At 50.1% G+C, this 109,442-nt stretch overlaps 4 protein-coding genes across 58 annotated transcripts; 3 read left to right on the plus strand and 1 right to left on the minus strand.

Moving 5' to 3' along the window:
- The first annotated feature begins 5,558 nt into the window (after window positions 1-5,558).
- Window positions 5,559-29,526, plus strand: NRTN (neurturin). 4 transcript variants are annotated; one of them, XR_012039597.1, is made up of 4 exons: window positions 5,719-5,850; window positions 22,463-22,709; window positions 24,483-25,085; window positions 25,946-29,526. XR_012039597.1 is itself a non-coding variant. In XM_072845471.1 (4 exons), the coding sequence occupies exons 3-4, from the start codon at window positions 22,490-22,492 to the stop codon at window positions 24,929-24,931; spliced, it is 669 nt and encodes a 222-aa protein (XP_072701572.1). In that variant the 5' UTR covers window positions 5,723-5,850; window positions 13,965-14,376; window positions 22,463-22,489; the 3' UTR covers window positions 24,932-29,526. The 4 variants fall into 4 exon arrangements, 3 of the variants coding, with proteins under 3 accessions (XP_072701573.1, XP_072701571.1, XP_072701572.1); XM_072845471.1 differs by adding an exon at window positions 13,965-14,376 and having other exon boundaries at window positions 5,723-5,850; window positions 24,483-29,526; XM_072845472.1 differs by having other exon boundaries at window positions 5,559-5,850; window positions 22,554-22,709; window positions 24,483-29,526.
- A 1,141-nt stretch (window positions 29,527-30,667) lies between these two features.
- Window positions 30,668-97,386, minus strand: LOC140643538 (4-galactosyl-N-acetylglucosaminide 3-alpha-L-fucosyltransferase FUT6-like). Of its 50 annotated transcripts, XM_072845452.1 has the most exons (33): window positions 97,101-97,386; window positions 95,775-95,974; window positions 94,197-94,402; window positions 91,411-91,621; window positions 87,450-87,664; window positions 86,030-86,170; window positions 78,227-78,313; window positions 77,270-77,403; window positions 75,304-75,384; window positions 72,791-73,957; window positions 71,801-71,985; window positions 70,509-70,626; window positions 68,596-68,821; window positions 67,465-67,498; window positions 66,424-66,511; window positions 65,647-65,828; window positions 60,621-60,777; window positions 60,385-60,490; window positions 59,627-59,736; window positions 55,823-56,279; window positions 54,888-54,955; window positions 54,726-54,797; window positions 52,206-52,559; window positions 51,892-52,101; window positions 51,269-51,562; window positions 50,325-50,474; window positions 44,430-44,666; window positions 41,722-42,149; window positions 41,440-41,600; window positions 37,807-38,863; window positions 36,300-36,503; window positions 35,999-36,164; window positions 30,668-34,673 (listed from the first exon to the last, which is right to left on the minus strand). In XM_072845452.1, the coding sequence occupies exons 28-32, from the start codon at window positions 41,727-41,729 to the stop codon at window positions 36,134-36,136; spliced, it is 1,461 nt and encodes a 486-aa protein (XP_072701553.1). In that variant the 5' UTR covers window positions 41,730-42,149; window positions 44,430-44,666; window positions 50,325-50,474; window positions 51,269-51,562; window positions 51,892-52,101; window positions 52,206-52,559; window positions 54,726-54,797; window positions 54,888-54,955; window positions 55,823-56,279; window positions 59,627-59,736; window positions 60,385-60,490; window positions 60,621-60,777; window positions 65,647-65,828; window positions 66,424-66,511; window positions 67,465-67,498; window positions 68,596-68,821; window positions 70,509-70,626; window positions 71,801-71,985; window positions 72,791-73,957; window positions 75,304-75,384; window positions 77,270-77,403; window positions 78,227-78,313; window positions 86,030-86,170; window positions 87,450-87,664; window positions 91,411-91,621; window positions 94,197-94,402; window positions 95,775-95,974; window positions 97,101-97,386; the 3' UTR covers window positions 30,668-34,673; window positions 35,999-36,133. The 50 variants fall into 50 exon arrangements, with proteins under 50 accessions (XP_072701553.1, XP_072701543.1, XP_072701541.1 ...); XM_072845442.1 differs by having other exon boundaries at window positions 52,206-56,279; window positions 72,791-72,935; window positions 73,137-73,186; window positions 73,624-73,957; XM_072845440.1 differs by having other exon boundaries at window positions 52,206-56,279; window positions 72,791-72,935; window positions 73,137-73,186; window positions 73,595-73,957.
- On the plus strand, window positions 71,498-89,828 carry ATCAY (ATCAY kinesin light chain interacting caytaxin). 3 transcript variants are annotated; one of them, XM_072845467.1, is made up of 13 exons: window positions 71,498-71,956; window positions 73,819-73,948; window positions 78,273-78,337; window positions 78,700-78,921; window positions 79,695-79,880; window positions 80,564-80,666; window positions 81,220-81,351; window positions 81,757-81,843; window positions 82,333-82,431; window positions 82,697-82,732; window positions 83,607-83,642; window positions 84,405-84,437; window positions 85,031-89,828. In XM_072845467.1, the coding sequence occupies exons 2-13, from the start codon at window positions 73,872-73,874 to the stop codon at window positions 85,038-85,040; spliced, it is 1,086 nt and encodes a 361-aa protein (XP_072701568.1). In that variant the 5' UTR covers window positions 71,498-71,956; window positions 73,819-73,871; the 3' UTR covers window positions 85,041-89,828. The 3 variants fall into 3 exon arrangements, with proteins under 3 accessions (XP_072701568.1, XP_072701567.1, XP_072701569.1); XM_072845466.1 differs by having other exon boundaries at window positions 71,499-71,956; window positions 84,402-84,437; XM_072845468.1 differs by lacking the exons at window positions 71,498-71,956; window positions 73,819-73,948 and adding an exon at window positions 75,708-76,296 and having other exon boundaries at window positions 84,402-84,437.
- A 3,947-nt stretch (window positions 97,387-101,333) lies between the features above and the next one.
- NMRK2 (nicotinamide riboside kinase 2) lies at window positions 101,334-108,152 on the plus strand. The gene is made up of 8 exons (XM_072845786.1): window positions 101,334-101,516; window positions 102,961-103,051; window positions 104,461-104,509; window positions 104,706-104,877; window positions 106,498-106,569; window positions 107,093-107,199; window positions 107,593-107,678; window positions 107,784-108,152. Exons 1-7 carry the CDS (start codon window positions 101,491-101,493, stop codon window positions 107,676-107,678), a joined length of 603 nt encoding a protein of 200 aa, XP_072701887.1. The 5' UTR covers window positions 101,334-101,490; the 3' UTR covers window positions 107,784-108,152.
- Window positions 108,153-109,442: the final 1,290 nt, after the last annotated feature.

Consider the following 109,442-nt stretch of genomic DNA (forward strand, 5'->3'; position numbering starts at 1 on the left):
CATTTCAGAGGGAAGAGCAACAGCATCCATCACTGCTGCTCGCCCCACCAGTCCCACTGTCTCGCGGCACCCTGTGGGCTCGGTCCGGGTGGTTTTTGCGGCAGGGGCACCTCTGCGGCTTCTGCCGGGGCCGTGGGGAGCCAGGGCAACCATGGGCCAGGCTCCGTAGACCACTCCTGGGAAGGTCTCCTGATGGGGCAAGGTCACCCAGATCCCAGACCCCCAGCGAAACCCTCCAGACCCGACATGCGCTAAAGAAAACAGTCCCAGCATATTAATACTTGCGAAAACAAACACTAGGAAGACAGGAGAAGGAATGAGCCAGCCATTAAGGGAGCGCTAAGCCTCTCCTCTCTAGACCTCCGATCCCTCCGTTTCCTCCCTGAACACCCCATGCCAAGAGCAGCCTCTGCAGATGTCTTCAGCTGTGCCCTAGCAGGTCTGTCCCAGCATGGCTTGCTTTTGAAGAGGCTCCTACACCCCTCCCAAAGCCAGCTTTGCCTCTTTTTCATGGTCTCTTCAGCATCTCCAGCACTCCCATTGCAACGCAACATCCTGATTTCCAACAGGGCTCTGCTTGGATGGGAGAGCGCAGAGAGGAGCCACCACCAAGGGAGACGTGGCATGGCGATGGGAGATGCTGCAGGATCAGCAGCTCAACATGCCTCCTGGGGCCTCGTGAGGGTTCTCACCTCTCCTTCTCAGCACTTCTCAATTTTTTAATTTTTTTTTAAATTTTAGGAGAGGCCAGCAACTGATTTTAGGTGGTTCCTGAGCCCAACAAGTACAATCAGACTAACATTGCAGCCTGTGGCAGCTGGAAAAGGTTAGCCCTTGGCATGCACATTAGCGTTGTGTTCCTCCACGCTTAGGAAGAGAAGGCGAAGCAAAGGAGGTGTATTCAGCCCACTTACCCTTGGAGCATTCGTGGTACTGGGTCCTGCAGAGAGACACATCTGAGGCCATCCCTGGGCATGCAGTTCGCTGTGGGACTGGTGTGGCAGGTCCAGACCAACAGCAGCAGCGGCTGGGGAGGGAATGAAGGAAATCCCAACACCCCACGGTAGAGAAAGCAGCCGGTCAGCTGCACAAAAAGCCATGCACCGTAGCCCATGCTTCGTGCTAAGGTAACGCTTCGCCAGAGTTTCCTGCTGAACTGGGTATTTTGGGGATGGTGGAGTGCTGAAGGTCAGAAGGGGCATCTAGATGTGACGGATCCAAACCCCCGTGCAGGCCAGGGCCTCGCTTAGGTTGCTCAGGGCCTTATCCTTAGGAGTTTTGACCATCTCCAAGATTGCCCAGCCTCTCTGGGAACCAGCCGGGAAGGGCTGATGGAGGAGAGGCTGAGTAAGGGTGAGTTAGCCCTGGCTCCAGCAGCTGCCTGGTCCCTAAGAGACACCTGGGGATGGAGGGGACCCAGGTCCGAGGGTGCCTGCCCGCAGCTCTGCCTGCTGCTGAGGACGAAGGACCTGCTCCCCGAGGTCCAAGCAGGCAGGAGTCAGGGGCTGTAGCCCCTCCACACAGGAGCCTGCCGGGTGAAAGCCAACGCTGAGCATATCCCAGACACGAGCCACCGGTGCAGCACTGCCGGGACTGGGGGTGCAGGTGTGACGGGGAGCACTGTGAGGCTACCTCCATCCCAGTTTGCATCTGCATGTTTAAGGGTGTTTAAAGGGTATTTAATGGTGTTTAGGTATGTTTAAGAGCTCACCCTTCTCCCTGGGACTAGAACAGGCAAGGGAGCCCGCATACGAGATGCTCTGCCAGCAGAGTGGCCCCAAAGCTGCCCCGAGGTGGGTGGCACGGCTGGAGCCAGAAGGGACCCACGGTGTCCCTGCCTGCCACCCTGGGGTGCCCGTGGGTGCCACCACTTGGGATTTGCTGCCAAGGAGGAGCTGCTGCATGCAGTGAGTTGTGAGCATTCTCAGCTGCCGGCGGTGCATGAGCAGCCCTCTGCTCACCGGGCTGCACTGGGGACAAGCCACCACGCTGACGTGCGCCTGCCCCATGTCCTGCTCAGACACCCCTGGTACTGGTGCCATCAGGCAGCATCCTGAGCTGGGGAGATGAAGGCCTTTGTGCAACAGTATCCCTCCAGCTCTGCACTGGAGGTGTATGGGGGGGCCTGAAAATGCCTTCCAGTCCCAGTCCTGCAAGAGGGGTCCCGGAGATGCACAGCTGGATGAAAGCAGGCACATCTGGGTTGTATCCCCCACTCGGCTCTGGCCCCGCTGCTGGGGCTGGGCTCCTTCCTCCCCACTCTGGGCTGCTGCGTACGCCCGCTGCAGCCGGAGGACTTTGGGAGGCAGAGATGGGCTCTCTTCTCCTGTATGTACAGACACCCCTGCAGCCCCAGATGTCGGGGATGGCCAGAGGATTTCAGCGGTGCCATTTCACCCCATTTTGAGTTTATTATTGTTTTCTTTTTGGTTGACTAAATCCAAACACAGCTAATGTGCTCGCAGCCCTCCCTTGCTGCTTGTTGCCCAGAGCACCAGCTCTACTCGGCACGCCAGTCTCCTCCTCAAGCAGCGGGCAGAGCTGGCAGGTCCGATACGGGCCAGGTCCAGCCCCAAAACTGGCCCAAGGGATGAGGGTGGATGTTCCTCCTGCTCTGCTCCAGTCTGGGTCACACCTGCCGGGTCAGACCCGCCATCCCCAGCAGACGGGGGCAGTTCAGCTTGGCTTAAATCTGTCCCCAAACCCAAGCAAGTCTCCCCCATCCAACCGCTCTCCCTACCTGTCAGTCAATTAGCTTTACGCTTTGTTTTCTTCCTGGTGCTTTTCCACACGTACCTGTATAAACAGGATTTCTCTTTCTCAGTTTTCCAGTCAGAACTATTCTATTTCGGGTGCTTTCTTTGTTTGTTTGCTCTGTGAAATCTGTAATGGTTTCCGGAAAGCTGAAACCTTTCCAGCCCATAGTGAGGTGCCTGGGGTGCCCCAGCTGGGACACACGTGCCTGCCTCCCCCAGCACCCCAGCCGGCACACGCCGCCTGCCCCGACCTGCACCCCTCCAACTTACACAACAGCAAATGGAAAACACGGATCACATTTCTTCCAAAACCTACCACAGAACAAACCCGATGCCACTTTTGGGGAGCTGGAGAAAGGGAGGGGTTAAGTGAAACATTTCTGTATGATGGAAAGAAATCATTAAGCCGAGCTTTGCAGCAATGTCTGCCTGCACCTATTGCCAGTTTCCCACCTCAGAAAGCTTCACCCAGCTCTAAATCTGGGAGTACAGCATCCACCGGTGCTTGCAAAGAGGGTACAGCAAGAGCACAGAGAGGTAGGAGCTGTCTCTACCCACAAGCTGGCTGTTAACTCTGAAGACTAATGATGTCAGGGCAAACAGCAGCAAGAACTGTCTTGTTTCTAACCAAGCCCACAAGAAGGAGTGATGATACTTCCTATTTCTTTTTGTAAACTAAAGTGCCTTTCTGGGTCATCCCCGAGGTGACTGCCATTACCCACCTGCAAGGAGCCAGGGGAGCTGTGGGGATACTTAAATCAGTCCTGCCAGCCCCAGGGCGAGGATATGGAGATGAATGAGGCTGGGGAGGTGTTTGTCCCATCAGGAGACAGCGGACAAGCAGAAGAGATGACGGGGGGGATGTCCCTGGCTCTTTTCAAGCATCCCCACCAAGGCCCTGAGGTGCACAAGCATCAGCTGTGGGTGCTGCCACGGCCCTTCCCAACCAAGGGGTTCGGTCCCCTCCCAGACAGGGCCACCACGGGGCAGCCAGAGCAACCCCTCTGATCTCGGCTAGGCTGAGGGACGGCAGCACTTCAGAGTCCCAGATTTGCCTTAAATTAAAAGTTGTTTCTTGTGGGATTTAAATTCCTTGACATTGCTCTCTATATAGCTGACCTGGATTTATTTATTATTAGAAATAACTTCTCCCAGCTTTGCCATATCAGAGCATCACTGCAGCCAGGGCCGGGGCCAGGAGCTTGGAGCTGGGATGTTTGTCACCCTGGTCCCGCATTGTCCCCAACCCTGTCCGAGCCCTGCGTGGCCAGGACAAATTGTAGGGATGCATTATATGTTTGTGTGCCAAGGCTGGGAAAGACCAACATCTCTGGGCTGCTCCAAACTGGTTTTTTTTCTTCTGCAAACCAAGAAGTTGCCAGAGAAAAGAAACCTTTGGGATGAGACAAAGTGATGCAACTGAAAAATAAAATACTTTGCACATGAAGAGCATTAGTTTTTAACTGATAAAGTGTAATTTAATAAGAATCTTTTGGGGAATGTGGTGTGCTCCTGGGATTTTTAGCTTTGACCAACATAAAACACAAAGTTTCAGGTTACCTGAACGTGCCCCTTTTTTGATCCGGACTCCAGGCATCCCCAGCAAAGCGGGTGGCTCGTCCCGAGCGGCTGGGAGCTGGGAGCTGTGCAGCCAGGCTCACTTCTTTACCCTGCCTGAGCCGGGCTGTTACCCGGCACAGGGAGAGGGGACCGTGCGTGCAATGTGGGCGAATCCAATCTAACAATTTGGTTCTCACAGAGGAAGTGCAAGAACACCCGTCGTCTCCGGACAACTTGTTCCACGTGTTCATCAGCCTGTCCCGGCTGGCATCGATCTCCAGCCCGTCCCATGCCCGAGTGGTGATCCTGCCGTGTTCTCGGTCTGCAAAGCAGGTACGGGAAAAGCCCTGGTGCCGGGCTGGAGTTTATTGTGCCACAAAGCCCTGGTGCCAGGCTGGAGTTTATTGTGCCACAAAGCCCTGGTGCCGGGCTAGAGTTTATTGTGCCACAAAGCCCTGGTGCCGGGCTAGAGTTTATTGTGCCACAAAGCCCTGGTGCCAGGCTGGAGTTTATTGTGCCACAAAGCCCTGGTGCCGGGCTGGAGTTTATTGTGCCACAAAGCCCTGGTGCCGGGCTAGAGTTTATTGTGCCACAAAGCCCTGGTGCCGGGCTAGAGTTTATTGTGCCACAGAGCTGTTGACAGCCACAGCGTGCCCCTGCTGAGACCAGTGGGAGAGGTGACTTCAGTGATGCCCTCATGAACAGGGAAGGGACGCGCCCTGCGGCCCGGGGGTTGGGTACCCTATGGGGAGGACGCGCCCTGCAGCCGGGGCCGTTGGGTACCGCTGCGAGGGGACATTTGGGCACCGGGACCGGGCTGGTCGCTGCCCGCGGCGAGCCCTGCCTGGCCGGTGCCTCCCGGCGGGTCGAAGCCCCCGGCCCGCACAGCCCCCCCGCGGGCCAGGGCTCGGGCACCGGGGCCAGGGCAGCGCAGGGGGGCCGCGGGCAGGGAACTGGAGGAGCGGGGGATGCGGGGGCAGGACCGGGGGGCTCCGGGGGCAGGGAGCTGGGGGAGCGGGGCTCCGGGCTGGTAGCACCGGGGATCCGGGGCAGGACCGGGGATGCGGGGCAGGACCGGGGCGGCTGGCTGCGCCCGGGCGGGGCGGGGAGGGGCCGGGCAGGCCCCGTCGGCTCCGCTGCGAGAGGAGCCGCGGACGCGCCTGGCTGCGGGGCGCGGGCGGCGGCGGCAGCGGGAGGGCCTGGGACGGGGCGGGAGGCGGCGGGGCCGGACCGGGACGGGGCCGGCAGCGGCACCGGAGCTCGGGACCGGGCGGAGGCGGGGCCGGGCGGGGCGGGGGAACCGGCGGCTCCAAACCCGCCCCCCGCCGCGGGGAGGAGGCGGTGGCCGAGCCCCCCCCCCCGAGCCGAGCCGAGCCGAGCCGTGCTCCAGCCGCGCCGCGCCGAGCCCAGCCGTGCCAGACCCGAGCCGTGCCGAGCCGCTCCGCCTCTCGCCCATGGCGGGCCCCGGCCCCACGCGTGTCCCGGCCCCGGCACGGAGCCGCCGCTGAGCGCTGCGCACCGGCCCGGCGTCCAGGTAAGCCCCGCGGGCGGCCCCGGCCCCCGGCTCGGGAGCGGCGGCCCCGAGCACCTGCCCGCGCCCGGGACGGGTCCTGCCCCTCGCCCGGCGCAGCGGGGCCGGGGGTCGGCGCCGGGGGTCCCGGCCGAGCCCCTGTCCTCCGGGGGGACCCGGCCGAGCGCGGCCCCGCGGTGCCCGGCCCCGGCCCCGGGCTTCGCCGCTTTTTATTTCCCCCTCCTGGGGCCGCGCGTCCCGTCCGAGCCCGGCGGGGTCGGATGCTGTCACCCCGCAAACGGGGCAGAACCGGGTCCTTTGGGCTTCCCGGGAGGATGCGAGGAGGGGGGAGAGCCGGGATCCGGCCCCCGCCACCCACCTCCCGCTCGGTGTCGGGGCGGCCTTTGCGGCTGCCGGAGGAGTTTGCTTCATACTTGGAGACCGTCCCGCCACGCAGAAACACAAACACGGCGAGGGACGGCTCAGGGTGCAGTTTGTTCACAGGAGAGGAGGGAAAATGCGTCCTGTCTAAATATTAGCTTAAGAAACGGAAGGATCTACGGCAGGGCTCTGTCTGCATCTGCAACCCCGTCACCTTCTCCCGGCTCCAGCCGCCAGCTTTCGGCTGCCGCCGAGCTGTGGTAACCATATCCAGAGCTTTGCAGGGGCTGGGAGGCGAATTTCACCCCGGAGTCGAGGGAGGGAATTTCCCACTCTTGCTGCGGTCTGTACGAAGGCTTTAAAAAAACAACCTAGACCTCGGATATCTTTATTGCACATATATGGTAGCTTGTAGCCAGCACTGATTTAAATCCTATCGTTGCTTCAGGAGCCAATCCACAATTAGGCGCTGGGTCGAGGGCATGGTTTATCACAGCAGGAGAAGGGACTGACGGCTGTCGGAAGCAGCGTGTGAGTCCTGGACGTGTGCTGAAGTCCCAGGTCTGAAGCCAGGATCATCTGTGGATCCCAAATTCAGACTCTCATGTTCGTGGATGCTCCTAGATTTAATGGCAGAAGCTGCCGAGATGCTGCATGGCACAGGACAGAGAAATCAAGCAGGGAAGGGGGGGGTGGTGTCTCTGTGCAAGATTTTAGGAGGCTTGAGCACTTGTTTTTGGCTTTTTTTGCTGCTGGTTTTAACTGGGCCTTTGGTTCAGCCCCAAACCTACCCGCTATGGCACTGACTCCAGGTTGCGAAGCAGAGCTGGCGATGCTGCGCCTGAGATGTGCTCTGGGCTGTGGCAGTGCCCTGGTGTGAGCATCCTCGGTGTCACCACGCAGCTGCCCGGCAGCCGGCAGCAAGCTGCGGGCTCGTCCTGTGCCTCCATCCCCAGCAGGTCCAGGGCTGGGCTGGCGGGGGAACGAGACTTTCCTACATTTCTACATCTCAAGTTTTTAAATAGCGCTGGATCTCGAAGTGCTGGCTCAGTCCTGGTCCAGCTCGTGTCTTGCCTGGAGGAAGGAGCAGAGGAGGTGCAGCGCATCCCGATGCCGATGCCAGCTGCAGGCGCCCCGGGGGATGCCGGGCTGTCCCTCCTGCTTTGCAGTCAGTCTGTGCGCGGTTGTAGCTACTTCGCAGCAGGATTCGGCGCCAGGGCCAGGCTCCTCCTGGGCTGTGTGGCCACAGGATTTGCAAGGGCAAGGGGAAAGTCCAGCATCTTTCAGGCCTCGTGACATCCAGCAGCAAGGCTGTCAGTAAGATGAGCTGGTCCAGTCTGCTGTGACACAGCCGGGGGGGACATGCAGGTCCTGGCACTGCTCCGGTGTCCCTTCTCCCTGGGACGTGGGCACCTCTGGGTGCCTGTGCTAAGGGATGGCTGGGTGGTGCTGGGTGCTGGAGCAGGCCTGGCTGCGGCTGCGCTGGGTGCCCTCCCACGGTGCAGACGTGAATCACAGCTCTCCACTCGGAGATCGCCGGCCATCTCCCTGCTCTCCCCATGAAACGCCCTAGGAGGGGCTGCCGTTGGGCTGCTCTCCTATGGCCGTGCCAGCCTCGGGGGCTCCCGGGCATGCTTTTAAGGTTGATTTCTACCTTTGGGGGGACTGCAAGGGAGGATCTAAGATTTGAAACATCCACTTTTTGAGCTCAAGGTACTTTTCATGTGGCCCTAAACACAGCCCAGCCGGTAGCGTGGCCAGAGCAGGTGTCACCTTGGCTGTCCCCAGCACAGCGTGCCATGCACGTGCCTGCTGCGCTGGCATTCAGCACGCAGAGCAGATAGCTTCCCTTCCAGGAGAGCCCCATCCTGTGACATGCTGAGCCATGACGTGCCCACGCAGGGGTGGGCTTGGGGGGTCACGAAGAGCCGTCAGTGGCCTCTGGATGTCAGCGCCTTCCTACAGAGCATCTCACAGTACCCGGGGGGCTGAGCCTCGGTGGAGAGGGAGATGCTGAGAGGAGGGAGGCTCCAGGGGCCCCGCATGGGTGCCCGTTGCAGGAGGTGCAGTAGCACAGCTCAGGACTGGTGTGTGTTTTACTGGTGTGGTTTTTTTCCCCTGGTGCCACAGGCAATTTCATTACTGGTCTAAGCTAAAGCACATGTGCACAATCCCGCTTCCAGGACCCTTGCTAAGCCCGGCCGCGGCAGCAGCATGTGATCCCGCGCTGGCGGCTCCCAGGGCTCAGCGTGCGTAGGGAGGGGGTGAGGACCCGGCTACCAGCCAGCCCCTCTGTTCCCACCGTGCCAGGGATCACTTGGCATCCCAGGAGTGCTGCTGCAGCGATGCGGCCATGGGGTGGACTGGTCCCTTGGTCAGGGTGAGCCGTCTGCTCCAGCTCCACCGTTAGCTGGTTGGACTGGAGAAATCACACCCAACGCAGCTTTTTCTAGGGTTTGGCCAGTTTGGAGTAGTCTTTCCCCATTAAATTTGGAGGAGAGGAAGAGAAACCCAAACTTGCTCCCTCCTGGTTGTGCCGGGCATGGTGCGGAGATGCTCTCGTGTGAAGGAGCATCCTGAGAGCGTAGAAACGAAGCAACCCCCTCTGCGATCGCCCTGGGAAGGGAAATGCCACAAGCAGTTTTGTTCCCATTGCTTCTTCGTCACGAAACCCGAAACGGGCTCACTTTGTAACTCAACATCCAAAGAGCTAAATTGAAACAATCTATTTGCCATCGCGTTGTTCTCGAACGATGACAAAAAAGCATTTCCTTCCACAGCTGTTCAAAGGCCGCGTCGCCCGCATGTCAGTCCCCTAATAAGAAATGTCAGTTGCATCAACGCTGGTTTTCGTGAAGTGTTTTGATTTTGATGGAACCACTTTTTTTTTTTTTTTCCAGCAGAAAAGGTTTCCTTTGAACTTTGTCCAAACCAAGTGTATAAGGGGATGGATGGTGGCTGCCGGGAGGGAGGCAGGGCAGCCCTGCCTGGCCCTCGTAGGGGAAAGGCAGCACTCCAAGGGGCCGGCATCCCCACACAGCCCCAGCGCAGCAGGAGATGTCCCAGGAGGGGAAGTTCCCCCTTTAGCATCACTCCCAGGCTGCAATAATCCAAGGCGCGAGTTGCATTTTTCACTATTTCAGCAGCTTTTTTGCAGTGCAGGAACCTGGCTGCATGATGCTTTGGGCAGGGCAATAAATCCCATCCGTGAGCTCTCCTGGGCGATGCCCGGTGCTGAGCAAGGATCATTCATGAGCAGGGTCTGGGCTTGCAGGGTTTGCTGTAATGGGGCTCTGCGCTTTAGGGAGCCCCTCCATTTCATCTTGGCCTGTTTTTTCCCAGGCCGCAGCAGAGGGGCAAGGTGGTTGTAAGCCTCCCTAGTCCTTCCCAGGGAGAAAAATGTGTCCCCGAAGGAACCAAATGAATGCCAATTTTCAAAGCCTATTTAAAGCAAGCAACCAGGCCAGGATTTGGGGGATGGATAGAGCAAACAGCCATCATCGGGGGCTCCTGGGGGCTGGGAAGGGCTGGGAGCCCACCACCCTTGCAGTCTCCAGGCCATGGCAGCTCCAGGGGCAGCTGGGCACCAACAAACACATTTTGGTCGAGTCCTGGGGGTGAGAACCACTTTTGCCCCATCTTTGCCATCTCTGGGTCTCGCTCGTGATGGCAGAGCTGTTTGCAAAAGCACCAAACGCTTGCATCGCTGACCAGGCCACGGGCTTCTGCACGGCTTGTGGTGGCTTTTTTGCCTTTAATAATGTTGGTTTTGGCTGTGCTCTGACGGAGCTGACTAGGAGCATGGGGTGTTTTTATTGCTGGCTGTTGTTGCTCCCTGACCGTCCCCTATAAATCACCGGGGCCATTGGACTTGGTGATGGCTGCTGGTGGCCGAGGACCTCTTGGCACCATAAAATGAGGCAGAGCCCCCAGTCCTGCTGCCCCGGGCAGCCTCGTGCTACTGAGCACAGGGCTGCAAGCCAAAATCCCGAATCCCTGTGGAGTCCATCCCAGTGGCCGTGGTCCCCAGGCAGCTCTGGGCTGCAGCCAGCAGAGCTGTGCCAGCAGGAATGGGCAGGGGATGGTCCCAGCAAAGTGCTGGAGCAGCCTTCTGGGTTTTCCCTTTCTGCTGCCTTCCCCGTCACAGGCAGGGATGCCGTGCCCTTGTGCAACACAGGGACCAAAGCCAGCCAAAACCTTGGGTATGAACCAAAACATCTTCATCCCCTCAAGCAGGCGCTGCATCCCACCTGGGGACACCAGTCCCCTCCCTCCAGGGTGTCCCTGAGGAAAGGCTCGCCTCTGATTTAATAGGGCAGCTCTGTCTTCGTTAAGTGGTGCTGGCTTATTAAGAGCACATTTTTGAGGCTTAGCAGCTCCATGGAGCTGTCTGGGAGGGACAGTGCCAGCGGTGGAGCTGCCACACGTGGCAGGAGGATGCGGGAGGCGGCCACTGGCAGCAATGCTCCACCAAGCCGAGCTGGGCCGGGTGCCGGGGACATCGCCCCGCTGCCCCGAACCGGGGGGGCTGGGGGGTGCGGGATGTGACGTGCCTGTTTAGTGCTCCAAGTTTGGGGCGGGCAAAGGAGAGGCTGGAAGGACCCAGCCAGGATTTGGGTGGCACGAGCCCGCTGAGCACGGCGGAGGAAGGACGCGTGGGCATGAAGGGACGGTGATGTCTGGCTGTGCCTTAGCAAAGCATCGCTTGCTGTAGCATCTCCCTGGCAGAGGACTGATGGGGAGGAGAGGGGGTCTGGCCCCCTGCCTGTCTCCAAGAGCAGGTCTGAGGACGATTGATCTTTTCCATCCGCAAGCACAGGCACAGGAGCTGCGGTGGGACAGGCTACGCCGGCCATGGGCGATGGAGGAGAGGTGGCATCGGCACACCAGCCCGGGGCTCCTCGCCGGGACGGGGACAACAGCGGGGTGTAGGGTTTGGCCGTGCCTGCTGGCTCTGCCCCCGCAGGCAGCGAGAGAGGAGATGCGCAGCAATCCATCTTCTTGCTGGAGCTCTTCCTCCAGCCGCTGTTATCTTCCAGCAGCGCTTTCTTTAATTTCCTGTTGCTCCAAGCAGTGCTGGCAGGTCCCACCGCAGCATCTGGGCTGGGAAAGGTGGAAAACTGGCAGAAAAGGGGCAGATTGTCCCTGCCCACGTTGTCCCACGGTCCTGCCCTCACCTTGCTGCCGGTGTCAGCTCCTCCACAGGAGCACGGGCAGGATTTGAGCGGCCACGCTCCGGTTGCAAATAGCATTTTATGGCAGTGCAGAGCACCGCACCATCAGCTGGGGGCAGGAAAAATACTCCCTATCTCTTATCCACAAGCTCGATCGGATCCCAGCTGGAGTCACAGCAGACGGCAGTGCGGCAGGGAAGGGCAGTGTTGCCACAGCTCTCCCGCACACCAACGTCCTGGGTGTGATCAGAGGGCTCAGAAGGCAAAATGTTGCTTTTTTTTGGAAGCTGCGTGGCTCTGCCATGTGAAAGCCTCTGGTCCGTGAGGGCATCCCAGGTGGGTTTTCCGACGGCGACAGGAAAGCTCGGGGGACTTGACCGTCTGCATCGGCGTGATGCTGCGGCACCATATTGGCATCTCTGCATGCGAAGGTCCAGGTCACTCTGCCCTGCCGCCTTCTGGAGACCCTCCAGCTATTCCCGTCATCTCCAGCCCTCTTTGTCCCAAGCATCTCCCAGTTTTGAACTTCCTCCACCCAAAATCTCCATTCCCAGCCCAATGCTGTTGCTGTCTCAGGAGGAATTTCTCATTTGTTCGCTCTGGAGCAGCACTAAGTGGTTCAATATGTCGGCGGTTGCTGCTGGAGTCGGACAGTAAATGCTAATGGGATATTAGTCTGTGCACCGTCCAAAACCCACTGGAAGGATTTAGTGCAAATTGGATTTGCAAACCTCTCTCGGGTCTCTCTGCCCTTAGCAAAGCGCTGTAATCCCCGGCGGGCGCCTTGACAAGCCGGCTCCTTCTGTGCAAAAAGAAATATATAGGGACAAGGGCAGTGAAGGTACGGGGGATTTCCCACTGCTGGGCTGGAGGTGGCATCGGCATCACCTGCGCTTCTTGGTCTGGCTGCTGTTGGGGGATGCTGTTGAGGGGTGCTGATGGGTGCTCATCCCTCACGGGGCACCCAGGGGCTGTAACTCCGCTGTCCTGCCCCCGGCACGGCTCATTTCTGGCTCAGCCTGTCCTGCTCACAGGGATGCTGAGTTAGTGCAGGATCTGTTTCTCTGGGCATGAGAACAGGAGTTATTAAGGTGGGAGCTGAAGGGACACCAGCGCACCAGAGACACGCGGAAAAGCCAGAGGTGGCCCCTCTGCTCCCTGAAAAATGCGTGCACCCTGGAAAAATGGGGAATTAATACATGGAGTCCTTCAAGGGCATTCGTCCCTCCCAGGGCATTTTTGCAGAGGGGAAACTGAGGCACGCTGCGGCACGGTGACCCCCCCTGGGGATTTGGGGGGGGTGGAGCGTGCCGTGACACCGGCCAAATCCACAAAGAAGGAAAACCCTGCAAAACAGGGAAGGCAAAAGTGGCCAAAGCCGCTGTGTGGGAGGAGGTGATGCTTTTATGGCAGCCCTCTTGCCCTCCTGCCTCTGTCGTGTTTTGCCCTCCTGGATCCCACTGAGGGCTTTTCTTTTCTTGGGAAAAAAGGAGATTTTGCCCCCAGCGCATCCGTGGCAGCTCACAGATACCAGCGGTGTTGAAACCAGCCCAGAGGAAAGCACATCTGGGGCCTGGGCTTCGTCTCGCTGCCAAAATTTAAGCTTTTAACCCTATTTCCCGAGGCACTGGGATTGTTCAAACAAGCCACAGTAATTAGTTTCCTCCGACAAACCACCCCTTTTTGGCATCGCAGGGTTATTTAGTGCATGGGGGGTGGTTTGTTACTCCGGAAAAAAAAAATTGATGTTCAGACTTCAGGTTTCGGCATGAGTGGGAAATTTGGGGCTGGAGAAACGGTGTTGGATGGTGGATGAAGCTGGGTGCCCGGCGCTGGGGGGGTCTTGCTTGTGGGGCTTTTTTGGCTGGAGTTACCCCTGATTTCCTGCAAGGTTACAGAAACCGTCCTGGGTTTGGTGGGATTTCAAGTCATATATTTTATTTTCTCTGCCCATTTTCACAGGGATTTGGCTGCATCAGTGGGGTTTTTTGCAGTTTTTATTCCCACCTCGTTCCCCGTTACGGCGTTATTTCACATCATGCCACGAGCCACGCTCCTGCTCCAGCTGACACGCCGAGCAATACGCTCCTGAAGCATTTTCTCATAATTTTATCTCTAATTACTCATCTCTTATCATAAAGGGCGGCTCTTGCTGCTGCTTGAACTGTCTGAATCAGCTTATAACGGTTTTTGGGTTGCTATAGCCTTGCTGACCTTGGCGAAGCAGTCGCACCTCGTCAGGGTCAGCAGGGACATGCAGCCGCTGGGCTAGGGACTGCCATGGGCTGGGGACCACGAGCTGGGGACCACGCTGCCCATGTCCAACCAGCTAGGATTTTTAAATGCTTTGGCTGATTTTTAGATAGGAAGAGGAATAGAGATCCCCAAAATGTGATGGTGCCAATGATTTTTTGCAGAACTGGGGGGGTGAGGAGTGCTGGGGTGCAGGTCTTGGCCAGGTGCCCCCACACCTCCGTGCAGGCACCGTGCGGGTGTCCCTGCGCTGGCCAGGCAGGGTGAACACTGCAGTGAGTCGTGCTGCATTTAAACCGCTTTTTTTTTTAATGCTGATTTATATTGCAGCTGCGTATCTGCCTCCGTTGTGCCCCGGCGAGCGACAGAGAGAGCAGCACGGACGGAATTGGCAGGCTGGGAGACGAGGGCAGTCGAGGCTGGAGGAAAAGCAGCGTCTTTATTTGCCCTCGCAGGGATCAGCCAAGCCCGGCCAGGGCTGAGCTGGCCCCAAGGGGGGGATGTGGCAGGACACCGCGGCAGAAATCACCACGCCACCATGCTTGGGTCCGCGTCTGCGGCGGGATTCCTCCCCGCCAGGCGCCCACCGCGTATCCCTTGTTAATTAATGACATGAAAGCCCGCGCAGGACCTCCGGGGAAGGAATCAAAGGCGCCGGCGCTTCCTCCCAGGGCACAGATGCATCCCGCGGGGCTGCCTGCCTCCCCACAGCCCCGTGCCGAGCCGGGGCACACGCCAGACGGTGAGAGCAGAAATCCTGCGGAAGGGATGGGAGACGGTGAGATCGGCCGGCACCATCCCGGCATCCGGCTTGCGAGGACTCCTTGGAGGAGTCCAGCCCCAAAATGGGTCTGAGTGGGGCTGGCTCTGCTCCTGGAGGGCTGAGGGAAGGCGAGTGGGTTGTGGCCCCAGGGTTTCTGGTTTGGGGGCACTGCCGTGGAGCAGTGCCAGGCGCTGCACAGGGCACTGGCGCTGGGTTTTCCATCCCGGCGATTTTTAGCTGCTGTCCATGCAAGCCAGCATGGCTCGGGGCAGCAGGGTGCTCTGCCCCGCCGTGCGCTTCAAGGTGCCCCTTGGCCATGGCACAAATTGGGATTTTCCTCCCCTGTGCTCCATCCCCTCCTGGAAGAGCTCCCAAACCCCCTCGCTGGCAGCACCCATCGGCACCAGGGGCTCCCCCAGCTCAGGGACACAGGACAGGGCATGTCCTCCTTGGCGCACGGCTCTGGCCGTGCCATGGGGGCTGCGGGGGTCCTGTGCCTCCTCGCTCCCAGCTCTACGGCCCACGGGGAGGAGATGCCCTTTGGTGAGGCACATCGCTGGGGGTGCCTAGGGATGCGGGGTGTGTGTACGGCACGGATAAGTTAACGTACCCAAAATTCCTCCACCTCCTGGTGCCATCTCCGGTGCTCAGCCTGGCTGCCGCTGAGATGGTTTGGCTCCCTGAAGTCCGAAACGAGGGAAATGGTGGGAATATGGATGGAGCCAAGAGCAGGGCTGCTCCGTCTGATGGCAACTACCTGGTCTCAGCTCAGCAGGGCTGGAGAGCTGTGCCCCAACCTTGCTGCTCGCATTGAGACGCAGCGTCCCGGCCACAGCAAAGCCATGAAATCTTCCTTCTCCAGCCACGACCTCGAGCATGGCGTGGCCATCACCCCCGCATCTCCTGCAGCACCGCGGGGTGCACGTGCCCCTAGCAAACCCTTCAGCTGTGTCACACAGGCTTGGTGACGACTTATTTTTCTTATTATTTTTATCGTGATGATGGGGTGGTGTAGTTTTTTGGGTTTTTTTTTGCCCAGCTGTTTGGAGAGATGTAAACCAAACCCGCCGTAATTCAGCCCGAACGTAAATGTCATGTCAGCGTGGGAACGGCGCAGCTTGCCGCTGGTTGGCGTGTTCTGCCGAGGGGCTCCCCACACCGCCAGGAATGCTGATGCTTCCCTCGCCCGGCCACAGCCCCTTCTCCCCCTTCGCCATCCTGCGGGTCCAAGACTGGCTCCGCCGCTGCCATTTCCTCGCTGGGGCCGTGCTGAGCAGCTGTAGCCAGGAGGGGCTTTGGCGGTCTCCCCAAAAGGCTTTCCCGGAGGAGCTGGGCTGTGGCGGGGAGCCCAGGGATGAGGGTCTGGCTTGTTTGCGGTCAGCCCTTTGGGAGACGACTGGGGGAAGCTGGGGCTGCGGGAAGAGCTTTGGAGTTTCTCGCGTTGGGCTGGTTTTCACTTAGGCAAAGCAGAACCATGTGTCCCGCGCTCGGCTCTGGTTTTGCTTACGGGGGAGCGGGGAGAGCTGGGAAGGGGAAGAAGGCAGCGCAGGGACGAGCCAGCGCTGCGGGGCCGTGGCATGCACCGTGGCCATCACTGCTTTTGGCATTCAAAGCGCGGGGCTGTGCCGCCGTGCTGGGGCGGGAGAGCTGCCGGCGAGGATGCGGGTGCCGCTGCGCCATGTCCCCAGCCAAGGGGATGTCTGCACTGAAACGGTGGCACTCCGTGTCCCCGGAGCAACCTCCAGAGCGGAGCTGGAGATGGGGACGTTGTCTTTCTTCCCCTCCTTTATGCACTCACTTACTCTCAAAAGAGCAGGAAAATCCAACAGTTCAACTCCGATCAGGATTTGGGGCTTTTTTCCTTTCAACACTCCCCACTTTGGGGCCAGTTTTGCCATTCTGGGGCTGGTTATTCCCTGGGGCATTGGCCATCCCGCTGCAGGCTCTGGTACTCTCAGTGCAGCATCCACCCCGGTCAGGGGTATCAGACACACCGATGCCCTTCGGGGGGGTTCAGTTCCCCAAAAACCATGTCAGGAGCTTGCACTAAGTTTTGGGGAAAGTCTGCCCAGGCGGTCTCTCCGCCACCCCGTTCCCCCCGGGAGCGGCCGACCGTTCTCAGAGCAGGACTAGGCGTTGAGCTGGAGGCTGCTGCTGGAGGAGCTGCTTTTCAGCAGCCCCTGGAGCTGCTTTACCATGAGCCTGGATGGAAATTGTTTAATTCCTGCGGGGTGAGTCATGAGGAGCTGGGATTTCAAAGCAGCTTGGCTCCCATGTAAGGCACTAAAGTAAACATTGTGTGGCAGGTGGAAGCTCTCTCTGATGTCCCATCAAGGTCTTCATCTTTCCAAGTGTTTCATGTTGCCAAAAAAACCTCGGCCACTCTGTGGCCTCATCCATTCTTGCAGCGTGGCTGGGGCGGAGCGCTTGAAAATAATGAATCAATGCCCGGAAGCATGAATCGACTGAAAATGTATGACACTTTTACAATATAATGTCTTTTGGGTTCTCTGCTTTCTGGGCTTTGAAGCATCAGGAGTGAAAGTTTTCACATCTCCTTCCCCCTCCAGCAAGGAGGATTTAGGGTAAAAAAAAAAAAACCTAAACTTCTCCTTTTCCCCCCTCATCTTGTGACTCCAGGAGCTGAGGCTTTAAGGAGTCAGCAGATGTCGGAAACAAATCCTAAGAGTCCGCTTGAAAAATTGGAAATGGCTGAGAAAAAAATTGCTATGAGAAAAACCGAGAGCATGAAAAGTGAGGGGAGTCCAAGAAGCCCAAAATGCTCTGTTTTTGTGAGCGAAGGTGATGCATCTGATGGATTGCTGCTTTTTGATTTAGCAGGAAAAGGCAGCGGAAATGCCGACACTTGGGAGCTGAAGCGAAGAAAAATAGAAATGTGGCTCGATTTTTGCTGAACAGCGAGGGTAATCAAGCCTTGGAAAAGTTTACTTAGGGCTGTGGGGTGGATTTGTTGGATCCGCTTTGAAAATAAAGACGAGAGGCACGAGGAGCTCATGGAGGGTTTTGGGGAGGATCTGCAGCGGCGGGGGGAGCCAAGATAATCAACTCGTTCCCTCCAGACTAAGCGATGGGAGTTGGCTGTGCTGCTATTTGTTGTTTTTCCTTAAGATTTCCAATTCTTCAGGACACGGAGTGGTTTTTCCTCTGCCTGGAAAGCAGTGAGCCCCGGCAGGAGCCGGTTGCAGTGGGGATGAGAGTGGGGCAGGTGGTGGTGGAGGAGGCTGCCAGAGCAAAGGCTTTATGCCGGAGCCGTTTTAGTGCTGGGCTCCTGCAAAACGGGGCTGGTTTGGGGGCTGTCCGGCAGGGAAGGGTCTTCTCCTGCAGGACTGAGTTTCCTGCTTGGCAGCAGGCACAGCGCGGCTAGACAGTTGTGATCGCATTAATGGATTATCAGGAAAATGCAGGAAAATAGGGAGCTTTTGGGCTGATCTCCAGAAGAAAAGCTGAGCGCAAACTTTGGCCTTTCATCAAGCCAGGGAGGATTCCTGGGTCCCTCCCCAGGACATAACGTGGCTGCGAGCGCCCAGACCCCACCCGCAAACCTGGGGCACGGCTGTGGTGTGGCTTCCGTGGATGTATTTTGGGGCTGGAGTAAATCCACAGGCGCAGCCTGTGGCAGAGGGTGACTGGTAAAGCTGTGATGGCTCCGTGGGTTTTAGGTCCCAGAGACGCGTGGTAAGAGTCTGGAGAAAAGGAGGCTGAGGGGAGACCTCATCGCTCTCTACAACTACCTGGAAGGAGGGTGTGGAGAGGTGGGGTCGGTCTCTTCTCCCAGGTAACAAGTGATAGGATGAGAGGAAATGGCCTCAAGTTGTGCCAGGGGAGGTTTAGACTGGATATTAGGAAATTTTACTTCACTGAAAGGGTTGTCCAGCACTGGAACAGGCTGCCCAGGGAAGGGGTTGAGTCCCCATCCCTGGAAGTATTAAAACACGTTTGGATGAGGTGCTTAGGGACATGGTGCAGTGGTGGGCTTGGTAGGGTTAGGTTTATGGTTGGACTCGATGATCTTAAAGGTCTTTTCCAACCTATACGATTCTGTGATTCTGTGTGATCCTGTGGGGTGCCCGGCACAGCTGTACTTGCCTGTTTGCCCTGTGAAAAGAGGGATTTTTGTGCTGGCAGAGGAGGCTGTGCGAGGACCAGGCATCCTCGGGTGAGACTGCACCCCTCTGCGAGCTGTCCTGCCCCCTACGCTCCCCATCAGTCCCTTGGCACACCCTCACACCCACGTTTTTGCACCTACAGCTCCTGCAGCACCCCAAAGCCCAGGGTTTGCTGGGTTCCTCCATCCCCTCCAGAAGGAGGGGGCAAAGCTGGAGCAACCTTGTCCCCCCCTCCCGGCGTTTCGGCCACCAACCTCTGCCTTGTAACCAAATGCCATGGAACACGCTCTTCTTTTTACGAAATTGCTTTGAGCAAGAGGGAGGAGCCACCAGTGTGGATTTAATGGGCGATTTTCCAGGTCTGGGCGCCAGTCGGGGTACCCTGAGTGGCAGGGCTGCCTCCCAGCCCTGGGGACAGGGGATATCCATCCTGCTGTGCCGAGCCCGGAGCTGGCAACACAGGGAGACGGCTGCACCTTTGCCTTGTGGAGTAGGTGCGATGAGACCGGAGCAAAGAGCAGCAGCAGCAGGACTCGGCAGCGGCCGTGCCCAGCACCGCCTGGTCCGGGCTGGGAAGACCCTGGTGTTTTCTTGCTGGAGGCTCACTGGGCCAGCAGGAGCAAGACTTGGCCACATCAACACTCAGACTCAGACTAGATATGAGGAACAAATTTTTTACAATGAGGGTGTTGAGACACTGGCCCAGGTTGCCCAGAGAGGTGGTGGATGCCCCATCCCTGGAAACATTCAAGGTCAGGTTGGACGGGGCTCTGAGCAACCTGCTCTGGTTGAAGATGGCCCTGCTCTTGCAAGGGGGTTGGGCTAGGTGACCTTTAAAGGTCCCTTCCAACCCAAACCACTCTATGTGTCTATGATTCTATGAACACTTGCTCCACCAGATGCTAAGCAATAGCCATAGGCAACTTTTTCACAGCAGCCTGGCATTGCCGGCAAACACGCGTGGTGTGGAGGTTTGGCCCTGGGTCCCCTTCCCCGCGGGAGCCCGGCACCGCTCAGCATGGCCGGAGCTGTCCTCAGGTCTCGCCAGCTGCCAGCTTTGCCCATTTCAGCTCCTTGCAAATGCTTTGCACGCTCCTGTGCAAACCACCGCCTCCGGGCAGCTCGGGGTGCATGGCGCATCCCGGGACACGGGCACCTTTGGGTGCAGGTCTGCGCCTGGGGAGGTTTTGGGGATGGGGGATGCAGGATGGGGCTGAGCCAGCGGGACTGTACCCGATCTGTCTAAACAGAGCGGCGGGAGAACCCCGCAGCGCTGCCTGCAGCGGCAGGTCCAGGGGAGCACGTCAAACCCCTTGTGATTATTTGTTGTTGCTGGGAGTGGGTTTAAAATACGTGGAAACCAGAAAGACGGGAGGGCACAGCTCGAGCATCATCCCAGGTGAGTCACGGCTGCAATTCCTGTGTGCGTGTGTGTTTTTCCTTTCCCCCCACCCTGAACTGCAGCTTTCCCCGCAGGTTGGCACATGTGGTCTGTGGCTTTTTAGAGCAAAAGAAACTGAAGGCAAAGCCTGGAATAATTTTTTTTATTATTGTTTTGCACGTTGGAGCTGGGGTTTTAGCCTTTCAAAAGGTCACCAGCGAGGGGGTGGGGGCTAAAATTACTGGCTGCCGAAATAGGAGGCTTTTTTATGGGACGTGCAGCGAGGCTGAAACCGCTCTCCTAAAATTTTATAGGCTTGCAATAAGCCAGAGGCCCTTCCTCAGGTGGACGGATCGCGTGTCGCAGCCTTGCTCCATCGCAGCCCTTCCCTCCCCGGCACAAGGCAAAGGGGGCTGAGCCCCCCGGGAGCAGCTTGGGAGGCGATGATGCAGGTTGAGCTCTAGGTCGTGTGTGACCCCATTGCTGGTTGTCCACCGCAGTATTCACCTCCCAAAATGCCCAGACATCAGCTGCCGAAAGCTGCGTGTCCTCCCGGACAGCCAACCGCTGCCGTCCAACATATCACCGCAAGCGGGGTCCCTTCCCCACCTCCAAAACCCCTGCCGTCTGCTTCACCTGAGGCTGCTGTTTCTTCACGACTCCTTCATTCCCCAAATTTTGCAAGCTGTCCAAGAACGAACTGCAATTTTCTTGGTCCTTCACCATTTAGCACCTATCCCCGCTGCCTTGCTGGGAACCATTTGATGCCGATGAGCATTTTTGGTGCCTGTTCCCCGCTCCTGCTCGTATCTCAGAGGAGAAATCTGGCACCTAATTACGATGATGAACGTAGATGCAAACACACCCGGCGGCCTCCATCACCCTTCCCGTGCCTGCAGGACAGGGAGACCGGCTCAGCCTTGGCTCCGCGGGAGGAGAGGCGGCAGCAGACGGGGACGGCACCGTCCCCTTCCCGGTGCTCCCAATGCTCCCCACCAGCCGGCTGCGAACTCTCGACCCGACGCACGTTTTGCTGCCGGTGCTTATCGGCACGGTGTCTCGGCCAGCTCCGCCGCTTTGTACCCCGGCGGGATTTCATGATCTTGCCTCCTTATATGGTGAAACTATTCTTTTTCTAGCTTGGCATTGTTTATAGCCCAGTTGAAAATATTTAGACTCTGGCTGGGTTCTACAATTATCTTGTAACCTACAAGGCATATAATTACTGTTAGTTAATGTGCAATTATCTGCATCCTGTAAAATAAAGGGTTGCTGGCGATGAGGCAGCGTTCACAGCCCTTCTTGTTTTCTACAATAACAGTAAAAGCGAACCTGTCAAATTCTATTTTAAAATAAATATTTTTTCCCCCCGGTAAATTCTATTTGGCAAATATTGCTAAACTGGGGTTGAGTTTTTTCTTTTTTCCTTCTCTCTTTTTTTTTCCCCCCGTGGAAAATTTATTTAAAAAGGAGAAATGTTTGGAGTTTGCTAGGAGCTGAAATAAAAAAAGGGGCCAGGCGGCAGCTGCAAGTCCATGCTGCTTTCCAGAGCCTGTCTTTGAGGGGGATTTAATGGCTGACAGCCCATTGACAGGAGCACGGACCCCATTCCCCGCTGCCCTGCCCGGCTGCAGGGTCAGTTGTAAAATCCCACCAGATCCAATCTGCTTTGGATGGAGAAAATTGAATGGCGTAAGGTAAGGGCCTGGCTCGCCTGCGAGGGAAATGCCAGCGGGGGGGGTTATGCTTTGAGAAACTGCTGGGCTGCGACCCTGGATGATCTGCAGGGCCGAGGTGCCCGGTCCCACCGCAAGCCTTGCAGCCGTGCCGGGACGGTCCAGCCTCCCTGTTCATTTTTTCCTGAGGTCTTCATGATTTTGGCTGGTTTTGATGGAGCTGCCGTGTCGGTACGCTGGTGGGAGGGATCTGGGCTCCGGTTGAGCATCTGGGTGAGAGGATGGCAGGAGCAGACTCATGGTGCTCCGTGCACCTTGCTGAAGGACGGGGACATCAAACCACACCGGGGCTCTGCGAAGGAGCGGGGAGGATGATGGAGACGGGGGCTCCTTCCACTGCTCGCCAGGTCCCAAGGAGGGGATGTGCCAGGGGAAGAGGTGTCACAGGCTGGCATGGCATGAGTTTGCCCGTCCTTTACTCACAGCCACCCACTGCGATATCGGCCCCCGGCACAAGGAAATCTGGCCAGAGCAAGGGGAGGTGGATATCCACCTGCCCGGCCAGGCTGCGTGCTGTCAGGGATGCATTGGCTGAGGACACCGCCTTGTCCCCATTGCCACCACCGGCCCCAAGCCACCCTCGCCTGCTGTGGCAAATTTCCCCTTTGCAGCGCAGCCCTGGGCTGCACCGTATCTCCGTGCCTCAGTTTCGCTATTGCAACCAGACTCGGGAGGGCGGAGGGGACGAGATGGAGCCAAGGGGATGCTGGTGGTCCCATGGGAGATGGTCAGCCAGCCCAAGCCGCGGGGACGGGGGGAGGGAAGAGGGGGCCACGGGCAAAGGCCACGTAATAAGGATATTTGTTTTGCCTGTTTTGCAGAGTTTCAATGTTCTGACTTGCTCTAAGATGAAGGTATGGAAGTTTGCAGCCATTGCATCGATGCTCCTCAGTTCCATGTTATCCATTTTAGTTTGTAGAGACATGTTCAACGGAAGCCGGAAATACAGCCCCTTGCCTTCCTCGCCGTCTTCCTCACGGGCATCCTCCTTCTCCTCCTCCTCGCTGCCGGTGGCTCCGCGGAGATCCCCACGGGCCCTGCAACACCACAGCTCGCTGCTCTCCCAGTGTAAGCCGCTGCGCCTCTGCCCCGGGGCCACCGTCCCTCCCGCGGGACCCGGCCCCACACCCCCAGCGGGGCACGCTTTTGGCTCGCAAGCAAAGCCCGACGCAGCCTGGCGGGTTTATTCCCCGTTTGCTTTCCCCGCCACCCTCTCTTGCTTCTGTGCATCCCCTTTATGAGTGCTTAAAGAGGAGCTTGGGGCACAGCAGGGAGGGCTCGGGGCGGCGAGCGGGGGGTCCTGCAAAAACGCAGCCGCTGGGCACCAAACATAGGGAAACCGAATGCAAACAGCTCATCTTAATGGAAAGAAGCTGCTTTTTTAGCTCCAAAAGGCTTTTTTAAAAATTTTTTTTCTATTTCTGCACTATTTTTACAAATGCAAAATGTCAAACGGGAGCTGAAAACAAGGGGGAACGGCTCCGCTCTGCGGGGAGGCAGCGACTTCCCCCGCAGCGCCGCTCGCCCCTTCACGCTGGCAGCGTGCTGAAAATCTCCGGCATGTTTGTTTTGATTCCAAACCAGAATAACTTCTTTTTGGGTTGAAATTTGGAAATCGATGACAAGCTGTCAAATTACACTTTCCTCTGTCTTTCCTGTGCCTCCCCCGCGCTGAGCTGGACTAACCCTGGCTTTAGGGTTAGGACAAAGGGACTTGGACGTTGCCAGTGGCGGTTGGGGACAGTTTGCATGTTGGCTGCTGGCCTGGGGGACGGTCCTTCCACCCAGGCCATAGGGAAACAGTGCGAGTATTGAATTTATTGGTGTTTCTCCCCAGTCCCATTGAGCTTTTCTGCAGCATCATCTTTTGGTCAGGATCAGGTGGTTTTTCCACTTTTTTTTTTTTTCTTTTTTGCACATCGGGGTGATGCCACCAAGGAGCAGCACTGGCATCTTTAATTCCTGCCTGGGTGCAGGCGCTTCATCCTTTCGCTATCCCAACCACGGTGCCAGCGTCTGGCCGTGCCGGAGAAGCACGGCTGTCCCGTTCCCCAGCCGCAGCCATCTGGAAACCATGAGCATGGCAGGAGTTAATTGTGGATTGGTTTTTTCCCCCCCCTAAATAGTTAACTTTTAAGTATGCACTTGATTTTGTGCAGTGGAAGGGGCTGCTTGGGACAGCTCCAGGCAGGGGAGAGCTGGTAGGGAGAAAAAAAGAAAATAAGGCAGAAGAGGGAAAGGGGAGTGAAGGGTTTGGGGTTTTTTCGCCCTGCCGCCTTCCTGCCCTCGCGGCTGGGGTGCCTTGGCTGCGGCATCCCCCCCGCACCCACCCTGAGGCTCCCAAGGCCACGGGGATCTCTGGCCCTGGGGTTTGGGTTTTAAAGCCTTCGGGCACCTCATGCACATCTCAAAGACGGCTTCTGGGAGACGCTGTGGTTTGGCCACACGTTGTCGGGCTGCGGGGCTGAATTTTGCAATTTTTGCAATTGCTGCTGGGCACGGAGGGAGCCGGCAGCCAGCACCGGGGGACGGCCACCGCCCCGGGGGACCTCCATCCTGGGGGACATCCACCCACCTAAGGGACGTCTATCCCGGGGGACATTCACCTGCCCCAGGGGATCCCCATCCTGGGGGACATCCACCTGGCATGGGGGACCTCCAACCTGGAGGACAGCCACCAGCCCCAGGGGACCTTCATCCTGGGGGACATCCACCCGCCGCAAGGGACCTCCACCCACCTGGCCAGGGGGACGTCCACCTGCCCCAGGGGACCGCCACCCGCTCCGGGGAATGTTCACCACCCCGGGGGACACCCGCTAACGTCCGCCCCTTCTGTTGCAGACAGCAGCTTGTTGGAGAGCTACACGGAGGGGGAGATCCGGCAGCTGATCTCGGCGCTGGTGGAGCGCTACAGCCAGGCCATGAACTCGGGCGGCCACGAGCTGCAGCTCTTCCCCCGGGCGGGCAGCCGCAGGAAGCGCGCCCGCGCCCGCCACAAACCCTGCGCCCTGAAGGAGCTGGAGGTCAGCGTCAGCGAGCTGGGCCTGGGCTACGAGTCGGACGAGACGGTGCTTTTCCGCTACTGCAGCGGCACCTGCGAGGCGGCCGTCCGGAGCTACGACCTCTCGCTGAAGAGCATGAGGAGCAGGAGGAGGATCAAGAAGGAGAAGGTCCGGGCTCGACCCTGCTGCCGGCCGCTGGCCTACGACGACGATGTCTCCTTCCTGGACGCCTACAATCGCTACTACACCGTCAACGAGCTCTCGGCCAAGGAGTGCGGCTGCGTGTGAAGGGCCGGGGCCCCCCCCAGGAGGAGCGGGCGGGAGAGGCGATGCCCCGGCCCCAGAACCCCGCTGGCCGCCGGGCAGAGGGACCGGGGGCTGCGGCAGGGGGAGAGGGACGGGCCCCAGACCTCTGGCTGGAGGAGGAGAGACTGAGCTGCTGGTGCGTCCCTTGGCGTTACCGTCCCGCTCGCTGCGCAGGACTAGAGACGTGGCTGTCAGTGCCAGTGGAGGCTGCACTTGTTGGAGCGGTGACAGCTGCTCGCGGCTGTTGTCCCCCCCCGGGGGTGGCCCAGGGGTCCCTGTCAGCCCCCCCGGCGGGTGACAGCGGGTGTGCAACATGCAGAGGGCATGTTCTACACTCGGGGTGCATGGCGTGCACGGGGCGCGTTACGTGCCGCACGTGCAGGTTGAGTTACCGCCAGACGGGGTGTTGCAAAGCAGGCGTCCCCTGCGCGGGGGGTGCCACACGCAGCAGAGGTGACGGGTGCGGGGCGTGCTGCGCGCGCCAGGCGTTACGCGGTGGGTGTGCTGCGCGCGCCAGTGCTTTGCACAGGCGGTGTGTCTGTGCACAGGGGGTGTTGTGCGGGTGCTGCTGCGTACGGCGTGGTGCCGGTGGTGCGTGGTACTGGACAGGGTGTGCTGCACGCACGGTGTGTGTTACGGGGTGCATTACAGGTGCGGGCTGCGCTAGGCGGCTGCGGGTGCCCCGTGCTGCCCCAGGATGGGGGCTGAGCCCTATGGTCTGTAGCTGCCCTGTGCAGGGGTTTCCCAGGGTTTCGTGACCACCGTGCTGGGGTCCCTGCACTGCCGGGGGCAATTCAGCACCCCAAATCCCCGTGTTTGGGAGCAGAGATACACCGACAGTGGTTTGCGCTCGGGGGAAAGCCTCTGGCTCCGCTCCCCGCGCCCGCTTGGGCCCCTTTGCCATCGCCTCGCTCCCTGCAGCCCCAGGCTTTTCTTCTTAAAACTCGCCATAAGCTGAAGTAACTGGATTAACCTCCTGTCCCCCCCTGCGGGCAGCTGGGCTGGAGACCTGCCACCGCCAGGGAGGTGACAGAGCCTCACGAGGCCACCAGCGAAGCCGTGGAGCTCGCCGCCCTCCGCCGGGTTTGCAGCGCGGGCAGGAGCATCCGCGGTTTGGCATCTCCCGAAAGCCGGACCGGCTCTCCCGGCCACGGCACGTGAGTATTGCCCATCGCCTCGGCGAGGCTTGAATCGTGCGGGAGAGGGGACTCAGGCCTGGCGTTTGGCTCTGGTTCGCATTTACAGCAGTGTCACTCTTGTTTACTCTGCGGAGAAATAAATGAGACCGCAGACTTTTGCATTCTCTGGGCAGGCTATATTTGTTGCCTGGGATTGATGGGTTTTCTCCCCTTGGCCCTCTTCCCAGAAAAAGCAAATCATAAACAGAAGGAGAATATTGGTGTCATGTCCTGGGCATTAACCAGCGCGAGGGAAAATGCTCTGCTTGCCGCCCCCGATCGCAACGGCGTCCCGGCTCCTCGGTCCAGCTAAACGGGGAAAAAAAATCCCATGCACCTCCATCCCAGCACGGTAGCGATGAGGAGGAGTGCTTGTACAGGTGACCACAGCAGCCGAGGGATGCTGCTGCAGGATTTCGGGGAGCGGGTCGGCATCCCCCGGGACAGGACAGCTCGGTTTGGGATGGGAGACAGCTCTCCCCCCCTGCATCGCGGGTGGGTGACCAGCAGCACTCCCGACCTCTGCAAAGGGCCAGGCTGGTGTTTTTTTCCTTGCTTTTCATCCAAATGCTGTTCTTGGCTGAGCGGAGCCAGGATGTAGTGAAGCAACATAAACACCATCCTTCAGCAGGGCTGGCCGTGCACCCGGCGTCCCCGGGAAAGCAGCTTGCACTCTGTAACACAGAGTTTTCCCCTCGCTGCTGGGCAAGGGAGAAGGCAGCCGTGGGCGCGGGGTGCGAAACCCGTCCGTGGGGCAACGCACGCGCTGGCGAACCGGCAAGGGCTGCCGAACCTGCACCCCAGGGATGCAAACGCTGCTGGGACCAGACAAACTCGAGCCACGCTGCAAGTGCACGGAGCTCCCAAAACAGCCTTGCAAGGTGCTACAGCACCGGGAGGGAGGGTTTGCACCACTGGGTTTGGATGGAAATTAAAAAGATGGCCCACAATAAGCAGCTGGGGGAAGCGCAGTGGGAGCAGGATGGGGACAGCAGATGGGCAGCCGTCAGCGTGATCCGCACCGTCCTCACGGCAGATAAGCAGCTCACTCTTGACTTTAAAAAAAAAAAAGAGCACCCAAATCTAATAATAATAACTACACTCTCAAGGACTTGGGTGCTTTCCAGTTCTCACTACTATAAAACTAAAATTATTTTTGTTGCAGAAGCCTCCAGTAAAAAAAAAAAAAACCCTACAGAACTAGAGCAATAAAGCAAGGTAAGGTGTTGCAGAAGCAGTGCAGGACCAGGCACCGTGGGGGGAGGATTGGCAGCAGGGCTTCCCGGAGCTGCCTCCGCTTGCATTACCCTGAGCCCAAGGAGGTGGCTGGGAGATGTCGGAGCTGTTGCATTTCCCCAAGTAGCTGTTTGCACCCTGGCTTGGGAAATTTTTTTGCAATATCTAGGGATTTAGGGCGCCTTGATTTGCAGGCACCCAGCGGAGTGCGTGAGTGGGCTGATGGCTCTCCCGGCCCAAGGGGACCCTGCTCTCACCAGGGTCTTGCTGGGAGCAGCAGGGAGGCGAGGGGGCTCGGGAGCAGGCGGAGGGTGCCTGGGCACCCCAGACGCACTCTCATACTGTCCAGCTGCAAAACACCCCCGGGTGCACCCAGGCACAGCGCAAATCCAGCTTGCAACCCCCAAAATCCAGGCACGCCGGGGGAAAAAAAAACCAAACACCCCGATGCAATGTGTGTGTTACAAACCAACGTGAATAGCTCCAATTAATCTTTTTTTTCTCTTTTTTTTTTTTTTCTTTCACCCTGCCAGCAGCTGAGCACCGGCCTATGCAGAGGTGTAGAGCACACTGCGCCTGCTTAATTTTTTTGGGTGCAGCTGGATTGCAGCTGGGATTTGCAAACAAAAGTCCCTGACCAGGTCTCAGGGTTAGCTGGGGCATCACGGCCGTGGCCGAAGGATGGCTTTGCTTGCATGTCTTCTTTCGTGCGTCTTACTCGGGGCCCGTCTTCTGCATGAAGCTCCTTCGGCTCCGCTGCTGGAGCGTTGCTCGACCCATGCCATCCTGCACCGCTTCGCTGCCGCCTGGGCATGGAAATGTGGTTCCAATCGAAAGGCTGATATTTCCCTAATGCTTTCCATTTCTACAGCCCTCTCTGCTGTAATAGGAGCTGGAGCTGTCCGGAAGAATGTCTACAATGCAGAAAGGGCAAAAAAGGATGGAAAATTCCCTACTCAAAGCTACAGCAAAATCTCATCTGGCTCCTTCCTCATCATCCCATGCGTTATTTAATGTTAATAATAATAAACAGTGTGCAACATCTGTCGGGGGGGTGGTTTTTAGGTTGGGGTTTTTTTGCAGCTTGCCTATCTGTTGCTGCAGCTTTGCAGTTTGCAGCGGCATCGCTCCCCAGGAGACGAGGGTGTTTCAGAGTGTTTGAAAAATCAGGAGGTTTGGAAACATGAGGAGATGTTTAAACCTATTCTGGTGGTTGTGACAGCGCAAAATATGAGTGTTATGTTATCCCGGCTCTCCAACAATGAGTTATGGGACGTTTCATTGTGTTTTACTATACACATCTATATACGTACGCGCCTGTGTTTGTGTAACGCTGGCCGGTGCAGGAGGCGGCCGAAGCGCGGCGGCTCCGGCTCTGGCTCGGATCCAGCCGTCACTCGCATCGGTTGGGATCCCATTTGCTGACATGGTCTCACTCCTGATTTGGTATCTGTGAGGGGGAAATGGGTCTAACATCATTGTTTCCACTCGATGAAAGCACTGGCAAAGGGAGCGTTCCATATTTAAACAGGTCCAGAAACTTGCTGGGAAGAAATCACTTTCCCAGTTTATCAAGACAAATTATTTTTCGGCGGTATTCAAAACCTCAGCCTTCCTCCCTTCGTAAATAGGGCTACCACATGTTTTCGTTCTTGGTTAAACAAGGCGTAGCCTCAAACTTGAGGCCCAAGAGGAGGGGAGAAAAAAAAAAAAAAGGAAAAAAAAGGAAAAAAAGGAGACTTGTTTCACCGCTGTCGGCGGGAGCAGGGTGGGAGCGCACGGTCCAGCCTGCGGCTCCGCTCGGCACCATCCGGATAAACCCATTTCCCTTCCGGTATTGTCGGGTCTGACCGACCATCTGCAGAAGTTGATGCAATGCATCTATATTTTAGATACTCTCTATTTATTCAAAGTAACTTATGTTATTTATTTAGATACCATAGTGTGCCATCTACGTAATGCGTTCTTTCTCTCTCTCCTTTTTTTTTTTTTTAAATTTTATTTATTGATCCAAATGGTGCCAAGTGCAGTTTACATTTATTACATTTTTACCATTTATTCTGAATGTTGGGAAAAAAAAATGCAGTATGATATCTTTTTTTTTTAAACAAACATAAACTCGGGTGTGATGCTGTTACATACTCACGACAAAGTGAAAATAAAAGGAGGATTATATTGATTTCGCTCTGGTTATCGTCTTTCACTGCTGCCTACGGGTAAGCGATGGCAGAGTGATGTTACGTCCCCAACCTGGGGACGGGGATGGCCAGGGAAATGGGACATTTGGCTTTTCTTTTGGGAGAGCAGAGAGGGCCAAAGGATGGCAGGAGCTTGGCTTTATTTTCCTATTTCCTGCAGAAACCTCCATGCACACCTGCAAACAGCCCCATTGCTTTCACTTTCATCTCCTACAAAACTATATTTACGCAAACCAATGATTTCAGACGTTACCAAGACCTGGGTCGTGGCCTGCCTGGGTCTGGGCTGGTTTAGCCACAGAAATAATCATCTTTGCCCCCTTCTTGTAAAGGCACTTCCAATTGGGTTGGCTCCAAGACATGCCAATTCTGGCAAAATCAGATTAAAAAAAAAGACAAGAAAAAGCAAGGTTTTGATACGGTCAGCCAGAAAAAAAGTTTCAGTTGCTCATCTGGAAGCAGTGCTGAGGTTAGAAAACATATTTTATTTTATAGGGAAAACATCTCAAAGCCAGCAGCAGGCATTGGCCGGGGTTTTGTTGCTCTTCTTATTAGGATGATTATGGTGGTTAATATTTTGTTTTGGGTGAAATGTTGTAATTTGAAAGCCCAGCCAAGTTCAGGGCGAAAACACATTTCAAAGCTGTGGAAAATGGAAGCGTTGGCACCAACGCTGCCACCGCACACGCACCAGTCCCACCCCAGCTCCTTCTCCCTGCTACTGGTTTCCAGTAGCTCCGCAGGGGACAAAAGCCAGAGGTGACCTGCTGTTTAAGTCCCATTTTAGCACACGTTAACCCAATTTAACAGACGTTGACCCCTTTAAACGTGCATTGCCCCCATTTAACGTGCCACCTCCCAGTTAACACACGTTATCTCCAGTTAACACGCACCACCCCCCATATAACAGACATTAACCCCACTGAACACACGTTACCCCCAATTAACACATACTACCCCGTCTTAAGACACACTACCCCCATTTTAACACACATTGTGGCATTTACCGTGCAGAGCATGTGTCCCTGATGCAGGGAAATGCCTGCATCCATCTCCTTTGAAAGCACTAACCCCCACCCCAGTCTGTCCAGAAAATTTATTTTTTTTTTTTTCCCCCACTGAAAAATAGGCTGAAGCTATCTAGTGCCCGTGGTGAGAGTGGGTACAAGGTCCTGCATGTGTTTGCAAACCACCCCATCTCGAGCAAAGCCAGCGAGCCGCCCCGCTGCTCTGCCAGGCTTGGCACCGGACAGCAGGGAACAACTAGGGGGAAAAAAAAAAGAAGCTAAAATGCTTTTGAACCACAAAGGTTTATAGTGTTTTTTTGGGAATGGAAAAAAAGGTCTGTTTATATTCCCCCCTCATGCCACCCAGAGGCCTGACAGCCATGGACGGCTCGTGGCCGAGTCAAACATTCACGCTCGAAGCTCCACTTTGTAAATATTTTATGAAGCATCTTTTGAGACTCATAAATCTTCGCGTGTGTGCACGCATGCATGTGTGTACATGTGCGCACGCATGCGCTCCAGAAACTAAGAAAAGCGGTGATCCTGCTGCCAGCCTGTCCAAAAAAAGAACAAAACAAAACAAACAAAAAAAAAAAAGGACAAAGTGAAGTTTTAATGACCAAATTGGAGAGGGCTGCTTGGAAAATCTGACTCCTCCAAGACTGCAAAAAAAAATAGAAAGAAAACAACAGTTGCAGGCAACAGCGTGAAGCCAGGATGTGCTGCTGGGCTGGGGCCGGGGATGATTTTGGGTGCAATTTCTTGGGGATGAGGTGCACGTTGCCAACTTTCATGGTGTAAGTGGGAGATTTTCACTGGCTGGTGCTTGCTTTAAAGCCCCAGCTTAAAAATCCCAGCTCTCAAATGACGTTCTGTATTCATTTGTTCATTTTTAAATGGAAAAAGTAACAGGCGGGAACTGGGATGCTGAGAGTGCTCAACCCCACCGCTCAGTTTGAGCTTCTCAAAATTACCTCCCAGTAAGAAAAGCCATGGGAAAATAAACCCAGCCCGACTTCAAACTGGAAAACACGAAATAAAAGTGAAGACAAGAGTGTGGAGTTTGCAAGTCTTATAAAAAAAAACCAAAACAAAACAAAAAACACCAAACCCATATACATGGTGATTTCTCTCCCAATCTCTCTGGTAGTGCTACCAAAAATGTGAAGCCCGGGAACAACAATATTCATTGCTTCAGCTGCTGCTGGGGTTTTGCCACAAGGGAAGGGGGGAGCTCGGTGGTGCTGGACAGCCGCGGAGAAAACAGTCTTAATAGTTTCATGTTCCCCCTCCCAGCCTCACCGGACAAAACGAGGAGCAGGTTTCCAAAGCACGGGGGGTATCCGCCTGTAGGCTCAGGAAAGCTGGAAATAATTGAGTTTACAGGGTGGCTCAGGCACCTTCACACACCCAGAAGGACAAACCCAGAGACGATGGAACCCTGGAGCTTGTAAGGCTCCAGCTGCTGTTTTCAGGATTTTGGTGTATCTGAGCCTTTTCTCTTCCCTTCCCCAAATGCAAAGCTCTGCTGAGCCGGGCTTGGTGAGGACTTGTCTTTCTCCCAAGCTCTGCCTCTCCTCTTGGCTCCCCTCAGCCAAGTGTCTCTGCAGAGCAGAAGTCAGACACTGCTCCAAAAACACCATTTTCAACATTATCATCTCCCTGGTTTCCCATGAGGAGCAGCCTCTTTCTCACCTCTTGGGGAAACACCCCATAAAGCTTCCCCTTCTCTGTTTTTTGGACCATCTCTGCCCCAAAGTGTCAGCTGGGAACACTTCAGCCTCCTACCACCTTTGGGTAAAAAGACGAGAGGTTTGGGGGAAAATGGGGTGTTTTCACATCTCTGTGAGGGACTGAAGCAGCCCCTCACACTGGTATCTCCAACTGGGTGTGGAGGGGAAACCCACTTCGGCAAAGAGGCTGCAAACCCCAGCACCGGTGTTTCGGGAAAAGCTGGACTGTGACTTCCCAGCACGGTCTCCCAGCCGCGGGCCCCCGTGGCGCAGCCATCCAGATGTTTCCCTCAATGAAGTCCCCCCTTACAGAGTTTCCCAAGTGTGGTGTCAGCTTTCCCATCCCCTAACGAAATCAGCCTGTGTGTGGCTCCACGTCGCCCACAGGCATCCCTTCCCCAGGCCATGGCAGCGCTTAGAGGAGGGGAAGGTTTAATGCAATGTTTTTGTCCTGCCAACCCCACGTCCCCTCCTCAAGGACCATGGCTTAAGCCTGGCTGAGTGCAAGCTCCTAACACCCCATGGTCTGCCCAGTCCTGAATGCTTCAACGGAACTAAAATTCATATTTTGGTCACCCTCTCGAAGGCTGCAGCACAATTTGGGGGATGAGGGTGAGGTCAACATTCATAAATCTGCCCCCTTGTATATTTATTTTGCCTTTGCTCCTGCAGCCTCGAAGGCTGGTCAGCCTCAGGGTCAGCAAGACCCCTGCTGCTCTCCCCAAGGCTCACCCAGGTCTCCAAATAGCCCTTGGACCCAGGAAAGGGATGAGGCTGACGAGCCTGGCTGGCCTCGACCTGCCAAAATAACCCCAGGCTCAAGCATAAAAGGAGAGAGCCAATAACCATGGTGCTGCCATTCCCCAGTTAAGAGTCCAAAAACCTACGGGACCCGTCTCTTTTTAATAGGTGTTAAATGACTCCAGCTCTTGGAAGCAAAGGGAATGGGGCTTGGGAGGCTGGCAAGAGAAAAGTGGGGATTTCTTGCAGCTGTTTTGCCGAGCGGGCGCTCCCAAAATGCTCTCCAGCCATGGCTGGAGAGGCTGCAGCAGCAGGAGGCATCGGCAGGGTTGGATAAATTGTTTGACTTTCCCCATAGTTGGAAAAGGGGTTTCCCTCAAGGGAAATTTCCCAGAAGCCCAAAATTGGGAGAATTGGCCCTCTCTGCATGCAAGATGTCTACTAAATGTACATGTCAAGCCCTGTCCCCGTGGTCCCCCATGCCAAGGAGCCCACGGCTCTTCCGGGTGCTCTTCTGCCATTCAACATCCCTCTCCATCTGTGTCCCAGCCCTCTGCGTCACAGCACACGGCCACCTCGAGGCTGGCCACCGCTCTAAGGTGTGTGTCGCCTGCCATCAGCCATGGAAATTGTTCTGCTTTGCAGAAATACTCCTCCTTCTGCTTGAGAGAAAACCCTCCATAGCCTGGGGCTTCGCTTCAGCATTTCCATTGGGGAGCTTTTCAAGTTTGGAAAGGCATTTCTTTCCACTTAAAAACTACCTTGAGTTTCAATCTGGCTCTTCCCCACCCCTCAGCACATGATTTACATGTTTCAGGTTGACCTCAACTGAAAATTTCCAAATTTAATCTTTTGTTGTGCTCCCCTGACAAACCCCTAGCATTTGCTTTGAGTTCAGTCCCTCCCTTTCCCCTCTTCCCTGCAGCCGGCTCCCTTTTCAGCCCTATGCCAGAGGGGCTTTCCCCATCCAGCCTCTTCCCAGCACAATGGTGCAAAAACATTGGCATTTCCTTGTTCCTGGAGTGCGTCGTCACCAAAGTGTGGCACTCCCAGAAAATGCCACCAGTGCTGGCTCTGACGGGGTCCATCTGCATGGCAAGGCATCTCAGCCTGGGGTGGCTGGGCAGGCTTTGACCGTGCTTCGTGCCTTCCTTGGAGAGGCTTTGGAGAAGCTTCTTTTTCCCCCAGTTTTTTTGCAACTTGGGGATGGCCTAGACCAACGGGTGAGGGAATGTTTTTCCACTGAAAGGTTCTTAGTGAAGTTTTCTTCTGGGAATTTGTCCTGTTGCTCTTTGAACTGGTGCAAACCTGTAATTTCAGCTGCTCACGGTGCAGTGTTGTCTCCTCGCCCTGAGTTGTCTCCTGCGTTCTTCCAGCATTGTCTCCTGCAAACCAACCTGAGCGAAAGCCTAAAGCAACCTGCTTCATACTGCTGATCTGGGTGGGCTCCCCGAACCTCTGCTACTGCCTAACGATTCATGCTGGATCGCTTGCAGACTGAGGCAGCTGGAAGGAAGTTTAACCCACAGCCATTCAGTCTGGGCAGAAGGGAAGGGACGTAGAGCAGCAAGGGCTCTGGCTGTGCCCGGCCACATCTCCTTCCTCGCTTGGCTGTGGCAGCAGTGTTGCTCCTGGACGAGAAAAGGTTCAGTCATTTCTGGAGTCACTTCTCTCTCCCTTTTGATAACTGATCTAGTGCCTTCCTCTGAAACAAGAGATTTTATTTCTTACCTTTGAAGTTGAAATGAGGTTGAAGTTAAGAGCATGAGGGACCTGAATTGCACTGTACATGTATATACATTATACATGCTCTAGGACTCAAAAAGGCATGCATAAGAGCCAAATTAAACCTTTTTCATGACATGGCTGTGTTGTAATTTGCCACTCAAACTGCTTTGATAACATGCTGTTGATAGTATTTGCGTGTTGCTAGTGCATTTATTAAGGAGAATTTCAGAGAGCCCAGGGTGTGTTTCCTTCCAGAGGACCATGGGCAGTCTTGAGCCCAACTCAAATGACAGGGTCAGGGGCTATACAAAAACAGGTCTTGAGGGGGATGGATTGAAGCTCCTGTTCATGAGCATTTGCTTCCCCAGTGTGAGCCTGCAGGTCGCTCAAAGGAATGAGATCCAAGCTGCCTGTTTAATAAGATGTCTATTTAATGCACAGGGTGATCTCAATAAACATCATCACCAAGTCTACAGCGGGGCCAAAACTGGGCTCCCTGCCGATGCACGGCCACTTGCTCTGCACATGGTAAATGCCACCTTGTATACTTGACAACCCTGTTGGCCAGCGGAGCTGCATATTTGCAGTCACCCACTGCTGCAAGAGGCATCTAAACCCCCTGGAGACAGCAGCCCTGCCCTGACACACCCTGCATTGCCACCCCCCAGGAACTCCCCTTCCCTGCAGCACGTCCCTTCAAAACAAGCAAAAGAAAAATATTTCAGGTGAACTGAACGTGTTCATGGGGCTTTACACTGTGGCTTCTTCCTGGGAAGGCTTTTTATGACATTGGCTAAAGCCAAGAGCAAGCTCCTCCTGACTGTGATCACACACGCAGCATGGGTCATCTCTAACAGCTCCTGGAAATTTGCAATTGGTTTTTCAGGAAGAGATTTTTCAGGAAGGTTTTTCAATTCAGGTTTTTCAGGATGGAACACCCCTTCCAAGCAGCTGGACTTTGTGCCCCCACATGTGGTGCTCCATCGCTGCTCAGTTTAATCAACCACTCTGTTTTGTAATGGGATTTGCTGGCAATGCCAGCAAAACGCAGCTCTGGAGGCCAGTGCTCAAAGCTGAAGTCTTCCCAATGGAAGTCTCGAGGTGGAAGGATTTAGCCCAGGGACAGACGTCATTTTCCAAATCTAGCAAGAGCAGTGAAACGAGTGACCATCCATCCCAACTCCCCGGTGCCACCCATTGATGGGAAGAGACTGTTCATAGAGCTCACCTGCAGAATATTATTTCTCCCTTATCCACATCCATATCAGCTTGATCAGTAGTATTAAATTTCTCCAGCTGCTCTGAACTGAACTGGCTCTAAAGATGGGAAGAGCTCCAGGGTCAGTTGATGAGATCCCAGGCGCTACATGCTAAAGGAGGAGAGATGTGTGTGTCTGCAGGAAGACAAGGCAAAGGCAGAAGCATGGGCAATTATCTGGCAATAAAAAATGCTGCCTCACAAATTTATTGCTCTTCTTTGAAGCAGCTAGCAAGCACATGGCTAAGGAAGACATGGCACATTTTTCTACCTTTTTCCAAAGGGGTTCCAAATTCCAAAGGGTTTCACTAAGGTCCACCAGCAAGGGCTCTTCAAGAAACTAAGCAGCCTCAGGAAGGTCTCATCTAGACAGGTACTGTTAGGTGGACAGGAAAAAGATGGGAGGGATAAAGGTTCACATTTCAGAGGGAAGGATTTGTTCTTAGGCTTGTGCTGATCAATGTATTCAACCAATCTGCAAAGCAGAGAAAAAACAAAGGTGGCAAAGGTTGCTAATGAAAATAAGGGACTCGCAAAGACAAGGTCTTGCTGATGGTCCTTCTACAGAATGACTGGGAGGAAATGCAGAGGGAATTCTTTGGAAATGTTTGCTAAATGCTGCTGATGGAGAAAACAATTGCATCTCTGTATGCATTGCTGGACTCTCAGCTGATTTTCCTCATGGAAATGTCCTGGGGTCAGGACAGACCTTTGAAAAGCTCAGCTCAGGGATCAGTAGCAGTCACAAAAACAGAGTGTCAGAGGTATCGGCAGGGAGCCTGGAAGGGCACAGCTGTGTCCACCGACTCCATGCAATGGGGTTCCCCAACCTGAAAAGGAAACAATTTCCAGTGATATGACCTGAACAGCAGCAGGAAGCTCAATAAAGGCCAATTATTCACTGTTTTTAAAGCACGTGTCCTAGAGGCATCAGCGGATGCCAGAAGTTGCAATGTTCGAGGCACAGAGGAGGAGATAGCTCACCATGTGTTGGTCCTGAGCGTCTCCTTGCCACAGGGTGCTGCAGGCACTAAAACTTAATGGTTCTTTCAAGAGGCATCCTTGGCACCCCACACCTTACCTGCACCAGTCTGCTGCTGTCAGACCCCTCCTCAAACTCACACTGTCTTGCTAACCTGTCCAAAAACCAGCCTTGTAAAACAAATTGAGTTGTTTTCTGCCTGTGTAGCATCCTGATGCAGCACCCCAGAGGCAGTCAGGGAGAGCCTGAGGCAGAGCAAGGGCAGGACTGGGGCTGCAGGGCTGGGAGAGAGGAGCATGGCCGTTTCCTCATGCAGCAACAGGCAGCCTCGTGGTATGGCTGCTCCTTCAAGCCACAGCTTTGCACAGTACAAAGTCCTCGAAACAGGTTTATGATAGGTATTGCTATTTCACCTTCCCCTCTTGGCCACTTGCTTCGGCTCTCCAACCTGTGGAGCTGATCCAGAATTGTTCACAGAGACTGAAGGTTACTTCTCCAAAGACCAAGCTGCAGCCAGCATAACAAGTTGTTCAGGTAACGAATAGATGAGCAAAAACACCGATGTACTACTCTATCTGACAGCCTATTCTCCAGTAAGACAAAGACATACAAACACCTAATTGCTTCCTTGTCCTTGTTCACTTCAAAGCTCCTCTTGTTCCTCCATTTCCATCAAGTTCAATCATCCCGTGAAATTGCAACCCGCCAGCAAGGACAAAAAGATTGCAGTGCAGCAGAGAGCTGAGCAAACAGCAGTTACACGAACCACTCAGACAGATCGGGCACAACCCGGTACCTGGCCTCCGTCGTCTGCAAGAAGTGACAAGCTCGGCAGACATGCAGGGCCCAGCCGGCCCCCACCACGGGTTTCAACCACTTGCGCCACTGGAAGTAGCGCTGGTATCTCTCAGCATCCTCGCTCAGCTCCCACAGGTACCGCGCCAGGTCCCCAGCACTGGCAAAGTCATCGACGTGAATGAAGGAGTCAGGGGGCAAGAAGCGCTCGTAGTTCTCTCGAGGAGGCCCCAGCACGACAGGGACGGTGCCAGAGGACAAGGCGTTCCTCCAGAGCTTCTCGGTGATGTAGTCTTCATGCCGCGAGTTCTCAAAAGCCAGGTAGAAGTTGTACTGGGACACAGTGGGAAGGAGCTTGTCCAAGGGCAGGGGCAAGTGATGTCGCCCATAAACATCCACAGCAATGTGTTTCTTCAGCTCCTGGTAGTACTTTACCCGGTAGGAGCCTGCTCTCCAGTTGCTGACTACCCAGGCCACCAGCTTGGTCTTGGGTGGGATGCTGAGGGGCTGGGGCTGGCCAAGGAGCTGTAGCTCCCCGTAAGGGGTGAAGATGTCCGAGTCTCTCCGGTAAGACATGGTCAGGTTGAAGAGATTGTCCATGGCGCCTAAGTTTGGAGAGTGACTTGGGGACTCCAGGTTGAACCAGATCCAGCGCTGGGAAGGGAGTCTGGGGAGCTGGGCCAGCCCCTCCGTGTCCCTGCAGACATCTCTGTGATGCATAATCACAGCATCAGCCTTGTGGGACCAGCTGCGGTTGACAGTGAAATGGCAGTCCGAGGTGCTGTAGAGCTCTGAGCAGTTTATGAAGTTAAAGTGGTGCCCAAAGGGCCACTTCCACAGCAGGATGGTCAGCCTGTGTTCGCCCTTTGGTGGGGTACTCGTGTTTCCAGCATGGGCTATTTGTGCAGAGGGATTGGAATCATAATGCTCTGGCTCAGAAGTCTTGAACTGACGAAGAGAAACAAAGAGGCAGGAGCTGAAGATGAAGCTGAAGAGCAGGAAGGTGAGGAGTTTCTTGCAGGAGATCTTCTTCCCTTCCATGAGCTCCATGAATGGATCTGCAAACACCACAGACAGGACAACGAGTGATGGGTGCACACTGACCCCAGCAGGGAGGTGGCTCTGGGTACACAGTTTGGCAGGGAGGTACGCACAGGGGCTCAGGGGACAGCGTGAAGACCTGAAGGACATTTACCTCCAGCCGCCTCTTTGCAGAAACAACGGTCTCTGGAGTGCCATACACAAGGCGCTTACACACACACTCACCCACAGGCCACAGACGCCCTTCCACAGACCCCGGGCTTCCCTCCATCACCACCCCCGGCCTTTCCTCGTCAGCCCCTTCTCCCCTCCCGTCATTTCCCAGAAGAGCCGCGAGCAGCCTGTCGCGGGTTCCTCAGGACGCTCAGTCATGGGGAGACCTGTGACCTTGGGGACCCGAGAAGGGGCAGAAGCACCACAGGCACCGCTGAGAGACGCGCGAGGGAGCGACAGGTGCCACGCCCACCAGCTTCGGCCAGAAATCCCGCCCCCTTCCAGCAGCCTTAGGCCCCTCACGCCCCCTCTGCCGGTCATGTGCTCTGCTGTGATTGGCTGGCAGGACCGGCCACGCCTTGCGGTTTACCCTGAAGTACATCTGAGCGGGAAGGCCTTCCCTCTGCCGCCATGGGGCTGCTATTTTGTTTTGGCCACCATTTTAGAACAGGGTGCCGCCATTGTATGGCAGAGACCTGCCTGCTTTTTTAAACATCATACTGCTCTGTGATTGGCTGACAGCCACTTCTTGACACCGTCATTCCCACGTGTTCTCAGGCAGCCCTGTGATTGGCGGGCAGGACTAGCTACCAGTGTAGCCTGAAGCACATCAGAAGAGGACCGCCATGTCCTCCCCCATGGGAGACTGCCACTTTTGACAGCATCATTCCCCCACTTGTTCTCAGGCAGCCCTATGATTGGCTGCCCCCTTCCTTTGGACCAAGAAGCAGCCCTGTGATTGGCTGCCTGCTTCCTTTGGACCAGGAAATGCTCATATATAAAAATATATACATTTATATACTATATAGAGAGAGTATAAATAGTATATATACTATATATACTATATATATAGTATAATATATAGTATACTATATATAGTATATAAATGTATATTTTGTACTTCTATACGATATATAGAAGTATACATAAAGGAGTGTACAAATATGTATAATTGTTTATTTATTAGGTATAGATACACTGTTTTATATATTCTTCTATATATGTATAGCTGTGTATATATATATTTTTATATATATATACACATTTATGAAGCTACAGAGATTAAAAACATATAGCCCTAAAAATGTAGATATAAAATGGCCAGGCTGGGGTCCCCCATTTTACCATGTCTGGGGTGGGCAGAAACTTCACGAGGGCGGAGGGGTACCAAAAGGGTGGGGGGCATGGAGAAGTGGGAACATGCCCAAGGGCTACAGAGCCCTCTAAGGAAGCCACCAAGGGGCCCCCTGCACAAATCCCGTCACATGCAAAGATGAGCCCCCGCAACCGAGCCCAGCCCAGCAGGATGACAGGAGCACTGGGGCAGACTTTGGGCTTTGCACGTGGCTGCAAGACACGGGCAACACTGCCTGCGAACGTGGGAAACCAGAACAATGCCAACTTCAGAAGAACATGTGTGTGGGCACAATAAGGAAAAGACCTGAAGGGGATCCCCCAAAAGATGACATGAACCAGAAGAACAGGCCAATGGGCCCGTGAACCACAAACTGGATTTTGAGGTCAGTGTCACACAGAGATGGCGGGTGGGGAAGCTCCCTTTCCCTGTGGCTGTGGGGCATCTGACAGCTAACTGTAAACATTCTGGTGTGCAGGCTGGTGCTATATATGTTTCCTTGTCTTTCAGGTGATGACCTTATTGAACATTTCAAAACAGATTATCTGTACTAACTAATGGCCTTTGTTTAACTGTGTGTTTTCCTTCAGTGTCCTGTGAACAGTAGCCACAGCCTTCTCAGCACAGCTAGCACCTGTATGACCACAACCCCCCAACTTCTGACAGTCTCCGTCCACCAGCGCTTTATCACCAGCATCCTGCTGGCTTCTCCTCTGTACCAGATAATAGTCATGGTCTTTCAGCTCTGCAACACCCCATTGCTTTTACTGATCCACTTGCTGTGGTTTCTAAGAGCACAGGGCTGCTGTCTGTGCCGCAAAGCCCACGTCTTGCTGCTTTTGCAGTCATCAGGACTGTCCACCAGGACAGTCTTGACTGCATGCTTGGTCTCTGCCTCTTATTTGCAACATTGACCTAAGGACAAGGAAATCCATATAGCACCAACCTGCACTCCACCATGGTCTTACGGGTAGCTGTAAGATCCCTCACAACAATAGGATTTCCAGCAGAAGCTGGTGGGTGCAGCACCTGTCTCCTCCTATCTTGTATATCAGCGGTACTTATACTACTGACAGAAACAATATGAAAATACAGAGGGAAGCAATGCCTCCCTGCAATCAGAGGTGAAAACAGATGTCCGCAGACCCCCTCCTTCCTGTATCCGGTGTATGCCTCTCTCTCGCAGCCCGAGTCAGGTTCCTCCTCCAATAGCTATTGAAAAAAGAAAGGACTATTGCAACTCACCTCCAGGCTTGGTCCTGGTGAGAAAGTGCGCCGTGAAGGTGAGCACTGAAGTGGATAACACAATCAGGAAAAGAGGAGAAGAAAGGAGAGCACAGACGCAGGGAGAGATCGGCGGCGTGTTCCAGATGTTCCTCTGTGTCTTGATCTGTGCGTGCCAGTCGCTACCACCAGAACCATGTCACCAAATAATAAAAGCTGTAATAAAGCCAGGACAGATTCCTCTGACAAATTAAGGAACAGTCAAATAAAGCAGCCCAGACATTGTTTGTGGTTAAAGCATACCTTACCATTGAAAGCACCTCTGCACATGCACTAGTCTGCTTCCTTTGCCAGTCTCAATCCACAGGATTTGCTTGTGATACGCTTCCTTCTCCACCTTGTGTCGTAGGAGGACAGCTCTGTGCAGGAAGGACGGGCAAAGCTGGCATGGACTGGAGGTGTAGGCATCAGGTCTGCAAGTCTCCCTGCCAGCTAATGGGCTTCATGGCACAGCTGCCTCCATCCCCACAGCAGGCCACATCTCCTTGTCAGCTTTCCAGGATCTTGAGCTAAAGTGCATCTTGGGACTGGTGACTTCAGCAATCACCATGAGCTTCAGAGTAGACAAGTGCTTGAGCACGACTGTCTGGGGGATCCCTCCTGTGTCCAGCACCGCAGACCATGCTTTGGAGCGTCTCCAGCCCAGGTGAATAGGCATTGTACATCACGGTCTGTGGACATGGAGAGGTTGTTTGTTTGCTATGGCCAGATTGAACTGATCTTTCATCGAGATTGGCTGCACTTGGCTGGGATATAAAAAAGCCATTATGTGTTATTATCAGGCTTAAATATATTCAGCTGCAAATATGGATTGTTGGTCTGGAATTAAATTCACAGAAGGAGTTTTAAGGCATGTTTGGGGTGTTTTGGGTGGGCAAGGGGATTGTAAGTGGGCAATACAGGGTGGAAGATTTTACATTTCCAGGAGTTCTACCAGCAGGTGTGTGTTTCCTGGGACAGAGTTGGAGGTCACCTGAAGTGTATCCAGGTGCCTCCTGCAGACTTGGGAACACTCCAGCACAGGTGAGAGCAAAAAATATACCATGGCATGAGGGATGGGGGCCATAACTCATGGTTTGCTCACCCCAGGGTGACCCAGGCAGCCTGAGGTCTCATGGCTCCTCACCTGGGCCTGAGAAGGTACCAGCCGTTCAACTGCTCTGCCTAGAAATTCCACCCTTCAGAAACTGTAACTTCTTGCCCTTTCCCCATGGCACAGGCTACACCTATACTAGTAACTTAAACAATAAGAGCACACAGGCTCTGGATTTAATTCACCTAGAGGCTGAAATTGGGAATGGTCCATGGCCCAGCTTTGGCATGATCCAGCTAGTACTACGCCAAATGTGACCCAGGTGCAATTTGAGAGTTACCAGGGCAAGCAACCATTCCCTACAGGTAGCCTGCATGTGGCCATGCCTTGGTGGCAAAAGGATTTCTCTAACATGAACATGGCCCAGGCACATTGGTTAGCCTCAGGAGAACAGACTTGTCCTACAAGGGTAGATGCAGTCGTGAAGTTCAGGTGTTAGCTGGCTTTCTTGCTGAGTGTCCATGAGCTCTGCAGCCAGCAGCACAAATGAAGACCCTGCATGCCCAGATGTCCCCAGATGCAATTTTACTCAAGGCTGTAGAAGAGAAAGAAGATTTGAGTTTCCCAGCACCATGGGAAGCCCTGAGTTGAAGGATCCTGTAGCACCAGTTCAGAGGCTTCAGGCAGGTGGAAGATTCAAGACTTTTGTACCCCTGAAAACCAGGACCATAAGGAACTTAAGCTGAGCAGGGGTACTTAAGGTAAACGAAACAAATGAGCAAGTGTAGGGAAGCCATGAAAAACAGTCACAAAAGCTGTGGATTGAGAATTGTTGCAAGTGGCACACATAATGTGAGGTGACAGATCACTTAGTCCAGAAGGTGATGTGAGATTGTAGCACAGACAGAACAAAGAGGCAGTTCAGGTAATAGACTTGGCACAACCAAACGCGGTTGACATGAAGACTTATTGTTATATGATGAATAGTCTCAGTAATCTCTACATCTGAAGACAAACAATGCTGTGTTTTGGAGAAGCTTCCTGGTTACTGTGCTTGCTGACCCAGCAAGCGACGGCAGAGCTTCGGATGCTGAGCTCTCGCCCAGGTGAGCACAGGAAAATGCAAGGGCTGAACTCCCTGTGCCAACAGGGCAAACGTTGCTCACCCAGGGATGCTAGCAAGTGAACAGCTAAGACCATTTACCTTCAAAGAGGTCACCAAACGCAGTTGGTCCACAATGGATAATCCACAACGAAGGATTTGCAAACACACTGGATTTGTCTACATTACTAAATAAGTGAGCCAGAGACTAGTTTTTGTCCCTGAGGCCAAGTGACCCAGCTTGACTCCCATCCCTGCTGCTTCTCAGTCAACTGCAGCCACATCCAGGCTTTTTGCTGGGAATGGTCTCTGCCCTGGGCTATCCTTGGATCATGCCTAGATGCTGTTTGAAAGGCGCTGTTTGACATGGGCTAAAATTGTGCCAAGGTGTGTGCGGTACAGATGACAATGGGACAGTGTTTAGACCTGTGCCCTGGCTCCATTTAGTTTCCTGTTGCATATGTAGCATGTGAGGAAAAGCCACAGCCCAGGGCTACAGCTGAGGGATGAGTGCTTGGAAGCATTTATCTAATCAGACACCTTGTCCCAAGAAAAGACAGACTCCAAGAGGACAGGGCACATGTCTTACAGCCACATCAGCAATATATCTCTGCTAGTATCAAGGCATTTAAAGTTTGTATTAAAATTAGCTGGAAAAAGGTCTCTATGTACTTCCAATTCCTTTGAAAAGCCTCTGCAGAGTCTACAAGGGAACAACACTACATTTCCCTGCTCCAGTCACTTTGAGCAGACTGCAAAGTGTAAGAGCAGGGCAAAGGAGTGGGAGGAATGCAGAATTGCTTTGCAAAGACTCACCAGGGAGCTCTGCCTGGGGCACTCACAGCTGCAGCCCTGCTCATCTCTTGCAGAACATTTTGTTGAGGCTTTCCAGGAACAAAGATATTTTGTGAAATGATCATCAACAGGCAAATACCAGCATGGATCCAGTGGTAGTCCTAAACGTGCAGCTGAGCTTCAGTGGGTAGGATGGGGAGGTCTTGTCCAAACACGATGACTGTTGATGCTCCTCTCCATCACCCTCAGCCTTTTTGCCTGCACAGACATAAAAGACATGTCAATAGGCACTCTCACCCTGCTGAATTTCTCATGTGGGTTTCCAACGTAAGGGAGGAGGATCAGGGAGATGGGATGGGCCCAACCCCAAATGTACAACAGTTCCTAAGATGCTGAGCGTGTTGTTTGTGCCTCACTGTATAACCACATGCCCTGGTTGGCACCCAGCAATGGGTTACTGGTCTTCTAGGCTAGACCCACCTCATGGCCCAGCCCAGTAACAGCAGAGCAGAAAGATGCAGCCACCGAGAACAAATTTAGCAATGCCTGATCCAGAGCCCTTTAACATCAGCAGGGAGACTGGGATGGGAGCGTGAGGTTAGCAGCCAGCCCTGAACACCAGCAATCCCCCAAACCCTGCATCCCCTTAGCTATCTGCCTCCCTGGGTGGGCCAAACCTCATTACCACTGTTTCTCCCCAGACTGCCCCATGATTTTGCTCTATCTATATTATATCACCAGTCCTGTGCATTTGCTGGGACCACAGCTCCTCCTGGAGAGCAACACCACCCTTTGGCATGGGTCTGACTCCTTGGGGGAGCCCAGGCCAGGCAGCCCCACTGCTGCTCCCCATGGGCTCCAGCCTCCAGGATAGTGGCAGGGAGTGGTGCAGGAAGGTTGTGAACTGTTTGTATTTCCAAGAACGCGCTACTTCCTTCTAGAGAAAAAAAAAAACAGTTGCTTGTGCTGCACCCAGAGCTGAACCACGCCAGAGGGATGACAGCACTAATGGCCTTGCTTGCCCAGGCCATGTTCACACACAGCACTGAAAGGCTCCAGCATTCTTCTGGGGAGGAATCAAGTTATTTTTTCCCCATTAGCTTTGGGAATCAGAGATGCTATGTGTCTCCAGCATGCCCAAGTGCATTCAGCAAAAAAAACGTGTTCCCTATGACAATTTATGCTCCCTTCCCTGATTCAGAAGCAGCCCAACACATGGTGTGCTGCTCCCCCCCAGCTGTCCCCATCCTGCCCGTTCCTTGAAATCATCAAGTGTCTTTCCCAGGTCAAGAGCCAAGATCCTACATTTCTCAGCATTTAGTAATCAGCGTGTGATGGCGTCAGGGTAGGATTTAAGCAACTGCAAATAGTAACACCTCCAAAATCCATCTTGGTACAAACAATCCAAATAAATAGACAGACCCAGATACTGAAGCAGAACAAAAGCTACGCGGAAACACAGAAACATTCTTGATGGGGGGGTTGGGGGGATGAGCTGATTTTTAAAAGTGATCATTCCTAGCACACATTCAATCTGAATGCTGCCAACAGGCAGCTTTCTGGTTTAGAAACATTTCTTCCATCTCGCATGAACCCATCCCATGTCAGGCTTGGAGAGAGGAGAGGAAAGAGGGAGCAACCATACTCTTGGCTCTGTGAATTTGCTTTTCTCAGCTTTGCAGAACTAGGTGGTGAGGTCAATTTTCTCCCCTCCCTTGAAGACTTTTCCAGCCTGTGCCTGGATATCCCTGATGGCTTTTGAACTAAGGGACAATCACTGTGAGATTTGTTAGGGCTCATGGACTCCCAACAGCTGCTTCAGCGCCAATGTTCTCCCCAGTCTATGCCCAGCATCTACAAAGTGCCCAGAATCTATACGCTGAATGCTACCATGAATCTGCTGACTGGAGGTCAGCCAACTGCCCGCTGCCAACAGCTTCATTGCTTCCAATGAGTTTCATTACATCTATGCTTCTGTTCCCATTCCCAGCCCAGCCTGGACTCCTAGCATCCTATGAGGATATGGACTTGAAAAAAGGGTACTACGAAGTTATAGCCACAGCTGCACAGCAGCCCAGGAGCAGAGGGTTTCTTTTGCTGAAGATACGTTATGAATAAACCGTCAGCAAATTTGGAATCCCACTGCCTCATTGTTTAGTTTGGTTCTGGTTTGCTTTTTGCCACATTTCCTAAAGAAATGCAGTCTGTGACAGTGCTGCAGTTCGATATTTTGCCTACCCAGCATCCACATACCGGCTGGTCCCCTGTGTCCTATGTGCCTGCCTTCCCAGGGAGTCACCACCTCTCCTCTCATGTGAAAAGTCCTACAGGAATCTCACCACTGCTGTATCTTCACTTCTTCCCTGCCTTTTTTTACATCCAACACAGAGGCTCTCCAAGACGGTTTCCACTGGAGAAAACAAGATTTGACCACCTCTGTGTTCAAAGCTATGCTCAACATCTGGGGAAGGCTCAGGGGAGTTCACAAGACAATGGCTATTTCATAGGTTTATACTTTTTAAGACCAGGAAAGACCACTCCATCCTCCAGCTGGGCCTGGAAGGACATCATCCACACAGGGACCAGCTGGCTAAAACACACCACCCCAGGAGGTATCAAGGTAGATTTGGGACCTTTTGTCTGGCTTTAAAATTTGGCAGGTGAGGATCTAAGCTCCTTTTTTCCTCTCTGAAATCCTTCTGCACCCACTGCTCTCATCCCACAACATTAAGAATGTGCTATAACGCAGCCACGAGTATGGATGGCAAAACAGAGCATGTCAGGGCATTTCAGAGGCAGCTCCAACGCTACCCGTAGCCCTGCCATCGCCCCAAACCTCCACTTCAAAACAGAAGGTAGATAAGATATTGCCTGCTAATGGCTTTCCATATAAATATTAGGACCTTCCCTCTCAACCAGTTTACTCTGTGCACTGACCCCCTCGCTGGGGTCACAGGGAATGGGAAACTGTGGGAGGTCCCCAAGTTTTATAAATGAGAGGGTTTCCCTGCATAGACACGTACCATGAGGCACCCGGGAGCCAAAGACGCTGATTAATGGTACCAAGAATGTCTGTTGTAGGGGAGCAGCGTCGGAGGAGTGCTGGTGAGGGATTACCGAGAGATTTAGCAGTTCAGTGGATTAAGGGTGATTTGTCAGTTGTCTGCTGTGGGTCTCCACAAAAAAAAAATTTAAAAATTTAAAAACGGCCAAGGGCTGAAAATCATTTAGCATGAGAGCAGGAGACAAAAATACAGTCATTCCCTTTGGGTTTGATGATGTTGAGGTTCAAATGTGGGTCCAGGTACCCAATACGGGCTGATGGGTGGATGCACAGTTGGTCTGAGGGGTGGGTGAGACAGAGGTTACCTCCAGCAGCAACTTGCCATCTCCTCCACTGCACCATGTGCAGCTCCCATCGGCTCCCTGAGCCCCTTCACACCCAGTGGCTCAGCTATAGCCACTGTGCAGGCAGGACCCTGGTGTCTCAGGGGCTGCAAAGACAAGTCGCAGCTCCCCACGCGTGAGATAACGACCCAAAACAGAGAAGAGGAAGACTGGGTCTTACCAGACACTGGCCACACCCTCGCAAAGCATCCTTTGGAAAGGCTGAGCTGCACCCCAGAGACAGCCCACTTGCAGCTGATTCCAGGTCTCCTGCTGTATGCTTTGGTTGCCAGAAGAAAGCAGATTTGGGCAGTGACCCCCTGTATGCACAGCATCTATTTTTTTCCAAGAAAAGGCAAAGGGAGGGTCTAGAAGGGGAAAATGTAATAGACAAGTAGCTGGAAAAGTAACTAATAAAATTATAATGAAGACCAAGACCACACTAGCAACACATCTCTGGTTTCAGAGGAAATCTAGATAAACAAAAAAAGGTGCAGCTGAAGGACCACAGCTCTCAGATTGTAAAGAGTAATGCAGGTCACACCGGTCTATAATTTGACTCTTGCAGAGGGGACCATTTTGGAGTTCCCCAAGCATGCTTGACTCAAGTTATTTCCTCAAGCCTTCCCTAAGGATGGGATGGATGTGGAAGAGCCAACGAGGCAGCAAACTGCCCTCCCCAGCTAATGAAAAACAGCACCCCAGCAAGGGTTCGTCAGGAAAGCACAAAGCAAACCCCAATGGAACGGGAGTGATTCAGGGAGCTGGGGCTGGGCAGGCACACTCCCACGCCAGGCCAGCTCCCATCTGCTATATGCAGCCTTGATTGAAACACCATTTCTCTACAGCGTTGACAAGTCCATGGTAAGTCCAGGTAAGCACCATGGGCTCAGCCCCTAAAATGTTGCCCAAAACCAGCAGCAGGATCCACTGGGAGATGCCCTGGGAAGGCTTTGGTAGAGCCAAGGATCAGCCAAGGTGTCTATCCCACTTCCTGAGATCTCATTCGGGGCCAGCCAGAGGGCTCTGTTTCATTTATTTCAAAATGCTTCAGTTTGGGCTGCAGCAAATTGGGCTGTTTTGCTGTTTGTTTTTGCATTGTACTATGCTGTCCTCAAGTTTCTAAACAGAAGTCACTTACAACCCCAAAATGGAAAATGTTCCCCTTGTAAATGGAAAATGCAAACATTTCCATTGTGGCCACACAGTTTTTTTTTTCTCCCCATCCCGCTAAAATCTTTCTGCATTGAGAAAGCCATCTGCAGTGACACTTGGCTGTAAAAAAGGGTTCAAATCAGCCTTTCTAATAACAACTTCCCAAAGCCAAAGCTTTGGGAAGCTGCTCCCAAGGTACTCCAAGGTGCCTGCTCCCAAGATGACCACCTCTTTGCAGGGCCTGAAGGAAACACCCTGCTCATGGTGCCTGTCTCAGGTTTGTGCCAGGGATAGGACAAAATTCAGGACACACACAAGATCTAACAAGCAGCACATTTTCCCAGCATTTGGCCAGTGTTGTTTGGTAGGGATGAATGGCCAAGAGGAAATCTGAAGCTATTTTGGCCATTAAAAATACAGGGCGGCCACCTCACTTATCTGCTTACAGGTTGACCAAACCACCCTGCTTTTCAGTGCTTCATCTCCCACCGTCAGTCTGAACCAAGCTTCCCAGCCCAAGCAGGGCCCCGTTCGCACACTCCCTCCTGAGGACCGTGCTCGGACCTGGCAGCCGTGTGGAAGGAGGCTCAGCTGGTTCCCATCCGCATCCTCCCAGCAGCTGCCCCCAATGAGCTCCAGATGCGGGACTGGGTGTGCAAGGGTGCGAGGCGCTGCGCTAGAGGGAGAAGGCAGAGGCAGCCGAGGCTGCTGCTTTTATCTCCTTCGCTTTGTTTATGAAAAGAGAATTAGCGTGTGGTTGCCAACAATTTACTCTGGCGAGGGCGCTCCTCCAGAAATACTTTTACTGCCATCACAGCAAGCGGACGTGGCTTGCCTTCCATCAGCTTTCTCACCACCAGCCGGGGCTGCTGATACCTGAGACCCAAGAGGGGCCACTCATTGCCGAGGAAGCTGCTGCTTGAGCCCATCCCAGCCTCTCACAGTGGGTCCGCATGGGTGGGTGGCCAAGCAGCCAGGAGCAGTTGCAAGGAGAGCAAAGCCCACTCTCCTCAACCACCTTCCCAGAGGTTTCTCCTCCTCAGGCACAGAGGGTCCAGCTGGCTTTGCCTTTGTGGTACCCCAAAGGCTGTAGCATCCCATGAGTCACATCCCGACTGGGATGCAAAGCCCTGCAATCCTCTGGGCAGGGAAGGTGGCTGTGAAACGAGCATGCTGGGCTGCAGGAGGCTTTTCCCCAAGAACCTGCATCACAGAACTCAAGAAGGCACCACTGTGGCAGCCTTGGGGAAGAGGCATTCAAGATCTAGTATTTTAGCGCAAAACTTCACCCTTCAAGTGCTTTGAACAATACAGAAGGCAGGCGACAAGCAATGCCCTCAGGCTGCAGAGTGTGCCCTTGGACAGGGAGCTCACCTGTGCTGCTGTGCTGCCCATGGACATCATGTTTCTGGAGAGCTCTGCTGGATTTGGGGCAGGATGGGAGTCCAAAAACTGGAAGAAGCTGAAGCCCCATTTCCCAGCAAGATGGAGTTGGTGTGTTTTCTCTCCCAGCACCGCGTAGGCCTGCTGATAGATAATTGGATTAAGAGCGAGCCAGCATCTGCTCAAGGTTATTTATTGCTTTTAAGAAGCGAGCTTTATTTGGAATTATTTTTGTCTTATCTTATTTTTGGTGCCTGTGTTGGGTCTGAGTTATGGAAACGTCCTGGATGCACCAGCATCTCCTCTGCGTGGCGTCAAATGTTTGCCAGGCAAAGGCAGCCCTGTGTTAGTCCTGGGGAGACTTTGGCAGGAGCCTCCCTGCTCTACAGCTGATGCGAGCATCCTCCTGCGCTCCCCGAGCTGGACCACCAAGCTGTTTGCCAACATCACAGTTTATTGCCCTCCCCAGGGAAGGTGGCATGGGGTGAGGTGCCCCATGGGGGATGCTCTGCAGCCCTGCTAGCCAGCCACCGTGCCTCCCTTCCTGTGCCACCAAGGGTTTGCAGGAGGAATTCCTCTAGCTCCACGCACCCATCCTACTCACGTTTCGGATGCTTTTGGCATTCTCCAAAGCAGCTGCCACTGCTTTATGGGCTCTTTTGGGAGCTGCTTTTGTACAGAATAAAAAGAAATCACAGCTGGATTGAGGGCAAATGGCAGGGCAGAGGGCTGTGCACATCACAGCATTTGGCCCCAGCTCCTGCTGTCATTTCCTTTCCACTAGCTTGAAAACCCAGCATTGGTTGGAAGAAGACTGTGAGGATGCCTGCAGACGCCCCAGCACTTCCCACATACCCGTGGGACCATGGCAAGGGGCTAGGAGTGGGTCAGGACTGTGGTTTAGGAAAGCGATTGGTGAGGGGCAATGCCAATACCTGGGCGGGATGATTCTCGTGCCAGAGACCCGGTGGGCAAATCCCAGCTCTCCCATAGCAGTACAGCACCAGTGATGCCCAGATGCTGCTGGAGCTGGAAATAAGAAAAGACTTACCCATGGTCCCCCTCCTCCAGCCAACGCTCAGCTCGCACTACCAGAAAGGCCTTCCAGTCCCATTTCCTCCAAATTTTACCCTCCAGGACCCTCCAGTGTCTGGACCAAAGGCAGGGGCTCAGCAGGACTGGGGCCAGACCGAGGCTGCTCCCAGCCCAGTTGAAAGACATGGTCACATCTGCGAGGTGCAGCCATGCAAAGGGAAGGGGAAGAAAACACAACTGGGACCAGGCAAGGATGAGCAGGGTGGTTTGTGCCCGCAGGGGCTGCTTTGCGGGTGTGCAGGCAGGTGTGCGTTGGCAGCTGTGTTCGAGGCACGTGTGTGTGCATACAAGGTTGGAGACAGGCTGCCCACGCTGGTGCGCACGCATGTGCCGGTTGCACGTGTACATATGCGCTTCCCCAGACCTGACATCTGAAATCCTACCTGTGATACCTGCGGCTCACCCTTCTCCCAGCCCTCCTTCTCCCAGCCCTGCCCTGGCAGCCGCCCAAACCAGCACTGACATGTTTAGGATGTTTTCCTCCTCCATCAGCTCCAACAAGCCATGCTGCCCTGTGGCAGTCCACCTCTGCAGCGAAGCTTCCTTGTCTCATCTCAGCTGCTCTCCCACAGCTCGCATTCAGCTTCTGATGAGCTGGCTTCAGTGGGGTGACCCACAGCTTTGGTTTTGCTGTGCATTTGTTTTCCAGGGGGAAATTCATGAGGTTCTTGACCTGTTTAAAAAAAAAAATAATTTAAAAAAAAAAGAGAGAGAGAGAGAGATTTAATTAAAGTGTCACCTTGCTGCTAGGCCCGTTAGTTAGGGTTTCAACTGTACCTGCACACATGGGTCCAAATTGCCACAAATGGGTGTTCTCTCCAGGGATGAGGCGATACCCAGGTGGTTGTTTCAAACCATCACCCATCCACCAGCTGGGTCAGGCCAGGTTTGCCCTTGCATTCACATGGCCAAGGCGGCAGCAAAGGTTTAACTCTGAGCCAGGGAGGTCTCCAGTGTCCCCCATGATGCTCCACCATGGTCCCTACAGCTGAGGACTCGCCCCAGGTCAACCTCCAGACGTCCCAGCACAACAGGTCCCCACTTATGCAAGCAGCATTGGCCGCACGGATGTTTCTCTCTCCCGGCCTCCCTGCGATTTCTGGAGAAATGAGCAGCCAGGGGACACTGGCCCTGCAAGAGGAGAGCCCAGGCTGGATCTGGGCACTGGACACCTCGACCAGCAGCGGAAACACATGCATGTAATTACCCAGTGCACAGAAACACCCTTTGGGGCCATCCTCTTCACAGAGGCATTTTTCCCTTACTTCATCAATCTAAATATTGAGGATTTTTTTTTTACCCCGATTCAGCTGCAAGCCCTTTTCCACGCTGCTGCTGCGGCACTGCTGGGAATGAGCTGGGCCAGGAGCCCCCCCTTCCCCAGGAGGCCGGGCCAATTTTTTTACTCACTCTTATTCACTATGACTCTGCCAAGAAGGTGCTCAGTATTTTACAAGCCCCACAAGAGTCCGTCTGCCCGGAGATATGATTCAGGACAGCTTCTTGCACGAGCTGGCATAAAACCAAACTTTTCTGATTTAAGCCTATGTGTTTGGAAAGGGATTAAGCAGAAATAAGCAGCTGTTTTGCAGAATAACAATGAGAGCACAGGCTCTGTGGTCTTGCTTGGCTCAACGAGAGCTTCCCAGGGAGATGGGTCCTAAATCACAGCAAGAGGAGCCCATCCCGCCGGAAAGTCCTTCCCCAGCACCAGGGAGGAGGAGGCAGCCGCGGGAGGGGGGCATTGTAATGGCTTTCTTTGGGTTGTTTCAGTTCCCCCTGCTCTGAGTGGATTTTAGTGGAAGTATTTTACCACCCTTTAAAAAAGTGAAACCCAACAGCCACGACTAAAGCATGTTTTTTGTCCTGGGAAGGAGGATCCCCTCTACCTGGCAGGGAGGGCAGAAGGGGTGGGAGAGCGGAGCCAGTTTAGGACACAGCTCTCCGGGATGCCTCGGGAAGGGCCTCCCACTCCAAGCTGGGCTCTCCCTTTGGAAAGGACTGTGCGGTGGCACCCGAGCTCAAAGAAATCCCTGGGGGAGGAGGTGACAGTGGCACCTAGATTTAAAGCAGTTTCGATGCAGTTGTGGCACCTGGCTTTGCAGGGATTAAAGCAAACAAAGAGTAAGTCAGTGCCGAGTGGGTGCTCAGCCACCCAAGAACATCATCAGGGCAAGATGGGCTCCTTCGTGTCAGCTGAGCAAGTGTAACGGCTGTGGGTTTCCGGAGCTCGGAGCGGGGTTATGCTAAACCCCATCGCCCAAACAGGCCAAGGACGTGCACGGTGTTAAATTTAGCAATGTGGTGTTAAACCACGAGGGCTTGCCTGTGCATCTGCGTCTGAGGAGCATCTCCAAAAAGGGTTCCCACAGCTCCAGGAGCTGAATTTATGTTGCCTGCTGAGAGCTGGGGTGCTTTTTGCTTGGGCTATTCCTGCATAAACCAACAGCAGAGCAGCACGAAACTACAAAGAAAAGAAACTGTGGCTGAAAAAGCTGGAAAATGCCACTTACTTCGCACTGAGTGTGAACAGGCGCAAAGACCTGAGCGATAGGAAAGCAGCATCTTTCTTTAAAGAGCTTACTATAATTGATAGTGCCTTGGTCTGCTCTGTATCGCTACTGGGAAAAGCTCATGCCAATGCCAGACCATCACCTCTATGTACATCTGTGGTATTTGAAGGCTGCAGTGAGGCAGAACTGAAAGAATAAAAACTCTTTGGAGGGGAAACTATATTTTCAGATTGTCAGCTGCACTCGCTCAAAATCAGTTAAAACCTCACTCCACATGTGGTGGCATTTTAATGAACTCCCCCTTCCTCCCGGGACCATGCTCTAACCTAATTCACACCAGCAAAGGGTGTTTCTAACTCTGCTCCAGCCAGCTCCCCGGGTGCTCCCGCCTGACGTCAGCGGCAGCAAAGTGAGGTCCCAACACCATCCCAGGACTGATCCTGCACAGTCTGCACTGCCGTTTGCACTCCCAAAATGGGGCCAAGATGCTTCTCCTGCTGGCATCCACCACTGCTGGGTATGCAGACTCGGGCCCTCGAGGAGCCAAGTTTTACTGGGGTATAAAAATGAGGGTAACTTGGAGCACAAGACAGCACACGACGTCTCTCCTTTTCTCCTTCCCCCCGTCCCGTGAAAATGTCAAAGAGTGAATAGTTACACACAGCCCTGTCTCCACAATGTGCTGCTCACAGGGCTGTCGTTTGGGGTTTTTCTCTTCCTCCTTGGGGGATATGGCTATTTTGCAGAATGCGTCACCAGCCCATGGACAAGAATGCTGTTTTACCTCTTAAAAATGCCTTCTGGTTCCATGGCCACATCTCCAGTGAGCATAAAACAGCATCATGTGCTCTGCAGGCTGCAGAAACCTCCATGAGTCACATCAGCAACCAAAGGCTCTCCAGTCCTCCCCCAAAAACCAAAGGACCCTCTGCCATATCCCTCTCACCCTGAATTCATCAGCTGGCTTCTCCGGTAACGCACTCACCCGCATGTCATCAGGAAGGAATTTGTGCTCTGTTTGATAATCGGAGATGAATCAGTACAGCAGCAAAATCCTCAGACCACAAAGCATTTCAGCAGGTCTTTTAAGCCTCCTGCTCTCGTGTGTAGGCTGTCCAAGGACCCGCTCATTCCCGGGCATCCCCGGCCCCACTCATAAATCAAAGCATTCCAGTCCTGGTTTCCTCTACGCGTCCATGAACACTCACAGAGGTTTCTTCTTTAGCAAACTTAATCTGGGCAATTGTTCAAAAATGTTAAAATTACCTGCTCCTTTTATGATATAATGACAGCCTGTGGAGGCATAATTTAGCCCAGACCTGAAGACGTCTGTTTTAAGGTTAAAAAGTCCTCCGAGCTAAACTTTATCCAACAGCAGCCATGAAAAAATCAACTTGCCCGGTGTTAATTTTGCTTCCTCTCATTAAGGAAGCCATGCAGGATCACAGCCGGGGGGTCCAGCTTTGCTTTATCCCAACTTCACATAATCAGTGCAAGGTTTAATCTGTTTCATGGCACCAGATCCCAACAAGAATTTAAAATGATCTGGTTGCTAACCTAACTTGATTCTCATTCCCATCACCTGCCCTGGCCCTCATGAGGACCCTCTGGCTCGAGTCTTGCATGCCAGGAGGCCCTTGTAGCCTGTTCTCAAGGTCCTGGCTCAGCTAAGGGCTTGGAGAACAGGTTAATTCCACCAAAACCCACCTGTCTCTACCATTGGCCACACATCACCACAAGGTCCTTTAAAACCTTAAGTGAAAAGGTCTCTGGGAGGCCAGATCATATCAGTTAAACATTATCTGGGAGGATAAACATATCAGTTAAAAGAACGCATAGCTATGCTACTGAAAGAGAGAAACAGTTCCTGACGATACCCACCTACCCCAGAAATGTGCCCAGGAGCCCCATCCCCACGCAGGTCCAGCTCCTCTGAAATGCAAACCCTGCTTTACCCCTCAGAGCACTCAAATCCACAGTCAGGGCTGGAAATCTTGGCTGGGACTCCCATGGGGAGCCCCTCAAGACCCCCTGGCAGCAACAAGTCCGAAGGGGAGCAGGAACCAGCCCCACGTGCTGGGGCACACCAAGTACTCCAGGGACTGACGTAGGCTTTTGGCTTGTTTAGCCTGCACTTCTCTGCTCAAGTGGCTCTTGGCAGCCCCCAGGGAGCAACATCCTTGTGTGCCATCAACGCACGGTGACATCTGCCATTTCACAACTCCTTCCCATCACGGTATTTCCAGGGAACTCCAGTGCTCCTGCGCAGGGATGTAGCAGGGAGAGAGTCTGAACCAGGACGCTGCTCTGAAACAAATGCAGAGGGAATAACGCTTTCCTACAGGGATAAAAAAGAAAGATCCATTAATCCAGCCTGTAGGGGATAGAGACAGGTATTCCTGTGCTGTTGGTGTGGCTGATGGGTTTTGCATTAACGTCCCCACTTTCTCAGGCTGGCCCCACCACAGCGTGGGATCAGTGCCTGCTCAGAGACCCGGAGGCAAGTGTACCAAAGGGACGTAATGACAACCACAAGGAGCAAACAGCATTTTCCCAATCATCTTGTAACATCCACTCTCAAAATCTCATCCAGGCAGCACATCCTTTTCCAGGCTCATGCTGCCGGTGAGCAGCAAAGGAGGCTCGCAGGGATGCTGGGAACCATTAGCCCCTCTGGTGCCCAGTGTCCTGCATGGCAGTGGCGGAAGGGAACCACTCACCATCTGAGCGGAGCCCTACAGACAATCCCCCAGTCCCCTGAGACATGGGATCCTGGTGCCCCGTTCACTGCCGTCAGCCTGCCCGGTGCAAAATGCCTCAGATCTGCATCCAGCACAGCAGGAAAGCCCTCCGGGAGGATATTTCATGCCGTCTACTGTTTTGGATTAGACCCCAGCTGCCTCCTGAGCTGTTTAAATTTACGGATCTGAGAAGTGAACTTTCCACCCAGACAGGGGCTTGCCTATACGAGGGGCTGAGCAGAGAGCATTGGGTTCAACGCCTCTCCAAAATCAGCCAAGGGCCTATTACAGATCTGATTCCAGCCAGTGTCAATCAGAAAATAACCCTCTAGTTATCAACTGCCTTTCGGTTTACCCTCCTTTGCATCCTGGATGCACAGAAACACTTTGGAAATGTACACTGCCCATGGAAAAATGCCTTGCCATGGTAAACGATCCCAAACCAACATCCATGTACCAGCCTCCCAGGAACTGAGGTGGGGCACCCTTTGCAGTTAGCTCTGCCAGTGATCCAGTTAAGATTTTTCTACCTCCCAGCAGGGAAACCCATCAGGAGTCAGTGTTACAGGCTTGCATGGGAACCTGCAGGTCCTGCACACAAAGCAGCCATAGCATGAGGGCTTTTCAGCACTTAAATATTTTCTACTAGTGAAATGGGACTGAACAAGGATCTTTTCTCCCAGTATATTAATTTTGTTAAGGTTAGGGTTGCTTTCTTTTCCCTTACAGACATTGACTGCAGGAGATGTCAGGCTTGCAGAGAAGAGCTGCTGTTGGCCCCTCTCTGCAGCACCCTCTGGCTCTCGGCAGGGAGACTCAGGGACAGGGACATCCTCAGGTCTTGATGCCATTTTTCCAACATCGTAGCAAACCAGTTTGGATAGAAAGGGAAACAGCCTTTCCATCCAAACCACATCCACAGTTTCTCCATTTCTCCTGATTTTCCCAGTGACCTAAGTCAGATATGTAACCTCTACCTGCAAATCCAGCATCATTTTACTGCTACCTGGAGGGCCAGTATCTACAGAAAGACAGGCACGCACCATTGCTGGGCCCAGCCGGTTGCTGAGGAACAGAGGCAGCACGCTGGGGAAGGCAGATTCGCATCCAGCACCAAGACCCAAAAAGCCCCAGCATCCGCCCTGCACCAGCACCACCACCACGGGCTCCCATTGCAACATCTTCTACCCAGCAGAATCTCTCTGTAGGTTTTTGACAGTAACATGCATTTCTAGCACAGCCCAGTTGTCTGAAGAGGAAAATTCCCAGGGAAAGGAGGATGTAGAGAGGCGAAGAATGTAGGTAGCTCCAAAACAGGATTAGACATTTCTGTGGATGTCAGGAGTGGCTAGAGTTAGTACAATTAATGATAACCATCTTGGCCAAGATAGAAACCAAGTGCTGCAGGACTCCCGGCAACATCCATCTGCTGGAGACCAAGACAAAAGCATCTCCCTCCTTTCTCCACACATGACGTGTCTCTTCCACCGTCCCTTGAGGGAAGGTCCCGGTGGGACTCTGGCTCTGCCCCAGCCGAGAAGCTGCTGTGGGGAGCAGAGAGCAGAGCAGGGAAGGGGCTGGCTGGGCAGGGGAAGGCGGGATGGGACAAGGGCAGGGGAATATCTACATTGTGCGCCTTTCCCGTTGAATTTGTAGCCTGGGCAACTCAAAAGTTCAAAGCAAAGAGACAAATGTGCCTCCACACCCAGGTAATTTATTCTAGCGGCCTCATTGGAAATCCCATGATTTCTAGCACAATCTCACAACTATTCAGAACTTAGTCACTCCCTACCTGTGATGCTTTAGCAGGGAGGAGGGCAGCATCCCCATCACCCCACAGCTGCCATGCAGTCACCAACCTCACTGGCTCCAGCCCTGAGGAGCACAGCCAGAACCGCAGCGCTTTGCAGGCATCTCCCCGGATTGCTCCCATGTGGGTGCCATGGCTCCAGCAGCCACCCGGAGCCCTAAGTGCTTCCAGGCGGGAGAAGACCCGGCTGCTTCTTGGCGTCACTCACACCAGGGAATGGGAGCCAGCGTCTCCCTGCTGCCTGTGCAAGCACACCACAGATGTCCCAGAGGGAACATTACAGCTTTCAGTTACCCAATTAAAAATGTGTTTGAGGGGATTTGATTACTCAGTTTGACAGAGGGAAGAAAACCCTCCGGGTCCTGGCAGCAGTGAGGATTTATGAGCTGGGGCTTTGCTTCAGGTCACTCTGCCTGATCATGATATGTAGCAAAGGAGCAAAAAAAAAAAAACCAACCAGGGAGCAATGGTGTCTGCATTCCTGCTGCTTGAATCAGATATCTTTCCTGGCAGCTCCAGTCCCCCCTGGCTCCAGGGACTCAGGGAAGGTGCAGCAGTGGGCAGGATGCACTGGAGCAGGTCATCTCTGCTGTCCTGCGCCAAGGACTGCCCATGGCATCCCAGAGAGCCACATCCTAAACCAGCTCCACCCTCCCACCCCTCTTCCTCAGGCAGGAGGTGATTGTAGGCATAAATGCTTCCTTATCACTTGTGAACACCTCCTAGGGATGTGGTGAATGCTTTCTCCTCAGTTTGCTAAAGCGCAGAATCTGCCTTCTTTCCGATCCAGGGTAACCACAGGCCTGGCATTAACCCTGCTGTGTGGCTGGGATGCCTGCTCCTTGGGTACCCCCTGGCTCCCTTCCCTTCATCTCCCTGTAAAAGCATCACCCTCAGGTTGGGAAATGAGGGAAGACAAATCTCACAGCCGTCTGCCTTATTGCAGCGTGTGAACAGCATCCAGAAACGCCTCCAGACAAGATGATTACTAACAAGGGATTTGGGATCACGTCTATTTATTGCCACAGCAGTGAATGGGAGACATGTGACCACCAAACCCCCGTGCAGGCTCAGAGGAAGCCAGCCTGGGGCTGAGCATCTCCCTTAGGGCTCCGGGAGCATCCTCCTGCTCACCTTCCTCACCTGCTTCAGGCCACAGACAAGGACAAGATGCCAAGTTAACTGTGCTCCCACCTTGTTCCTCACTCGCCTTTGTGCATAGCACCAAAGTGTCTGGTGTTTCTCTTTAAGGCAATATTAAAATGAAAGGAGAAAAGTTATAAGTTAGTTCAAAGGTCTTTGCTTCAAAAACATTCAAACCAAATTTACGCACCAAAGCCATAAATGTTCCTTTTATTGCACACACAAAATAACCCTCTGCAATATGATTCCTCTAAATTTATGGTTCTTCCAGAGCTATTAATTCAGCCCAGGTCTTTCCCACCCCCCCCCACCTTAAGTCGAATAATTCATAAATACTTCACGCTGGAGTGTACTTTATGAGCATTATTATGATCCCTTGAATGTGGAAATGCCTGTGAAGTTATTACAATAGTTTTAATACACCACAGACTCCCCAGTGGTACAGATAGCGAGGTATAAAGCAACTTCATCACACACTGGAGGGAAGAGCTCTCATGAGAGGCCGCTTATTCGGCCAAATAATAAGGATCCTGTAGCCCATATATGTCTCTGAATAGAGTCAATGACAACGTCTGGGGCAAGTTTTAATTTGGGTTATGTGGATTGCTGGCCAGAGTGAGATGTGGCTTAGGTCCACAAGTCTCCATAAAATTTTCAGACCCAAACCCAGAAAAAAGACCAAAAAAAAAAAAGTCAGAGGTGCATCAGCAGGGCCATCATAAACACATTTAGAAGAGCAGGTAACTTACTTGGAGTCCCCAGCCATGCAGGGAGGCAAAGATAAGCCAAATTGTCCTCATCAGAAAGCAGACACTGTTTTTTCTGTTATCCTTGCACACATCACAGGATGGCACGCTGTTGGAAGCCAGAAATTAAGAGTCACAGGGCTGTATCCCCCCAAAGATATAGCTGAAAACCATTTTTTTCTTTAATGAAAAGAGGCAGAACACTATTAGACTACACCTCAATGGAAATAGGAACTCACCAAAAGTAAATGTATTTTCCGGGACTGCTGAGCCATACAGGGCCTTTCCTCAGGGCATCTCAAGGCAGGAGCTTTGCACATGCTTCTGGATTCTGCATTTCTCCTCCTCATTCTCCCATGTAGAATGGATCACTGGGGGGCAACCGTGGCCCAGAAACTGTAAAGCCAAAAATCAGTGGGAGCATGTTTGAATTCCCTGAGAGGTGCTGTAGGACGACAACCCCTCCAGCACCCAAAACTAGCTACCCTGTGACCTTCCCCAAGACCACCCAGAAAGAGCTGCAAAAAGAGCCCACAAGTCCTGCCTGCCTCTGAACCACCACTGCTCCCCAGGAAATCAGTCTTTTTGTCTTGTAAAGAACTCCTACAGTAATTGCCTTCATATCTCAAAGGTGTCTTACAACCACGGAGGTGCAAATATTTACCCATACTTGGAATTGCAGAGTGAAGCCTAACTAAGTGTTCCCAGACACTTCAGCAATTGTTGTTTTAAGACCTGAACCATAGACACCTGTCTGGAATTAATCAGCAGATGTGAACACGGAGGCAAAGCAAAGCCCTTATTAACCCTTCACACATCAATGTCAAGGTCACAGGGTGTTTCACTGGGGCAGCCTGTACCTAGATGTCAGCTGTCAACAGCTTGGGAATCCCAAAGCAAGAAATGTCCTCCACTGATCAGGGCATGAACTGGAAGCAAAATTTATCATGCTCCTGTCACCACTTGAAGGCTTGCTGCGCTGAGGCGCTCACTTGTGAATAGCAGCAATAATAAATGTTTATTACTAGATAATAAAATACAAGAGCAAACCACCTTCTGTATGGGCTCTGTCTAAAATCAATAGGAGTTTAAGCATCTCTTTAAGGGAAAGCATTCACTTTGCACCAGGTGTTTTCAAGTAGTTCACATCATCAACAGCTCCCCATCAAAATCAAAAATCCAAGCCCTTCAGAAGTGATCAAGCACAGACCTGGGAAAGACCCACAGCCTCTCCCATTCCAGCTCCTCTCCAACGCACTGGCTGATCCCTCTCCCATGGTAGGTAATCAAGCCACATCGTCCCAAGCTCAAGCCTCAAAAAAAAATACACAGCATCAGTGACTTCTCCAAAGCCACTGTCCTGGGAGGGTCAGGACAAGGCCATGCCCCTGTGACTCCAGCCAGGGTGAATTCCCTGGGACCTCCTCTACAAACGTCTTCACTCTCATCAGTTCCTTTCCAGGAAGGGACAAAAGTCAATGAAGCTAAGGACAAACACTGGCACAATGTTCCTTCTCCCCTACATGGGGGAAGGAATTGGCCCACAATAAAATGCAACCTGAAATTAGAAGGCAGCTCCTCAATGGCTGTGGCATTGGGTACCAGGACAAGCCCAGCTAAACCTGGTTTAATACAGAGCTAGAGCGGAGCGAGGTCCCAAGGTAGGACCCACAACCCATAACTGAACAGAAGACACCCCCTTCACGGTAGAACAGTCTGTGCTTTTATGTCCAGCTAAACCTCCCAGCGAGACACCCAAGACGAGGCACTGTGGAGTTTACCTTAATGCTAACCCATACAAACCCCAGGTGGGGACGTGGTTGGCGTTGATGAACTACATCAAGATGAAAAGAAAGACCACCTCTGCCCCGTTCTGCTGGCCCTTTTCATTGTGAGACGTCTGGTGATGGAGAGCTCGCCTGCTTTGAAGTGGAGACGGATCCAAGAGCCAGGCAGGTGCAAAGCCTTCCTTGGTAGACAATGCATCATGGAGCTCACCCTGCAAATCCATCATTTGCAGCTTCTTTGGGGTGAGCGTGAAGGGGGGGGATATTTCTAAGCAGATTATAAACCTCTGCATGAATCCCACCAGTCAATCCATTTGAATCATCTTCCATCCTCCCCAAAGGCCATGAGAGAGAAGATCTGTTTTCTCTGCCGTTGACCCATGACATCGCAGTGCTGCTAAGCAATTCTGATTGTGGGACTTAATGCAGAAAAAAAAAAAAAAAAAAAAAACAACAACCCCAAAACACTTATATTTTAAAGCAGAGGAGAAAAACCTTCCCAGATTTGTCACTGTACATATTAGCCCATCGCCAGCTACAGAAAGCTGCATTCTTGACTGATGTTGGTTTTCATGGCCCATTTGCTTGTTTGCTTCAATTTCCCCTCCTCGACAGGAACTGGCAAACTTTAGAGACTGTTTTTTGTAGGCTTGCTGGCAGGCTGGGAGCTGTTTCATCCAGCCAGGGAGAGGATGAGAATGGGCAGAATGAGGCTGGGAGGAGGATGCAGGGGACAAAAGGAAGGAGAGAAGCAGAAGAGCAAGGGCACTGTAGGAAGAGGGAAAGTCAGAGTTTGAATGAGTGCAAGGGAAGATTTGGAGAGAAATTAATGAGAACAAGGGGCTGAGTTGAGAAGAGGAAGTGGGTGGGGTGGAGGAAGAGTCTGTCTCAGCCATCCATCTCCTTTTTTCCCCCTTGCACCTGACCAGGATCAGGCCTTTCTTCTCTTCTCATTCAGTACTGAGGTGGAAACAGCTTGGGCTTCCAGTTCATATATAGAGCAGGTTTAAGAAACAGCCTCACTGGTTCACAGCTCAGCCAGCAGCAGAGTCCAACATCAGCTCCCTGGAGAGGTAGCTGATGCCAAAACAGCAGAAAATAACCCTGTAAACAAGAGGCAAGGGACAAGGTCCTCACACAGACCACCACACCAGGTCAGGCCAAGGGCTCAGTTTCCCTCGTAGCTTCTCTTTAACAGTGACCATAAGAGGATGCCCAAAGAAATGTAAGAACAAGACAAGTGTATGTGATATTACTCCAAGTCCTCTCCCAGTCTCCAGCTGTTTCCAGCTCAAAGGAACTCTTGAGCCAGATGTACTTAGTAACCCCTCAGCAATTTCTCCTACATGCAGTTGCCCAGTCTCCTCTTAAACCCATATAAACTTTTAGCATCCACAGGCTCCTTTGACAACAAGGTCACGAGGCAAGATCCAGTGCTGTCTGTTGACATTGCTGCCTCCAGCTCTGGAGGACTTCCCTGTCTGTCAGTGAGGTCGGACAGTATCACATCCTCTGTTCTTCAGACCACGCAACCTTTGAGCAGCTGCCCAGGCCATCAGACGCTGCCTCCCTCTCCAGCCAGGTGCTGGGAAATGAACAAAGACCACAAGAGCCGGATTCATCATAGAGAAGCTAAAAAAACAACAAGGAACTTCCAAAATCTGCATCCTGCTGCACTTGAACAAAGAAAGTCCCACCCAGCCAAGCAGGTGTGAACGCAGCCAAGGACCAGGATGCTTTTCACCACGGCTACCTCGACACTAAACAATCCGCTCCTCAAGCCAGGGCCAGCCCCAGTTCAGAAAAATAAAAAAAAAAGCAGGTCGCTGGACAGCACTGGTTACGCCTTTCTGCCTGTTTTTGTACCCAGGGAAGTCAAACAGGCAATCAGGGGAGGGAGGATTTGCTGCTGATCACCAGGGAGGAGGGTGTGGGTGAAATTTTCCTGTTTATGAGATGTAAACAAGTCCTGCGGAGCAGGTCAGGCCACGCGATGCCCTCTTATCACGAGCCATTTCGTTTGGCATAAACACCAGCCCCCAGGTCAGGGCCATAATCTCTCCCAGATGCTTTTGTCCATGGGCCTGATCTAAGCCTTCAAACCTAAAGTGGGGGATGAAATAATCCCCAGCCGCTGCCTTCTTTCTCTAGCATCTCTTTTCTACCCCAAAACATATTTCCCTGGTGCAGGATGTTGCAGAATGGTTCCTGCTGGGGGTGGCCATGGCTCTCCTCCACACACCATCGGGGCCATCGCAGCAAGCGCAGAGATGCCGTACGGCGCTGCAGGCAATGAGGCTTTACCCTGATGCAGAGGGAAGGGAAGGCTGGGCCAGGGGCTGCTGCCCTGAAGGGCTTATTGGGAGGTAACCACAAGCCCTCAGCCTGTCAGGGAGTTTAACCTGACCTGTCAGTCAAGGTTTCCATTGCCCAGGCTCCATCCCCATCACAAACAAACTTGTCTCACAAAGCCCAGTCCAATGTGACAAGTGTTTATACAGGACTAATGAGTGTCTCCATCCCTAAGGACGTCATGGATCACTCAGGCACCGAGGTCCAGGCACGCATGCCATTTCCCTTGCCGCATGCAGGCTTGCTAAGAGCGTGCAGGGAGCAGCCCGGCGTGCTTTGGTCCATGCTTCTTCACACAGGGAACCTGCATGCGGCAGGAACTGCAGGTGCCTCTCCAGAGGGGATGGCTGCTCCAGCAGCGAGGCTCTCACCTCCTGCGCAAGGACCACACGCCGTCCTCCCAGCCCGGCTCTCTGCAGGACTGCCCACCAGATCAATGAGCAACCACAGGATGCTCGCCTTCATGGTTTAGCCATGCAAACCATCTCCTGAGAAAGAAAAGCACCATTTTCTCATTTAAGTGCCTTAAATGTACCAGGATTTGAGTAGGAAAATGCCTGCCTCTCCCTCAGGCCTCTCTTTATGCTACACCACAAATATCTGGTGCAACTCTCTTCACCTCTCCGAGGAGCCCCAGCTCTGCTGGATTTGCCTCCCTGAGCCTCTTTGGAGAGGTTCAATAGCCACACAAAGTGACGGGGCCCATCAGCAAACGGCTGTGGTGCTGGGTTTGGCCTGTGCATTCCTGACAGCCGCCTCTGCCCACGCAGGGGCTCCTTCCAGCTGAGTCCTTGGGGCCAAATAACCTGGCAGCCTCCTCGGAGCAGACGTGCTTTACCCCCATCCCACACAGCCCAGGCCGTGCTCCACCACAAGGTGCTGCCTTCGGATGGGGAACCTGTGGCCAGGGAGGAATCAGCCTCCCCGCTCTTCCCCTGCACGTTCCCACTGCCATGGTCAGAGGCTGGTGGGACCCAGGGGTGCCAATTCTGCCCATATCCCCAGCTTGGCACCAGCAATGTCCGTCAAGACATCAGCTTCATAGGAGAGGAGGAAAGGTGCTGCCAGCGTGGTCTCAGCTGGGAATTGTAATGCCTTTGGCTTCCAGAAACATTTGGGCACTTACCTTCCTTATCCCTTGGGAGATGCATAACTTTATCGATGCAGCTGGTGCCCACCTAAATGGATTCTTCCTTCTCCACACCACTCTCCTTATGCCCTTGGCAGCTCCTGGGATTCATGCTCACTCATGCCTCTGGATTTCATTCAGATCTGGGCTTTGCAAGAGCACACAGCAGCACCAGTATCCTGCAAAAAACAGAGCACAGGAGGCAACAGTTAAGAGGAGAGGCAGAGGCTCCCGCTGCTGCAGAGCCTGCACCCAACACTGCAGGTCCCATCCCTTTGAACCAAATCTTTAGCAGTACCTGGTCTCCCCACACCTGAAAAGCCCTGAGGCAAAGGGCCTGATGCTACAGCGATGGGCAGAGATCCCCAGAGCAGCGGGAGGTGCATCACAGCACACCAACTTATTTCACACCGGTGCCCAAACAGGCTTTCGCTGGTAATGACTTTCAGCGCTGCTGCCCCCATACTGGGACTGCAGCAGTTGTCCTATAAAAACTTCAACTGGAGAAGATAAACTTCCCAAGAAGTGGAGGACGCTGCAAGGAGAGGGTGTATGGGTTTCCACATGTTTATTTCCACAGTCGCCAGCTCGGCCAAGACCGAGCTGAGCTCAACAGCATCAAGCACAGAGCACGGCCATGCCCATGTTGAGATTGAGCTGCCCTACACACGTCCAAGCCCCCCCATGCCCAAGCAAAGAAGAATTCAGACCCACAACAACTACTGTCACTCAACAGGAATAGGTCCGATCCAATCCCACATTTCAAAGACCTACCAGATCCCAATGTCGTCCCTCCTTCCCCAACTCCTCTTCTTGGATTCCTGGAAGTGGAGCCTAGACCTGTGCAAATAGCTGGTCTATCCTTTAAAGATCAAAGTAAAAAATTAGGAAGATGAAAATTTTTTCTCTTTAGGTCAACCCAGAATGAAACCTTCCTATTTGTCACAGTAAAACTTTTTTTTCCCTTAAGTGGAGACAATGAAAACATTTTGTTCTCCTCAAAATAAGATGTTTCTCTGTTTTCAAATATATGTTTGAAGGCACTTGCGGTCCCCTGCTTTTTTAATTAAAGGCAGGCAAATTTCAAATGGAGAATGTCACTGTGTAATAAAAAGTTAAAGCATTTAATTTCAAGCATATCTTAAACAAAGCCTGCAGTTTTTCATCCCCAAAATACTCTTTTTTTTTTCACTTCAAACTTTGGTTCAAGTTGTAAATAATTTCAAAGGAACCAAAATAACTTTTATTTTCCCTACAAACAAATGTTTTATCTTAATTTCAGCCAGGCTAGCTTAAAGTGATTGGAGCCAGACTTTTCTCAGTGGTGCCCAGCAAATGGACAAAAGGCAAGGGCCATGAGTTGAAATACAGGAAATTCCCTTTAAAGAGAAGAGAATTTATTTTTTTTTCTTACTGTAAGGGTGTTCAAATGCTGGAGCAGGTCGTACAGAATGGTTGTGGAGTCTCCATCCTTGGAGACAATCAAAACCCAACTGGATGCAGCCCTGAGCAACCCCCTCTGGTTGCTCCTGCTTTGAGCAGGAGGTTGGATTAGACAATCTCCAGAGGTGCCTTCCAGCCTCAACCATCCTTATTATGTGCGATTTTATCACGAACTCAAAAAGGAAGCATCCAGGCCCTGCGGTCTCCTCCCTGGGGGTTCCTAGGGATGCACCAGCCCTGTTAAACCACCACGAGCTGCGGCATCACCAGCCCTGCTGAGTCTGAGAGTCACACAGAGTTTCATGGTATTTTCAAGCTCCGGTTCCTGGGATTTTGCAATTGACTGTTTAAAATAAAATGCACATTTCTTACCCTCATAAATGAAAACCTGTAACCTCTGCCTGACCTGTAAGGGGGAAAACAGAAGGCAGATTTGTAAAAGAGAAACTTGCAGATTTGTAAAAGAGAAACCTGCAGGCATTTAAAAGGAGCCATCCTGTGAGCAGCCAGTCTGAACAAGCCGGATTTCTGCAGACCGTACACCTCCTGCTTGGATCCTCTGGTGTCCAGTAAGGTGTAAAATCTGAAAAGCTTCTCAAGAGTTGGGTATTCAAAATGTCCTCTGCCTGTGTGGATTCTCTGGAGTTTAGTAAGAGGTTTAGCTCGTGCTGGAGCACTGCACTCATTAGGGTACTCATTCCTTTCCTAGTCACCTTGTAAGACCTCGATAGCCCCACAAGCTTGAGCCCACTGTCAGCTTGCACTGTAACTGGCTACCGTCAGCACCCAGCATTTGCTGGGCACCATCAGCTGTGTCACCATCATGCAAAAGGCTTAATAAAAATGCCAGTGACTTTGGGAAAATTTGGGAAAAGCCCAAGCTTGTCAAAAAGGGATGGAAAGAAGAGTAAACAGGCTATGGACGTTTCTCATTTGGGCTTTTGGAGTGTCGGGGTCTGTTGTCACCTCCACCTAAAGACCTCTGATGGGGTCAGGAAACAGGAATGTGAATGGAGAAAGAGGAGATCTTTGAGTATGGAAATCTCAGACCCCATTCATCCCCAGGACCTCCCTCTCTGGGATGCTCTGCCAGATGCAAACATTTTAATGTCCTGGCCATTAAGAAAGACATTTAAAATGCCTTAAATTTCAGCTCCTAGAATTGAGTTTTGAATGCCTTGGAGTTCAACTCCCAGAATCCTAGAAACCACACAGATCTTGCAAATGTGCAGGCACATGAACAAGCTGCAGCCCTGCGGTGCACCCGTGCACCGTGGTGAGCTCTCGGCTCCAGCAGCCTCTCCCATGCAGCATTTGGGGAAGGTTTGAGTTTAGCTGCCAGTAAAGTCCCACATCCCCAGTTTGCCCAGTGAGCACCTCTGATCCCTTTCCTTTGCAAAGGTCCTTGGGCCAGCGGCAGGACCTTTTCAATATTGGCTTTTGGAAAAAGCATTTCAACCCGTCTTTAAAGAGTCATCAGACTTAGGCTGGGGTCAAACTTACCATTTCTGCTTTCTCCTTTGGAGAAAGCCACCGGGACACTTTCACCGCTCAGCCCCAGCCATCTCCTGGTGCAAAGTGACCTCTGCAGCCCGTTTCGTGCATCTCCGTCGCAGCCAGAAGCGAGATTCCCCGCAGGCTGGGGGGGATCCACCGCCCTCCCGTGGCAGACTCCAAAACAGGTTTCTGTCTTTGACTTCCACCAGTGTACAAGAAACAGCTGGATTTACTGTAATAATAACAACATCAGCATTTTTGAACAAGGCAATCATTTCTATCACAGGTTCATACAGGTAGGAAAGTAATCTAGAGCCTGTGGGTTGCTGGTGACCTGCAGGATTGCAGAAAGTCCCCATCAGCACAAGCTCTCACTGCCTAAAAATGAGCATCGAATTCAGGGAAGTAAAAGGAAGATGCTCACATGACAGTCAGCGTCTTTCCAAAAGTAACATACCATCCTTTTCTCCCTTTCATGTGAGTATTTGGCTCACAGATTGAAAAAAACACGCTATCAAGTAACATAAAAACATGCTGTTCCAGGTGAGAGGAGCATGTGGAGGTACAAGAGAGATTGGAACAGGGTAAAAAAAGCGCTTGGGAAAACACCCAGCACCAGGAAGGACCTGGTCCTGCACAACACATTCCTTTGCCTTGCTATTGCCTCCTCCAAGTCGGCAGGACTCTGCATGAGCTGGGCTCAGCACAGGAGAATTCTCGGAGGAATTGCAGCGCTGGCAAATCAGCTTGGTGCAGTGTTCACTTTATACATCCCAGCATACCAAAAGAAAATGGAGTCCCAACAAAACCGGTTGGCCTGGCAAGCAGAGATGGGCTAACTCAGTCCATCAGTATGTGCTCAATGAAATACCTCCGTGACCAGATGGATGGGGTTTGGAAAAAGTACACTTGCTCCAAGTCCTGGGCCTGCAGCCAGTAGATGGCATTCATATGCTATCATATGCATGCGTATGCTCTAAGGCTTAAACTGCCTTGGAAAACATGAGAAGAGCATTTTTCATCTAAAAATGAAGGTAAAAGGCAAATATTCACTTTAGCCGGAGATGACCCTGTGGACTTTGATAATTAACTTTGGAGCCATCAAGTGTTACAGACTTCCTGGCATCTCTTTCTGTCCCCATGGATTTTCTGTCTGCTTCTTATGCCTTAAAGAAATATAATGCATCCTTAAAGCATCCATGAGTATCTTGTGTATCCTGGACCACAGGGATGCCCAAACTGTGAGATGTGAGCGAGGGATACCCAATCATCCCTCTGAGGTCTGACCCAGGATCTACCAGGCTGACCATGCACGTGACTAGGAGCTGCCGGCGTTTGGCTAGCACTGATGTGTGTCGCTTTCTTTACAGTGACATCCACTGGATTGAGGAAATACTGTCCTCGGTACCTCATCCTGCAGAGAGGTGCCACTCATCCTAAGAGAACAACGTCCACATGGAGCTACACCACTTGTGTTTGTAAGGGCTGGAAACCAGCCATCTCCCTGCTGAGGTACCAAAGGTCCCCATTCCCAACACATGGGACATGTGAGCACCCAGCAGGGACATGCGGTTACAGGATAAGGATGGAATGGGTGAAGTGATGGGAGAGGCATGGCGTGTCCTAGGTGGGCAGCCAGGGAGTGTGCCAGAGCAGGGCCTTGTGAGACGGTGACTTTAGCTGCAGCGCAGCACATCAGCCCTTCTCCTGAGCCTGCAGACCTTGGCTGGTGCTGCTGGAGAGCCCCAGCACCATGCTGAGACTGCATGAGAGGGCTGCGTGAGAGCCAGGACCAAGACAGGACTCCTCTTCTTACCGTAACAGAAAAAGAGGTGCTTTTTCAGGGGGAAAAAAAAAAAACGAAACAAAACATGAAAAAGAGGTGCTTTTAACAGAAAAAGAGGTGCTCCTCTTCTTACCATAACAGAAAAATAGGTGCAATAGGTAGACTCCGGCTTCCACCACACAGCACTCCTCCATCTCCCCACCATGCCCTGATCTCCAGATCACGGCAGCCCCTCTGCCCACTGAACAGCCCTGAAAAAAATCACATGCGTCGTTAGCAGATGTTAACAGGAAAATCCCAGGGCAGCAGGCACAGGCAGACTTCACAGTCCTGCTCTATCACTTGATATAACAAAAGAGATGTCCTCTCTCAGATCATTTCTGCTGAGACTCAGAAGAGAAACCCTTACACTTCCTTCACTCTACTAAAGCTAGAGCTGCCTTCATCTTTGTACGGCACCAAGCACATTGGCTGCATGATGCAAACATGGGGGGGATTTTTGACAGCAGACATCATCAAACTAACCCTGCCTCTACCAGCAGCTGGGTGGAGGCTTTGGCCCGAGCCAGAGGGAAGGCTGTTTGCTGAAGCCCAGGAACCAGAAGGCAGAGATGTGAGCCCAGGTCTGGAGCAGGTGAAAATCACTGCTTCTTCATTCACTTTTAGATTTGCAAAGGAACCAGCAAAGGTCTCAGGCTCTAATGCAGTTACAGACATCCTGGAAGCAAGGAACAGGAGTTGGTCCCCCAGCACAAGTACTGTCTGTTGGGTCTGTCTGTACAGCCCCTAGCACCAGAAGCGAGACCAGTGCCTGAGGTTTAGGTACAAATCAGCTTTGCATGTACAAGGCAAGATGGACCATTAAATCCTGCATCCTAACACAGGCTGAGGCCACCTTTTACTTTCTGAGTGAATGATGCACTGTATTAAAAAGCCCTCCCCTTCCCACCCACCCCTCCCCAGCTCCCACACCTCCTCTAGGACCAGATCCTGCTGGATGATGGGCATCTCTCGCTCCCACTGACAGCAGCAAGGAGACGGTGTGCTCAGCCCCTGGCAGCATCATTCATCCGGAGGAAGAGTGTAGAGAGATATTTGGTACCTCGCAGCCAATTGGAGGAGAGGTGACACTGAAAGGGGGGTGCTTTCAGCTCCGCTCTCCACCCATCCTCCATAACACCCCCCTCCCTGTCACCACCACCACCGCCATCCTCCTCACACACAAAAGCAGTGCAATTAGCTGACTTAAGAGAGCTGAGGCTTAGCCAGCTGCAAGCGGAAAATAATAATAAAATACCTTGGAGGGAGGGAGGCAGCAGAGGAAGCAGCAGCCATGGAAGAATACAAATAACTGCCCTCAATTCCCCACACCCCCCCCAACAAAATCCAAATCACAAAGCAACAACTGCTGCGAGAAAGGCCGACCTAGATGCATCCCCACACTCCTCCGCTGAGAAAGCCGCACACATCTGCATCCGGATCCAGGCGCTGGACCTCCTGAGCAGCCCGTCTCCGTCGGGAGGAATGCCTAGCTGGGATACAGGCAGGATCTTCTTTGTTCCTCATTAGCCACAAGCATCGGTGAGTACAGCATCATCTGGGCTTCCATACTGCTGGGCAATGTTTGATATTAAGAAACATCAGATTCCAGCCTGGGATTTGCTTCAATATCTTTCCTTTCTCTTCCTCCCTCCATGATGCCTTCAGGGTTAGCAGAAAGCAGATGACAGCGGTGGGGAGGAGGGAGGGAAGGTGGGGTCTCTCTGAGCCCCAAGGTATCTCCTTTGCCTGTGTGTAGGGAAATCAAAAATGGAGACGTGTGACCGTGTCATGGGCATCGCATGCAGCCAGGCGTGGGGGTGAGGACAGAATACTTAATGTGCGTGCTGGGAGGACAGGCTGAGAAACGCCGGGCATGGGGAGAGCCCTGCAATGCTCACAGCCAGCTCTTTGCTCTGATTCCTATCTCTGCCAGCACCTGTAATAAAGACGGGTGCTGGATTTACTCAGGCCTCTACGTAGCTTCATTCCTTTAAAGCAGATATACACAGACAGATTTATCTCCCTCCAGATCGCTGCCAGCGACACCCTCTGTAAATACGAGCCTCCAAAAGAAGCAGAAAAAGCACTGGCTCTCTAGAAGGGCCTTATAGCAATGGGTCAAACTCTGCTAGATGCTGATTTCCCTGACACCAGGGGACAGACAGAGTAGCCCCATCCACTTGGGAAATCACCCTAGGTCCCTTATCCTAAAAAAATATGTTACTATCCAGCCAGTGCCTGGGTACATTTACAGTGTAAAGGCTGAGCTCAGGAAGAACATTCAAGACTGTCCTGCAGTGGATGGGTTAATGCATGTGCTCAACATACGAGCTGATTTCACTTGAACATGTTCTATATAAGATAAGGCCTGACCTTGTCCCGTCCGGGCTCAGGTGCTACGAAGCTTAGCTGCAGCAGCATCCAGCTGAGAGCAGCATATCTGCTCTCTCCAACCAGAGCTGGTCCTGTAAGGACTGGTCCTGAGCCCTCAGCCAGACTTTGTTAGGAGTTGCAGTCCCTGGGAAAAAGACACAAAGGTCTGACTTCTGCTGGCTGGCAGCATAGGAACCTTCTAGTGAAGGCAAACAATATATATGGTCCTAAGGGCCCCTCGTGCTGCTGGGGTGTTAGTATGAGTGAAAACAAGGCTCGCTGGATTTGAACTTCTCCTGTTCTTACCAGTGCAGGAGAAAGCCCAGACTGGGAACAGCACACCCACCTTGCCTCCATTTGAGGTGCTCCAGTTTTTTGGCATCTGCTTTGGTTTACCTGGGAGCAAGGCAGACGTGAATTCTTCAGGGGTGTGGAAGGACATTCAACATCCCTGTGAAGGCCTCCTCGCCCTCCTCCGTTTCTCTCTGGGTACAGGGACAAGCGTGGGGATGGAGCACAGGCAGCAGCAGTCAGGAATTTCTCTGCAAAACCAAAGCCACTAACTTCTGCCCAGGCTAGCAAAATGGAAACTGGTGCTACTGCCAAACCAACCTGAAACCAGCCTGGGAGGAGCTCTTTCTTCTCTTCCCTTTCAGCCACACTTCATTTCCCTCAGCAGAGGTGCTTATTAATGTTGAGATTAGTATTGGAAGAGAAGTAGCAAGGGAAAATGGGTGGGCATCAGCCCAGACAGTGTTGATCCTCAGGGAGAAGAGCTAAGGTGACAACAGAGCAGAGATATACCTGTTGCGTTGATCCAGGGCCAACCTCACCTCCTCTATCTTGTCCAAAGTGTGTCAAGTAGCCACAAAACTCCGTGTCTTTGCCTCGTTCCTTTTGCAAAACAAGCGGCTATCATGCTGCTTCTCTGTGGAGCATGGTATCGGCATACCTGCTCTGAACGGTTCAGATTAAATGCTCCCCGGTAGTGGTGCTCAATGCCAACCTCTCTGCCTTCCACCTTCCAGCCTGTGCCCTTCCTTGAGGGAACCACTGTGCAGCCAGCCCCTCTCTGAGCACAATGGGAACCACAGAAGCCACTTTGCGGATGGAGAACGTGGATGTGAAGGAGGAGTGGCAAGACGAGGACTTTCCCAGGTTTGTTGCCTGCAATAAAGCCAGGGAGATTTATTTCTTCCTTTAAAAAAACAGCAGGGCATGGAGCATGCAGGTCCCTCCCACCAGCCCCAGAGGCAACAGGAGTCTTAACTCCAATAGGGAAATTCTGGCCAGAGAACAGAGCTTTTGTAGCAAGGCTGCTCTGAATGCTTACAAATTTTTGGGAGGCTCCTGCAACCCTCTGTGAGCGTGCCAAGGAGAGGGTAAGGAGCTGTGTGCAGAGGACAGGGAGATTAGCATGGATGGATGCATGCACATAGGGATGGATGGATGCATATAGGGATGGATGGATGCATATAGGGATGGATGGATGGACTCCTTCCCAGTCTCCGAATCAAGCAGTGTCTCCCCAAACAGAGCAATGCTGCTTTGCCAGGAATTTGCCACAGGAAGCAGAGTCAGTGGGATGCAATGACCACTGGCACTGACATGCAGAATTTGAATGGTTGCAAACCCTGTAAGAAATGATGTGTGGGTGACAGAGAGTGCCAAAGTGGCAGCTTTCACCTTCACAGACACTTTGTTATCTGCACAGAATGCTGAAAAAATCCCAGTAAGCTCAATGTGTGCTGAACTCCCTGCAGCCACCCAAAGGGTGCACCCACCCTCATCCCCACCCCAGCACGGCCCCACACATCCACCACTAAAGCCCACTGAGCTCGCTGGGCCACACACAGCATGGCCAGCACCAAGCCTTGCTGCAGCTGGGGTCTGGGCTGCTGAGGGGCTTTTCAGGGCTGTCTTGCCCTGTGCCAGCTGCAGCTGAATTCCCCCGGGCAGCCCACAGAGCCCCTGTATTCGCAGACAGTGGAGCAGTGTGCTGTGCGGGTGGGCATGCACGGCCCCTACCATGCTAGAAAGGGTCTCCTGTTTCCCTTGGCATCGTCAGATGAGCTTAGCTCTGTTTACCCCGGGTCCAGCTGCATCGCTAATCTAAGCACCTCTGTCTGCCAGCCCAGCACCCAGCTCACAGGACATGGCTTGTCCTTCCGCTGGCCCCAGAGGTGGGCTCAGCCAAGCCCTTGGGCTTCTAGGATGGATTTTTCTTTCCTTTGAGAGCAGAGCTGGGCAGAACTTTGGGCTGATGGACCTCTGCCAACCTAAGGCTCCCCCAGAGCACTGTGCTGACAAGCTTTTAATTGAGTAGAAAGGAAAGCGAGGTATAGAAAGGAAAGCAAGGTATAAAAAGGAAAGCTTTGACCTAAGGCTCCCTAGAAAATCCGGGGCCAAAGCTGGTCTAGCACGTGGATGCCTATGCACTAACCCACACCATCAACTTGGAGCGAGAGCTGCCAGGTTCCATTTCACACTTGCCATGCAAGCAGCAAACTTACCCCAGCCACAGTCAAGCCTTCAAGGGGCATTTCTTCTGCAGAGCCCTCAGCACCACCTAACACAGGCGTCATTGCTCCTGCCTAGCAAACGAAGCACAGGGAGAGGCAAAGGGATGTGACCATGGCTGGGTGGCAAGCCAGTTGCAGGGACGAGGCCGGAGCCCTTCAAACAGGCTCCCCAGCCTGCTGATAGATTGCTGCAGAGGGATTAAGTCAGGAATGATGCAAGTGAAATAGAGCCCAAACAGCCGCTAGGCAAATGAGTGAATGCTAGCTGTGTTTAACTGGCATTAAAAATAAATAAATAATAATTTTCAAGACACTTCCCCCTAGAAGCATTAAAATAATAGGGCAGAAGCTGCTGCATGTGGGACAGTAGCTCTCTAGCAGATGATTTGCTGCATAGCTATTTTTGCTTAGCTGTGATTAACCAATCTTGCCACAAAAAACCCATATCCTAGACAAAGATCTGGGCTAGGGGAAATTAATTCAGCTGCTCCTTAAGGATGCAAGGCGACATTCCCATCCCTCCCTGAGAAGCTGATCTGCAGAACAAGCTCCTGCCTTGCAGGCTGCAAAGGTGCAATGCCAAGGCACTGAGCAAGCAGCGAGGAAGCGGAGAGGAAAGGGTTCCCCCTCCTGCTGCTCCCTGAAGGTTTAGCCTCCTGTCGACAGTCTGTCTCAGCTGTTTGTGCAAGTGCCGTCCTGCAATGATGCTGTAGCGGTGCCGCGGGGCGGATGCAGGAGCATGCTCACTCCATCACGCATCCACCGGATCACGGTCGGTGAAGGCTCGGGCTGGTTGGAGCCCGACAGAAGGTGTTTATAGAGGGGAACTGGGCAGTACGCTATCAGCAGAAAGCAAAATGGTGGCACCCGACCCTTAGAAAACCTGCTTCATTAAGAAAATTTGGCGTCTGGGGCTGGCTGCGTTTGGGAAGGAAGATTTACACGGGAGACTGGGAGGTAGTGGTTCGAGCATCCTTCAGGAAGGTAAGAAAGCCCTTTTCTTCACCTCTGACTTTTGAATTGCTTTTCTTAAATGAATCCTAGCATCGGAGCGCAGAGTGCCTGACTGCAGCACGTACTCAGGTACAGCTGGGCCTTGCCCCCCCCTTTTGATGCTGTATCACCAAGTTGTGCCAGGCGCCAGCTCAGTCAGATAAACAACCAGCCAGGCCTCGTTCAAGACAAAAGCAAAAGGGAGGAGGAGAGGCTGGAGGGGGGCAGAGGGATCTTTCTGACTGCTCAGGAATATTGTGGCAGCCCACAGTATCCGGGTGCTGCACAAGCGAGCAAGGAGGAATTGCCTTTGATCAGGTCTCCAACTCTCATAAATATACAACAACCAGCTAGGAGAGGATTATCTCTTAATCTAAATATTTATAGGGTTTAATTTGGCTGGTGGCTCTGGTGTCATGGCAGCACGAAGAGGAGCCTTTGTAGGGCAGAGCTAGGCTGTATCCTCCTGTGGACTCAGAGGCACCAGTCCCCATCATCTCCCTCCCTGCCATCGCTGGACTGGAAGGCCAGCAGCTGCTGGACACCAGCCCCGTGCACAGTCCCATCCCCGTTCTTACAGCGCTGCCTTAAAACTGGTGGGTTTTCCCCCACGTTTCACCCCAGAGCTGTCCCAGCACCCGGGATTTTATACCTGGAAGCATGAACTCTTCCCCCTGTTGAGGGGGAGCTTCCAGCAAGGGGCAGGTGAAACGAGGATGGCTCAGAAGGTCCCTTTTAAACAGACCTTTGACATCATCAGCTTATCATGGGGTTGGTGGGGTTTGGTCATGCTGCACGAGAAGTTTCAAACTCAGCTAATGCCAGGGGACAAGTACAAGTCCCAGCTCAAATTAAGGGGAAAAGTGTCCAGAAAGTGTCCAGCTCGGGGTGGGCAGTGTACTGCTCAGCCACCAGCTAGGGTTCCTCACCGCAGCACTGGGAGCCAGATTCTGACTTCACTTACCCCAGTATGGGTCAGGAGCAACTCCAGCAACTTCCAAAGGGCGACAACCACGTAATGAGATTTGGCATTAGTAGGAAAGCCAACTTTTTAAATCAATTGATGCTTCTAGTCTCCGGCTGGAGGCATGGTGATTTCTGCCAAGAGGTAGAAAGGAGCCAAGCATGAGAAGCTGCAAATCCTGACCTCTGCCATGGAGCCCCAGGAAGGGAGCGGTGGGTGAGCCTTTGGCTCTGGAATACAGGTTTGAGTGCTGGTGCCTGGATCTTAGCTCAGAATGAACCTGCTTCCAAACCTCAGCAGGGTTTGGGTATCACTGTCAGCTTTTGTCAAATGGGGGCTGAGGTGAGGATGGTGTGACAATTCTGGGATCACACCTAAGGTTTGATCCTTGCCTTGAACACTGACTGCCTCAGGGCAAAGTCACTATAGACCGAGGAGGCAGCTGTCTCCTGGGAGAGGTGGTTGTGGTAGGTGCTTTGGACAAAGTTCTGCTCTGCTGCAGCCAGGGCCTGTGGCAGAAGGCAACTGCAGAGGATGTTCCCTGGTACCCTTGATGAGGAGCCCTAGAGCTTGGCACTGCTGCTCAAACTTCTGACAGAGTACAAAAATGGGGATAATATGGAGAGAGTGAGGATGTTACCAGGCTCTTCTGGGGTCAGGATTCATTCCTGTGTCCCTGGCTGAATTTTCCAGCCTCTTGGCTGAACAGCAGCATGAGAGAGGTATTGGGCGGGGTAAATGGAGGGATAGTTTGGAGGTTACTAGGGATTGCACAGTGCTCCAGTAAGAAAGCACAGCTGCTGGGTTGCTCTTGGGCAAATCACGTGAAGGTATCCCTCAGGCTGAGCTCACAGGCAAAAGGGAAAGGGGAGAGCACGCATGGGGTTGCATGTTTTTCCCTGATGTCCCCAGTTCTCTCCACTGTCTGCCATGGAGTGACTTTCTCCTAAACATCACCTGTTATCTCCTGTCTTTTTGCCTCCACGTCTTTGCTTGCCTGCAGACCTCTCCCAGAAGAGACAGGGATGGAGTCGCTGGGCAGCCCTACAGAAGACGAGAATACATCCTGTAAGTATCAGCCTGCCTTGTCAGGAGTTCAAAGGAAAACAAGCCTATGGGAACAGCAGCTTGCAGTTAGGGCAAAAGCCAGTTTCCTTGGAGTATCCTCAAAAATTCCCATGTGGGAGAGGAAACCAGCAGAGGTCTGAATTTGCTAATCTTTCACAAGAAGCTGGGGGAGGAAATAGGTATTACAGAAGTGTGGGCACTTTTATCAGCCATACCTGCAGGTGTCCAGTACCTCCCAGCTATGATCCACCACCCTTAGCTTCCAAGACCGTAGCCTGAAACATGCATAATGAAAGCACCATGTCTTGCACTGAGGATACAGGATGAGGACAACCTGTCAGTTATTTTCCTTTTAACTCCAGCTCCCCCAAATACTTTAAACTTTAATGGGGCACATCGTAAGCGGAAGACACTTGTTGCACCTGAAATCAACATTTCCCTGGACCAGAGTGAAGGCTCCATTCTCTCCGATGACTTCCTGGACACACCAGATGACCTGGACATTAATGTGGATGATATTGAAACTCCTGATGAGACAGATTCCCTCGAATTCCTGGGGAACGGAAATGAACTGGAATGGGAAGGTAAAAGGCTGGTTTGGGGTGAATGTCTGCAGGGGTTGGGGCTTTTTTTCACCTCATTTTAACCACTTTTGACACCACTCACCATCAGCAGCTGAGGACCGACTTCCTCAGCAGTGAAGCACAGCACACACAACCAAGCCCCATCTTCCACACAACATCTGCCCCACCAGGACCCCAGCTATAGCCCAGGAGTCTCAGCGCTTCCATCTGGGGGTAGTGCAGGCAGAAGTAGTTCAGGGACTTGCAAACACCACTCCAGCCATAATTCAGGATAAGGCATAAGGCTGTGGACATGCAGGCCCTTCCAGCTGCAGCTGGGCCACCACCCCAGGCTGGAAGGTGCTGCCTGCTGGGCTCTGCCAGTAGAGCTGTCACATGAATGTTCAAACATCTTGAATAGCGTGGTCTTTGCTAACCTGGCTGCTTTTGACTGAATCATGCAAGCAGCTCTGCTAGCAGATGAGAAGACAACCAGCACAGGCGGTGCCCTCCTCAGCCAGTATAGATGGATCTGAAGGAAGATCCAGCAAAAAGTCCGGTGCCTGACCTGTGACTGCAGGTACTATAAGCAGCATGAGATGTTAAGCTTATTTCTATTACAATTTGGCAATGGAGCAAGATTATTAAGAAGCACAAACTTACACAGATCAAAGCTGCAGATGAAACAGATGATCCTCAGTCTGTGGTTGTTAGTGTCTCTAATTGCACACCAAGGCTCTTGCAGAGCCTCTTTGTACGTTATATTAAAGTAGAAACATTTGTCCCTTTTCCAGATGACACTCCCGTAGCCACAGCCAAGAACATGCCTGGGGACAGTGCAGACCTGTTTGGGGATGGTGGGACAGAAGATGGAAGTGCTACTAATGGACGGCTCTGGAGGACTGTCATCATTGGAGAGCAGGAGCACCGCATCGACCTCCAGATGATCAAGCCCTACATGAGAGTGGTGACACACGGAGGTGAGGGAGAGGACGGCCTAATCCTGGCTTGGTGGATTTCTTTCAGTCCATCTTTGTCAAGCTGGAGGGGATGCCATGAGTGATTGTTTTGGCTGTCTTCAGGGAAAAATTGCTATTCGTTTTGTACCACTATGTGGCAGATAAGCACAAAAGCACCCAGCTGATGCTAAAAAATATATAGCCACTGTAGCCATGTTTCAATAAACAAAAGTAGGAATAACGCTGGCTCTGAGCAAGACTGAATATACCCCGACCCTCAGTCCTGGGTGCAGGTAGCATTGCCAGTGATGAAGGGGCTGCAGGTGCTTAATCCCTCTGTAGCTCAGTGCCTGAGCTGCCTCTGGAAGCACAGCCAAAGGCCAATAGGTCCACAGTTAGTGACCATTTCTGAAATCCAAGCAAAGCCAAGCAACGACCCAGGGCAAAGCTCTCAGCTGTGTGCTTTGACACAAATTCCTTCCCTGAACCCCACATGCATGTTATAGCCAAAACCAGGATCAGAGGCAAATCTAATTGTGAAAGAGGTCCATAAGAGGGACAAACACATACCTAGAGCTGAACAGAAGCACAAAAACCAGCCCAGGCCCAAATTTGGCAATACATCTTCACTGGTATTTCTCCTTCAACTCTTGCATCTCCCCCTGGAAAGAGTCACTGATGCTGCCTGTGTCTGTCTTTCCCAGGATACTATGGAGAAGGTCTCAATGCTATCATTGTCTTTGCTGCCTGCTATCTCCCGGACAGTAACCTGGCTGATTACCACTACATCATGGAGAATCTCTTCCTGTAAGTGGCTGGTCAAGGTATATAAGGGAGAGGAGGGCAAGGAAGGCAACTCAGGCTCTGGGAAAACAGTTTCCATGTATTCATCGCATCAGGAATCTCAGCTGGAAATAGTTTGAATCCAGGCCAAATGTACTCAGTGTGCAGCTGCAGGCTGGAGCGAGCATCACTGGGTAAGACACTGTCCACAGCATTTGCATCCGAGTTCAATAAGTCAAAGCATTCAAATATTCAGTGTTAATTATGCCAGTGATGGACTCACAACCAGGCTAGAGCATATATAGACAATGCTGAACAGCTGGTAGATGCTACTGCTAGGCAGAAGAATGGTGCAGGGATGTCCATCAGTGCATGCACTCTGCTAACATGTACCAGTGACCCCTGAGAAATACCCCTAGGCATCGTGCAGAGGTGCCAGGAGAATCTGAAACCTGTTCCAAGGTCTACAAAGAAAGGGTCTGGAGGCCTTTTGGGGTGACACACAGGCACATGAAGAAACCTCAAGGGACTTTTTTTGAGTCTCATGTCCCCGTTGCTTTTGATCACCACCCAACAGATACGTGATCAGTAGTCTGGAGCTGCTGGTGGCTGAGGACTATATGATCGTGTACCTAAACGGAGCAACGCCCCGGAGAAGGATGCCAGGCCTTGGCTGGCTGAAGAAATGCTATCAGATGATAGATAGAAGGTAAGAATCCTGTTGGTGTTTCCTCTCCATTCTTCCCAGTCCTCTTCCCACATCTCTTCCACTGCTTCCTCACAGTCTTCCCAGCCACCCCTCCTTGCTCACTCCCCAGATTCTGTAATTTCTTCCTCTATCACAGCTTTCTGACTTACTCCAGGCTCTCTTCATTGCCTCTTCTCCCCCTATTCCTTCCTTCACAATCACCTTCACAGAGATCAGGCTAATACAGCACCCAAGCAAAGCAGTGCTCCTGCAGCCTGCCGGATCTGAGCTTAAATAGGGCTCCTGAGGCCACGGGCAGGGCTTCTGTCCGGAGACAGAAGTGCTTATTAGTGCCCTGACACATTACAGGTGAGTTAAAGAAAAGGTACTTTGAATCTGACTTTCTGTCCCATGGCTTTTCCACAGGCTGCGTAAAAACCTCAAAGCATTGATAATCGTACATCCTTCATGGTTCATCCGGACAGTGCTGGCTATATCCAGACCCTTCATCAGGTAAATATAACATGTTCCAAAACTCGGCTGGTTTTGGAGTGGAAGTTTAATCTCATTAATCAGATCTTAAGCTCACTTCTAACTAGTAGTAACCAAGGTGAGACTGTCATTTGTCCTACATCTCTCTGATACTTCCAAGGACAACCCTAGAGGTGGTTTTAGGAGGCACTGTGGTGGTCTGGATCCAGTCAAAGTTTGTCCCAGTGGGTAGCGCATAAAGATTCACTGGGAAGTGGAGGAATGGTGGTCCTTTATCCCTCCTACAGATATTGAGAGGCGGGGTCAAAGCAAAGTGAGGTACGGTGATGTGGCATCTCACCACAATTTTTAGTCATCAGCATATTAGCACTGGGAGGAGATGGGTACACTCAGACTACAGAGGATACAGAGATGCAGAACTCCCCGTTCCCATCAGGAAAATTCTGACTTCCTATGGAGAGAACATCAACACAAGACCTCAAGCACACACTCTTTCTCTCTCTCTGCCAGTGTGAAGTTTATCAATAAGATCCAGTATGTTCACAGCCTGGAGGAACTGGAGCAACTTATCCCAATGGAGCACGTGCAGATTCCAGACTGTGTCTTACAGTGAGTATCAGAGGGACCCTGGGGCACACGTAGCTCTGAGGAGGCGCAGGACAAAAATCCTATGTAGCAGGATATTATGTTGAGTCAAAACCTATGTATTTGAAACACAGAGCCTGGGGCAAACCTTATCTTACTCATAGACTGGTGGCAAGCAAGAGCCTGCAGACTGCCAGTTTGCAGTTTCTGTCACCTTCAGAGCAAACATTGCATTTTACTAAAAGTCCTGACAGGGTAACATTTAAAGAATGTTTCGTGTTTGTTGCAGATATGAAGAAGAGAGGATCAAGGCCAGAAAAGAAAGGTAAAATTAATTTCAGGGGGGGCATGGAGGGTGGGTTTATTTTCTTGGGATGTTGTTGCTTTCTCTCATCATGATTTGTGTTATAACCGGTCAGTTCTGTGTTCCTCCTACCCTGATATCCCACACAGCCTACACTTATTTTCTACTGATTTTCTCAAAACAAGCAAAAGCTGCAGGTGGGAGGAGAAGCTTGATTAAAAGGTTATTTATCCATAGAACTGTTCCTCTTAACCCCACAAGTGCACACAGCCTGAACATGCACCGTATGCACTAGCAAAGGTCATCAGAAATCACTCCATGTATAAAGATGGCACATTTTCCTCATATGACCATGCAAACTGACCTTAAAGTGAGAGCTAGTGCTTATTTTAAAAGCCACTTCATTCTGCTAGAGTGGCATAAAGAGGGCCATTAGTTTACAGTTTGTTTTGTTTCATTTTCTAGACCCATTCCATCACCGGTGATTCAGGTTAGAAGTGCTGGCCATAAACAGTGATAACATTCGGCTCCGCTAAAAGCAAAAGGCAATCATGGACAGAGGAAAGACCAGCTGGGTCAGCATGAGAGCGATGTGCTATAATAACACCTCCTCGTGCTGGTGAACTGAATGGGAGATGCCAGTTTGGGAGGATTCAGTTCATTAGCTGCTGAAAAGCGAGTCGTCCAGCCCAAATTAGTCAGCTACCTCCCTCTACGGCCAACAGAGGCATCCTGAGAGCATTAGGATTATCGAGGCTGTATATCACAGGGACAAGAAGCTAAAAGATCAGACCTGTAACCTCTGTCTGAGGTCCAGCTGTCTCCCTAGAAAGGCCTTAGATACTCTACTCCTTCACACCGCTTGCCTCTAGTCAAATGTGATTTGTGTTTACAGGGCAGAAGAGAAACAAGACATGGCTGAGAAGGAAAGGTAACTACTCTTTTTTATTTATCCTTCACTTACAAAATAGCTTAAACAGTCTTTGGTGAGGAGGATGGCCCTATTGCTTGGCAGCATCCCCTGGGGAGCCAGGCTCTGCACTCTCAGATGTTTGGACCCAACAGGACATTTCTCAAGTGTCTGGGAACTGATAAAGGCCCTCCTCTCCCTAACAGATCCCTGTGCCATCACTTTTGTGATGTTATTGACCTTCAGCTATGCGAATGAATTCCTGATGCCGCTTTTTACCTCTGTAAAGCTAGTGAACCTGTTTGGTCATGAGCCAGAGGCACCGGGAAACATTCTCCTGACACTCAGTTGTAGCATTTGCATGATGGTGCAATGCAGAGGGCCAAATACTGCTGTCAGGCACTGCTGGGTGTGCATAAAGGCAAGATATGAGGCCGTAACATTAGATGGGAAGGAAAATTCTCGGCTAGGGAGGTTTGGAAGACAGTGTCAAAACCCCATGCCAGGATAATTCGGCCTGGTTTTGGCTCTGCTTCAGAGTGATATAGCCTCTCTTTTTTTATTCTATCTAACTAGCTCCTGAGGGAGAACAGTGCATATTGCTGCTATTCTCTTCCCAGAGAAAAAGGAGCTTTGATCAAAATTGCCATTGGATGGGTCTGAACTGTTAAAATTCAGGGCCAAAAAAATTGTGTTGAATTGTTACAATTCAGGGCCAAAAGAGAGGGTGATTAGTTTGCGGTGGAGATTCACTTATTGTTTCGATGGTTCTCTTCCAAGCAGGCCTGTGCCCCCAGCAGAGGATCAAGAAACCAGGTTTGATTTGTACCTCACACTTTTGTTTGTCTCTCTCTATGTGACAGATTTCATTGCGTTTGTAATCCACTAACAGGAAAGGCAAGACTGGGTTAGACCCAGGACCTCTTTAGCCCAGTGCCACTCACCTAGCACCAAGAGGCATCAGCCACTTTGCGGCAGGGGGTACCAAACCGGGAAGCTGTTGACACCTTCACCCCGCCGCAGTGCGGCTGCAGTCGCAACCGCAACCGCTGCAGCTTGTCCCAAAGCACAGACCGGTCACAACTGCAGCTGCTATGGAGGCACTTGAGAAAAGCTGCCCCTCAATAAATTACCTGGCATTTGCCATGTGGTAAAGGTGTGCACATGGAAATTTACTGCAGAGCTGCCTTTATCCTATGGTAACTTTTTCATGGTCCTATACATTCGAGAAAAGTCCTTAGAGAAGAAGAAAGCCCATTAAAGCTATGAATGACATTATCTTTGGCCCTGATACACTTTTGTAGAGGATTACACCCAACATACTCATATTTTTTGACATAGTGGGAATAATAAAATTTATACTACAATTTGCTTTCTAAAAATAACTCTATCTTTCTGTTCCTTCCCAGTATGTCATGAATCGAAGTAGAGTGGAATGAATGGAGTAGAAGAATGATGCAGCCTGGCAGTCACCCACGTAAATGACCTTTTGGTATAAGACCTTGCCGCCATCTTATTCCAAGTTCTGTAAGATCACGGAGCCTGCCTCCCTTGTCTCCAAGATGCAAAGTCCTTTAAACTTTTTGGAAACATTTTACTTTAAAAAAAAATAATAATCCACAAAACAAAACAAGCCAAGAATAGCACTTTTCAGGACAGGTTCCAGTGTGTTCCAGTAATGGTCTGTGGAGAGCTATTAAGTAGTGCAAATAGATACCATGTTTCCTCTTAGTAAATTAAGAGCATCCTGTAGTCTGTTAGTCACCAGCCCAGAAAGAGATATATTTTTTGTTTAAATTATAATCCCTTCCCCTAACTTGCTGCTGGCCAGCACTGAGACATTTTTCTTTAAACTGCACACCCCCTTTCCTCCATACAGACATTATAACAGCCATTGCCCCAGGGAATAACTAATACAGGCAATGAAAAGAGTGCATTTGCGTCCTTTCTATAGCCAGTGTATGCTTCTTCCTGAAAATACCAAGTGCCCACCGGTCTAGGCACCTCTTCCAGCCTTGACTGCCTCAGTTAATTCATTGCCAGTTCCTCTTATTAACTCTCACTGAACCATTCCTATGAGTAAATGCCATGTTTTTTTCCTGATTTGTTCTGTCTCAGTTTGTATGGCACTCTGATAACTTTGAAAGAGGGTCCCTTATGGCATGGCAGCCTCCATAGAACCTTCTTATGAGCATCTTCTCATATCAGCACACACACACCAAAAAGGTCTGGTTTTAAGAAGGAGCCTTACGGACAGAAAAGTTTTTTGCGCCTTGTCTTTCTATTGATTTCATGACACTGGACAATCATTCGCTATTAATACCTCCTATTGCAGAGACAAGCTGCTAAATGTTTTAAATCTCCTACTTGCTGTCCCTGGGTAATGAGGGTCTCATCTATAATCATACCTGAGTGGGGAAAAAAACAGGTGGAAAATGCTGCAGATGTGGAGGCAGGACACTGTATCTGGGTTCAGCTTCCCAGTTAGCCCAGAGATGCAGATGTGATAGTGAGACTCTTGAAATCTGTATTTTGGACTCATGAGGATTCTGTGAGCAAAGGAGGGAAGAAAATTTAAGAAACAACTATCTGCCCAAAATGGTTTGGAAACTCCTGATTTCACCAGAGCCACCTTACACAAACTGTCTCAAATGCATCACGCAAAACCTCTTGCAGACAACTGCAGATGAAGAATTACCTGTGTATTTCACCACTTAAGGAATAATTCAAGCCTGGCAACCCCAGCCCATGGCTATTTGAAATTACCACCACTTCACTCGGCTCTGCAATCCCACAGAGGACAATTCTGGCAAAGCAAGGTTTTCCTCAAGATAGGGATGTCTCCTCTGTATACATAAAGCTTCTCTTTTTTCGTTTCAGCAAATAAAACTGCTACACATGAGATCTTTATTTTCCTGAATGCTACAAAGGAGCACCGAATACTCTTTCTAACATTACTTCTGATTTGATATATGTTTTTCTCGTGCAATTCTGTCACGGATGTATTTACCGAACAGACCTTTGCATGAAAAACAGGGCACTGCATCCACAGCTTTAACCCTAGAAGCTGAAGATGGTAAAAAATTCATATTCTGTCTTACCGGCATGTTAATAATAAGCACCAAGCAAGCATTGACCTCCACAGCTTTCTAGAAATTTCACTATGAGCCAGTTATTGACAAAGTGAATTCTATGCTACAAGGGAAAAATAGCACTTCAGATTTTTTGGAGTTTAGGTTTTATGCCAAGTAACACCTCCCTGCAAAAGGCATTCTGTCCTAAGCTTTCCAAACAGTCAGCAGACATCTGTTTCAAGACAGAAGCAGCAGTCAGAATTTTCAAACATTAATGTTTTAACCCGATCTGCAAAGCTGGGTATCCTTTTTCACACATGGTCTGTCAGATGGACTAAAGGAACCTACTGAAATTAAGAAAGGACTCTTCTGATCAAATTAATTTTAGCTCAGACTATAAACAATCACAAATCTCCTTGTAGTATGAGTACGTGAATTCACTATCTCCCACCGATAATACTTAAACCTAGATTTTCTTTTTTTCTTTTGAGACCGTTTTTATGCATTTAGATAAAAAATCATCTGCTATGCTTTCCACAAAAGAATGCAATGCAGTTGGACACTGAAAGGGAAGTTTACAATTATATAATGAACAAAACTGATAGAACGCTTAATAACATTTTAAAAGTAGAACTGTAGAAACCTTTTATGTATCTGTCGTTACTAAACACTTCAGTGAAAAATGTTCACAACATCATGGAATATACTGCTGTTATGAAACACATGGACATGGAAGTTAAGAAACCTCGCTTACGTTTAGTCTTGGTACCTGAAGAAATAGACTGCTTCTTGTTCCTCAGCAGTAACCATACCAGAAGAATGTGGTTTTTGGTTGTTTTGTTGTTGTTTTTTTTTCCAAAGAAAAGACTCTGTGTCTACATTTTCAGAAAAACTACAGGATGAGCAGACCTGAAGATGCAACTTCATATTTTTTCAAGTAATTCCTTCAGGGCAAGGTTAAGAGTTCAGCTGTGAAAAGGACAGAGATTTCATTTCAAGATACGAAGGAAGTCATTTGTTTGAATACAAAAGTCAATTTGTAACTTCTTTGAAACAATTTTTCAAAAAGTGCACTTTCTGATAGAGCACTCTAAGTAGTATGCACTATATTTTAATTATTAACAAAATTTTATGAGTGTATAAATTTTATGTTCCTGAATGGATGGATGGATGTCTATACGCCTTTTCAACATAGAAAAGAACCTGCAACCCGTAATGGATAAACTATAGATAAATGTAAAAAGTGCATTTTTATAGCAACAAAAAAAAAAGTATCATTAACTTCTTTCTGACAGTGATTTTAGATGCTACTTGAGATCAAAGTAGCTACAAATTCTTTGACAGAAACACAGAACCCATCAAGTTGGCAGTGTCCCTTTACCAAATCCAGAGCGACATATCCAAGTTTGATGTTGACAGACCCGCACAGGCTTCAAACAAAATCAGATCTACGTGCTGTAATAAACACACCACCAAATATGCTGCATTCATCTTTAGGAGATCCTTACAAATTTGGATCCACCTCGCAGTGGAGGTGAGAGATTGCCAGTGGCTCTCAAGGACAGCTGATGAAAGTTTCGGAGACTGCAGACAGATGATATAATTGCATTGGTGGGGAGCTGTCAACCAGTGGCTTAAACCTGAGGACTTACCTTACACAAAAGTCAAGCAGTGACAATAGACCAAACAGAAACCTGAGGTGACTGAAGCCATTTTACAAATTTCTTTGCCAGTTCCTTAAAGAGAGCTGCTCTCAAAGCCTATTTGCGGAAGGGTTTACCAGCCAAGCTCTACATTTCCACTGGAGATGCATTTTATAAGAGAAATATGCTATACCAGCAAAGAAAAAAAATGTTGCTACTAAAAGTGCATTTACATTAGGACTTTTTCCAGTATATATACATATGTTTAAAAAATAAAATTAAATAAACTACATCCTTTTAGCAATACTGCTATACTGGTCAATGTTCCAAATGTACACCAGGCCTTGTTTCTGCCTCATAAAAACATCTCCGAAGGATAAATATTTTGACTTATGAATGCACTGTATTGTATCAAACAGCAGGTATTAACAACATTTTTCTGGTCTTGGATTCTGTCTTACATGAGATTTTCTAATGGTGAATCCATGGATAGCCACATTTTAGCTGCAGAAAAATTTATTTTACACCCATGATAGCACATTCACAAAAATCATGGTATTCTTACTCACAGTCTAATTAGTGGCTGAATTTCAACATTCACCCAGCATCAGCCTACAAACTGAAAAATCAGATCCCTTCCTGCACAGCTGATGACAGACTAGGAAATACTTTCCCATCTCTTTAAGGTAGTCACAAGACTTGACCTAGCCTTCGGAAATGCAGGCACTTGTCACTGCATTACGCAGCCACCATCAGATTCATGCACTTAAACTACTTTGTTTTGGCACATGTAGGAATCATCCAGATTTGGGACTGTCCAGTAATTTTCATTTTGATTCACAAGGAAGACATAGGAAATAAAACTGAGATGCTGCTGTATATTCAAGTTGGATAATTAATACAATTTCTTCTGTACAGTACTGTGTAAATGTGAGTGAATATTTAGAGCATACCTCATTGCAATTTTTCCATCTATTTTTTCCAAAGATTATTTGCTTAAAGATGTGCATACACACGTATGAGAAAACCTAGTGGTAAAGGTTTTAAAAGCAACACATCTTCAATTTTACATCTCTAGGGATGAAAAATCAAAAGAGTTAATGAAATGCTGCTGGCAATAAGCTCAGATTGGCCTGACAGCAGGTGAAATGTACAGGCAAAATTGCTATAAATGCAAAAGCACATGTTTTCTCTTTTGTATTTCCATATTTACTGGCAGTCAAAAATACAGCATGCTACTGGTAAAGTGAATTTTAAAAAGTCACCATGACAATAGAACATAATCTATCTCAGTTTTTTTTTCCTTTGTAGTGGGCCCTTTTAACCCAAACCTACATGTAAAAATGTGTGAACTGTCATTTTTCTAAAGTGTTTGTAATTAGGTGGTTTATGCTAGAAGACATAGATTGCTGTTAAGTATGTATTATTATTTTTGCTTTGTATTATTCCATAAGAATCTGTGGATATTCAATTAAAATGAGACTAATCCTTAAGCAAAAACGCATACCCCTCTTTTTGTCAGTATCTTTTATTTAAACTTTGGCTCCATATGGAAAATACGATTAAAATTTTTATTTGGATGCTATTGCCTCAAATACAGCAAGTCAAAGTCCTCCCTGGCAATTTTGATACTACAAAATGAAATTCTTGGAATGTTTTTACTAAACTAACTTCTATTCTACCGACATGGCATATGATCTTTCCAAGTTTCCCACAGTGTTATGCTTTAGAAAAGAGACATGGAAAAATTGCTTCCCTTGGGTTTCTATCAACCCATACAGAGCCATACTTGTCTCAGGTTTTTTAATCTCACATTATTTTTACATATCTTTTTTATACTCAAATTGATAAAATGATTGCAAATTAAATTGTAAGAACAAACACACACACAAAAAAACAACCCAAAGCCGCTTAAAGAGAAAAAAAACCCAAACCATTATAACAAGTATTTACAGGAAAATGCCTGAGATGTCTAATTTGAGTGGGTTTTAGGTTATTAACATATTTCAATTAATGAATTGGAAGTATGAATACATACAAGTCTAATCCTATAACAAGCATTACTGTATTCATGCTGTGAAATAATTCATTCAGGAAATGCATTTTAGTTTAAATGAGTGTATACTCATAGGGCTACACTTTTGCTGTATGTCTGTATGAACACAGATCTTTTGCTATGATTTTATTTTCACCAAAAAAGCTTTACCCCAATCATAGCAGTATCGACAACATTTTTTTGCTCATCCTCTCTGATTTTTTGTTACATTTACATACAAAAGTTTGTAGAATGAATTGCAATTCTATGTCTCAAATATTAAATTTGTGTGGACAATAACAATGTAGGAACCTGTTGGTCCAGGGGTGTAACAGTAGTATGCTGCTAACCCCTGGCAGCATACTATAAAATCCTGTAATTATTTGGTTTTGCTGTGCCTCTGATGTAGGCCCATGTTTTTAAGTTATGAATGAAACAGTTCTAAAATATTTCAAGTGGCCTTGCACCAAAAGGCCACTAGCATCAGTGGTGTGTCATGAAGGAATCTGGTCAATGATGACAAAAAAGGAGACAGGGAGTCTTGGTTGAGGTATGCCAAAACCCAGCTCTAAGCACAAAGAATGCAACCAATACAGCAGACAAAGTTCAAAAGCTCATGGTGTTATGACTACAGCCTGCCACAAGAAATAGGATTAGCTGCTACCCTACCAAAGCAACAAAGTTTCCCAATCAGAAGACAAGATGTCCTTCCTCAAAAGAAAACATACCCTCTAATCACCCTTCACTGTGGTTTTCCATTAGTCACATTATATTCGTCTATTTGACTGATTGCAATTTTATATTATTATTTTCATTTAGCTGTCTTTAAAAGCTAAGAATATTCCCTAGAAGAGACATTTTAAAAGAACTCTGCAGCAAACTGGCTGCCGTTTAAAAGACAGAGAAGAGAGGCACTCAAAAAAACCCAGAATCTTGTAAATATATTAAGATTACATTGTTGGTTTGAGGGGTTTTGGCAGAAGGGAGAGAAAAGTTAAAGATTAACTGTTTACTGCTCTTGTCACCACTTAATGTACCTGTGCTACGTTTTTCTTAAGTGCGCATCTGCAAACCTCTGCTGCAGCACTCTGTCTTGGATGCGTTGCTAGTCCTGTGGATCAGGTCTGCTCTGAAGACACCAGGTAAGGCCTTTCAGTGGATGTAAGAGTTGGGACACCTGCTTCACTTTTCTCAATTGGACCTGTGATCCAGGTATGTTTATATTCCTTTTAACCAAGATGGTGGCGCCTGTGATTAAGTTCAATAGCAGAACATCAGGTAAATTTTCTGGAAATTTTTCTAGTGAAAGTTGAGACACTATAAACTCTCCATCAACAGCACAGTTCATTTTCATGGCTCATTTTCTTTGAATTAGGTGCCTAAAACCCACCTAAATTGCATACTGCCTTTATGAATCTCACATTTACTCCACAATCAGCTCTAATTTTAAGGCAGAAAAAAAACATAACATCACCATATTGCATGATTTAAAAATATTTTTAAAAGCTTGCTTTTCCTCCAAAACATAAAATCACTTTCCACCTAGACCTCCCTTTTGCAGTTTGAATGAAAAGTCATATTTTCCCACTCCTGCTCAGTACTGAAACCTCTTCTGTCACAAGACTTGTGAACTAAACTATCACCCAAGTGGAAATCTCTTCTCCCACATGTGCATTAAGCAACTGTTCTTCCCTTTAAAATGACTGAGGTTCCTGAATGAAGCAATATTCAAGAACACGCTAATTACGGCATAGACTATTCTGAGGCATTTGCCATCGTGGCTAATCATGATGCGCCACAGATAGAAACCAAGATTCCCAGCTTGAAACAATTAGAATCTTCTCCAAAGAATTAACCTCAACACTAGGGATGAGATTCATCTCACCTAATTTTATCAATCTAAAAATTAGACACGGAGTCTAAATTCATTTTAGGTTCCCTCTACAGTCGATGAAAAGAAAGAGATGATTTCACCTGTCCTAGGATAGGATGAATCACTCTGTGGCGATGCCTCTCTCTCTCTCTCCCCACTGATAAGAGCTGTAGCTAAATATCTAGCTTTACACTACACACATATCTTTTAGACTGCCAGTTAAATGAATCACAACCTAGGGGAGGAAAATGAAGCAATAATGCAAGTGAAAAAGAGAGAAAGCAATAGAACATTCCTTCCTTTTTTAGCACAGGGGAGGTTAGTACTTTGATCATTCAACTTGTCACCTTGGGTTAACTTCTCAGGATGTTTGAGACTTTTTGTGTACTTGACCTTTTGTTTAACAATCTAATATGATCAAAAGCAGTCAGTTTCCCTGAGTAACATAAGACTGGAGATTAACAAGGGAATGCTAGCTGAAGAGCTGAGTTTTGAGAAGAGATTTGAAGCAGGAGAGAAAGCCAATACATTCCAGTTAAAATTCCTTTTCGATTGGTTGTATTTTTTTAGTCCATCAGAGAACAGTCACAATGGAAAACTCAGCCTCTAGATTAAAGTTAATGATGCCCAAATGAGAGTTGTAAGAATAGGATTTCATACCTGGAATGGAAAGAACAGAGAAATTAGGGGCAGGGATTGGACAATATTGCTAATACATGCTCAGAACATAGCTTTGAGAAAAACTAAGTGTGAGAGCACTTGAGCTAAAGACTGACTGGGCTTGAATGTAAAGATGTTGACTCCTCCTGTTACTGTAAGCAAGCAGCTTACATCAGCTTAACATCAGAACAAACTCCATCCTGTTCTTGGTGTCCCCCATCCTGCCTCAACCAACCTCCAGTCTCCCAAATCCAGACAACTCCTCGCATCAGGCAAAGGACAGTCAGTATTCTTGCATCATCATGTTACTCCATTTTAACATTTTTTTCATTCTTTAAATGCCCAAACTTTCTGCTCCCTTATTTCTTGTGGTTTGATTGTTATTAGTACATCATACTACAGTCAAATGAATCAAGGTTAATGATTAATAATTCTACCACCATGTTCTAAATTCCAAATATAGCCTCTTTGAAAAGATTACATCCACAAAAACCCATTTTAAGGAACATCTCTTAAAATCCATTTTAAGAATTAAAAGACTATCAACCCTTTCTGTTTATGTGTTGCAACACAGCCATTCATTACATGATAAATGGTATTTTCCATTTATTTCCATTCTTTTACACAGAGCACCTAGCTCACAGGTATGTTAATTTTGCAATGTTAAAATTCTTTTAAGGTAGCTTGTTGTGTATGTCTATTTTTGTGGAATTCTTTTTCCAAAGCAAACTTAAAATAAATGAATTGTATAGATCTATCATCAAAACAGCGAATTTTTTCTAAATTCATTATATCAAGCACCAAGCTTATTTTAGCAAAAACTTACCAAAAACTATTAGCCTGAGGCAGTCATTCAGCATGGGAAATTTCAAAATTAACACAGTGTGTGTGATCAAGTTTTAATCTATTACAAAAAAAAAAACACCAAAAAACCTAAACTGGTAATGAAAATAACTCATCTGTGTATGGTGTTGCTGTCACAAGTTTTGACTAAAATTGAAGATCAGTATCCTTTTTCTGTCTGTTTGTCTTTAACAACAAAAATAGTCTTACAAAATGTTAGTCACATCAGTAAATTTACCAAGAGAACTAAATTTTTTATATAAAATGCCTCCACAGCAACTTAATTTATTCAGTGCGGATCATCTCCCTGCGCAGGATCTCTCTCCCCAGATCTTAGCCATCTTTGAGTTACACACACAGTCTAAGTTTGTGCGGTCACTGTAGTGGCCCATGGTCAACAGGTAGAAATAGGCACCTCCGGAGGATGGCTCAGCCCACCCATCCTACCGTCAGCTGTGGATGGCATCTGTCCTTGAACTTTGAGATGCTGAGCAGAATGAATGCCATCCTCAAGTTGAGTCGGGTGGAGGTAAGAAATGATCTTCCTATATCACTGGAACTACACTCCCTTGGGGGCAGAACTGGTCTGTAAGCTCCTCCTGGCATCTCGCAGCTGTGGGAGAAGCAGCCCGGCCCCAGGCACCTCCATGCCCCTGAAATGAGATCAAACATACAAGGACTAACACTGGGAGTACACCGATTCCAGAAACGGGAGGTAATTGTTCTGCGTCCAATCTGGATCCCATACCCACATGTCAGAGTGACCAGGAAGGCAAGCAATTCGCTCCTAGTGAAGGGAGGATTTGGGGGGTTTTTTCAGCTACCTCTAGCCAAGGCAGACAAGGGGAGCACAAAAAGGCAGCGTGGGCTCTGTTCTTAGCACAGCACTGAACATATTTAGCATGGTATAAGGGAAGAGTAGCAACACAGGTATTAATGGCATCAAACAGGAGAGACCCACAAAGAATGGAAGAAGAGAAATGTGCATTCATTAACTTGTCTTCTATTTACAGCATTTCCTTTCTAAAATACATTCAAAGTGTTACCCCTGCACGCCCTGCTGAGTCTACTCAATTGGTTTTTACCCCAGGATTATATCTGGATAAGCAACTACAACACACTGAAGGACCCTGATTTTTCTTGAGCGTTATCAGAAGAGAGTAGAGTATACACTATATATATCCTATATGAGGATCAGAACTGATATTCTCTGTTTCATTAAAACAGAACTCAACCTAAATTGAAGCCAAATATCTCAGAGGACAAGTTACCCGTTGTAAACTATGGCGAGTGGCTTTCAAGGCTCAGGCTGAAAGGCTGCAGTCCAGAATACGCTTAGTCCCGTATGTCTGAGTGACACAGGGGATTAAAGTGCACCGTGATGTTCTGACAGGGACTGCACTGAAGCCTCTCACAGGAACCACTCATGCAGGAACCAGGATGGTGCAGGCGGAAACAGCAAGGAAGGGTCAGGAAGAAGCTGTGGAGGAATGCTAAGAATGCAGAAAAGAGCAGCAAAATCTTTGGTAACATTTAGAATTGGCAGAAACGTTGAAAAGAGACAGTTTACCCAGAAATCCACCCCACAGAGGCAGCATGGTAGGGACAAGCAACGCACAAAAGCTAAAAAGAAAAACAGGAACCCTGTGGTTGCCTTTCTTTCTCCTCTCCCCAACCCCAGCTGAATTCTTTGCTCTCTTGAGACACCTTTTTATCAGCTATACCAACGCAAAGGGCTTCTCTGTTTCCCCTTGTGAAATCCTGTTGGGACAGAGAGTTTCTCCAACGGGCAGGTGGAGCGTGATGGAGCGGAAGGATTGTAGCCTGGGAATTTCACAGATGCCGGTGTAGCAAGGGCCACAGCATAGGGAAGCCTCAAAACCTGAGAGCTGGCTTAGCCCTACCAACCTCAGAACGAAGCAGCACGGGCAAGGATGAGCTTTTAACAGCAAGAAAAGGAAAACCTCCCTCCGTTATCTGTATATTACCTATTCAGACTGATTGTGAAGAGTCTGTCAAACATACCTGAAAGACAGAATATTTTGGAGCGCTGGATGAATCATCACACATTAACGACATGCCTTACAGCTCAGCTTCTTCACTGTGTGTTTGCTGCAAAAAGGGTGAACACTTCCTTCATGCCTTATTCATTCTCCATCCTTCTTCATTTCCCAAACTGCCTTCAAGTTTTGCTTACGTCCTCTCTTCTCATCCATCAGTACAATCTACATTGGCCAAAAGATTCAACTGAGTGGGGAGGAAGATTAGACATTACCTCTCCTAGAATATAAACCAGAGTTAAAAACTGGGGTTCTATCACTTTTTTAAAATGCTTCTAATTCGTTGCTACTGACTATACAATTTATAGCAACACACAGATCAGGACTAACTAATTTAACAATGTCACACATCTACAAACATATGCCAGCTGTCAAATGGCACTAGAAATGTCTGGCATCTTTTTAAAAATTTATCCCTGGAATTCCTGCAGTTGTTACCTGGCACCACACAGATACAAGATAGAAGCATTTCTTGTATACTCCTTTTTGTCTCTATATCCACTAATCCCATGAAAAAAATTCCTCATGTAGATCACTGAAATCCAAAGAGGATCCTTTCTTGCAGCATCGTGGTCAACAGCTCCAGAGGGCTCCAGTGAGGAGAAGTTTAGGAAGTGCAGCGTGGGGAGTGAAACACCTGCAGAACCTGATACTTTGGGGACTGAGAATTTAGAATAATTTCTCCATCTCTGATTGGACTTCTTCAGTAATGAGCTGGCTGCCTTTGGGCTCCAGTTTTCCCTTCCCTCACAGTCTTCACTTCAGATTACCTCTTAATCTGTTCCTTTTACACTTACCCTCTTGTCCTTTCATTCAGGCCCCATCACTTTTCCTTCCCTCTAGAATAGTTTTCCAGGTTAATCCCGAAGTAATGATATACTGAAACGTTTTCATCTGTATTTTTCTTGCGTGCACAGCTGCTTCTGCCCGATCCCACCTTGTCTAAGTTCTGAGTGTGCCCCGTCTACCACTCTGTCCCTGCCTCCTCCACGGGACTACAGACCCTCTGCCACCAAGGGCAGCCATGGGATCAGCTGCAGCAGTGGCAGCAAATATCACCACTGACGGTGGCAGCTCCTGGCTGCGAGCCACTCCGCATATCACTGTGACAAGATGCCAGCTAGTTAAGCATTATACTATTTAAGCTCGTTATTCTACTAGCCTAATTTTCCTTACTAGTAGCTGTTCTAGTTACTGGCAGCTAACTGTGAAGTACTGCTCATGTCGTACGTGAAGTACTGAACATCTGTTGATGTTCTCTCCCTCGGTTTTGTTTAAATTAAAAGCCTACCTTCCTCCAGAGGGGGTATGACAGTTTTTGCATTGTCGAGACATGAGCAGCTTCCAAAGCCTTGGAGAAAGACTCTCTCTGCAAAGAATAAACCAACCCACGATTTAAAAATTCACAAGTGAAAATTACTCTCATTCCTTTGCCTATTCTTCCACTAGCTGGTATGCAGTCTCATCCAGCCCCCTCCCCCAGGTCTCCAGCGGAAGGAACCTTGGCATAGCCTTGCTCATACCATAAACAATGTCTGATGAGTAGCAAAGGGTTTAAATTCTGAATTAAAGCTTTAGAATAAATGAGTCATATTCTGCAACAGAAAGGTCAGTGGACACACAGAAACTAAACTATCCCAGGGAAACAACACCATGACAGCTCCATGAACTGGCTTCTGCCAAATTTATCTTAGTTTTAACAAAGACGATTGATATTAAACTTTTAGTAAACATTAGTATTCTAAAAATAATGTAAAGAGAGGGAACATTTTCTATCTTTGAATGAAGCACACTGTTGAATGGTATTTGTGTTAGTAAAGTGTCAAGTAGATAACGTATCTGCAGGATAAACAAGCCCAAAAAAAAGGAAGTTTCAGATGACCAACACATAACTCACTGAGAAATGTGGCTAACATAACTTGCTAAAAAAAGCATTTATGAACATTTGGCATTTGCATAGACATATTTTTACGGGTTGGGTAAAGTTTGTTGTAGCTGGTAAGTGTAACTGTCACCATTCATTTCAGACAGTTTTTTGAACGAGGTCTTTTTTGTTCTCAGGGAAGCAGACAGCTGAAATGCCGCAGAACTCCACATACAGGCAAGGCACGTGCCACCACCTAAAGGAACAGTGAGTCTGAGGCCGTTCAGGAATCTGAGAATTTGAGCTATGTGGCTGAATATGATTTCACTGGATGCTTGGTGCATGAGTATGAATAGGGGTAATAGAAAAACCATGGCAAGTAGCTTAAAGACAAACTTGGGAAAAGCCAGACGCATCTACAGGAGAACTGAGGGACCATGAAGAAAAGGTTTAAAAAATGAGCTTTTACACTGAGGGCTACATGAATGAGATTTGCAACCATGAGCTTAAAAAAAAAAGAACACAACAAAAAAACGTGCCTTCTGTCCTTCATTCCTCCGGTTTTCAGAAGGAACAGTTTCAACATTCCTTATAGAGATAGTGGGACTTCACTGTTCTGGAATTCACTGATCCCAAACAACTCAGCCACATACTTTAGTATTTGGAACTGCTGCTGCTACTGCCACAAGTATTTTGGTTTGCTATCTATACTAGAAATGTGTTGTTTCTTTTGACACATCTTAGGCCAAATACTCCTTTTTTCAACGCAAAAACCCAACCTGTATTTCTGAAACACGTTCATATTAGTAAATCCAACAGGGCAGGATACAATTTTCACTCACCTCGAGGATGGCATGTTCCAAAAATACTTGGATTATCATGGCTCCAGTGTAGAGAGGACTGGATCAGAGGTAGCTGTGACCACCGTCCCCTCCTAACATTTATACGACTCCCAAGCCTCCCAGATTTTCCCTAGCACGTAAGGTCAAATGCGGTAAAATAAACACTGAAGTATCACACTTGGCTTTCTTAACCAAGACACCTTCCTAGCTCACAGACAGAAGAGAAACACGATGAAGGGCATGAAAAATTTGAACAGAAAGCTAATCTTAGGTCAAATTTTCAGTTGGTGTGCATTAGCGTTGCTCCACTTCAGTGCACAATGGCAATTCACACCAGCTGAGAGGCTGACTTGCTGACTCTCCATGGCAAACGCTGGGCTTAAAGTGATGGGCGGCTGCTGGAAGTCTAACTTCCCTCAGAGTCATGTCTCCTTTATATTCAAGAATTCAAGCTCCAGATTTCTCTGGAGCCATCATTTTACGTAGCTACCTTGGAAATGATGATGAAAGTATAACTTGCAAGTGATGTCCCCAGGAACAATCAAATAGTAAGCTGATGTTGACCATAAATAATAATTACAGTAGAAACACTGGCTGAAGTCTGTTCGTTAAACACAGAGAATTAAGACAGCATAATAGACTGGAAAAGACCATTCGCTATAATCCCATTCGTATATTTACCAGGCTCTATCTTAAAAACAATTTCTTTTCTTGCCTTCAAAATCTTCACTGCAAGACTTCCAGAATCTTACACCCCTGACAGTTACTAATCTTCTAATTTGCAGAGCGTGTTTATTCATGATCCGCTCATTTTATCAAAGCACTGGGCCTTGACCTTAAGGCTGATGAGCATAAAATAGCTTTGTAGGGAAAAGCAACATCTTTTATTAGATCAACAGACACAGCTGGGGTGAGACAAACAACATTTGAGGCCACAAAACCCTTCTTCAGGCCTGAAATAGAAGCAGAAAAATTCAAGTTAAATACAGCTTGGGAGCAGTTGTTCTTAATAAAACTTAGTGATGGCAAGCAATTACCCAGTTTGAGGAAGAGGTATCCACAAAACACTGGGGATATTAATAAGGTGCGAGATGATTAAGCCATCGGATACCACGTGGGCGAAAGGAGATGCCATTAGCTGCCACAACTAAAATGTTCTACAGGCTTCTATAGACATTGCATTACTTATGGAATATACTGCTTAGAGAGCTCCAAAACCACTGTACAGGGGAAAGCTCCACAAAACATACCCCGCACATCCAGGCAGCTGTGAGCCCTGAGGTGTCTCTCGACAGCCTGGATTAGCAACTGCCTCTGATGCTGGAGCCACACCCCACCCTTTCCTCGGGAGTGATTTTGAGGAATACACCTTCAAAAACGCTTTCCTCAAATTCTTGACGGTTAAATTCTGGATATGTGAGTTTTACACTGCAACAGCTGAAAAGCTCAAGGGACAATATTTTGTAGCCAGCGAGCAAATGATGGAGGCACTACAAAAAAACTCAAATAGAAACAGCGTCCATCTATTCCTTTGAGCACAGTGAAAATCACCCCGCTGTAACAACAGCTTCTGTATTCACCTTCAGCCAGGGGGCAAGCCCCGCACCAACACTCACCGCATGCTGCTCGTACATCCAGCAGTACAAGATCATGATGAAGAATCGGCTCTGCAGACTCCAAAGCTGTAAAGAAAACTAAGAGGACACCACACACCTCGATGTCTCACTGAGTTTTTTACCAGTACTTTACAAACCGCTGTAGGACAAGGAATCTTTAAATATGCCTTTTAATTATTTCATAAACTGGTTTTATAAGAAGGAAGAACAAGGGGACACAATGGTTTGGATGATTTAAGCTCTCTTAGACAAGATATTATTTAAAAATACATACTTCACATCACGTTCATCTGAAAAAACACTCAGAACTGTTGCTAACTCTACCTTCACCTAACATCCCCCAAGACAGCCCTGATTTCAGAAGCATCTGAAACAATTAAAATTAAAGCACAGGTTCCACAATGTGTACACATGGTGAGGGGTATTTACTTGAGGAAGCAGTCCAGCTAGACTTAACTTACCTTAAAAAGCACTACCTTACATGAGTAAACTGTGGAGAAGGAGGCCCTCTGGAAAGCTAATATCATTTTATGACTTTGTGTCTATGTATAAATAAGCTGTTCAAAAAGTTCCTCCTAAAGGTCTGAAAGATAATGGTCCAGATGGATTCACTCGTCAGCCTCTCCATATTCCTTTCTCTGAACAGCTGCACTTAAAGGAGTAAAAAAAAAATTAAAAGTTTAGTTCCCCTGCCTTCCCTATCAGAAGTTTAGAGAAATAAAAAAATTCCTTCTCATGACATTCCTGGATGCATTTCAAATAATCAAATAGGAATTGGGAAAAATGAAGAGGAAAGCAGAGAGATAGTTTGTCTGACTTGAAGGGAAAAAAAAGGCATTTAATTATATCCTCACACACCTCTGTGCCTTCCCCAGAACTCCCAAAGGAATTGTAAAAAGGGGTGACATTTCCACCTACCCCATTACTAATTTAGGCAAAGGAAGAGCTTGCCAAAAAGCTATTTATAGCAAAGCCAGCAAGGGCAGCGGAGTGGGGGTCCGCGAGGGGTGCAGAAACAGGTGCAGCGGCAGCGCGCATGACCCCATCCGCCGAGGTGAGGATTGGCTAATCCCGGCTCAAAAATATGACATCTTGGGCTCATGATAGTCACAGGGCTTTTCCATCAGCAGGCGGGGCGGGGAAAGAGCAGGGAGGGAGGGAAGGGCACTGCAGCGGGGCCCTATAAATTAGAGGCAAACCCGCCTTTTCCTTCAATGAAATAGTAAGGTGAGGCAGAGCTGAGGGGGGGAAGCAGAGGGCAAAGGATCAGGTGTAGTTTTGTTCCGCTGAAAGAAATTTCAGCGTTTCTAAATTTGTTTTTTCTCACCACATTCCTGCTAAGGAGGCAACTCTGCAAAGATGAAATACATCATAGGCATTGGAGGGTAAGTTCCTGTTAATATTGCATGCATATATGCTGCTTTTTCTTTCCATTTAATTGTTGTAAGATGATTGAAGACTTGGAGACTATATATCTGACTATAAAATAATATTACAGGATTCTAGAACTTGCTGACTCTGAATTCATGCTGCTTTTACTTAATGCAGAGAGCTCTGCAGGGCGGCACATACCAAACTTTTATAGTGTTAACAGGAGGTATGCTGAAGTAGAAGAAAGTATTTCAAGTAATTTTGTAGGTCAGATGAAGGGAGCGGTGTGCCTCAGCTATGAAAAAGGATGTTTTCAACATTAAGTTAGACTTTCAAGTTTCTCTGAAAGACAAAGAGGAAAAAAAATCTGTTTCAAATAAGATGGAGGGGGGAAGGTATACAAAAAGCTTTTCTTCTCTCCAGCAAAGTAGGATTTGGAAGCGAGCCTGCGTGCATGCTCAGGACAGGGCAACAGAGCTTGGTGCATCCCCGCTGACTGCAGAAGGGCTTGCAAAACTGACACCGGGCAAGACCTGGATTTATAACATGGGTTAAAGACAGTGTCAGATTTTTATAGCCTTTGAATAAAAAGCTAGAAATAAGCACAGTCAGGCTTGACAGTCCTCTCCTTTGGAGAGGAAGATTATTCAGGCCTTTCGTATTAGAACAGGCTTTGCAGGCACAAGGAAGCCTGAATCTTTCTCCGAGAAAAGAGCGAGCTTCCCTCATTCATAATTCATTTAAGGCGTTTTTAAAAAGCATTTTTTGCAAGCTCGACTTTCACTGGGCAGCTTCTTAAGCCGAGGAGCGTAAGCCTCCTAACGAGCAAGGGTGTTTTAGGGCAATGAATGCCTGCAAGGGCGCGTTTTAAATCTACCTCGGAAGCTGCCAGCTCCCTGCGCGGGGACAGCCCTGCCGAGCCCCAGCGGGGAAGGCGCCAGCGGTCACCGAAACCCCCGCGGGGGCTGACGGGGCGCCCGGACGAAGGGCAGCTCAGCGGCTGGAGCCGCGCGGCCTCCTCCATCTTGAGGAGGCGCCCGCCGGACTTCCTCCAGCTCGGGCAGATTCGCGGAGAGCGAGGCTGGGGGAGCCCCGCCAGCCCTCCCGCCCGGGAAGCCGCTCTGAGGGGAGCAGAGATGGCGGCGCGGCCCCGCGCTCCCTCAGCGCGGCCGTTGAGCGGGCGGGAAGCGGCGCGGCCGTTAGGAGCGGCGCGAGTCCCCCGGGGGCCCGCGCGCGCCCCGGACACAGCCAGTTGCCGGCGGGGAGGGGGCGGGGCGGGGAGCGGTCACAGCCAATCGGCGGCCAGCGCGCGCCGTGGCGCCGGCGAGGCGGGAAATTCAAACGGGCCGGGCGCGGGGCGCCGCCGGGGCTCGTTTCTCTTCAGAGCGTCCCGCTGAGGGCCGGGGGGTTCCCGTGGCTCTAACGTGGTTCTCGCCTCTGTCCCACCTCTCCGTGCAGTGTCACCAACGGTGGCAAAACCACCTTGACCAACAGAATCATCAAGGCGCTCCCCAACTGCTGTGTGGTCCATCAGGATGACTTCTTCAAGGTAAGCCGAGCTCCTCCCCTTGTTTAGAATATCAACTTCTACTTGTATATGTAGTGATAGTTGTAGCAGGACCCCCCGTAAGTTTTATATACTTGTACATGCTTTCCAAGTAAGTTTTGACAGCTTAGGAGTAGCACATTTTCTGATTGATTTGTTTTTATATTATGTTTTTATACATTTAATTTTTTAAATTACTTTGGACAGGTGAGGAGATACTGACCTTTACGAATGTCGGTATCTGCCAGTTTCCGCAGAAGTAGAGCTTGGCATGGCCGAGCACAGAACAGTTGCAGCAAAATCTTCCTTTAGTTTTAACAATAGGTCTAACTTTAGGTCAAACTACGGAACTAAGTTAGAGGTTATTTACTGTACTCTTCACAAAGCACTTTCTCCATGTCGGGTTTTTGTCCTTATTTTATTTAAATAAGAATGTTGCTTGTAAATGATATTTTAGGATTTAAGCACCCCTACACTACTTTAAATGCAGAAGGACAGTTGTATGGGGGAGCTTTGACAGCTCTGTATCAGAAACCCAACTCAAAGATTGCTAAAGGTGAATGCAGAAGACCTCTGCTGACTTGGGTGCCTTCTGCACCAAGCCTGGGAGAGCAGCAGGGGAAGCGCTCACATCAGAACTGTGTTACTAAACCCTGTAGGCTGCAGCCATTTCATGGGAATTGCGATATAGCTGGACCCCACCACACGTGGAAGTCCAAGAGACATGGCAAAATGCTTGAAGCAGTTGTATGTTGTCCCCTGACACGCGAGGTGCTCCAGCATTGGCAGCCGCGTTGTCAGTTTGTCCTGCCTTTGCAGGAGCACGCGCCATACAAAATGGAATGAGACGCTTATTTGGAAGAGCTTCTTTGCCAGAAGCTTCCTGCACAAATTTGGTCAGATATGAGCCCTTGAAGTAGAGAAGGAATTTTCCATAAAGATATATAACTTCTCACTAGTGTGTTTAGCTTGCAAATGCTTGTGCAAATAAAGCTATAACTAAGTGATCAAAAGTCATGCTATGCTGACCTGCATTTTTATTAGAGCTGTTAGGAGTTAAAACAGCTATTATTGAACATGTAAATTTTAGCATTTACTTAACACTGTATTTGCATTTTAAGTTCTTAAATGTTGACTTATAAACAGGGACCTGTAGTATTTTGGCTAATAACACCATGTCAAATTGTTAACCTAGAACTCTTTGTCCAAAGTGGCTTGACTGAGCCAAGAAAGCTTTTCAAAGTTCTTGGGGTTGGTGAAAGACGGGAACTTAAGTTGTAGGATCTGTAATTGTTTTGTTAAGTGAACACTTGCCTTGTTGTGTATTGCAGTAGTGTCCAGGTTGTGATCGGATCTTAGGTAACTGATCACTCTGAGTTTGCAGCAATGTTTTATTGCTCACTATATTTCAGCCACAAGATCAAATAGAAGTCGGGGAAGACGGCTTTAAACAATGGGATGGTAAGAGCAGTGCTCGCTATAGGATGCAGTAATGTATATTTTTCCTAAGTATTTCTTTTTAATTATTAAAGACTTAATAGTAAATTTATGTAATTTCAATTTTACAAGTTCATTCTATATTATACTTTCAAGCCTACATGGTTCGTGCTATTTGATTGTATACCTTTTTCCCACCCACCCCCTTTCTTCTAACTAGTGTTGGACTCCTTGGATATGGAGGCAATGGTGAGCACTGTGCGTGCGTGGATTGAGAACCCAGTGAAGTTTGCCCGTTCCCACGGGGTGAATGTTACGCCTGGCTCTAAAGAGCCAGCCTCCAAAGATATCCATATATTGGTCATTGAAGGCTTCCTGCTTTATAATTACAAGTAAGGTTTGGGGAACTATTAACCATTTGCCAGGGAAGAACACTAGATGCCTAGTGCCAGGGCTAAATCCTCCTTTTTACTAATGTACCCTTCCTGCCTTGTTCTGAGGTATCATGCGTAAGAATTTTTCTCATGTAAAATTGACCAGTAAATGCTGGTAAAACTGAGGTGCACAAGGTGAATTTCTCAAGGTAACATAGGAAGTTCTCATTTAGGGCACACCCTTGAACTCTAGGGCACGAGGAGCTTTAAACCAGCCCGTGTAAATACTGAGCCAGCAGTGAAGGACAGGCTGCCCTCCCACTGCGGTGCCTAAACCTTGACCTGAAAAGTCATTGATAAGAATGAGAAGATAATCCGTCCTGCATTCACTACTTGGAATCTCTCCTGGAATTTAGGAATAGTTCTCATGTGATACACATGCTTGTTTAACACTGACTAAATTGAGCTTAGTAATTAATTGTACATTGGAGCAAAGATCAACCTTTTTTTGCCTTTTTTTATATGGGGGAAAAATGCTTGGCAAGAAGATGGGGAGACTAGCAGTGAAGAGAGAAAACTTCCAGTAACTAGATATATAAACCTCAGAAAATCACATACCATAAACATGATGAGCAAAAGATTCTTGGCTCCAAATTCTAGTTTTGTTTACAAAACTCTCAAGAGAACAAGCTGTGCATGACGCTTAGCAAAAATGGAGTTGTTTAAGCTGTACCATAAGACAAGCAGCACCATTCTGGCTTTCCAAACTGAATGGAAAATGGTAAATGGCAGTCTCAGACTAGCCATACCGAGAATGGCCAAGTGGAGATTGCACTGGCAAACTGCCTGGTGTTCTTGGCCTGTCCCCAGGGAGGTAACTCTCAATATCTCTCCTGAAGGTTACAAATACCTCTGAAGTGCTCTGTCTTGTTAATTGGAGCCTTTCCTTAGCCCAGAGGGAGTATTTCATCCACAGACCTGGAGCTAGTTCGGTTCATACTATATTAAGCATTTATGCAACCCTCAGTAGGCTTTTAGAAGTCTCAGTCCCACCAGGTTCAAACTAGATTTGCTCTAAGGATTTTTCTGGGTTTATTTGCTTCAGCCTAATAGTGCAATGCAGTCAGCCGCAGTAGAGCTAACTGCCTGTATTTCCGGAAAAGAACACAAGCTGATGAGTTGTCTTGTACCAGATCTGTGTGCCCATGCACATTTTGACAGCTTGCTTCTGCACAACAAGCCAGACAGTTTGATAAGTCAGTTCCTATCAGATTGAGGAATCGCAACTTTGGTCTACTGCAAAGCAGAACTTTAAATGATCTAGGAAGAGAGTCGGGGTTCACACCCCAGCCCAGTGCCTGATCCTCCACAGTAACTACCAGCAGGTATTTGGGTGGGAAAAGTACCTGCTGTACCAGTCTGACCTTCAGAAAACAGCATTCTCCATGTTTTATAGCTACTAATAAACCTACCGTACGTTAGCTTATGTCTTAATGAAAACACTTACACTTCTGTTGTCTGCAATAGACACAAATACCAGACAGGCAGAAAGGTTTTTATGGCTTTCAGGGATGATTTAACACTTTTCTCTGTCAGGAAAAAAATTGAGACACATTCTTTCTTTCTACCCTACCCTAGACCACTGATAGACCTATTTGACATACGCTACTACTTGGCAGTTCCGTACGATGAATGCAAAAGGAGGAGAAGGTAAGAAGATTCTTTGACACAAGTCTAATCCTTCCTTCCAATAAAGACCCTCTACAAGAGGCAAGCCTTCAGGCTGCCTTTCTGTTACTATTAATGGGATACATTGGTGTCAGTTACAAATTGGAATTACAGTTTAATGTTTTAATTTAATTGGAGAAAGACTTTCACGTGGCACTTTCTGAAACTTTAGCTCTGGCAGCCCCCTTTTGGGGGGTTTATGGAGATCAGCACACTGGTGCAAAAGGAACAGAGTCGTCGTGTGCTTCCCCCATGAGCATCAGTAAGCCCTCAGACTGCTTACTTTGCCTTCATCTGCTACCTGCAGCCTCTGCATTCGCCTTGGGGGCTTAAATAAACTTGTTGCAAAACACAGAGAAATATGGATGAGAAACTGGACTGTGACAATCAGCTTTTACATAAATGCAGCAGAGCGGCAGTCAGATTAACTGCAGGCTTTAGCAGTGTGCAAGAGGCAGTGCAATCCCAGTAGCCCTCATGTTCTTTTCTCTTTTGCTATTTGCAGTACACGTAACTACACTGTTCCTGACCCACCGGGTCTCTTTGACGGACACGTCTGGCCCATGTACTTAAAACACCGGAAAGAAATGGAGGACGGCGGTGTTGATGTTGGTAAGCCTCCCTAACTACAAATCCTTTGGCATTGTACTTCGGATTTTAAGGAAGTCAGTAATTTAATTCAAGGAAACTGTAACTGCAATGATGCAAGGCACTATTTTTACTACTCAGTTGTAATCCTGGCCTACTTTCTGTCCAGATAAATATATGCACTTTTATAGCTAAGAACTTCTTTCCTTTGTGTCATATTATAAGCACTTGGGGGGGGGGGAGAAAAACCACATTCTTTATAACGGGGTAAGAGACTTTGTGGGCTGTAGTTTTTCAGGATGGTTCTGTTTTTCTGTTATTTGGGTCAAGAGAATATGAAATATTTTAAAACTAATCTAGAGAAATCTTGTTCTGATTGGAAACCTACAGCCTGAAACCTCTATCTCCTTCTTTCAGTTTATTTAGATGGACTGAAGTCTAGAGATGAACTTTACAATCAAGTCTTTGAAGATATTCAGAACAAGCTTTTAAATTGTTTATAGGTAACTATGACCCTGCTCTCGAGGGGGTGAAATGTGAGGGACTGACTGCTGGAAACAACCCGCTCCTACACGCGGGTAGTCACACTTTCCCTTCTTGCTTTTCAGGGTCTCGGAAGACCTGACAGACCCATGTACAGAATGATGTAAATAGTACTTAGAAGTTGGAATGAGGGTTTATTTGTGTAAACTCTTCTTATACTGTCCCTTGGAAAGTATCTTTTGTATATAATTGAAAAAAATTAAGATAACTTATTCACAACTCTGTGATGGACAGGATTTTTTTTATTTTCTTATTTTATATTCCACTGGCTTAAACATAAGTTGAAAATGCATTTTTATAATGGAACAAGTAGAGCTGTGTTGGGAAAACAACTGACTCTTCTGCTTATGTGCTTCTGCAGACATTAAGTCTTCATGTAATGGCTTGTTTGTAATGTCATCTCTTAAATTCAGTAAAAATCAATTTAAAATCTTTTTTTTTTGAGGGCCTGTTTTAATACATCAGTCACCTTTCCTGTAGTAGAAATCAGCACAAAATTCCCCCAAAACACAACAGCAGCCCCTGCTTTTTTGTATGGCATTCAAAATTTCATACCTGTGCAGCCTCGAACCTCCTTTCGTGTGCCAGTGTTTTGGTTTCAGTGATAAGGCTGGGCTGGAAACCTAATTCAGACATCGCAAGGAGAGTGAGATTCTCAAAGGTGGTTATGGGAGTGAACAGCACTGCAGATATTTTTAAAGTGCTGATATGAAAGCAGTTTTATGTCAGCCTCAGCTTCTTGGCGTTTCTCACTTCATGCTCAAAACAAATTAGCACATAAAGATACTATGGCCTGTTTTGCACCAACAGTCAAGTGCTCCCAAGGTGAGAATTTTGGACAGAAGCCTCTCTTTCTGCCTTTTGCAATCCAAACAAGAACGCTATTTGGTCCTAAATAACCTCCAGAGGTGGAAATGGCTATATTTGTGAACTTAAAATCCAGAAGGCAAATCAGTAGGATTTCTCAGGGAAGGAGAATAGCAGCCTCATGTTAAAACTGCGCTACCTTAGGAAACACTTTTTTGGGAATTAGTACTGAAAATGCCATCCTAATTTCACAGTTTGAAACAACCAGCATTTAAACACCTCCATGCAGTGCATGTACAAAACATGTCCTGCAGAGGAGCTTACACCCCAAACAGGTTATGTATTTTTGGCAAAATCCTGCATTGAAGCACCTGATAGCACATTACAACTCTAAAATGTAGGTCCAGGAGGTTCTGCTTTTTCAAATGCTTCCAGTAAGTTTGTAGAAAGTCCACAGATTTATTCATCCGTGTCCTTCCTTTCTAGCAAAACTGTAAGTAAAATACCAGTGGTGGTAGTTTTACTGATTTTTCTGTTGACAGGCTTTTTCTGGGTATTTCAATGAGATAAAAAAAGCCTCCCACTCCAAGCAAGAGAGCACAAAAGTCATTAGGCGAACACAATTGGAATATTGAAATAAATCATAACATGCTCAAGAAAGGAATGGGGATATTGTTCCTGAAGCAAAACTGAGCCCTAGCCCTTTATTTTCCTGCTTATCATGTACTTCCATTGAGAACAACATTCTGCCCGAGCTTCCTCCTTTATGAATAGCACAACTCCTATTCTTCACCAGGCTTTTAGGCAGAACCTCTGCCTGTGAGCCGAATGGTGACCTTCACCTGGGCAGCCCCGCAAGGAGCCCGAGTAGCACAATGGTGAGGGCTACAAAAAACGTCACCTCGTCTTTGCCCCGT

Source organism: Ciconia boyciana, chromosome 24, assembly GCF_034638445.1.
Source record: "Ciconia boyciana chromosome 24, ASM3463844v1, whole genome shotgun sequence".
NCBI lineage: Eukaryota > Metazoa > Chordata > Aves > Ciconiiformes > Ciconiidae > Ciconia > Ciconia boyciana.

Coding starts and splice junctions, on each gene's coding strand:
- LOC140643538 (XM_072845451.1), bottom strand. Junction 38,864..41,439: donor CACCAGGACCAAGCCTGGAG/GTGAGTTGCAAT, acceptor TGGTGTTTGCAG/ATCCATTCATGGAGCTCATG. Junction 36,165..36,299: donor TGGAACCCCTTTGGAAAAAG/GTAGAAAAATGT, acceptor GTCTTCCTGCAG/ACACACACATCTCTCCTCCT.
- ATCAY (XM_072845466.1), top strand. CDS start 73,872: ATGGGAACCACAGAAGCCACTTTGCGGATGGAGAACGTGGATGTGAAG. Junction 78,922..79,694: donor AAATGAACTGGAATGGGAAG/GTAAAAGGCTGG, acceptor TCCCTTTTCCAG/ATGACACTCCCGTAGCCACA. Junction 79,881..80,563: donor GAGAGTGGTGACACACGGAG/GTGAGGGAGAGG, acceptor TGTCTTTCCCAG/GATACTATGGAGAAGGTCTC.
- NMRK2 (XM_072845786.1), top strand. CDS start 101,491: ATGAAATACATCATAGGCATTGGAGG. Junction 104,878..106,497: donor TTCCTGCTTTATAATTACAA/GTAAGGTTTGGG, acceptor ACCCTACCCTAG/ACCACTGATAGACCTATTTG. Junction 106,570..107,092: donor GAATGCAAAAGGAGGAGAAG/GTAAGAAGATTC, acceptor TGCTATTTGCAG/TACACGTAACTACACTGTTC.
- NRTN (XM_072845470.1), top strand. CDS start 22,490: ATGAAGGTATGGAAGTTTGCAGCCATTGCATCGATGCTCCTCAGTTCC. Junction 22,710..24,482: donor CAGCTCGCTGCTCTCCCAGT/GTAAGCCGCTGC, acceptor CTTCTGTTGCAG/ACAGCAGCTTGTTGGAGAGC.